Genomic DNA, 141,667 nt, shown 5'->3' on the forward strand with positions numbered 1-141,667 from the left:
GAAAAGTTTTGACTTTTTACGCTACATCTGAGACCCCACGTCACCGCTCCCGGGTGGGCTCGAACCACCAACCTATTGGTTAACAGCCGAAAGCGCTAACCATTGAGCCACGGGAGCTCAGAAATTAAATGGTTGTCACGTATAGGGGAAAAGTTATGACTTTTCACGCTACATCTGAGACCCCACGTCACCTCTCCCGGGTGGGCTCGAACCACCAACCTATTGGTTAACAGCCGAACGCGCTAACCATTGAGCCACGGAAGCTCAGAAATTAAATGGTTGTCACGTATTGTGGAAAAGTTTTGACTTTTTACGCTACATCTGAGACCCCACGTCACCTCTCCCAGGTGGGCTCGAACCACCAACCTATTGGTTAACAGCCGAACGCGACAACCATTGAGCCACGGGAGCTCAGAAATTAAATGGTTGTCACGTATAGGGGAAAAGTTATGACTTTTCACGCTACATCTGAGACCCCACGTCACCGCTCCTGGGTGGGCTCGAACCACCAACCTATTGGTTAACAGCCGAACGCGCTAACCATTGAGCCACGGAAGCTCAGAAATTAAATGGTTGTCACGTATTGTGGAAAAGTTTTGACTTTTTACGCTACATCTGAGACCCCACGTCACCTCTCCCGGGTGGGCTCGAACCACCAACCTTTCGGTTAACAGCTGAACGCGCTAACCATTGCGCCACGGAAGCCCAAAAATTAAATGCTCGTCAGGTATTGTGGAAAAATTCTGACTTTTTACGTTACATTTGAGGTCCCTTAACACCGCTCCCGGGTGGGCTCGAACCACCAACCTATTGGTTAACAGCCGAACGCGCTAACCATTGAGCCACGGAAGCTCAGAAATTAAATGGTTGTCAGGTATTGTGGAAAAGTTATGACTTTTCACGCTACATCTGAGACCCCACGTCACCTCTCCCGGGTGGGCTCGAACCACCAACCTTTTGGTTAACAGCTGAACGCGCTAACCATTGCGCCACGGAAGCCCAAAAATCAAATGTTCGTCAGGTATTGTGGAAAAACTTTTCTTTTTACGTTAATTTTGAGACTACACAACACCGCTCCAGGGTGCGCTCGAACCACCAACCTTTCGGTTAACAACCGAACGCGCTAACCATTGCGCCACGGAAGCCCAACAATTAAATATTCGTCAGGTATTGTGGAAAAACTCTGACTTTTTACGTTACATTTAAGATCCCTTAACACCGCTCCCGGGTGGGCTCGAACCACCAACCTATTGGTTAACAGCCGAACGCGCTAAACATTTAGCCACGCAAGCTTAGAAATGTAATGGTTGTCACGTATTGTGGAAAAGTTTTGACTTTTTACGCTACATCTGAGACCCCACAACACCTCTCCCGGGTGGGCTCGAACCACCAACCTTTCGGTTAACAGCTGAACGCACTAACCATTGCTTCACGGAAGCCCAAAAATTAAATGTTCCTCAGGTATTGTGGAAAAACTCTGACTTTTTACGTTTCATTTAAGATCCCTTAACACCGCTCCCGGGTAGGCTCGAACCACGAACCTATTGGTTAACAGCCGATCGCGCTAACTATTGAGCCACGGAAGCTCAGAAATTAAATGGTTGTCACGTATTGTGGAAAAGTTTTGACTTTTTACGCTACATCTGAGACCCCACGTCACCTCTCCCGGGTGGGCTCGAACCACCAACCTATTGGTTAACAGCCGAACGCGACAACCATTGAGCCACGGGAGCTCAGAAATTAAATGGTTGTCACGTATAGGGGAAAAGTTATGACTTTTCACGCTACATCTGAGACCCCACGTCACCTCTCCCGGATGGGCTCGAACCACCAACCTATTGGTTAACAGCCGAACGCGCTAAGCATTGAGCCACGGAAGCTCAGAAATTAAATGGTTGTCACGTATTGTGGAAAAGTTTTGACTTTTTACGCTACATCTGAGACCCCACGTCACCTCTCCCGGGTGGGCTCGAACCACCAACCTTTCGGTTAACAGCTGAACGCGCTAACCATTGCGCCACGGAAGCCCAAAAATTAAATGTTCGTCAGGTATTGTGGAAAACTTTTCTTTTTACGTTACATTTGAGACTACACAACACCGCTCCTGGGTGCGCTCGAACCACCAACCTTTCGGTTAACAACCGAACGCGCTAACCATTGCTTCACGGAAGCCCAAAAATTAAATGTTCGTCAGGTATTATGGAAAAACTCTGACTTTTTACGTTACATTTAGGATCCCTTAACACCGCTCCCGGGTAGGCTCGAACCACGAACCTATTGGTTAACAGCCGAACGCGCTAACTATTGAGCCACGGAAGCTCAGAAATTAAATGGTTGTCACGTATTGTAGAAAAGTTTTGACTTTTTACGCTACATCTGAGACCCCACGTCACCTCTCCCGGGTGGGCTCGAACCACCAACCTATTGGTTAACAGCCGAACGCGACAACCATTGAGCCACGGGAGCTCAGAAATTAAATGGTTGTCACGTATAGGGGAAAAGTTATGACTTTTCACGCTACATCTGAGACCCCACGTCACCTCTCCCGGGTGGGCTCGAACCACCAACCTATTGGTTAACAGCCGAACGCGCTAACCATTGAGCCACGGAAGCTCAGAAATTAAATGGTTGTCACGTATTGTGGAAAAGTTTTGACTTTTTACGCTACATCTGAGACCCCAAGTCACCTCTCCCGGGTGGGCTCGAACCACCAACCTTTCGGTTAACAGCTGAACGCGCTAACCATTGCGCCTCGGAAGCCCAAAAATTAAGTGTTCGTCAGGTATTGTGGAAAAACCCTGACTTTTTACTTTACATTTGAGGTCCCTTAACACCGCTCCCGGGTGGGCTCGAACCACCAACCTATTGGTTAACAGCCGAACGCGCTAACCATTGAGCCACGGAAGCTCAGAAATTAAATGGTTGTCAGGTATTGTGGAAAAGTTATGACTTTTCACGCTACATCTGAGACCCCACGTCACCTCTCCCGGGTGGGCTCGAACCACCAACCTTTTGGTTAACAGCTGAACGCGCTAACCATTGCGCCACGGAAGCCCAAAAATTAAATTTTCGTCAGGTATTGTGGAAAAACTTTTCTTTTTACGTTACATTTGAGACTACACAACACCGCTCCAGGGTGCGCTCGAACCACCAACCTTTCGGTTAACAACCGAACGCGCTAACCATTGCGCCACGGAAGCCCAACAATTAAATATTCGTCAGGTATTGTGGAAAAACTCTGACTTTTTACGTTACAGTTAAGATCCCTTAACACCGCTCCCGGGTGGGCTCGAACCACCAACCTATTGGTTAACAGCCGAACGCGCTAAACATTTAGCCACGCAAGCTTAGAAATTTAATCGTTGTCACGTATTGTGGAAACGTTTTGACTTTTTACGCTACATCTGAGACCCCACAACACCTCTTCCGGGTGGGCTCGAAGCACCAACCTTTCGGTTAACAGCTGAACGCGCTAACCATTGCGTCACGGAAGCCCAAAAATTAAATGTTCGTCAGGTATTGTGGAAAAACTCTGACTTTTTACGTTACATTTGAGATCCCTTAACACCGCTTCCGGGTGGGCTTGAACAACCAACCTGTTGGTTAACAGCCGAACGCGCTAACCATTGAGCCACGGAAGCTCAGAAATTAAATGGTTGTCAGGTATTGTGGAAAAGTTATGACTTTTCACGCTACATCTGAGACCCCACAACACCTCTCCCGGGTGGGCTCGAACCACCAACCTTTCGGTTAACAGCTGAACGCGCTAACCATTGCGCCACGGAAGCCCAAAAATTAAATGTTCGTCAGGTATTGTGGAAAAACTCTGACTTTTTACGTTACATTTGAGATCCCTTAACACCGCTCCCGGGTGGGCTTGAACAACCAACCTGTTGGTTAACAGCCGAACGCGCTAACCATTGAGCCACGGAAGCTCAGAAATTAAATGGTTGTCAGGTATTGTGGAAAAGTTATGACTTTTCACGCTACATCTGAGACCCCACAACACCTCTCCCGGGTGGGCTCGAACCACCAACCTATTGGTTAACAGCAGAACGCGACAACCATTGAGCCACGGGAGCTCAGAAATTAAATGGTTGTCACGTATAGGGGAAAAGTTATGACTTTTCATGCTACATCTGAGACCCCACAACACCTCTCCCGGGTGGGCTCGAACCACCAACCTTTCGGTTAACAGCTGGACGCACTAACCATTGCGCCACGGAAGCCCAAAGATTAAATGTTCGTCAGGTATTGTGGAAAAACTCTGACTTTTTACGTTACATTTGAGGTCCCTTAACACCGCTCCCGGGTGGGCTCGAACCACCAACCTATTGGTTAACAACCGAACGCGCTAACCATTGAGCCACGGAAGCTCAGAAATTAAATGGTTGTCAGGTATTGTGGAAAGGTTATGACTTTTCACGCTACATCTGAGACCCCACGTCACCTCTCCCGGGTGGGCTCGAACCACCAACCTATTGGTTAACAGCCGAACGCGCTAACCATTGAGCCACGGAAGCTCAGAAATTAAATGGTTGTCACGTATTGTGGAAAAGTTTTGACTTTTTACGCTACATCTGAGACCCCACGTCACCTCTCCCGGGTGGGTTCGAACCACCAACCTATTGGTTAACAGCCGAACGCGACAACCATTGAGCCACGGGAGCTCAGAAATTAAATGGTTGTCAGGTATTGTGGAAAAGTTATGATTTTTCACGCTACATCTGAGACCCCACAACACCTCTCCCGGGTGGGCTCGAACCACCAACCTTTCGGTTAACAGCTGAACGCGCTAACCATTGCGCCACGGAAGCCCAAAAATTAAATGTTCGTCAGGTATTGTGGAAAAACTTTTCTTTTTACGTTACATTTGAGACTATAGAACACCGCTCCCGGGTGCGCTCGAACCACCAACCATTCGGTTAACAACCGAACGCGCTAACCATTGCGCCACGGAAGTCCAAAAATTAAATGTTCGTCAGGTATTGTGGAAAAACTCTGACTTTTTACGTTACATTTGAGATCCCTTAACACCGCTCCCGGGTGGGCTCGAACCACCAACCTATTGGTTAAGAGCCGAACGCGCTAACCATTGAGCCACGGAAGCTCAGAAATTAAATGGTTGTCAGGTCTTGTGGAAACGTTATGACTTTACACGCTACATCTGAGACCCCACAACACCTCTCCCGGGTGGGCTCGAACCACCAACCTTTCGGTTAACAGCTGAGCGCGCTAACCATTGCGCCACGGAAGCCCAAAAATTAAATGTTCGTCAGGTATTGTGGAAAAACTCTGACTTTTTACGTTACATTTGAGATCCCATAACACCGCTCCCGGGTGGGCTCGAACCACCAACCTATTGGTTAAGAGCCGAACGCGCTAACCATTGAGCCACGGAAGCTCAGAAATTAAATGGTTGTCAGGTCTTGTGGAAACGTTATGACTTTACACGCTACATCTGAGACCCCACAACACCTCTCCCGGGTGGGCTCGAACCACCAACCTTTCGGTTAACAGCTGAGCGCGCTAACCATTGCGCCACGGAAGCCCAAAAATTAAATGTTCGTCAGGTATTGTGGAAAAACTCTGACTTTCTACGTTACATTTGAGATCCCATAATACCGCTCCCGGGTGGGCTCGAACAACCAACCTATTAGTTAACAGCCGAACGCGCTAACCATTGAGCCCCGGAAGCTCAGAAATTAAATGGTTGTCAGGTATTGTTGAAAAGTTATGACTTTTCACGCTACATCTGAGACCCCACAACACCTCTCCCGGGTGGGCTCGAACCACCAACCTTTCGGTTAACAGCTGAACGCGCTAACCATTGCGCCACGGAAGCCCAAAAATTAAATGTTCGTCAGGTATTGTGGAAAAACTCTGACTTTTTACGTTACATTTGAGATCCCATAACACCGCTCCCGGGTGGGCTCGAACCACCAACTTATTGGTTAACAGCCGAACGCGCTAACCATTGAGCCACGGAAGCTCAGAAAATAAATGTTTGTCACGTATTGTGGAAAAGTTTTGACTTTTTACGCTACATCTGAGACCCCACAACACCTCTCTCTGGTGGGCTCGAACCACCAACCTTTCGGTTAACAGCCGAACAAGCTAACCATTGCGCCAAGGAAGCCCAAAAAATAAATGGTCGTCAGGTATTGTGGAAAAACTTTTCTTTTTACGTAACCTTTGAGACTACACAACACCGCTCCCGGGTGGGCTCGAACCACCAACCTTTCGGTTAACAGCCGAACGTGCTAACCATTGCGCCACGGAAGCCCAAAAATAAAATGGTCGTCAGGTATTGAGGAAAAACTCTGACTTTTTACGTTACATTTGAGATCCCATAACACCGCTCCCGGGTGGGCTCGAACAACCAACCTATTGGTTAACAGCCGAACGCGCTAACCATTGAGCCACGGAAGCTCAGAAATTAAATGGTTGTCAGGTATTGTGGAAACGTTATGACTTTACACGCTACATCTGAGACCCCACAACACCTCTCCCGGGTGGGCTCGAACCACCAACCTTTCGGTTAACAGCTGAGCGCGCTAACCATTGCGCCACGGAAGCCCAAAAATTAAATGTTCGTCAGGTATTGTGGAAAAACTCTGACTTTTTACGTTACATTTGAGATCCCATAACACCGCTCCCGGGTGGGCTCGAACCACCAACTTATTGGTTAACAGCCGAACGCGCTAACCATTGAGCCACGGAAGCTCAGAAATTAAATGGTTGTCAGGTATTGTGGAAACGTTATGACTTTACACGCTACATCTGAGACCCCACAACACCTCTCCCGGGTGGGCTCGAACCACCAACCTTTCGGTTAACAGCTGAGCGCGCTAACCATTGCGCCACGGAAGCCCAAAAATTAAATGTTCGTCGGGTATTGTGGAAAAACTCTGACTTTCTACGTTACATTTGAGATCCCATAACACCGCTCCCGGGTGGGCTCGAACCACCTACTTATTTGTTAACAGCCGAACGCGCTAACCATTGAGCCACGGAAGCTCAGAAAATAAATGTTTGTCACGTATTGTGGAAAAGTTTTGACTTTTTACGCTACATCTGAGACCCCACAACACCTCTTTCTGGTGGGCTCGAACCACCAACCTTTCGGTTAACAGCCGAACAAGCTAACCATTGCGCCAAGGAAGCCCAAAAAATAAATGGTCGTCAGGTATTGTGGAAAAACTTTTCTTTTTACGTAACCTTTGAGACTACACAACACCGCTCCCGGGTGGGCTCGAACCACCAACCTTTCGGTTAACAGCCGAACGCGCTAACCATTGCGCCACGGAAGCCCAAAAATAAAATGGTCGTCAGGTATTGAGGAAAAACTCTGACTTTTTACGTTACATTTGAGATCCCATAACACCGCTCCCGGGTGGGCTCGAACAACCAACCTATTAGTTAACAGCCGAACGCGCTAACCATTGAGCCACGGTAGCTCAGAAATTAAATGGTTGTCAGGTATTGTGGAAACGTTATGACTTTACACGCTACATCTGAGACCCCACAACACCTCTCCCGGGTGGGCTCGAACCACCAACCTTTCGGTTAACAGCTGAGCGCGCTAACCATTGCGCCACGGAAGCCCAAAAATTAAATGTTCGTCAGGTATTGTGGAAAAACTCTGACTTTCTACGTTACATTTGAGATCCCATAATACCGCTCCCGGGTGGGCTCGAACAACCAACCTATTAGTTAACAGCCGAACGCGCTAACCATTGAGCCCCGGAAGCTCAGAAATTAAATGGTTGTCAGGTATTGTTGAAAAGTTATGACTTTTCACGCTACATCTGAGACCCCACAACACCTCTCCCGGGTGGGCTCGAACCACCAACCTTTCGGTTAACAGCTGAACGCGCTAACCATTGCGCCACGGAAGCCCAAAAATTAAATGTTCGTCAGGTATTGTGGAAAAACTCTGACTTTTTACGTTACATTTGAGATCCCATAACACCGCTCCCGGGTGGGCTCGAACCACCAACTTATTGGTTAACAGCCGAACGCGCTAACCATTGAGCCACGGAAGCTCAGAAAATAAATGTTTGTCACGTATTGTGGAAAAGTTTTGACTTTTTACGCTACATCTGAGACCCCACAACACCTCTCTCTGGTGGGCTCGAACCACCAACCTTTCGGTTAACAGCCGAACAAGCTAACCATTGCGCCAAGGAAGCCCAAAAAATAAATGGTCGTCAGGTATTGTGGAAAAACTTTTCTTTTTACGTAACCTTTGAGACTACACAACACCGCTCCCGGGTGGGCTCGAACCACCAACCTTTCGGTTAACAGCCGAACGCGCTAACCATTGCGCCACGGAAGCCCAAAAATAAAATGGTCGTCAGGTATTGAGGAAAAACTCTGACTTTTTACGTTACATTTGAGATCCCATAACACCGCTCCCGGGTGGGCTCGAACAACCAACCTATTGGTTAACAGCCGAACGCGCTAACCATTGAGCCACGGAAGCTCAGAAATTAAATGGTTGTCAGGTATTGTGGAAACGTTATGACTTTACACGCTACATCTGAGACCCCACAACACCTCTCCCGGGTGGGCTCGAACCACCAACCTTTCGGTTAACAGCTGAGCGCGCTAACCATTGCGCCACGGAAGCCCAAAAATTAAATGTTCGTCAGGTATTGTGGAAAAACTCTGACTTTCTACGTTACATTTGAGATCCCATAATACCGCTCCCGGGTGGGCTCGAACAACCACCCTATTGGTTAACAGCCGAACGCGCTAACCATTGAGCCACGGAAGCTCAGAAATTAAATGGTTGTCAGGTATTGTTGAAAAGTTATGACTTTTCACGCTACATCTGAGACCCCACAACACCTCTCCCGGGTGGGCTCGAACCACCAACCTTTCGGTTAACAGCTGAACGCGCTAACCATTGCGCCACGGAAGCCCAAAAATTAAATGTTCGTCAGGTATTGTGGAGAAACTCTGACTTTTTACGTTACATTTGAGATCCCATTACACCGCTCCCGGGTGGGCTCGAACCACCAACTTATTGGTTAACAGCCGAACGCGCTAACCATTGAGCCAGGGAAGCTCAGAAAATAAATGTTTGTCACGTATTGTGGAAAAGTTTTGACTTTTTACGCTACATCTGAGACCCCACAACACCTCTCTCTGGTGGGCTCGAACCACCAACCTTTCGGTTAACAGCCGAACAAGCTAACCATTGCGCCAAGGAAGCCCAAAAAATAAATGGTCGTCAGGTATTGTGGAAAAACTTTTCTTTTTACTTAACCGTTGAGACTACACAACACCGCTCCCGGGTGGGCTCGAACCACCAACCTTTCGGTTAACAGCCGAACGCGCTAACCATTGCGCCACGGAAGCCCAAAAATAAAATGGTCGTCAGGTATTGTGGAAAAACTCTGACTTTTTACGTTACATTTGAGATCCCATAACACCGCTCCCGGGTGGGCTCGAACAACCAACCTATTGGTTAACAGCCGAACGCGCTAACCATTGAGCCACGGAAGCTCAGAAATTAAATGGTTGTCAGGTATTGTGGAAACGTTATGACTTTACACGCTACATCTGAGACCCCACAACACCTCTCCCGGGTGGGCTCGAACCACCAACCTTTCGGTTAACAGCTGAGCGCGCTAACCATTGCGCCACGGAAGCCCAAAAATTAAATGTTCGTCAGGTATTGTGGAAAAACTCTGACTTTTTACGTTACATTTGAGATCCCTTAACACCGCTCCCGGGTGGGCTCGAACCACCAACCTATTGGTTAAGAGCCGAACGCGCTAACCATTGAGCCACGGAAGCTCAGAAATTAAATGGTTGTCAGGTATTGTGGAAACGTTATGACTTTACACGCTACATCTGAGACCCCACAACACCTCTCCCGGGTGGGATCGAACCACCAACCTTTCGGTTAACAGCTGAGCGCGCTAACCATTGCGCCACGGAAGCCCAAAAATTAAATGTTCGTCAGGTATTGTGGAAAAACTTTTCTTTTTACGTTACATTTGAGACTACAGAACACCGCTCCCGGGTGCGCTCGATCCACCAACCTTTCGGTTAACAGCCGAACGCGCTAACCATTGCGCCACGGAAGCCCAAAAATAAAATGGTCGTCAGGTATTGTGGAAAAACTCTGACTTTTTACGTTACATTTGAGATCCCATAACACCGCTCCCGGGTGGGCTCGAACAACCAACCTATTGGTTAACAGCCGAACGCGCTAACCATTGAGCCACGGAAGCTCAGAAATTAAATGGTTTTCAGGTATTGTGGAAAAGTTATGACTTGTGGGGTCTCAGATGTAGTGTAAAAAGTCATAAGTTTTCCACAATACCTGACAACCATTGAATTTCTGAGCTTCCGTGGCTAAATGGTTAGCGCGTTCCGCTGTTAACCGAAAGGTTGGTGGTTCGAGCCCACCCGGGAGCGGTGTTGAGAGGTCTCAGATGTGACGTAAAAGGTCAAAGTTTTTCCACAATACCTGACGTCCATTTAATTTTTGGGCTTCCGAGGCGCAATGGTTATCGCGTTCATCTGCTTACCGAAAGGTTGGTGGTTCCAGCCCACCCGGGATCGTTGGTGTTAAGTTTTATAAGTAACTTAAAAAGTCAAAGTTTTTCCACAATACCTGAAGACCATTTAATTTTTGGGCTTCCGAGGCGCAATGGTCATCGCGTTCATCTGTTAACCGAAAGGTTGGTGGTTCGAACCCACCCCGGAGCGGTGCTGTGAGGTTTCAGATGTTACGTAAAAAGTCAAAGTTTTTCCACAATACCTGACGACCATATATTATCAGAGCTTCCGTGGCTCAATGGTTAGCGCGTTCGGCTTTTAACCGATAGTTTGGTGGTTCGAGCCCATCCAAGAGCGTTGTTGTGAGGTCTCAGATGTAACGTAGTAAGTCAGTGTTTTTCCACAATACCTGACAACCATTGAATTTCTGAGCTTCCGTGGCTAAATGGTTAGCGCGTTCCGCTGTTAACCGAAAGGTTGGTGGTTCGTGCCCACCCGGGAGCGGTGTTGTGAGGTCTCAGATGTGACGAAAAAGGTCAAAGTTTTTCCACAATACCTGAAGACCATTTAATTTTTGGGCTTCCGTTGCGCAATGGTTATCGCGTTCATCTGTTAACCGAAAGGTTGGAGGTTCGATCCCACCCAGGAGAGGTGTTGTGGGGTCTCAGATGTAGCGTAAAAGTCATAAGTTTTCCACAATACCTGACGACCATTTAATTTCAGAGCTTCCGTGGCTCAATGGTTAGCACGTTCGGCTTTTAACCGATAGTTTGGTGGTTCGACCCTATCCAAGAGCGTTGTTGTGAGGTCTCAGATGTAACGTAGTAAGTCAGTGTTTTTCCACAATACCTGACGAAGGTTTAGTTTTTGGGCTTCCGTGGCGCAATGGTTGGCGCGTTCAGCTGTTAACCGAAAGGTTGGTGGTTCGAGCCCACCCATGAGAGGTGTTGTGGGGTCTCAGATGTCGCGTAAAAAGTCATAAGTTTTCCACAATACCTGACGTCCATTTAATTTTTGGGCTTCCGGGGCGCAATGGTTATCGCGTTCATCTGTTTACTGAAAGGTTGGTGGTTCCAGCCCACCCGGGAACGTTGGTGTTAAGTTTTATAAGTAACGTAAAAAGTCAAAGTTTTTCCACAATACCTGAAGACCATTTAATTTTTGGGCTTCCGTTGCGCAATGGTTATCGCGTTCATCTGTTAACCGAAAGGTTGGTGGTTCGAACCCACCCCGGAGCGGTGCTGTGAGGTTTCGGATGTTACGTAAAAAGTCAAAGTTTTTCCACAATACCTGAAGACCATTTAATTTTTGGGCTTCCGTTGCGCAATGGTTATCGCGTTCATCTGTTAACCGAAAGGTTGGTGGTTCGAGCCCACCCAGGAGCGGTGCTGTGAGGTTTCAGATGTTACGTAAAAAGTCAAAGTTTTTCCACAATACCTGACGACCATTTAATTTCAGAGCTTCCGTGGCTCAATGGTTAGCGCGTTCGGCTTTTAACCGATAGTTTGGTGGTTCGAGCCCATCCAAGAGCGTTGTTGTGAGGTCTCAGATGTAACGTAATAAGTCAGTGTTTTTCCACAATACCTGACGAAGGTTTAATTTTTGGGCTTCCGTGGCGCAATGGTTGGCGCGTTCAGCTGTTAACCGAAAGGTTGGTGGTTCGAGCCCACCCATGAGAGGTGTTGTGGGGTCTCAGATGTCGCGTAAAAAGTCATAAGTTTTCCACAATACCTGACGTTCATTTAATTTTTGGGCTTCCGGGGCGCAATGGTTATCGCGTTCATCTGTTTACTGAAAGGTTGGTGGTTCCAGCCCACCCGGGAACGTTGGTGTTAAGTTTTATAAGTAACGTAAAAAGTCAAAGTTTTTCCACAATACCTGAAGACCATTTAACTTTTGGGCTTCCGTTGCGCAATGGTTATCGCGTTCATCTGTTAACCGAAAGTTTGGAGGTTCGAGCCCACCCAGGAGAGGTGTTGTGGGGTCTCAGATGTAGCGTAAAAAGTCATAAGTTTTCCACAATACCTGACAACCATTGAATTTCTGAGCTTCCGTGGCTAAATGGTTAGCGCGTTCCGCTGTTAACCGAAAGGTTGGTGGTTCGTGCCCACCCGGGAGCGGTGTTGTGAGGTCTCAGATGTGATGTAAAAGGTCAAAGTTTTTCCACAATACCTGACGTCCATTTAATTTTTGGGCTTCCGAGGCGCTATGGTTATCGCGTTCATCTGCTTACCGAAAGGTTGGTGGTTCCAGCCCGCCCGGGAACGTTGGTGTTAAGTTTTATAAGTAACTTAAAAAGTCAAAGTTTTTCCACAATACCTGAAGACCATTTAATTTTTGGGCTTCCGTTGCGCAATGGTTATCGCGTTCATCTATTAACCGAAAGGTTGGTGGTTCGAGCCCACCCAGGAGCGGTGCTGTGAGGTTTCAGATGTTACGTAAAAAGTCAAAGTTTTTCCACAATACCTGACGACCATTTAATTTCAGAGCTTCCGTGGCTCAATGGTTAGCGCGTTCGGCTTTTAACCGATAGTTTGGTGGTTCGAGCCCATCCAAGAGCGTTGTTGTGAGGTCTCAGATGAAACGTAATAAGTCAGTGTTTTTCCACAATACCTGACGAAGGTTTAATTTCTGAGCTTCCGTGGCTAAATGGTTAGCGCGTTCCGCTGTTAACCGAAAGGTTGGTGGTTCGTGCCCACCCGGGAGCGGTGTTGTGAGGTCTCAGATGTGACGTAAAAGGTCAAAGTTTTTCCACAATACCTGACGTCCATTTAATTTTTGGGCTTCCGAGGCGCAATGGTTATCGCGTTCATCTGCTTACCGAAAGGTTGGTGGTTCCAGCCCGCCCGGGAACGTTGGTGTTAAGTTTTATAAGTAACTTAAAAAGTCAAAGTTTTTCCACAATACCTGAAGACCATTTAATTTTTGGGCTTCCGTTGCGCAATGGTTATCGCGTTCATCTGTTAACCGAAAGGTTGGTGGTTCGAGCCCACCCAGGAGAGGTGCTGTGAGGTTTCAGATGTTACGTAAAAAGTCAAAGTTTTTCCACAATACCTGACGACCATTTAATTTCAGAGCTTCCGTGGCTCAATGGTTAGCGCGTTCGGCTTTTAACCGATAGTTTGGTGGTTCGAGCCCATCCAAGAGCGTTGTTGTGAGGTCTCAGATGTAACGTAATAAGTCAGTGTTTTTCCACAATACCTGACGAAGGTTTAATTTCTGAGCTTCCGTGGCTAAATGGTTAGCGCGTTCCGCTGTTAACCGAAAGGTTGGTGGTTCGTGCCCACCCGGGAGCGGTGTTGTGAGGTCTCAGATGTGACGTAAAAGGTCAAAGTTTTTCCACAATACCTGACGTCCATTTAATTTTTGGGCTTCCGAGGCGCAATGGTTATCGCGTTCATCTGCTTACCGAAAGGTTGGTGGTTCCAGCCCGCCCGGGAACGTTGGTGTTAAGTTTTATAAGTAACTTAAAAAGTCAAAGTTTTTCCACAATACCTGAAGACCATTTAATTTTTGGGCTTCCGTTGCGCAATGGTTATCGCGTTCATCTGTTAACCGAAAGGTTGGTGGTTCGAGCCCACCCAGGAGAGGTGTTGTGGGGTCTCAGATGTAGCGTAAAAGTCATAAGTTTTCCACAATACCTGACGACCATTTAATTTTTGGGCTTCCGGGGCGCAATGGTTATCGCGTTCATCTGTTTACTGAAAGGTTGGTGGTTCCAGCCCACCCGGGAACGTTGGTGTTAAGTTTTATAAGTAACGTAAAAAGTCAAAGTTTTTCCACAATACCTGAAGACCATTTAATTTTTGGGCTTCCGTTGCGCAATGGTTGTCGCGTTCATCTGTTAACCGAAAGGTTGGTGGTTCGAACCCACCCCGGAGCGGTGCTGTGAGGTTTCAGATGTTACGTAAAAAGTCAAAGTTTTTCCACAATACCTGAAGACCATTTAATTTTTGGGCTTCCGTTGCGCAATGGTTATCGCGTTCATCTGTTAACCGAAAGGTTGGTGGTTCGAGCCCACCCAGGAGCGGTGCTGTGAGGTTTCAGATGTTACGTAAAAAGTCAAAGTTTTTCCACAATACCTGACGACCATTGAATTTCTGAGCTTCCGTGGCTAAATGGTTAGCGCGTTCCGCTGTTAACCGAAAGGTTGGTGGTTCGTGCCCACCCGGGAGCGGTGTTGTGAGGTCTCAGATGTGATGTAAAAGGTCAAAGTTTTTCCACAATACCTGACGTCCATTTAATTTTTGGGCTTCCGAGGCGCAATGGTTATCGCGTTCATCTGCTTACCGAAAGGTTGGTGGTTCCAGCCCGCCCGGGAACGTTGGTGTTAAGTTTTATAAGTAACTTAAAAAGTCAAAGTTTTTCCACAATACCTGAAGACCATTTAATTTTTGGGCTTCTGTTGCGCAATGGTTATCGCGTTCATCTGTTAACCGAAAGGTTGGTGGTTCGAGCCCACCCAGGAGAGGTGCTGTGAGGTTTCAGATGTTACGTAAAAAGTCAAAGTTTTTCCACAATACCTGACGACCATTTAATTTCAGAGCTTCCGTGGCTCAATGGTTAGCGCGTTCGGCTTTTAACCGGTAGTTTGGTGGTTCGAGCCCATCCAAGAGCGTTGTTGTGAGGTCTCAGATGTAACGTAATAAGTCAGTGTGTTTCCACAATACCTGACGAAGGTTTAATTTCTGAGCTTCCGTGGCTAAATGGTTAGCGCGTTCCGCTGTTAACCGAAAGGTTGGTGGTTCGTGCCCACCCGGGAGCGGTGTTGTGAGGTCTCAGATGTGACGTAAAAGGTCAAAGTTTTTCCACAATACCTGACGTCCATTTAATTTTTGGGCTTCCGAGGCGCAATGGTTATCGCGTTCATCTGCTTACCGAAAGGTTGGTGGTTCCAGCCCGCCCGGGAACGTTGGTGTTAAGTTTTATAAGTAACTTAAAAAGTCAAAGTTTTTCCACAATACCTGAAGACCATTTAATTTTTGGGCTTCCGTTGCGCAATGGTTATCGCGTTCATCTGTTAACCGAAAGGTTGGTGGTTCGAGCCCACCCAGGAGAGGTGCTGTGAGGTTTCAGATGTTACGTGAAAAGTCAAAGTTTTTCCACAATACCTGACGACCATTTAATTTCAGAGCTTCCGTGGCTCAATGGTTAGCGCGTTCGGCTTTTAACCGGTAGTTTGGTGGTTCGAGCCCATCCAAGAGCGTTGTTGTGAGGTCTCAGATGTAACGTAATAAGTCAGTGTGTTTCCACAATACCTGACGAAGGTTTAATTTCTGAGCTTCCGTGGCTAAATGGTTAGCGCGTTCCGCTGTTAACCGAAAGGTTGGTGGTTCGTGCCCACCCGGGAGCGGTGTTGTGAGGTCTCAGATGTGACGTAAAAGGTCAAAGTTTTTCCACAATACCTGACGTCCATTTAATTTTTGGGCTTCCGAGGCGCAATGGTTATCGCGTTCATCTGCTTACCGAAAGGTTGGTGGTTCCAGCCCGCCCGGGAACGTTGGTGTTAAGTTTTATAAGTAACTTAAAAAGTCAAAGTTTTTCCACAATACCTGAAGACCATTTAATTTTTGGGCTTCCGTTGCGCAATGGTTATCGCGTTCATCTGTTAACCGAAAGGTTGGTGGTTCGAGCCCACCCAGGAGAGGTGTTGTGGGGTCTCAGATGTAGCGTAAAAGTCATAAGTTTTCCACAATACCTGACGACCATTTAATTTCAGAGCTTCCGTGGCTCAATGGTTAGCACGTTCGGCTTTTAACCGATAGTTTGGTGGTTCGACCCTATCCAAGAGCGTTGTTGTGAGGTCTCAGATGTAACGTAGTAAGTCAGTGTTTTTCCACAATACCTGACGAAGGTTTAATTTTTGGGCTTCCGTGGCGCAATGGTTGGCGCGTTCAGCTGTTAACCGAAAGGTTGGTGGTTCGAGCCCACCCATGAGAGGTGTTGTGGGGTCTCAGATGTCGCGTAAAAAGTCATAAGTTTTCCACAATACCTGACGTCCATTTAATTTTTGGGCTTCCGGGGCGCAATGGTTATCGCGTTCATCTGTTTACTGAAAGGTTGGTGGTTCCAGCCCACCCGGGAACGTTGGTGTTAAGTTTTATAAGTAACGTAAAAAGTCAAAGTTTTTCCACAATACCTGAAGACCATTTAATTTTTGGGCTTCCGTTGCGCAATGGTTGTCGCGTTCATCTGTTAACCGAAAGGTTGGTGGTTCGAACCCACCCCGGAGCGGTGCTGTGAGGTTTCAGATGTTACGTAAAAAGTCAAAGTTTCTCCACAATACCTGAAGACCATTTAATTTTTGGGCTTCCGTTGCGCAATGGTTATCGCGTTCATCTGTTAACCGAAAGGTTGGTGGTTCGAGCCCACCCAGGAGCGGTGCTGTGAGGTTTCAGATGTTACGTAAAAAGTCAAAGTTTTTCCACAATACCTGACGACCATTTAATTTCAGAGCTTCCGTGGCTCAATGGTTAGCGCGTTCGGCTTTTAATCGATAGTTTGGTGGTTCGAGCCCATCCGAGAGCGTTGTTGTGAGATCTCAGATGTAACGTAATAAGTCAGTGTTTTTCCACAGTACCTGACGAACGTTTAATTTTTGGGCTTCCGTGGCGCAATGGTTGGCGCGTTCAGCTGTTAAATGAAAGGTTGGTGGTTCGAGCCCACCGAGGAGAGGTGTTGTGGGGTCTCAGATGTAGCGTAAAAAGTCAAAGTTTTTCCACAATACCTGAAGACCATTTAATTTTTGGGCTTCCGTTGCGCAATGGTTATCGCGTTCATCTGTTAACCGAAAGGTTGGTGGTTCGAGCCCACCCAGGAGCGGTGCTGTGAGGTTTCAGATGTTACGTAAAAAGTCAAAGTTTTTCCACAATACCTGACGACCATTTAATTTCAGAGCTTCCGTGGCTCAATGGTTAGCGCGTTCGGCTTTTAACCGATAGTTTGGTGGTTCGAGCCCATCCGAGAGCGTTGTTGTGAGATCTCAGATGTAACGTAATAAGTCAGTGTTTTTCCACAGTACCTGACGAACGTTTAATTTTTGGGCTTCCGTGGCGCAATGGTTGGCGCGTTCAGCTGTTAAATGAAAGGTTGGTGGTTCGAGCCCACCCAGGAGAGGTGTTGTGGGGTCTCAGATGTAGCGTAAAAAGTCAAAGTTTTTCCACAATACCTGAAGACCATTTAATTTTTGGGCTTCCGTTGCGCAATGGTTATCGCGTTCATCTGTTAACCGAAAGGTTGGTGGTTCGAGCCCACCCAGGAGCGGTGCTGTGAGGTTTCAGATGTTACGTAAAAAGTCAAAGTTTTTCCACAATACCTGACGACCATTTAATTTCAGAGCTTCCGTGGCTCAATGGTTAGCGCGTTCGGCTTTTAACCGATAGTTTGGTGGTTCGAGCCCATCCAAGAGCGTTGTTGTGAGGTCTCAGATGTAACGTAATAAGTCAGTGTTTTTCCACAATACCTGACGAAGGTTTAATTTTTGGGCTTCCGTGGCGCAATGGTTGGCGCGTTCAGCTGTTAACCGAAAGGTTGGTGGTTCGAGCCCACCCATGAGAGGTGTTGTGGGGTCTCAGATGTCGCGTAAAAAGTCATAAGTTTTCCACAATACCTGACGTTCATTTAATTTTTGGGCTTCCGGGGCGCAATGGTTATCGCGTTCATCTGTTTACTGAAAGGTTGGTGGTTCCAGCCCACCCGGGAACGTTGGTGTTAAGTTTTATAAGTAACGTAAAAAGTCAAAGTTTTTCCACAATACCTGAAGACCATTTAATTTTTGGGCTTCCGTTGCGCAATGGTTGTCGCGTTCATCTGTTAACCGAAAGGTTGGTGGTTCGAACCCACCCCAGAGCGGTGCTGTGAGGTTTCAGATGTTACGTAAAAAGTCAAAGTTTCTCCACAATACCTGAAGACCATTTAATTTTTGGGCTTCCGTTGCGCAATGGTTATCGCGTTCATCTGTTAACCGAAAGGTTGGTGGTTCGAGCCCACCCAGGAGCGGTGCTGTGAGGTTTCAGATGTTACGTAAAAAGTCAAAGTTTTTCCACAATACCTGACGACCATTTAATTTCAGAGCTTCCGTGGCTCAATGGTTAGCGAGTTCGGCTTTTAATCGATAGTTTGGTGGTTCGAGCCCATCCGAGAGCGTTGTTGTGAGATCTCAGATGTAACGTAATAAGTCAGTGTTTTTCCACAGTACCTGACGAACGTTTAATTTTTGGGCTTCCGTGGCGCAATGGTTGGCGCGTTCAGCTGTTAAATGAAAGGTTGGTGGTTCGAGCCCACCGAGGAGAGGTGTTGTGGGGTCTCAGATGTAGCGTAAAAAGTCAAAGTTTTTCCACAATACCTGAAGACCATTTAATTTTTGGGCTTCCGTTGCGCAATGGTTATCGCGTTCATCTGTTAACCGAAAGGTTGGTGGTTCGAGCCCACCCAGGAGCGGTGCTGTGAGGTTTCAGATGTTACGTAAAAAGTCAAAGTTTTTCCACAATACCTGACGACCATTTAATTTCAGAGCTTCCGTGGCTCAATGGTTAGCGCGTTCGGCTTTTAACCGATAGTTTGGTGGTTCGAGCCCATCCGAGAGCGTTGTTGTGAGATCTCAGATGTAACGTAATAAGTCAGTGTTTTTCCACAGTACCTGACGAACGTTTAATTTTTGGGCTTCCGTGGCGCAATGGTTGGCGCGTTCAGCTGTTAAATGAAAGGTTCGTGGTTCGAGCCCACCCAGGAGAGGTGTTGTGGGGTCTCAGATGTAGCGTAAAAAGTCAAAGTTTTTCCACAATACCTGAAGACCATTTAATTTTTGGGCTTCCGTTGCGCAATGGTTATCGCGTTCATCTGTTAACCGAAAGGTTGGTGGTTCGAGCCCACCCAGGAGCGGTGCTGTGAGGTTTCAGATGTTACGTAAAAAGTCAAAGTTTTTCCACAATACCTGACGACCATTTAATTTCAGAGCTTCCGTGGCTCAATGGTTAGCGCGTTCGGCTTTTAACCGATAGTTTGGTGGTTCGAGCCCATCCAAGAGCGTTGTTGTGAGGTCTCAGATGTAACGTAATAAGTCAGTGTTTTTCCACAATACCTGACGAAGGTTTAATTTTTGGGCTTCCGTGGCGCAATGGTTGGCGCGTTCAGCTGTTAACCGAAAGGTTGGTGGTTCGAGCCCACCCATGAGAGGTGTTGTGGGGTCTCAGATGTCGCGTAAAAAGTCATAAGTTTTCCACAATACCTGACGTTCATTTAATTTTTGGGCTTCCGGGGCGCAATGGTTATCGCGTTCATCTGTTTACTGAAAGGTTGGTGGTTCCAGCCCACCCGGGAACGTTGGTGTTAAGTTTTATAAGTAACGTAAAAAGTCAAAGTTTTTCCACAATACCTGAAGACCATTTAACTTTTGGGCTTCCGTTGCGCAATGGTTATCGCGTTCATCTGTTAACCGAAAGTTTGGAGGTTCGAGCCCACCCAGGAGAGGTGTTGTGGGGTCTCAGATGTAGCGTAAAAAGTCATAAGTTTTCCACAATACCTGACAACCATTGAATTTCTGAGCTTCCGTGGCTAAATGGTTAGCGCGTTCCGCTGTTAACCGAAAGGTTGGTGGTTCGTGCCCACCCGGGAGCGGTGTTGTGAGGTCTCAGATGTGATGTAAAAGGTCAAAGTTTTTCCACAATACCTGACGTCCATTTAATTTTTGGGCTTCCGAGGCGCAATGGTTATCGCGTTCATCTGCTTACCGAAAGGTTGGTGGTTCCAGCCCGCCCGGGAACGTTGGTGTTAAGTTTTATAAGTAACTTAAAAAGTCAAAGTTTTTCCACAATACCTGAAGACCATTTAATTTTTGGGCTTCCGTTGCGCAATGGTTATCGCGTTCATCTGTTAACCGAAAGGTTGGTGGTTCGAGCCCACCCAGGAGCGGTGCTGTGAGGTTTCAGATGTTACGTAAAAAGTCAAAGTTTTTCCACAATACCTGACGACCATTTAATTTCAGAGCTTCCGTGGCTCAATGGTTAGCGCGTTCGGCTTTTAACCGATAGTTTGGTGGTTCGAGCCCATCCAAGAGCGTTGTTGTGAGGTCTCAGATGTAACGTAATAAGTCAGTGTTTTTCCACAATACCTGACGAAGGTTTAATTTCTGAGCTTCCGTGGCTAAATGGTTAGCGCGTTCCGCTGTTAACCGAAAGGTTGGTGGTTCGTGCCCACCCGGGAGCGGTGTTGTGAGGTCTCAGATGTGACGTAAAAGGTCAAAGTTTTTCCACAATACCTGACGTCCATTTAATTTTTGGGCTTCCGAGGCGCAATGGTTATCGCGTTCATCTGCTTACCGAAAGGTTGGTGGTTCCAGCCCGCCCGGGAACGTTGGTGTTAAGTTTTATAAGTAACTTAAAAAGTCAAAGTTTTTCCACAATACCTGAAGACCATTTAATTTTTGGGCTTCCGTTGCGCAATGGTTATCGCGTTCATCTGTTAACCGAAAGGTTGGTGGTTCGAGCCCACCCAGGAGCGGTGCTGTGAGGTTTCAGATGTTACGTAAAAAGTCAAAGTTTTTCCACAATACCTGACGACCATTTAATTTCAGAGCTTCCGTGGCTCAATGGTTAGCGCGTTCGGCTTTTAACCGATAGTTTGGTGGTTCGAGCCCATCCAAGAGCGTTGTTGTGAGGTCTCAGATGTAACGTAATAAGTCAGTGTTTTTCCACAATACCTGACGAAGGTTTAATTTCTGAGCTTCCGTGGCTAAATGGTTAGCGCGTTCCGCTGTTAACCGAAAGGTTGGTGGTTCGTGCCCACCCGGGAGCGGTGTTGTGAGGTCTCAGATGTGACGTAAAAGGTCAAAGTTTTTCCACAATACCTGACGTCCATTTAATTTTTGGGCTTCCGAGGCGCAATGGTTATCGCGTTCATCTGCTTACCGAAAGGTTGGTGGTTCCAGCCCGCCCGGGAACGTTGGTGTTAAGTTTTATAAGTAACTTAAAAAGTCAAAGTTTTTCCACAATACCTGAAGACCATTTAATTTTTGGGCTTCCGTTGCGCAATGGTTATCGCGTTCATCTGTTAACCGAAAGGTTGGTGGTTCGAGCCCACCCAGGAGAGGTGTTGTGGGGTCTCAGATGTAGCGTAAAAGTCATAAGTTTTCCACAATACCTGACGACCATTTAATTTCAGAGCTTCCGTGGCTCAATGGTTAGCACGTTCGGCTTTTAACCGATAGTTTGGTGGTTCGACCCTATCCAAGAGCGTTGTTGTGAGGTCTCAGATGTAACGTAGTAAGTCAGTGTTTTTCCACAATACCTGACGAAGGTTTAATTTTTGGGCTTCCGTGGCGCAATGGTTGGCGCGTTCAGCTGTTAACCGAAAGGTTGGTGGTTCGAGCCCACCCATGAGAGGTGTTGTGGGGTCTCAGATGTCGCGTAAAAAGTCATAAGTTTTCCACAATACCTGACGTCCATTTAATTTTTGGGCTTCCGGGGCGCAATGGTTATCGCGTTCATCTGTTTACTGAAAGGTTGGTGGTTCCAGCCCACCCGGGAGCGGTGTTGTGAGGTCTTAGATGTAACGTAAAAAGTCCGTGTTTTTAAACAATACCTGACGAACGGTTAATTTTTGGGCTTCCGTGGCGCAATGGTTGGCGCGTTCAGCTGTTAACCGAAAGGTTGGTGGTTCGTGACCATCCAAGAGCGGTGTTGTGAGGTCTCAGATGTGACGTAAAAAGTCAAAGTTTTTCCACAATACCTGACGACCTTTCAATTTCCGGGCTTCTGTGGCGCATTTTCAGCTCGTTCGTCTGTTATGGGAAAGATTGGAGGCTCAAGCCCACCCGGGAACGTTGGTGTTAAATTTTATAAGTAACGTAAAAAGTCATAGTTTTTCCACAATACCTGAAGACCATTTAATTTTTGAGCTTTCGTGGCACTAAGGATAGCGCGTTCGGCTGTTAACCGAAATTGTTGGTTCGAGCTCATCCGGGAGCGGTATTGTGAGGTCTCAGATGTAACGTAAAAAGTCAGAGTGTTTCTACAATACCTGACGAACATTTAATTTTTGGGCTTCCGTTGCGCAATGGTTAGCGCGTTCGGCTGTTAACTGAAAGGTTGGTGGTTCGAGCCCATCAAGGAGCGGTGTTGTGAGGTCTCAGATGTGACGTAAAAAGCCAAAGTTTTTCCACAATACCTGACGACCATTCAATATCCGGGCTTCTGTGGCGCATTTTCAGCTCGTTCGTCTGTTATCGGAAAGGTTGGTGGCTCAAGCCCACCCGGGAATGTTGGTGTTAAATTTTATAAGTAACGTAAAAAGTCATAGTTTTTCCACAATACCTGAAGACCATTTAATTTTTGAGCTTCCGTGGCGCTAAGGATAGCGCGTTCGGCTGTTAACCGAAAGGTGTTGGTTCGAGCTCATCCGGGAGCGGTATTGTGAGGTCTCAGATGTAACGTAAAAAGTCAGAGTGTTTCTACAATACCTGACGAACATTTAATTTTTGGGCTTCCGTTGCGCAATGGTTAGCGCGTTCGGCTGTTAACTGAAAGCTTGGTGGTTCGAGCCCATCAAGGAGCGGTGTTGTGAGGTCTCAGATGTGACGTAAAAAGTCATAGTTTTTCCACAATACCTGAAGACCATTTAATTTTTGAGCTTCCGTGGCGCTAAGGATAGCGCGTTCGGCTGTTAACCGAAAGGTTGTTGGTTCGAGCTCATCCGGGAGCGGTATTGTGAGGTCTCAGATGTAACGTAAAAAGTCAGAGTGTTTCCACAATACCTGACGTCCATTTAATTTTTGGGCTTCCGTTGCGCAATGGTTATCGCGTTCATCTGTTAACCGAAAGGTTGGTGGTTCGAGCCCATCCAAGAGCGGTGTTGTGAGGTCTCAGATGTGACGTAAAAAGTCAAAGTTTTTCCACAATACCTGACGACCTTTCAATTTCCGGGCTTCTGTGGCGCATTTTCAGCTCGTTCGTCTGTTATCGGAAAGGTTGGAGGCTCAAGCCCACCCGGGAACGTTGGTGTTAAGTTTTATAAGTAACGTAAAAAGTCATAGTTTTTCCACAATACCTGAAGACCATTTAATTTTTGGGCTTCCGTGGCGCAATGGTTAGCGCGTTCGGCTGTAAACCGAAAGGTTGTTGGTTCGAGCCCATCCGGGAGCGGTATTGTGAGGTCTCAGATGTAACGTAAAAAGTCATTGTTTTTCCAACACACCTGACGAACATCTAATTTTTGGGCTTCCGTGGCGCAATGGTTAGCGCGTTCAGCTGTTAACCGAAAGGTTGGTTGTTCAAGCTCCCCCAAGAGAGGTGTTGTGGGGTCTCAGATGTAGGGTAAAACGTCATAATTTTTCCACAATACCTGACAACCATTGAATTTCTGAGCTTCCGTGGCACAATGGTTAGCGCGTTCGGCTGTTAACTGAAAGGTTGGTGGTTCGAGCCCATCAAGGAGCGGTGTTGTGAGGTCTCAGATGTAACGTAAAAAGCCAAAGTTTTTCCACAATACCTGACGACCATTCAATTTCCGGGCTTCTGTGGCGCATTTTCAGCTCGTTCGTCTGTTATCGGAAAGGTTGGTGGCTCAAGCCCACCCGGGAACGATGGTGTTAAGTTTTATAAGTAACGTAAAAAGGCATAGTTTTCCACAATACCTGAAGACCATTTAATTTTTGGGCTTCCGTGGCGCAATGGTTAGCGCGTTCGGCTGTAAACCGAAAGGTTGTTGGTTCGAGCCCATCCGGGAGCGGTATTGTGAGGTCTCAGATGTAACGTAAAAAGTCATTGTTTTTCCACAATACCTGACGAACATCTAATTTTTGGGCTTCCGTGGCGCAATGGTTAGCGCGTTCAGCTGTTAACCGAAAGGTTGGTGGTTCAAGCTCACCCAAGAGAGGTGTTGTGGGGTCTCAGATGTAGCGTAAAAAGTCATAAATTTTCCACAATACCTGACGTCCATTTAATTTTTGGGCTTCCGTTGCGCAATGGTTATCGCGTTCATCTGTTAACCGAAAGGTTGGTGGTTCGAGTCCATCCAAGAGCGGCGTTGTGAGGTCTCAGATGTGACGTAAAAAGTCAAAGTTTTTCCACAATACCTGACGACCTTTCAATTTCCGGGCTTCTGTGGCGCATTTTCAGCTCGTTCGTCTGTTATCGGAAAGGTTGGAGGCTCAAGCCCACCCGGGAACGTTGGTGTTAAGTTTTATAAGTAACGTAAAAAGTCATAGTTTTTCCACAATACCTGAAGACCATTTAATTTTTGGGCTTCCGTGGCGCAATGGTTAGCGCGTTCGGCTGTAAACCGAAAGGTTGTTGGTTCGAGCCCATCCGGGAGCGGTATTGTGAGGTCTCAGATGTAACGTAAAAAGTCATTGTTTTTCCAACACACCTGACGAACATCTAATTTTTGGGCTTCCGTGGCGCAATGGTTAGCGCGTTCAGCTGTTAACCGAAAGGTTGGTTGTTCAAGCTCCCCCAAGAGAGGTGTTGTGGGGTCTCAGATGTAGGGTAAAACGTCATAATTTTTCCACAATACCTGACAACCATTGAATTTCTGAGCTTCCGTGGCACAATGGTTAGCGCGTTCGGCTGTTAACTGAAAGGTTGGTGGTTCGAGCCCATCAAGGAGCGGTGTTGTGAGGTCTCAGATGTAACGTAGAAAGCCAAAGTTTTTCCACAATACCTGACGACCATTCAATTTCCGGGCTTCTGTGGCGCATTTTCAGCTCGTTCGTCTGTTATCGGAAAGGTTGGTGGCTCAAGCCCACCCGGGAACGATGGTGTTAAGTTTTATAAGTAACGTAAAAAGGCATAGTTTTCCACAATACCTGAAGACCATTTAATTTTTGGGCTTCCGTGGCGCAATGGTTAGCGCGTTCGGCTGTAAACCGAAAGGTTGTTGGTTCGAGCCCATCCGGGAGCGGTATTGTGAGGTCTCAGATGTAACGTAAAAAGTCATTGTTTTTCCACAATACCTGACGAACATCTAATTTTTGGGCTTCCGTGGCGCAATGGTTAGCGCGTTCAGCTGTTAACCGAAAGGTTGGTGGTTCAAGCTCACCCAAGAGAGGTGTTGTGGGGTCTCAGATGTAGCGTAAAAAGTCATAAATTTTCCACAATACCTGACGTCCATTTAATTTTTGGGCTTCCGTTGCGCAATGGTTATCGCGTTCATCTGTTAACCGAAAGGTTGGTGGTTCGAGCCCATCCAAGAGCGGCGTTGTGAGGTCTCAGATGTGACGTAAAAAGTCAAAGTTTTTCCACAATACCTGACGACCTTTCAATTTCCGGGCTTCTGTGGCGCATTTTCAGCTCGTTCGTCTGTTATCGGAAAGGTTGGAGGCTCAAGCCCACCCGGGAACGTTGGTGTTAAGTTTTATAAGTAACGTAAAAAGTCATAGTTTTTCCACAATACCTGAAGACCATTTAATTTTTGGGCTTCCGTGGCGCAATGGTTAGCGCGTTCGGCTGTAAACCGAAAGGTTGTTGGTTCGAGCCCATCCGGGAGCGGTATTGTGAGGTCTCAGATGTAACGTAAAAAGTCATTGTTTTTCCAACACACCTGACGAACATCTAATTTTTGGGCTTCCGTGGCGCAATGGTTAGCGCGTTCAGCTGTTAACCGAAAGGTTGGTTGTTCAAGCTCCCCCAAGAGAGGTGTTGTGGGGTCTCAGATGTAGGGTAAAACGTCATAATTTTTCCACAATACCTGACAACCATTGAATTTCTGAGCTTCCGTGGCACAATGGTTAGCGCGTTCGGCTGTTAACTGAAAGGTTGGTGGTTCGAGCCCATCAAGGAGCGGTGTTGTGAGGTCTCAGATGTAACGTAGAAAGCCAAAGTTTTTCCACAATACCTGACGACCATTCAATTTCCGGGCTTCTGTGGCGCATTTTCAGCTCGTTCGTCTGTTATCGGAAAGGTTGGTGGCTCAAGCCCACCCGGGAACGATGGTGTTAAGTTTTATAAGTAACGTAAAAAGGCATAGTTTTCCACAATACCTGAAGACCATTTAATTTTTGGGCTTCCGTGGCGCAATGGTTAGCGCGTTCGGCTGTAAACCGAAAGGTTGTTGGTTCGAGCCCATCCGGGAGCGGTATTGTGAGGTCTCAGATGTAACGTAAAAAGTCATTGTTTTTCCACAATACCTGACGAACATCTAATTTTTGGGCTTCCGTGGCGCAATGGTTAGCGCGTTCAGCTGTTAACCGAAAGGTTGGTGGTTCAAGCTCACCCAAGAGAGGTGTTGTGGGGTCTCAGATGTAGCGTAAAAAGTCATAAATTTTCCACAATACCTGACGTCCATTTAATTTTTGGGCTTCCGTTGCGCAATGGTTATCGCGTTCATCTGTTAACCGAAAGGTTGGTGGTTCGAGCCCATCCAAGAGCGGTGTTGTGAGGTCTCAGATGTGACGTAAAAAGTCAAAGTTTTTCCACAATACCTGACGACCTTTCAATTTCCGGGCTTCTGTGGCGCATTTTCAGCTCGTTCGTCTGTTATCGGAAAGGTTGGAGGCTCAAGCCCACCCGGGAACGTTGGTGTTAAGTTTTATAAGTAACGTAAAAAGTCATAGTTTTTCCACAATACCTGAAGACCATTTAATTTTTGGGCTTCCGTGGCGCAATGGTTAGCGCGTTCGGCTGTAAACCGAAAGGTTGTTGGTTCGAGCCCATCCGGGAGCGGTATTGTGAGGTCTCAGATGTAACGTAAAAAGTCATTATTTTTCCACAACACCTGACGAACATCTAATTTTTGGGCTTCCGTGGCGCAATGGTTAGCGCGTTCAGCTGTTAACCGAAAGGTTGGTTGTTCAAGCTCACCCAAGGGAGGTGTTGTGGGGTCTCAGATGTAGGGTAAAAAGTCATAAGTTTTCCACAATACCTGACAACCATTGAATTTCTGAGCTTCCGTGGCTCAATGGTTAGCGCGTTCGGCTGTTAACCGAAAGGTTGGTGGTTCGAGCCTACCCGGGAGCGGTGTTGTGAGGTCTCAGATGTAACGTAAAAAGTCCGTGTTTTTCCACAATCCCTGACAACCATTTAATTTTTGGGCTTCCGTGGCGCAATGGTTAGCGCGTTCGGCTGTAAACCGAAAGGTTGTTGGTTCGAGCCCATCCGGGAGCGGTATTGTGAGGTCTCAGATGTGACGTAAAAGTTTGATAAGTAAGGTAAAAAGTCATAGTTTTTCCACAATACCTGAAGACCACTTAATTTTTGGGCTTCCGTGGCTCAATGGTTAGCGCGTTCGGCTGTTAACCGAAAGGTTGGTGGTTTCAGCCCACCCGGGAGAGGTGTTTTGGGGTCTCAGATGTAGCGTAAAAAGTCATAAGTTTTCCACAATTCCTGACGAACGTTTAATTTTTGGGCTTCCGTGGCGCAAGGGTTGGCGCGTTCAGCTGTTAACCGAAAGGTTGGTGGTTCTAGCCCACCCGGGAACGTTGGTGTTAAGTTTTATAAGTAACGTAAAAAGTCAAAGTTTTTCCACAATACCTGAAGACCATTTAATTTTTGGGCTTCCGTGGCGCAATGGTTAGCGCGTTCGGCTGTAAACCGAAAGGTTGTTGGTTCGAGCCCATCCGGGAGCGGTATTGTGAGGTCTCAGATGTAACGTAAAAAGTCATTGTTTTTCCACAACACCTGACGAACATCTAATTTTAGGGCTTCCGTGGCGCAATGGTTAGCGCGTTCAGCTGTTAACCGAAAGGTTGGTTGTTCAAGCTCACCCAAGAGAGGTGTTGTGGGGTCTCAGATGTAGGGTAAAAAGTCATAAGTTTTCCACAATACCTGACAACCATTGAATTTCTGAGCTTCCGTGGCTCAATGGTTAGCGCGTTCGGCTGTTAACCGAAAGGTTGGTGGTTCGAGCCCACCCGGGAGCGATGTTGTGAGGTCTCAGATGTAACGTAAAAGTTTGATAAGTAAGGTAAAAAGTCATAGTTTTTCCACAATACCTGAAGACCATTTAATTTTTGGGCTTCCGTGGCTCAATGGTTAGCGCGTTCGGCTGTTAACCGAAAGGTTGGTGGTTTCAGCCCACCCGGGAGAGGTGTTGTGGGGTCTCAGATGTAGCGTAAAAAGTCATAAGTTTTCAACAATACCTGACAACCATTTATTTTCTGAGCTTCCGTGGCTCAATGGTTAGCGCGTTCGGCTGTTAACCAATAGGTTGGTGGTTCGATCCCACCCGGGAGCGGTGTTATGGGATCTCAAATGTAACGTAAAAAGTCAGAGTTTTCCACAATACCTGACGACCATTTAATTTTTGGGCTTCCGTGGCGCAATGGTTAGCGCGCTCAGCTGTTAACCGAAAGGTTGGTGGTTCGAGCCCACCCGGGAGCGGTGTTGTGTAGTCTCAAATGTTACGTAAAAAGAAAAGTTTTTCCACAATACCTGACGACCATTTATTTTTTGGGCTTCCTTGGCGCAATGGTTAGCGCGTTCGGCTGTTAACCGAAAGGTTGGTGGTTCGAGCATACCCGGGAGAGGTGCTGTGGGGTCTCAGATGTAGCGTAAAAAGTCAAAACTTTTCCACAATACGTGACAAACATTTAATTTTTGAGCTTCCGTGGGTCAATGGTTAGCGCGTTCGGCTGTTAACCAATAGGTTGGTGGTTCGAGCCCACCCGGGAGCGGTGTTATGGGATTTCAAATGTAACGTAAAAAGTCTGAGTTTTTCCACAATACCTGCCGAGCATTTAATTTTTGGGCTTCGGTGGCGCAATGGTTAGCGCGTTCAGCTGTTAACTGAAAGGTTGGTGGTTCGAGCCCACCCGGGAGAGGTGTTGTGGGGTCTACGATGTGGCGTGAAAAGTCACAAATTTTCCACAATACCTGACAACCATTAAATTTCTGAGCTTCCGTGGCTCAATGGTTAGCGCGTTCGGCTGTTAACCAATAGGTTGGTTGTTCGAGCCCACCCGGGAGCGGTGTTATGGGATCTCAAATGTAACGTAGAAAGTCAGAGTTTTTCCACAATACCTGACAACCATTTAATTTCTGAGCTTCCGTGGCTCAATGGTTAGCGCGTTCGGCTGTTAACCGAAAGGTTGGTGGTTCGAACCCATCCGGGAGCGGTGTTGTGTAGTCTCAAATGTAACGTAAAAAGAAAAGTTTTTCCACAATACCTGATGACCATTTATTTTTTGGACTTCCTTGGCGCAATGGTTAGCGCGTTCGGCTGTTAACCGAAAGGTTGGTGGTTCGAGCCCACCCGGGAGAGAAGTTGTGGGGTCTCAGAGGTAGCGTAAAAAGTCAAAACTTTTCCACAATACGTGACAAACATTTAATTTCTGAGCTTCCGTGGCTCAATGGTTAGCGCGTTCGGCTGTTAACCAATAGGTTGGTGGTTCGAGCCCACCCGGGAGCGATGTTATGGGATCTCAAATGTAACGTAAAAAGTCAGAGTTTTTCCACAATACCTGACGAACGTTTAATTTTTGGTCTTCCGTGGCGCAATGGTTAGCGCGTTCAGCTGTTAACCGAAAGGTTGGTGGTTCGAGCCCACCCGGGAGAGGTGTTGTGGGGTCTCAGATGTAGCGTGAAAAGTCATAACTTTTCCACAATACCTGACAACCATTTAATTTCTGAGTTCCGTGGCTCAATGGTTAGCGCGTTCGGCTGTTAACCAATAGGTTGGTTGTTCGAGCCCACCCGGGAGCGGTGTTATGGGATCTCAAATGTAACGTAGAAAGTCAGAGTTTTTCCACAATACCTGACGAACATTTAATTTTTGGGCTTCCGTGGCGCAATGGTTAGCGCGTTCAGCTGTTAACCGAAAGGTTGGTGGTTCGAGCCCACCCGGGAGAGGTGTTGTGGGGTCTCAGGTGTAGCGTAAAAAGTCAAAACTTTTCCACAATACGTGACAAACATTTAATTTCTGAGCTTCCGTGGCTCAATGGTTAGCGCGTTCGGCTGTTAACCAATAGGTTGGTGGTTCGAGCCCACCCGGGAGCGGTGTTAAGGGATTTCAAATGTAACGTAAAAAGCCAAAGTTTTTCCACAATACCTGACGACCATTTAATTTTTGGCTTCCGTGGCGCAATGGTTATCGCGTTCGGCTGTTAACCAATAGGTTGGTTGTTCGAGCCCACCCGGGAGCGGTGTTGCGAGATCTCAAATGTAACGTAAAAAGCCAAAGTTTTTCCACAATACCTGACGACCATTTAATTTTTGGGCTTCCGTGGCGCAATGGTAAGCGCGTTCGGCTGTTAACCAATAGGTTGGTGGTTCAAGCCCACCCGGGAGCGGTGTTTTGAGGTGTCAGATGTAACCCAAAATATAAAAGTTTTTCGACAATACCTGACGACCATTTAATTTTTGGGCCTGCGTGGTGCAATGGTTAGCGCGTTCTGCTGTTATCCGAAAGGTTGGTGGCTCAAGCCCACCCGGGAACGTTGGTGTTAAGTTTTATAAGTAACGTGAAAAGTCATAATTTCTCCACTATACCTGAAGACCATTTAATTTTTGAGCTTCCGTTGCGCTGTGGATAGGTCTTTATCAAAGTATAGGCCTAGATATTTGTATTTATCTACTATTTTAATTTTTTCCTTATTAAATTCGATACCATTTAGTACCCTACTGACATCTGTACCCCTATTATGGAATATTATGCATTCCGTCTTTTTTGTATTAAGGAGAAGCCCATTATCTGTGATCCACTTAAATATCTTATCTAGGTAGTGGTTTGATTGATCTATTGCATTTATTGGGTTTGCCGATTTATATAAAAGGAGCGCGTCATCTGCGTACATGAACATGTAACCAGACGGTGCCTGTTTTATGAGAGTGGTGATATTATAGAGCCCTGCGGAACTCCAGACATTAATTGACTTGGCGCAGATAAATCCCTTCCCACTCTAGTGTAGCATTGTCAATTTTCTAGGTAGCTTTTTAGCCACGCACTTGCAGTTCCTCTGATCCCTTGTTTGTATAGTTTGTCGTAGCCCTAAGTTTTTAGTATGATTGGATGGGGGACAAGTTGGACTATAACATACTCAAAGGACATCCCCGTATCTCTAGTAAAACCAGGGGTAAATAACGAAAGGAGTTAGAGACGCTAGCTTCCGTAGTGTAGAATACAGTGGGACTTTCAAACGTAGACACAGAAAAGAGAAAACGCCTCGGTCGCGCCGTCTATAATTCAAAATAAGTATGATATTTTCCAACCAATAGCGTGGCAGCAAAGTTTCGAAAGTCATGCTGGGATATCGATTTCCTCCTGTCTGCTAGTTTTCGTCTGCTACTTTCGTCTGCTAGTGTTCGTCTGCTTACGACTAAGTGACAATTAGGCTTAGAGTAAAGTTTATTCATTAAGGTGCACTTGAATTAGAAACATGCAATCTTAAAGTTGGTAAATTCCTTTTTCGATAATGAAATGGAATTAAAGTCGTTTTTGCATCCTTCAATACAGTTTTAGTTGTTTTAATTTCTTTAGTCACAGATACAGTCGATGATCCTGATCCCACAGTTCCCACTGGCACTGACTCGGAAAAATCACTAAGCCTTAGCTCACTGGGCCGACTCTGTAACCGCGCACTTACGGCAAAACAAGTTTGAACACATTTTGAGGATTTCCCCGGCTTCAAATTGCAAATTGTTGACTAACCTTTCTTCTTTAAATCGCTGTTTACTCGCGATTGAATATAATAACTATATTGGGTTGATTTATGAGACGACTTCACAACATCGACACCCGCCATTTTACTTTACCCAGAATACCTTGCGGTGCGAGATTTTAAGGCAAAACTTTTAAGGTTCTGGTCTTATTTACAATACAGTTCCAAAGATGGCACTACGTTAGTTACAAATTCTATGACGTTTCAAGGTCCCACTGTATTCTACACTACGGAAGCTAGCGTCTCTAACTCCTTTCGTTATTTACCCCTGGTAAAACTAGAGTTACGAGCCTCCAAATTTATTGTTAAAAATGAAAAGTAACCTAATAACAATAAGTGAGACACTAACAAAAGTTGACGAAGACATTGACGTAGCCTCAAGTTTAAAGAACCCTTGTATGGGGAGCGAAAAGGGCTTTAACATATTCAAAGGATATCCCCGTATCTCTAATAGAACAAGAGTTATGGGCCTTCAAAGGGCAGTGTTAAAAATCATAGCTAAAATAATAACAATAAGTGAGACGATAAACTAAGTTGACCGTTTTCCTTAATTACTTGGCTCCAGTTTCTCGTCGCCCTAAGTTTTTAGTATCATTGGATGGGGAACAAATTGGACTATAACATACTCAAAGGACATCCCCGTATCTCTAGTAAAACCTGAGTTATGGCATGTTTTTGAACATTTCGCTAAATTACTCGGCCCATGCTTGTCGTAGCCCTAAGTTTATAGTATGGTTGGAGGGGCGGACAAATTGGACTATAACACACTCAAAGGGTATCCCTGTATCTCTTGTAGAACCAGAGGGTAAACGAGTGCGACAGGGTTTGTTAGCTAAACGAGTGCGACAGGGTGGGTTAGCTAAACGAGTGCGACAGGGTGGGTTAGCTAAACGATTGCGGCAGGGTGGGTTAGCTAAACGAGTGCGACAGGGTGGGTTAGCTAAACGAGTGCGAAAGGGTGGGTTAGCTAAACGAGTGCGACAGGGTGGGTTAGCTAAACGAGTGCGACAGGGTGGATTAGCTAAACGAGTGCGACAGGTTGGGTTAGCTAAACGAGTGCGACAGGGTGTGTTAGCTAAACGAGTGCGACAGGGTGGGTTAGCTAAACGAGTGCGACAGGGTGGGTTAGCTAAACGAGTGCGAGAGGGTGGGTTAGCTAAACGAGTGCGACAGGGTGGGTTAGCTAAACGAGTGCGACAGGGTGGGTTAGCTAAACGAGTGCGACAGGGTGGATTGGCTAAACGAGTGCTTCCGTGGCGCAATGGTTATCGCGTTCATCTGTTAGCCGAAAGGTTGGTGGTTCAAGCCCACTAGGGAGCGGTGTTGTGAGGTGTCAGGTGTAACCCAAAATATAAAAGTTTTTCCACAATACCTGACGACCATTTAATTTTTGGGCCTGCGTGGTGCAATGGTTAGCGCGTTCGGATGTTATCCGAAAGGTTGGTGGCTCAAGCCCACCCGGGAACGTTGGTGTTAAGTTTTATAAGTAACGTAAAAAGTCATAGTTTCTCCACTATACCTGAAGACCATTTAATTTTTGAGCTTCCGTTGCGCTATGGTTAGCGCGTTCAGCTGTTAACCGAAAGGTTGGTGGTTCCATTCCACCCGGGAGAGGTGTTGTGGGGTCTCAAATGTAACGTAAAAAGTCAGAGTTTTTCCACAATACCTGACGACCATTTAATTTTTGGGCTTCCGTGGCGCAAAGGTTAGCGCGTTCGGCTGTTAACCGAAAGGTTGGTTGTTCGAGCACACCCGGGAGCGGTGTTACGGGATCTCAAATGTAACGTAAAAAGTCAGAGTTTTTCCACAATACCTGACGACCATTTAATTTTTGGGCTTCTGTGGCGCAAAGGTTAGCGCGTTCGGCTGTTAACCGAAAGGTTGGTGGTTCGAGCCCACCCGGGAGCGGTGTTGTGTAGTCTCAAAGGTTACGTAAAAAGAAAAGTTTTTCCACAATACCTGCCGAGCATTTAATTTTTGGGCTTCGGTGGCGCAATGGTTAGCGCGTTCAGCTGTCAACCGAAAGGTTGGTGGTTCGAGCCCACCCGGGTGAGGTGTTGTGGGGTCTCAGATGTAGCGTGAAAAGTCATAACTTTTCCACAATACCTGACAACCATTAAATTTCTGAGCTTCCGTGGCTCAATGGTTAGCGCGTTCGGCTGTTAACCAATAGGTTGGTTGTTCGAGCCCACCCGGGAGCGGTGTTATGGGATCTCAAATGTAACGTAGAAAGTCAGAGTTTTTCCACAATACCTGACGAACATTTATTTTTTGGGCTTCCTTGGCGCAATGGTTAGCGCGTTCGGCTGTTAACCGAAAGGTTGGTGGTTCGAGCCCACCCGGGAGAGGTGTTGTGGGGTCTCAGATGTAGCGTGAAAAGTCAGTGTTTTTCCACAATACCTGACGAACATTTATTTTCTGAGCTTCCGTGGCTCAATGGTTAGCGCGTTCGGCTGTTAACCAATAGGTTGGTGGTTCGAGCCCACCCGGGAGCGGTGTTATGGGATCTCAAATGTAACGTAAAAAGTCAGAGTTTTTCCGCAATACCTGACGACCATTTAATTTTTGGGCTTCCTTCGCAATGGTTAGCGCGTTCGGCTGTTAACCGAAAGGTTGGTGGTTCGAGCCCACCCGGGAGCGGTGTTGTGTAGTCTCAAATGTTACGTAAAAAGAAAAGTTTTTCCCCAATACCTGACGACCATTTATTTTTTGGGCTTCCTTGGCGCAATGGTTAGCGCGTTCGGCTGTTAACCGAAAGGTTGGGGGTTCGAGCCCACCCGGGAGAGGTGTTGTGGGGTCTCAGATGAAGCGTGAAAAGTCATAACTTCAAAGTTTCAAAGTTTATTTGGCATAGTTTAGTACAAAAGCTCATGAGGAGGGACCAAGTCTTCAAGCGACTTATTGCCCTCCTTAAATTTCTTAAGATTAACGTCAATTGGACAACAAAATTAGATAAAGAGCATTAAAAGAGAATAACCATAAAAAAATATAAATTAAAATTTAAATAAAGTTTTGCAAATACATGAATATAGTTTAATATCTTTTGTAAAGCATGACTTTTTTACTTCGTTTAATATAAAATATAAAAGAGTTATTGTTTTTCTTTAAATAAAACAATCAAAATCAGGAATAAATAAATATATAAATAAAAAAATAAATAAACAAATAGATCAAAGATGATTACACACTGCCATTAAATATATGAACTTTAAGTTTTTTTTTAACTAAAGCAAAGGATTTGGTATCACATATAAGTAAATAAATTTGGTTGTATAGTTTTACTCCTACATAAAAGATTGAGTTTAGCTTTTTTGAAGTTTTGCATTGGGGGCATTCTAAAATATTGTTTGTTCTTGTTAATATGTTAGAGGATGTTGTATTAAATAGTTTATGTACACCATTAATATTTTTATGAATAAATATTAGATTATTATACTTTATAATTTGAAATATGTCTAACGTTTTACTTTTTGCATATAATATTTTGTATGTGATAACCAGTTCACGTTATAAATACTTCTGAGAACTCTTTTTTGCAGGATATTGATTCTGTTTAAGTTGTGTTGAGAGGTATTACCCCACGCGACCAAGCCGTATATCAATAAGGAATAGAACATACTATAGTATAGTTCGAATAGAATACATCTTGGGAATAACATACTACCTTGTTTGATAAGATAGGATGTGTTAGATAATTTTTTGCAAAGATAATTTATATGCTCACAATACCTGACAACCATTTAATTTCTGAGCTTCCGTGGCTCAATGGTTAGCGCGTTCGGCTGTTAACCAATAGGTTGGTGGTTCAAGCCCACCCGGGAGCGGTGTTGTGAGGTGTCAGATGTAATCCCAAAATATAAAAGTTTTTCGACAATACCTGACGACCATTTAATTTTTGGGCCTGCGTGGTGCTGTGGTTAGCGCGTTCTGCTGTTATCCGAAAGGTTGGTGGCTCAAGCCCACCCGGGAACGTTGGTGTTAAGTTTTATAAGTAACGTGAAAAGTCATAATTTCTCCACTATACCTGAAGACCATTTAATTTTTGAGCTTCCGTTGCGCTGTGGATAGGTCTTTATCAAAGTATAGGCCTAGATATTTGTATTTATCTACTATTTTAATTTTTTCCTTATTAAGTTCGATACCATTTAGTACCCTACTGACATCTGTACCCCTATTAATCAAAAATGTCTTGATTAGAATCAAGTCCTAAAAAGTATCGATAAGACTGAGGTTATCACTTGTCTGAAGAATCAGATATTAATTTTTCTTTTTAATTGAAACTTAAAGGCATGCTTAAGAAAAAACAACGTTCCATTACCGTTTTCCGTTGAAATAACTTATTTTACAGGTAATCAATTTCAAAAATTTACTTATCTCGGGTTTTCGGGCACAATTCCATTCCCCCAAAACATTTTATCATTACATTAATTACTTTTGAGAGAGTACGTGTATGACATTGAGTTTTAAAAGGTTCCCTCATTTGTGCCCGGTATGCTTCGCAGTGGATACGTTTTAAAACAATGGCGGAAAATTAAGTAGGGACAGTTAGATTTTTACTCGTGGTTATGCAAAATGATGTAATGTCTAGTGTACTTCAGTCAACAGTCATACTGTTCATTCTCATAGCTCAGGACATGATTAATGCTGATCACTATTTCTCTCTCTAGTTTCAAACAATGGTTAGAGACCATTCAGTGCCGCAGGTCGCACATGAATATATTTCAACTACAGTTTACATCAATTCTCCGTGGTCGTACTATTAGAGGGTTAAGCACTAATTTGTTCAGAACATGTCTCGAAAGTGTGCTTATTTTAAGTTTTTAAAGTAGTGTTGCCAATGTGTGGGTAATTTCCCACATCGTGGGAGATTTAGGTTTGGTTTTAGGCTCTGTGGGGAAAAAGTAATATTTTTCCGAAATCAATCAAATGTCGGAATTTTCCTGTTCAAGGGTTAATAGTGCAAAATTTTCAAAAATGCACTAATTTTAACTGCACAGTTAAAATTAGTGCATTTTCGAGATTATCAATTTCGAACTTTTTTTGTAGCATTAACTAACGTCTGTTTGATATTAAGCTTAAAAACCTTAAACACAAAATAGTCAGGGCAATGCCGACTCAGTTTATAAGGGCTACCCTAAAAGTCCACAAAAGTGATCCAAGATTGTTAATAAATACGCCTAAAAAGTGCCCTCTTCAAAATATGTAGCCGGGGAAAAGAGAGCGTGATCGAGTGGGCTATGCTAGTGGGTATTTTGGTAGTAAGTAACGGGGGTTGGGACTCCAGGCATAGCCCGCTCCATCACGCACTCGACAACGCAAAGCAACTCGCGCCAGCGTGGGAAATGAGGCGGTAACACAGGGCAAATGACGAGTTTAAAAATTGCCTGGTACAGTTCAAAAATTAAATCGGAGGGGGGTCAGTGGTCCACGAGACTACTAAAAAATTCAAGGGTAACCAGAGTCCACACATTAAAATTCTAATATTTTAATTATCCACTTCCTTAGCTTAGCAGACGACGTGCTCTGGCCAATTGTCACGGACCAGTTTATTTATTCCAAGTCAGGAGGGTCTCTGGCCTAATGTCCAGTTTAAAAAAATCCTTATTTCCCACCCTGACTCGCGCTATAGCGCAAGCAGCTTGCGACGTGTTGCGCGTGATTGAGTAGGCTATGGTCCGGTCAAAAGAAATCTTCAGTTCAGCGTTGCAAATAACGCGGTGGCACAGGGAAAATGACCAGTTTAAAAATTAAATCGAAGGGTGAGCACAGGACCACTAAGGAAATTCTAGGGTAACCAGGGTCCAGACATTATCTCAACTATTTTAATTACCCACTTCTTTAGTTTAGCAGACGCCGCGCCCTGGTCAATGGTCATGGACCAGTTCATTTATTCCTGGGCAGGGGGTCGCTGGCCCAATGTCTAGTTTTAAAAAAATCCCTATTTCCCACCCTGATTCAGTTGGGAGTCCTGGAGCTCCTGGTTTTTTGATGAAACGGTCGTGTTTCACAAACTTGTTGAGCACCCTTGAGAACGCCTCCCGTTGCCTCGATTCGGGAGCCTCGGTCGACTTAATCTACCTTGATTTGCGCAAAGCTTTTGACACGGTCCCGCATTCGTTGTTGCTTCGGAAACTAGAATGGCTTGGCGTGCCCTTCACGCTTGTGACCTGGATTGCGGCCTTTCTCCGCCATCGGCTTCAGCGCGTGGCTCTTCGGGGTGTTTACTCCTCGTGGTGTGAAGTGGCCAGTGGTGTGCCTCAGGGTTCGGTACTGGGGCCCACGCTCTTTATTGTTTACATCAACGACCTCCCGCGTGCTATCCGACACTCGTTTGTGAGCCTGTTTGCGGACGATTCCAAGGTTGGACGCGGCATTCGCACGACTGCTGACTCTCTCGCACTGCAGCGGGACGTGGATGCTCTCGAGGTGTGGGCCAGCTCGAACGGCATGAGTTTCAACCCCACCAAATCCGTGGTCCTGCATTGCGGAAAAAATAACCCTCGCTTTCAGTAACGTTTGGCGGGTAGGCCAATTGCGGCTCAGTCTGTTGTGAGGGACCTCGGGGTTATGTTGGCTGGTGGTATGCTGGGGGATACCCATAGTAGGGTAGCGGCGGCCCGTGGCTCCCGTGCTCTTTACATTTTAAAACGCTCCTTTTCGCATTTTAGCGTCAGGTCATTCGGCGTCCTATATAAAACTTACATCCGCCCTCATCTTGACTACTGTTCAAGCATATGGTCTCCCCACCTCGTCAGGGACATTGAAAATGTTGAACGGGTCCAGCGCAGGGCCACAAAACTTGTTTCTGGCCTACGAACTTTGCCCTATCCGGAGCGCCTCAGACGGCTGGGCCTTATGTCCCTAGCTGATAGGCGGCTGCGTCAGGATTTGGTGGAAACCTTCAAATTGGTCCATGGCCACTACGACGTGGATGCCAATGCGTTCTTTACCGTTCGCTGGACTGGGAGGAGAGCGCCCACTCTTTCCAAGTTCCGCTGTACGTCCCTACCTCGGCGTGTCTTTTTCACGCAACGGGTAATTAACTCGTGGAATGGTCTCCCTAGTGAGGTGAAGCGGAACTCGTCCGTACAAGCGTTCAAGGCCCGGTTGGACAAATTCGTCCACTGAGTCGCATCATTGTATTTTTTTGTGTTTTGGTTTTTTATTTATTTTTCACTCTGTTCTGTTGTTCGACACTTGTTTTGTTTTTTAATTTATTTGTTTTTTTTTATTATTATTATTATTTCTTTTGTTCACCTCATTGTTCCGTTCTTATGTATTTATTATTTTTATTACTTTTTTTTTCAATTTGTTTGTAACTGAGTCGGGCCACAATAAGCCTCTGGCTTTCTTTTTACCCGTCAATAAACATTATTATTATTATTATAGTCCAGAGATGCATATGACAAGGATTCATTTCTCATAAGCGAGAATGGCCAACTCTGTTGTGTAAAGAGACAGCCTGGCAGCCTGGTATTTTTTTACTTCTAAGTCAGCTGGGTTTTCACCTTTAAAAGTTAATACAGCCCTTTGAATTTAAATAATTAGAAATGAGAAATGTTATTAAATGAATGAATCTATACGGTTGCAGTTGTGTCGAAATGAGAGCAATTAAATATGTGTCTTTGATATTTAGCTCTGATAATTTCAGAAACTTAATAAAAAGTAGTGTTATGTATTTAACCAGTATTTATTTTATTGAAATTTATTAATAATTATTTAATTAAAAAAATTGTAATACTATTTTATGTTTTAAATTTTACAAATAAAATTCAAAACAGTAAACATAGGGCAAAGGTTATATTGTATTATAAATAGCCAGTGGGATTGATTTTAGCTATATCGCTATTAGAGCTCGACATTTTCTCTCCATTATCCAAAAATTAGTAATTAATTTGAATGAAAATAGGTGGATATCTTTTATTAATTGGGAAATAATGCACACACTTTACATTTAAATTTTAGAAGTTAATTTATTATTTACTTTGTGTATATAATATTCAGCATTAATTTCACTAAGGAAATAAACTAATTACCTACGAGGAATTAACTAGTATATATGTTTAAAATTATAATTTAATCGTTTCAAAACTAATATGGTTTTGAACTGGTCTTTGTAATTTAGTTATTAAAATTTGTGATTATTGATTGGTCAATATTGAAAATTAACCAATGGTGGAACTAATTTTTTTTAAACTCAATGAAACTGAAATATCAATGAATAATCTACAGAAAGAGGTATCAACCTATTATTTTTTCAAAAGAAGGTAAATAAGGATTAGATGGCTTGCTGCTTCAAACAAGATTTTTAACCATGAATAGAATATTTGGTTAATTTTAGTCAAATTTAGATATCCGGTAATCGAGTTGATATGACTTGAAGCACTTTTTGCTCATGTCTATTTTAAACTTTAATCACAGATTTCGCTTACCATTTCACAAGCATAATAAACACTACTGAAGGGCGCAAATCTATCTGTGATCGGTAATGGTGACCAATATAGCAATTTGCCCAATTAATCAGTTAGAACTTCATTTGCACATTTCTATTCGTTAATTTGAAATGTTGCGAGAAATTTGAATGGAATATAAGTAGATATCTCTTTCAGAAGATAATTTTTGATGTTGATATTCAAGATTCATTGAGTTAAAAAAATTGGTATTGGTATTTCAAGTAAGCTTAGAAATGAACATCGGTGAATTTACGATATGGGCTTATGATGTTAGTCTGTTTATAAGATTAAGTCGTTACTTTAAGTGTCACTAGACAGTATCTACCTCCAAAATCGAGAGTTAGTAACTTTATAACCATCTCCTAGTCAGAGGATATCCGAGGGTCAATTTCTTATATCATTGACTGACGAAGGCTCACTATAGCAGCTTAGTCAACTTTTGGCAAGGCCTAATACCGTTTTTGCATGACTGTCGCCGTCAAATTCCTTTTAAAGCATAGATCATTAGATCATATAGTATCCACCCTTGATTTTCATTACGCAACACACGTTGGATTCGTAAACCTCGACGTGCACCACGATTAGAAGCATTAAAATGCAAAAACAACACACTGACCGCATACATTTTTGGTAAATAACAGACTCAAACAGAGTCACTACAGCTGTTTTCAGGGCTGAACGAGCGACCGAGAGGGCTTTAAAGAAAAAGCCTCCGGCGGCCGGTCTCTTAAAGGGGGTAGTTTCGAGGGAACGAAATTCAAATGCAAGGCGCGTCCCTTCAACAAAAAACATTGAATTCGTTAATACGGACGTTTTAGGCAATTATAATAATGAAATTTTATACAATTAAGTAATATTTAAGAAAACTAAGCACTACTTTCAAAGTCTAAACTTTAAAAACACGACGATACGAGAAGGCGAAGTAACAACAAGAGGTAAACATTTTTATAAATGGCAAAAATTAAAGGTAAGCCAAGGCTTAGCGCAATTTCACCGCCTTAAAGAAAGTGCCAAGTTTAGAAATAGATTGTGGGACAATAAAAAGGTGGAAAATTATGAAATTAGGCTTATATTAAAGCTTGAAACCTACTTTATATTATATTTAAAATCCATCCATGAGCAAATCCTCAAAAAATATGAAAATGGCAACGAAAAAGGACCCACTCTCAAATTTTTTTCCCCTTAAAAAAATGGCGGCCACAAACGGGGTAATTTGTCACGGCGGCAATATTAAAGCAGTCTTATCTCACTATCGATAGGCCATTTCAACCAAAAGGCATTAAGAAAAAACAATCGGATTATTATGACGCAACTATACGTAAAAAAAGGCCAATATTGGTCGCGCTGATAATTACCAATAAAACAGCGTATCCATGCTAAAATATCGCAGATTGGGGTAGTTTTTAAAATTTAAAATTAAACATACTTAAAATTAATTTTTCTCAAAAACCTTAAAAATGGTCCTAGAAAAAGGTTTAAATTTTGATATAAAACCGTTCCCAAACGTAACAAACGAATATTTCATTTCAAAAGGGTGGCGACAAAATGGCTAAATTTGAAAAAAACTCCATGTTATTTCTATGGGAAAATTTAACTTTTTCACCAAAAGGGCTGATTAATTTTATGGAAATGAAAACCACCCTTAGCAACTTTATTTTTTATACAATAAACTAATGGGTGGATCTTCTTGAAATTTTAACCACATATTGAGGGCCCGAATTGTAGTTCTGTGGATTTTTTTCAAAGCAGTTAATACGATACAAAAAAAGTTATAACCAATCAAAAAACCATCCTTATACATTAAAGTCGGTATGAGGTCTTATCTAAGAGAGCTATCGCTCTCCTAGAATTATGGAATATTATGCATTCCGTCTTTTTTGTATTAAGGAGAAGCCCATTATCTGTGATCCACTTCAATATCTTATCTAGGTAGTGGTTTGATTGATCTATTGCATTTATTGGGTTTGCCGATTTATATAAAAGGAGCGCGTCATCTGCGTACATGAACATGTAACCAGACGGTGCCTGTTTTATGAGGTCATTTATAAATAGATTAAATAAGAGTGGTGATATTATAGAGCCCTGCGGAACTCCAGACATTAATTGACTTGGCGCAGATAAATCCCTTCCCACTCTAGTGTAGCATTGTCAATTTTCTAGGTAGCTTTTTAGCCACGCACTTGCAGTTCCTCTGATCCCTTGTTTGTATAGTTTGTCGTAGCCCTAAGTTTTTAGTATGGTTGGATGGGGGACAAGTTGGACTATAACATACTCAAAGGACATCCCCGTATCTCTAGTAAAACTAGAGTTACGAGCCTCCAAATTTATTGTTAAAAATGAAAAGTAACCTAATAACAATAAGTGAGACACTAACAAAAGTTGACGAAGACATTGACGTAGCCTCAAGTTTAAAGAGCCATTGTATGGGGAGCGAAAAGGGCTATAACATATTCAAAGGAGATCCCCGTATCTCTAATAGAACAAGAGTAATGGGCCTTCAAAGGGCAGTGTTAAAAATCATAGCTAAAATAATAACAATAAGTGAGACGATAAACTAAGTTGACCGTTTTCCTTAATAACTTGGCTCCAGTTTTTCGTCGCCCTAAGTTTTTAGTATCATTGGATGGGGAACAAATTGGACTATAACATACTCAAAGGACATCCCCGTATCTCTAGTAGAACCTGAGTTATGGCATGTTTTTGAACATTTCGCTAAATTACTCGGCCCATGCTTGTCGTAGCCCTAAGTTTATAGTATGGTTGGATGGGCGGACAAATTGGACTATAACACACTCAAAGGGTATCCCTGTATCTCTTGTAGAACCAGAGGGTAAACGAGTGCGACAGGGTGGGTTAGCTAAACGATTGCGGCAGGGTGGGTTAGCTAAACGAGTGCGACAGGGTGGGTTAGCTAAACGAGTGCGAAAGGGTGGGTTAGCTAAACGAGTGCGACAGGGTGGGTTAGCTAAACGAGTGCGACAGGGTGGGTTAGCTAAACGAGTGCGAAAGGGTGGGTTAGCTAAACGAGTGCGACAGGGTGGGTTAGCTAAACGAGTGCGACAGGGTGGGTTAGCTAAACGAGTGCGACAGGTTGGGTTAGCTAAACGAGTGCGACAGGGTGTGTTAGCTAAACGAGTGTGACAGGGTGGGTTAGCTAAACGAGTGCGACAGGGTGGGTTAGCTAAGGGAGTGCGAGAGGGTGGGTTAGCTAAACGAGTGCGACAGGGTGGGTTAGCTAAACGAGTGCGACAGGGTGGGTTAGCTAAACGAGTGCGACAGGGTGGGTTAGCTAAACGAGTGCGACAGGGTGGGTTAGCTAAACGAGTGCGACAGGGTGGGTTGGCTAAACGAGTGCTTCCGTGGCGCAATGGTTATCGCGTTCATCTGTTAACCGAAAGGTTGGTGGTTCCATTCCACCCGGGAGAGGTGTTGTGGGATCTCAAATGTAACGTAAAAAGTCAGAGTTTTTCCACAATACCTGACGACCATTTAATTTTTGGGCTTCTGTGGCGCAAAGGTTAGCGCGTTCGGCTGTTAACCGAAAGGTTGGTGGTTCGAGCCCACCCGGGAGCGGTGTTGTGTAGTCTCAAAGGTTACGTAAAAAGAAAAGTTTTTCCACAATACCTGCCGAGCCTTTAATTTTTGGGCTTCGGTGGCGCAATGGTTAGCGCGTTCAGCTGTTAACCGAAAGGTTGGTGGTTCGAGCCCACCCGGGTGAGGTGTTGTGGGGTCTCAGATGTAGCGTGAAAAGTCATAACTTTTCCACAATACCTGACAACCATTAAATTTCTGAGCTTCCGTGGCTCAATGGTTAGCGCGTTCGGCTGTTAACCAATAGGTTGGTTGTTCGAGCCCACCCGGGAGCGGTGTTATGGGATCTCAAATGTAACGTAGAAAGTCAGAGTTTTTCCACAATACCTGACGAACATTTATTTTTTGGGCTTCCTTGGCGCAATGGTTAGCGCGTTCGGCTGTTAACCGAAAGGTTGGTGGTTCGAGCCCTGTTAAAACAAAAAAAAACTAGTTCTCTTTTTTTAAATTAAACTTGTATACGACCCTGTTTAAAATACTGTATAACTAAAAAATATTCATGTCGATCCTTTTGGAAACATTTTTTATCGTTATCTGGCCAATCATAAATTTGATCTTTGAACTCTTAATTGTTTACCTCTTGAAACGATTATCTTAAAATTTTAGTCAATATTTTATTCAGCCTAATAAGTTAGGGATTCGTCTGCGCGTCCGCTTTATGGATAAATATCTAAATTGTAACTCAGACTTTTAACAATATTTTATTCAGCCTAATAAGTTAGGGATCCGTCTGCGCGTCCGCTTTATGGATAAATATCTAAATTGTACTCTGAATTCGATACCTTTAAATATTATTAAAGACATTGTTTTTGTTTTCCTAACTAAAGTCGTTTCTTGGTTATGTTATCCTCGTTTTAAATCCGCGCGTGTCGAACGAACATTCTTCAAAGTTCCATCTAAAAACTTTCGGACTTTTTCAGTCGGGTTCGAAAGCGATTTAAGCTCTCCCATTACGAGTGACTAAACTTTTCGCGCAACATTTTGGTGCCGAAACCCGGGAGGACACGCCGATTTAACTTTAATACTATGGAGGGTCTACAACAACTACAAGATCCGGACTTTGTCGCCAGAGAACTTGCAAAAACAATAAGAAAACGTAAGCCATTGCGAGCTTCAGTTACCAAGACTATTTCTGCGCTTCAGAAAGAAATAGATGATGGAAACCCTTGTCTCGATCACCTTCAAAATGGCATCCTACTTCTCAACGATAAGGAGGAGAAACTGAACTTACTAAACGCTATCGTGGAGCGTCTTATCGATAACCCTGAAGAAGAGGAAAGGGAGTTCGAGACCTGTATTAAGTACAATGACGAAATCATCGAGGTTCGTGGAGCTGCCCAGCGTCTACACGATCGTCTTAAACAACAAGGAACTTCCTTAGTTCAAAATCTACGAGAAAATCCACCTGGATCCATGTCATCGACGATGATCAACCCAGGACTCCCATCGATGGATGGACTCTCGCTTCATCCTAACCCACAAGATGAAAACCGTTCGCAAGCTGGAAGTGCGGGAGGTGTGTCGGCCTCGCGAGAACTTTATGTGAGACTTCCAAAGTGGGAAATGCAACGTTTCAATGGGGAAATATCTAACTGGCTCAACTTCTGGACACAATTTTGTAACGGCGTCCATGACAGGACTGATCTCAGGAAGTCGGATAAGTTTAATTATTTGAAGTCTTATTTAGAGGGAGAAGCCGCTATGGCTATAAAGGGATTAGCAGCTACTGATTCAAATTATGATTATGCTATCACCCTTATAAAAGAACGTTTTGGGGACACTGAACAAATTGCTAGTATGCACATGAATATTTTGACTAATTTAAATCCTGTTACAAGGTCGAGTGACATTGAGGCCTTAAAGCAATTGTACTCTACTTGCGAAGTGCAAATAAGAAGTTTGCAGTCTTTAGGTGTATTCTCTGACTCATACAGTATTCTTTTATGTCATGTTTTAACCAAAATGCTTCCGTTAGAATTAAATATTGAATTTAATAGAAAATATGATAGCATATCTTACAAAGTTGAGGATTTGTTAACTTTCCTTCGAAAAGAAATTGCATGTCGCGAAAAAGCATATAGTTTTAAACCTCCCCCTAATCTAAAATCTAGAGAAAACGAATAAGCCTATCGGTTTAAAAATCTTTCTTGAACATTAAATGTTTAAGGGGGGGAGCTTATGTTAAAACAAAAAAAAATCTAGTTCTCTTTTTTTAAATTAAACTTGTATACGACCCTGTTTAAAATACTGTATAACTAAAAAATATTCATGTCGATCCTTTTGGAAACATTTTTTATCGTTATCTGGCCAATCATAAATTTGATCTTTGAACTCTTAATTGTTTACCTCTTGAAACGATTATCTTAAAATTTTAGTCAATATTTTATTCAGCCTAATAAGTTAGGGATTCGTCTGCGCGTCCGCTTTATGGATAAATATCTAAATTGTAACTCAGACTTTTAACAATATTTTATTCAGCCTAATAAGTTAGGGATTCGTCTGCGCGTCCGCTTTATGGATAAATATCTAAATTGTAACTCAGACTTTTAACAATATTTTATTCAGCCTAATAAGTTAGGGATCCGTCTGCGCGTCCGCTTTATGGATAAATATCTAAATTGTACTCTGAATTCGATACCTTTAAATATTATTAAAGACATTGTTTTTGTTTTCCTAACTAAAGTCGTTTCTTGGTTATGTTATCCTCGTTTTAAATCCGCGCGTGTCGAACGAACATTCTTCAAAGTTCCATCTAAAAACTTTCGGACTTTTTCAGTCGGGTTCGAAAGCGATTTAAGCTCTCCCATTACGAGTGACTAAACTTTTCGCGCAACAAGCCCACCCGGTAGAGGTGTTGTGGGGTCTCAGATGTAGCGTAAAAAGTCAAAACTTTTCCACAATATGTGACAAACATTTAATTTCTGAGCTTCCGTGGCTCAATGGTTAGCGCGTTCGGCTGTTAACCAATAGGTTGGTGGTTCGAGCCAACCCGGGAGCGGTGTTATGGGATCTCAAATGTAACGTAAAAAGTCAGAGTTTTTCCACAATACCTGACGGACGTTTAATTTTTGGTCTTCCGTGGCGCAATGGTTAGCGCGTTCAGCTGTTAACCGAAAGGTTGGTGGTTCGAGCCCACCCGGGAGAGGTGTTGTGGTTACCTATTGGTTAAGAGCCGAAAGCGCTACCATTGAGCCACGGAAGCTCAGAAATTATATGTTTGTCACGTATTGTTTAAAAGTTTTGACTTTTTACGCTACATCTGAGACCCCACAACACCTCTCCCGGGTGGGCTCGAATCCCCAACTTTTCGGTTAACAGCCGCACGCGCTAACCATTGCGCCACGGAAGCCCAAAAATTAAATGGTCGTCAGGTATTGTGGAAAACTCTGACTTTTTACGTTTCATTTGAGATCCCATAACACCGCTCCCGGGTGGGATCGAACCACCAACCTATTGGTAACAGCCGAACGTGCTTACCATTGCGCCACCGAAGCCCAAAAATTAAAAGGTCGTCAGGTATTGTGGAAAAACCTTGGCTTTTTACGCTACATCTGAGACCCCACAACACCTCTCCCGGGTGGGCTCGAACCCCCAACCTTTCGGTTAACAGCCGAACGCGCTAACCATTGCGCAACGGAAGCCCAAATATTAAATGGTCGTCAGGTATTGTGGAAAACTCTGACTTTTTACGTTACATTAAACCGAAAGGTTGTTGGTTCGAGCCCATCCGGGAGCGGTATTGTGAGGTCTCAGATGTAACGTAAAAAGTCATTGTTTTTCCAACACACCTGACGAACATCTAATTTTTGGGCTTCCGTGGCGCAATGGTTAGCGCGTTCAGCTGTTAACCGAAAGGTTGGTTGTTCAAGCTCCCCCAAGAGAGGTGTTGTGGGGTCTCAGATGTAGGGTAAAACGTCATAATTTTTCCACAATACCTGACAACCATTGAATTTCTGAGCTTCCGTGGCACAATGGTTAGCGCGTTCGGCTGTTAACTGAAAGGTTGGTGGTTCGAGCCCATCAAGGAGCGGTGTTGTGAGGTCTCAGATGTAACGTAGAAAGCCAAAGTTTTTCCACAATACCTGACGACCATTCAATTTCCGGGCTTCTGTGGCGCATTTTCAGCTCGTTCGTCTGTTATCGGAAAGGTTGGTGGCTCAAGCCCACCCGGGAACGATGGTGTTAAGTTTTATAAGTAACGTAAAAAGGCATAGTTTTCCACAATACCTGAAGACCATTTAATTTTTGGGCTTCCGTGGCGCAATGGTTAGCGCGTTCGGCTGTAAACCGAAAGGTTGTTGGTTCGAGCCCATCCGGGAGCGGTATTGTGAGGTCTCAGATGTAACGTAAAAAGTCATTGTTTTTCCACAATACCTGACGAACATCTAATTTTTGGGCTTCCGTGGCGCAATGGTTAGCGCGTTCAGCTGTTAACCGAAAGGTTGGTGGTTCAAGCTCACCCAAGAGAGGTGTTGTGGGGTCTCAGATGTAGCGTAAAATGTCATAAATTTTCCACAATACCTGACGTCCATTTAATTTTTGGGCTTCCGTTGCGCAATGGTTATCGCGTTCATCTGTTAACCGAAAGGTTGGTGGTTCGAGCCCATCCAAGAGCGGTGTTGTGAGGTCTCAGATGTGACGTAAAAAGTCAAAGTTTTTCCACAATACCTGACGACCTTTCAATTTCCGGGCTTCTGTGGCGCATTTTCAGCTCGTTCGTCTGTTATCGGAAAGGTTGGAGGCTCAAGCCCACCCGGGAACGTTGGTGTTAAGTTTTATAAGTAACGTAAAAAGTCATAGTTTTTCCACAATACCTGAAGACCATTTAATTTTTGGGCTTCCGTGGCGCAATGGTTAGCGCGTTCGGCTGTAAACCGAAAGGTTGTTGGTTCGAGCCCATCCGGGAGCGGTATTGTGAGGTCTCAGATGTAACGTAAAAAGTCATTATTTTTCCACAACACCTGACGAACATCTAATTTTTGGGCTTCCGTGGCGCAATGGTTAGCGCGTTCAGCTGTTAACCGAAAGGTTGGTTGTTCAAGCTCACCCAAGGGAGGTGTTGTGGGGTCTCAGATGTAGGGTAAAAAGTCATAAGTTTTCCACAATACCTGACAACCATTGAATTTCTGAGCTTCCGTGGCTCAATGGTTAGCGCGTTCGGCTGTTAACCGAAAGGTTGGTGGTTCGAGCCTACCCGGGAGCGGTGTTGTGAGGTCTCAGATGTAACGTAAAAAGTCCGTGTTTTTCCACAATACCTGACAACCATTTAATTTTTGGGCTTCCGTGGCGCAATGGTTAGCGCGTTCGGCTGTAAACCGAAAGGTTGTTGGTTCGAGCCCATCCGGGAGCGGTATTGTGAGGTCTCAGATGTGACGTAAAAGTTTGATAAGTAAGGTAAAAAGTCATAGTTTTTCCACAATACCTGAAGACCACTTAATTTTTGGGCTTCCGTGGCTCAATGGTTAGCGCGTTCGGCTGTTAACCGAAAGGTTGGTGGTTTCAGCCCACCCGGGAGAGGTGTTTTGGGGTCTCAGATGTAGCGTAAAAAGTCATAAGTTTTCCACAATTCCTGACGAACGTTTAATTTTTGGGCTTCCGTGGCGCAAGGGTTGGCGCGTTCAGCTGTTAACCGAAAGGTTGGTGGTTCTAGCCCACCCGGGAACGTTGGTGTTAAGTTTTATAAGTAACGTAAAAAGTCAAAGTTTTTCCACAATACCTGAAGACCATTTAATTTTTGGGCTTCCGTGGCGCAATGGTTAGCGCGTTCGGCTGTAAACCGAAAGGTTGTTGGTTCGAGCCCATCCGGGAGCGGTATTGTGAGGTCTCAGATGTAACGTAAAAAGTCATTGTTTTTCCACAACACCTGACGAACATCTAATTTTAGGGCTTCCGTGGCGCAATGGTTAGCGCGTTCAGCTGTTAACCGAAAGGTTGGTTGTTCAAGCTCACCCAAGAGAGGTGTTGTGGGGTCTCAGATGTAGGGTAAAAAGTCATAAGTTTTCCACAATACCTGACAACCATTGAATTTCTGAGCTTCCGTGGCTCAATGGTTAGCGCGTTCGGCTGTTAACCGAAAGGTTGGTGGTTCGAGCCCACCCGGGAGCGATGTTGTGAGGTCTCAGATGTAACGTAAAAGTTTGATAAGTAAGGTAAAAAGTCATAGTTTTTCCACAATACCTGAAGACCATTTAATTTTTGGGCTTCCGTGGCTCAATGGTTAGCGCGTTCGGCTGTTAACCGAAAGGTTGGTGGTTTCAGCCCACCCGGGAGAGGTGTTGTGGGGTCTCAGATGTAGCGTAAAAAGTCAAAACTTTTCCACAATACGTGACAAACATTTAATTTCTGAGCTTCCGTGGGTCAATGGTTAGCGCGTTCGGCTGTTAACCAATAGGTTGGTGGTTCGAGCCCACCCGGGAGCGGTGTTATGGGATTTCAAATGTAACGTAAAAAGTCTGAGTTTTTCCACAATACCTGCCGAGCATTTAATTTTTGGGCTTCGGTGGCGCAATGGTTAGCGCGCTCAGCTGTTAACCGAAAGGTTGGTGGTTCGAGCCCACCCGGGAGCGGTGTTGTGTAGTCTCAAATGTTACGTAAAAAGAAAAGTTTTTCCACAATACCTGACGACCATTTATTTTTTGGGCTTCCTTGGCGCAATGGTTAGCGCGTTCGGCTGTTAACCGAAAGGTTGGTGGTTCGAGCATACCCGGGAGAGGTGCTGTGGGGTCTCAGATGTAGCGTAAAAAGTCAAAACTTTTCCACAATACGTGACAAACATTTAATTTCTGAGCTTCCGTGGGTCAATGGTTAGCGCGTTCGGCTGTTAACCAATAGGTTGGTGGTTCGAGCCCACCCGGGAGCGGTGTTATGGGATTTCAAATGTAACGTAAAAAGTCTGAGTTTTTCCACAATACCTGCCGAGCATTTAATTTTTGGGCTTCGGTGGCGCAATGGTTAGCGCGTTCAGCTGTTAACTGAAAGGTTGGTGGTTCGAGCCCACCCGGGAGAGGTGTTGTGGGGTCTACGATGTGGCGTGAAAAGTCATAAATTTTCCACAATACCTGACAACCATTTAATTTCTGAGCTTCCGTGGCTCAATGGTTAGCGCGTTCGGCTGTTAACCGAAAGGTTGGTGGTTCGAACCCATCCGGGAGCGGTGTTGTGTAGTCTCAAATGTAACGTAAAAAGAAAAGTTTTTCCACAATACCTGATGACCATTTATTTTTTGGACTTCCTTGGCGCAATGGTTAGCGCGTTCGGCTGTTAACCGAAAGGTTGGTGGTTCGAGCCCACCCGGGAGAGAAGTTGTGGGGTCTCAGAGGTAGCGTAAAAAGTCAAAACTTTTCCACAATACGTGACAAACATTTAATTTCTGAGCTTCCGTGGCTCAATGGTTAGCGCGTTCGGCTGTTAACCAATAGGTTGGTGGTTCGAGCCCACCCGGGAGCGATGTTATGGGATCTCAAATGTAACGTAAAAAGTCAGAGTTTTTCCACAATACCTGACGAACGTTTAATTTTTGGTCTTCCGTGGCGCAATGGTTAGCGCGTTCAGCTGTTAACCGAAAGGTTGGTGGTTCGAGCCCACCCGGGAGAGGTGTTGTGGGGTCTCAGATGTAGCGTGAAAAGTCATAACTTTTCCACAATACCTGACAACCATTTAATTTCTGAGTTCCGTGGCTCAATGGTTAGCGCGTTCGGCTGTTAACCAATAGGTTGGTTGTTCGAGCCCACCCGGGAGCGGTGTTATGGGATCTCAAATGTAACGTAGAAAGTCAGAGTTTTTCCACAATACCTGACGAACATTTAATTTTTGGGCTTCCGTGGCGCAATGGTTAGCGCGTTCAGCTGTTAACCGAAAGGTTGGTGGTTCGAGCCCACCCGGGAGAGGTGTTGTGGGGTCTCAGATGTAGCGTAAAAAGTCAAAACTTTTCCACAATACGTGACAAACATTTAATTTCTGAGCTTCCGTGGCTCAATGGTTAGCGCGTTCGGCTGTTAACCAATAGGTTGGTGGTTCGAGCCCACCCGGGAGCGGTGTTAAGGGATTTCAAATGTAACGTAAAAAGCCAAAGTTTTTCCACAATACCTGACGACCATTTAATTTTTGGCTTCCGTGGCGCAATGGTTATCGCGTTCGGCTGTTAACCAATAGGTTGGTTGTTCGAGCCCACCCGGGAGCGGTGTTGCGAGATCTCAAATGTAACGTAAAAAGCCAAAGTTTTTCGACAATACCTGACGACCATTTAATTTTTGGGCCTGCGTGGTGCAATGGTTAGCGCGTTCTGCTGTTATCCGAAAGGTTGGTGGCTCAAGCCCACCCGGGAACGTTGGTGTTAAGTTTTATAAGTAACGTGAAAAGTCATAATTTCTCCACTATACCTGAAGACCATTTAATTTTTGAGCTTCCGTTGCGCTGTGGATAGGTCTTTATCAAAGTATAGGCCTAGATATTTGTATTTATCTACTATTTTAATTTTTTCCTTATTAAATTCGATACCATTTAGTACCCTACTGACATCTGTACCCCTATTATGGAATATTATGCATTCCGTCTTTTTTGTATTAAGGAGAAGCCCATTATCTGTGATCCACTTAAATATCTTATCTAGGTAGTGGTTTGATTGATCTATTGCATTTATTGGGTTTGCCGATTTATATAAAAGGAGCGCGTCATCTGCGTACATGAACATGTAACCAGACGGTGCCTGTTTTATGAGAGTGGTGATATTATAGAGCCCTGCGGAACTCCAGACATTAATTGACTTGTAGCATTGTCAATTTTCTAGGTAGCTTTTTAGCCACGCACTTGCAGTTCCTCTGATCCCTTGTTTGTATAGTTTGTCGTAGCCCTAAGTTTTTAGTATGATTGGATGGGGGACAAGTTGGACTATAACATACTCAAAGGACATCCCCGTATCTCTAGTAAAACTAGAGTTACGAGCCTCCAAATTTATTGTTAAAAATGAAAAGTAACCTAATAACAATAAGTGAGCCACTAACAAAAGTTGACGAAGACATTGACGTAGCCTCAAGTTTAAAGAACCCTTGTATGGGGAGCGAAAAGGGCTATAACATATTCAAAGGATATCCCCGTATCTCTAATAGAACAAGAGTTATGGGCCTTCAAAGGGCAGTGTTAAAAATCATAGCTAAAATAATAACAATAAGTGAGACGATAAACTAAGTTGACCGTTTTCCTTAATTACTTGGCTCCAGTTTCTCGTCGCCCTAAGTTTTTAGTATCATTGGATGGGGAACAAATTGGACTATAACATACTCAAAGGACATCCCCGTATCTCTAGTAAAACCTGAGTTATGGCATGTTTTTGAACATTTCGCTAAATTACTCGGCCCATGCTTGTCGTAGCCCTAAGTTTATAGTATGGTTGGAGGGGCGGACAAATTGGACTATAACACACTCAAAGGGTATCCCTGTATCTCTTGTAGAACCAGAGGGTAAACGAGTGCGACAGGGTGGGTTAGCTAAACGATTGCGGCAGGGTGGGTTAGCTAAACGAGTGCGACAGGGTGGGTTAGCTAAACGAGTGCGAAAGGGTGGGTTAGCTAAACGAGTGCGACAGGGTGGGTTAGCTAAACGAGTGCGACAGGGTGGATTAGCTAAACGAGTGCGACAGGTTGGGTTAGCTAAACGAGTGCGACAGGGTGTGTTAGCTAAACGAGTGCGACAGGGTGGGTTAGCTAAACGAGTGCGACAGGGTGGGTTAGCTAAACGAGTGCGAGAGGGTGGGTTAGCTAAACGAGTGCGACAGGGTGGGTTAGCTAAACGAGTGCGACAGGGTGGGTTAGCTAAACGAGTGCGACAGGGTGGATTGGCTAAACGAGTGCTTCCGTGGCGCAATGGTTATCGCGTTCATCTGTTAACCGAAAGGTTGGTGGTTCAAGCCCACTAGGGAGCGGTGTTGTGAGGTGTCAGGTGTAACCCAAAATATAAAAGTTTTTCCACAATACCTGACGACCATTTAATTTTTGGGCCTGCGTGGTGCAATGGTTAGCGCGTTCGGATGTTATCCGAAAGGTTGGTGGCTCAAGCCCACCCGGGAACGTTGGTGTTAAGTTTTATAAGTAACGTAAAAAGTCATAGTTTCTCCACTATACCTGAAGACCATTTAATTTTTGAGCTTCCGTTGCGCTATGGTTAGCGCGTTCAGCTGTTAACCGAAAGGTTGGTGGTTCCATTCCACCCGGGAGAGGTGTTGTGGGGTCTCAAATGTAACGTAAAAAGTCAGAGTTTTTCCACAATACCTGACGACCATTTAATTTTTGGGCTTCCGTGGCGCAAAGGTTAGCGCGTTCGGCTGTTAACCGAAAGGTTGGTTGTTCGAGCACACCCGGGAGCGGTGTTACGGGATCTCAAATGTAACGTAAAAAGTCAGAGTTTTTCCACAATACCTGACGACCATTTAATTTTTGGGCTTCTGTGGCGCAAAGGTTAGCGCGTTCGGCTGTTAACCGAAAGGTTGGTGGTTCGAGCCCACCCGGGAGCGGTGTTGTGTAGTCTCAAAGGTTACGTAAAAAGAAAAGTTTTTCCACAATACCTGCCGAGCATTTAATTTTTGGGCTTCGGTGGCGCAATGGTTAGCGCGTTCAGCTGTCAACCGAAAGGTTGGTGGTTCGAGCCCACCCGGGTGAGGTGTTGTGGGGTCTCAGATGTAGCGTGAAAAGTCATAACTTTTCCACAATACCTGACAACCATTAAATTTCTGAGCTTCCGTGGCTCAATGGTTAGCGCGTTCGGCTGTTAACCAATAGGTTGGTTGTTCGAGCCCACCCGGGAGCGGTGTTATGGGATCTCAAATGTAACGTAGAAAGTCAGAGTTTTTCCACAATACCTGACGAACATTTATTTTTTGGGCTTCCTTGGCGCAATGGTTAGCGCGTTCGGCTGTTAACCGAAAGGTTGGTGGTTCGAGCCCACCCGGGAGAGGTGTTGTGGGGTCTCAGATGTAGCGTGAAAAGTCAGTGTTTTTCCACAATACCTGACGAACATTTATTTTCTGAGCTTCCGTGGCTCAATGGTTAGCGCGTTCGGCTGTTAACCAATAGGTTGGTGGTTCGAGCCCACCCGGGAGCGGTGTTATGGGATCTCAAATGTAACGTAAAAAGTCAGAGTTTTTCCGCAATACCTGACGACCATTTAATTTTTGGGCTTCCTTCGCAATGGTTAGCGCGTTCGGCTGTTAACCGAAAGGTTGGTGGTTCGAGCCCACCCGGGAGCGGTGTTGTGTAGTCTCAAATGTTACGTAAAAAGAAAAGTTTTTCCCCAATACCTGACGACCATTTATTTTTTGGGCTTCCTTGGCGCAATGGTTAGCGCGTTCGGCTGTTAACCGAAAGGTTGGGGGTTCGAGCCCACCCGGGAGAGGTGTTGTGGGGTCTCAGATGAAGCGTGAAAAGTCATAACTTCAAAGTTTCAAAGTTTATTTGGCATAGTTTAGTACAAAAGCTCATGAGGAGGGACCAAGTCTTCAAGCGACTTATTGCCCTCCTTAAATTTCTTAAGATTAACGTCAATTGGACAACAAAATTAGATAAAGAGCATTAAAAGAGAATAACCATAAAAAAATATAAATTAAAATTTAAATAAAGTTTTGCAAATACATGAATATAGTTTAATATCTTTTGTAAAGCATGACTTTTTTACTTCGTTTAATATAAAATATAAAAGAGTTATTGTTTTTCTTTAAATAAAACAATCAAAATCAGGAATAAATAAATATATAAATAAAAAAATAAATAAACAAATAGATCAAAGATGATTACACACTGCCATTAAGTATATGAACTTTAAGTTTTTTTTTAACTAAAGCAAAGGATTTGGTATCACATATAAGTAAATAAATTTGGTTGTATAGTTTTACTCCTACATAAAAGATTGAGTTTAGCTTTTTTGAAGTTTTGCATTGGGGGCATTCTAAAATATTGTTTGTTCTTGTTAATAGGTTAGAGGATGTTGTATTAAATAGTTTATGTACACCATTAATATTTTTATGAATAAATATTAGATTATTATACTTTATAATTTGAAATATGTCTAACGTTTTACTTTTTGCATATAATATTTTGTATGTGATAACCAGTTCACGTTATAAATACTTCTGAGAACTCTTTTTTGCAGGATATTGATTCTGTTTAAGTTGTGTTGAGAGGTATTACCCCACGCGACCAAGCCGTATATCAATAAGGAATAGAACATACTATAGTATAGTTCGAATAGAATACATCTTGGGAATAACATACTACCTTGTTTGATAAGATAGGATGTGTTAGATAATTTTTTGCAAAGATAATTTATATGCTCACAATACCTGACAACCATTTAATTTCTGAGCTTCCGTGGCTCAATGGTTAGCGCGTTCGGCTGTTAACCAATAGGTTGGTGGTTCAAGCCCACCCGGGAGCGGTGTTGTGAGGTGTCAGATGTAATCCCAAAATATAAAAGTTTTTCGACAATACCTGACGACCATTTAATTTTTGGGCCTGCGTGGTGCTGTGGTTAGCGCGTTCTGCTGTTATCCGAAAGGTTGGTGGCTCAAGCCCACCCGGGAACGTTGGTGTTAAGTTTTATAAGTAACGTGAAAAGTCATAATTTCTCCACTATACCTGAAGACCATTTAATTTTTGAGCTTCCGTTGCGCTGTGGATAGGTCTTTATCAAAGTATAGGCCTAGATATTTGTATTTATCTACTATTTTAATTTTTTCCTTATTAAGTTCGATACCATTTAGTACCCTACTGACATCTGTACCCCTATTAATCAAAAATGTCTTGATTAGAATCAAGTCCTAAAAAGTATCGATAAGACTGAGGTTATCACTTGTCTGAAGAATCAGATATTAATTTTTCTTTTTAATTGAAACTTAAAGGCATGCTTAAGAAAAAACAACGTTCCATTACCGTTTTCCGTTGAAATAACTTATTTTACAGGTAATCAATTTCAAAAATTTACTTATCTCGGGTTTTCGGGCACAATTCCATTCCCCCAAAACATTTTATCATTACATTAATTACTTTTGAGAGAGTACGTGTATGACATTGAGTTTTAAAAGGTTCCCTCATTTGTGCCCGGTATGCTTCGCAGTGGATACGTTTTAAAACAATGGCGGAAAATTAAGTAGGGACAGTTAGATTTTTACTCGTGGTTATGCAAAATGATGTAATGTCTAGTGTACTTCAGTCAACAGTCATACTGTTCATTCTCATAGCTCAGGACATGATTAATGCTGATCACTATTTCTCTCTCTAGTTTCAAACAATGGTTAGAGACCATTCAGTGCCGCAGGTCGCACATGAATATATTTCAACTACAGTTTACATCAATTCTCCGTGGTCGTACTATTAGAGGGTTAAGCACTAATTTGTTCAGAACATGTCTCGAAAGTGTGCTTATTTTAAGTTTTTAAAGTAGTGTTGCCAATGTGTGGGTAATTTCCCACATCGTGGGAGATTTAGGTTTGGTTTTAGGCTCTGTGGGGAAAAAGTAATATTTTTCCGAAATCAATCAAATGTCGGAATTTTCCTGTTCAAGGGTTAATAGTGCAAAATTTTCAAAAATGCACTAATTTTAACTGCACAGTTAAAATTAGTGCATTTTCGAGATTATCAATTTCGAACTTTTTTTGTAGCATTAACTAACGTCTGTTTGATATTAAGCTTAAAAACCTTAAACACAAAATAGTCAGGGCAATGCCGACTCAGTTTATAAGGGCTACCCTAAAAGTCCACAAAAGTGATCCAAGATTGTTAATAAATACGCCTAAAAAGTGCCCTCTTCAAAATATGTAGCCGGGGAAAAGAGAGCGTGATCGAGTGGGCTATGCTAGTGGGTATTTTGGTAGTAAGTAACGGGGGTTGGGACTCCAGGCATAGCCCGCTCCATCACGCACTCGACAACGCAAAGCAACTCGCGCCAGCGTGGGAAATGAGGCGGTAACACAGGGCAAATGACGAGTTTAAAAATTGCCTGGTACAGTTCAAAAATTAAATCGGAGGGGGGTCAGTGGTCCACGAGACTACTAAAAAATTCAAGGGTAACCAGAGTCCACACATTAAAATTCTAATATTTTAATTATCCACTTCCTTAGCTTAGCAGACGACGTGCTCTGGCCAATTGTCACGGACCAGTTTATTTATTCCAAGTCAGGAGGGTCTCTGGCCTAATGTCCAGTTTAAAAAAATCCTTATTTCCCACCCTGACTCGCGCTATAGCGCAAGCAGCTTGCGACGTGTTGCGCGTGATTGAGTAGGCTATGGTCCGGTCAAAAGAAATCTTCAGTTCAGCGTTGCAAATAACGCGGTGGCACAGGGAAAATGACCAGTTTAAAAATTAAATCGAAGGGTGAGCACAGGACCACTAAGGAAATTCTAGGGTAACCAGGGTCCAGACATTATCTCAACTATTTTAATTACCCACTTCTTTAGTTTAGCAGACGCCGCGCCCTGGTCAATGGTCATGGACCAGTTCATTTATTCCTGGGCAGGGGGTCGCTGGCCCAATGTCTAGTTTTAAAAAAATCCCTATTTCCCACCCTGATTCAGTTGGGAGTCCTGCAAGGTCTGTATATGCGCAAAAAATTGCACTATTAGGTTGGCTCGTACAGACCCTAAAAATCTCGGTTTTTCGGAGCTAGGCGCGAGAGGTAAAAATATCTCAAAACATACGAAACAAGGCGACGCGTACCGCTTGAGGGTTGAGAGGGCGAAGTGTCACGTGTGATGAAAGTGGGGAGAGAGAAATCTTTCGCTAAACGGTTAACGGTTCCTGGCCGATACTTTTGGGCGCGTACCGGCAAATATCCTCCGCGAGATCTAGAGTCCGAGGCTCCGACAACATACTTCGAGTCACGGCCCTAGTCGGTAAAAGTTGTTCCGGGTAAATATATACGAGAATCCCAAGTAAATAATATAATAGTTATTTAAGACTACCATTAATATTATTTTTGGCTTTGAAGCTAACGGCCAGTGATTTTGTTTTGACTATAATTTGTCACATATTAAAATATCCGGTAAGCCTCGACTTCGGCTTGGGCACCGGTCGATTCAGCTTGTCATGTTTCACGAGATAGAATAATTATAATATTAATAAAAATCAATTATAATTATTATAATCAATAGTTTGCACTAATTAATATACTAGAATGGTTATTGTTATTTTGTACCATGTGCAGGCACCTGAAATAAAACTTTATTCCAACTTCTAGGATTCTAGTTACGGATTTTATGAAATTTACTGTGCCTATATTTATAATTATTTTTACTCATATAAACACATTAACCGATAAACTAAAATTCATAATTAAAAAATACTCGCACAAAAATTATTTGTACAACATTTACACTATAACGCTGTTTCTGAAAAGACTGGATGGCTGACAGACATACGTAAGATATTTTATGAGCCCCCTCCGTGCTAGCTTTGTAAACCAACGCGCTGGTTGTCTGGAAAATCGAAAACTCGACGCGCGAAAAGCGCGTATGGGCCCCCCTTGGGAGTCCTGGAGCTCCTGGTTTTTTGATGAAACGGTCGTGTTTCACAAACTTGTTGAGCACCCTTGAGAACGCCTCCCGTTGCCTCGATTCGGGAGCCTCGGTCGACTTAATCTACCTTGATTTGCGCAAAGCTTTTGACACGGTCCCGCATTCGTTGTTGCTTCGGAAACTAGAATGGCTTGGCGTGCCCTTCACGCTTGTGACCTGGATTGCGGCCTTTCTCCGCCATCGGCTTCAGCGCGTGGCTCTTCGGGGTGTTTACTCCTCGTGGTGTGAAGTGGCCAGTGGTGTGCCTCAGGGTTCGGTACTGGGGCCCACGCTCTTTATTGTTTACATCAACGACCTCCCGCGTGCTATCCGACACTCGTTTGTGAGCCTGTTTGCGGACGATTCCAAGGTTGGACGCGGCATTCGCACGACTGCTGACTCTCTCGCACTGCAGCGGGACGTGGATGCTCTCGAGGTGTGGGCCAGCTCGAACGGCATGAGTTTCAACCCCACCAAATCCGTGGTCCTGCATTGCGGAAAAAATAACCCTCGCTTTCAGTAACGTTTGGCGGGTAGGCCAATTGCGGCTCAGTCTGTTGTGAGGGACCTCGGGGTTATGTTGGCTGGTGGTATGCTGGGGGATACCCATAGTAGGGTAGCGGCGGCCCGTGGCTCCCGTGCTCTTTACATTTTAAAACGCTCCTTTTCGCATTTTAGCGTCAGGTCATTCGGCGTCCTATATAAAACTTACATCCGCCCTCATCTTGACTACTGTTCAAGCATATGGTCTCCCCACCTCGTCAGGGACATTGAAAATGTTGAACGGGTCCAGCGCAGGGCCACAAAACTTGTTTCTGGCCTACGAACTTTGCCCTATCCGGAGCGCCTCAGACGGCTGGGCCTTATGTCCCTAGCTGATAGGCGGCTGCGTCAGGATTTGGTGGAAACCTTCAAATTGGTCCATGGCCACTACGACGTGGATGCCAATGCGTTCTTTACCGTTCGCTGGACTGGGAGGAGAGCGCCCACTCTTTCCAAGTTCCGCTGTACGTCCCTACCTCGGCGTGTCTTTTTCACGCAACGGGTAATTAACTCGTGGAATGGTCTCCCTAGTGAGGTGAAGCGGAACTCGTCCGTACAAGCGTTCAAGGCCCGGTTGGACAAATTCGTCCACTGAGTCGCATCATTGTATTTTTTTGTGTTTTGGTTTTTTATTTATTTTTCACTCTGTTCTGTTGTTCGACACTTGTTTTGTTTTTTAATTTATTTGTTTTTTTTATTATTATTATTATTTCTTTTGTTCACCTCATTGTTCCGTTCTTATGTATTTATTATTTTTATTACTTTTTTTTTCAATTTGTTTGTAACTGAGTCGGGCCACAATAAGCCTCTGGCTTTCTTTTTACCCGTCAATAAACATTATTATTATTATTATAGTCCAGAGATGCATATGACAAGGATTCATTTCTCATAAGCGAGAATGGCCAACTCTGTTGTGTAAAGAGACAGCCTGGCAGCCTGGTATTTTTTTACTTCTAAGTCAGCTGGGTTTTCACCTTTAAAAGTTAATACAGCCCTTTGAATTTAAATAATTAGAAATGAGAAATGTTATTAAATGAATGAATCTATACGGTTGCAGTTGTGTCGAAATGAGAGCAATTAAATATGTGTCTTTGATATTTAGCTCTGATAATTTCAGAAACTTAATAAAAAGTAGTGTTATGTATTTAACCAGTATTTATTTTATTGAAATTTATTAATAATTATTTAATTAAAAAAATTGTAATACTATTTTATGTTTTAAATTTTACAAATAAAATTCAAAACAGTAAACATAGGGCAAAGGTTATATTGTATTATAAATAGCCAGTGGGATTGATTTTAGCTATATCGCTATTAGAGCTCGACATTTTCTCTCCATTATCCAAAAATTAGTAATTAATTTGAATGAAAATAGGTGGATATCTTTTATTAATTGGGAAATAATGCACACACTTTACATTTAAATTTTAGAAGTTAATTTATTATTTACTTTGTGTATATAATATTCAGCATTAATTTCACTAAGGAAATAAACTAATTACCTACGAGGAATTAACTAGTATATATGTTTAAAATTATAATTTAATCGTTTCAAAACTAATATGGTTTTGAACTGGTCTTTGTAATTTAGTTATTAAAATTTGTGATTATCGATTGGTCAATATTGAAAATTAACCAATGGTGGAACTAATTTTTTTTAAACTCAATGAAACTGAAATATCAATGAATAATCTACAGAAAGAGGTATCAACCTATTATTTTTTCAAAAGAAGGTAAATAAGGATTAGATGGCTTGCTGCTTCAAACAAGATTTTTAACCATGAATAGAATATTTGGTTAATTTTAGTCAAATTTAGATATCCGGTAATCGAGTTGATATGACTTGAAGCACTTTTTGCTCATGTCTATTTTAAACTTTAATCACAGATTTCGCTTACCATTTCACAAGCATAATAAACACTACTGAAGGGCGCAAATCTATCTGTGATCGGTAATGGTGACCAATATAGCAATTTGCCCAATTAATCAGTTAGAACTTCATTTGCACATTTCTATTCGTTAATTTGAAATGTTGCGAGAAATTTGAATGGAATATAAGTAGATATCTCTTTCAGAAGATAATTTTTGATGTTGATATTCAAGATTCATTGAGTTAAAAAAATTGGTATTGGTATTTCAAGTAAGCTTAGATATGAACATCGGTGAATTTACGATATGGGCTTATGATGTTAGTCTGTTTATAAGATTAAGTCGTTACTTTAAGTGTCACTAGACAGTATCTACCTCCAAAATCGAGAGTTAGTAACTTTATAACCATCTCCTAGTCAGAGGATATCCGAGGGTCAATTTCTTATATCATTGACTGACGAAGGCTCACTATAGCAGCTTAGTCAACTTTTGGCAAGGCCTAATACCGTTTTTGCATGACTGTCGCCGTCAAATTCCTTTTAAAGCATAGATCATTAGATCATATAGTATCCACCCTTGATTTTCATTACGCAACACACGTTGGATTCGTAAACCTCGACGTGCACCACGATTAGAAGCATTAAAATGCAAAAACAACACACTGACCGCATACATTTTTGGTAAATAACAGACTCAAACAGAGTCACTACAGCTGTTTTCAGGGCTGAACGAGCGACCGAGAGGGCTTTAAAGAAAAAGCCTCCGGCGGCCGGTCTCTTAAAGGGGGTAGTTTCGAGGGAACGAAATTCAAATGCAAGGCGCGTCCCTTCAACAAAAAACATTGAATTCGTTAATACGGACGTTTTAGGCAATTATAATAATGAAATTTTATACAATTAAGTAATATTTAAGAAAACTAAGCACTACTTTCAAAGTCTAAACTTTAAAAACACGACGATACGAGAAGGCGAAGTAACAACAAGAGGTAAACATTTTTATAAATGGCAAAAATTAAAGGTAAGCCAAGGCTTAGCGCAATTTCACCGCCTTAAAGAAAGTGCCAAGTTTAGAAATAGATTGTGGGACAATAAAAAGGTGGAAAATTATGAAATTAGGCTTATATTAAAGCTTGAAACCTACTTTATATTATATTTAAAATCCATCCATGAGCAAATCCTCAAAAAATATGAAAATGGCAACGAAAAAGGACCCACTCTCAAATTTTTTTCCCCTTAAAAAAATGGCGGCCACAAACGGGGTAATTTGTCACGGCGGCAATATTAAAGCAGTCTTATCTCACTATCGATAGGCCATTTCAACCAAAAGGCATTAAGAAAAAACAATCGGATTATTATGACGCAACTATACGTAAAAAAAGGCCAATATTGGTCGCGCTGATAATTACCAATAAAACAGCGTATCCATGCTAAAATATCGCAGATTGGGGTAGTTTTTAAAATTTAAAATTAAACATACTTAAAATTAATTTTTCTCAAAAACCTTAAAAATGGTCCTAGAAAAAGGTTTAAATTTTGATATAAAACCGTTCCCAAACGTAACAAACGAATATTTCATTTCAAAAGGGTGGCGACAAAATGGCTAAATTTGAAAAAAACTCCATGTTATTTCTATGGGAAAATTTAACTTTTTCACCAAAAGGGCTGATTAATTTTATGGAAATGAAAACCACCCTTAGCAACTTTATTTTTTATACAATAAACTAATGGGTGGATCTTCTTGAAATTTTAACCACATATTCAGGGCCCGAATTGTAGTTCTGTGGATTTTTTTCAAAGCAGTTAATACGATACAAAAAAAGTTATAACCAATCAAAAAACCATCCTTATACATTAAAGTCGGTATGAGGTCTTATCTAAGAGAGCTATCGCTCTCCTAGAATTATGGAATATTATGCATTCCGTCTTTTTTGTATTAAGGAGAAGCCCATTATCTGTGATCCACTTCAATATCTTATCTAGGTAGTGGTTTGATTGATCTATTGCATTTATTGGGTTTGCCGATTTATATAAAAGGAGCGCGTCATCTGCGTACATGAACATGTAACCAGACGGTGCCTGTTTTATGAGGTCATTTATAAATAGATTAAATAAGAGTGGTGATATTATAGAGCCCTGCGGAACTCCAGACATTAATTGACTTGGCGCAGATAAATCCCTTCCCACTCTAGTGTAGCATTGTCAATTTTCTAGGTAGCTTTTTAGCCACGCACTTGCAGTTCCTCTGATCCCTTGTTTGTATAGTTTGTCGTAGCCCTAAGTTTTTAGTATGGTTGGATGGGGGACAAGTTGGACTATAACATACTCAAAGGACATCCCCGTATCTCTAGTAAAACTAGAGTTACGAGCCTCCAAATTTATTGTTAAAAATGAAAAGTAACCTAATAACAATAAGTGAGACACTAACAAAAGTTGACGAAGACATTGACGTAGCCTCAAGTTTAAAGAGCCATTGTATGGGGAGCGAAAAGGGCTATAACATATTCAAAGGAGATCCCCGTATCTCTAATAGAACAAGAGTAATGGGCCTTCAAAGGGCAGTGTTAAAAATCATAGCTAAAATAATAACAATAAGTGAGACGATAAACTAAGTTGACCGTTTTCCTTAATAACTTGGCTCCAGTTTTTCGTCGCCCTAAGTTTTTAGTATCATTGGATGGGGAACAAATTGGACTATAACATACTCAAAGGACATCCCCGTATCTCTAGTAGAACCTGAGTTATGGCATGTTTTTGAACATTTCGCTAAATTACTCGGCCCATGCTTGTCGTAGCCCTAAGTTTATAGTATGGTTGGATGGGCGGACAAATTGGACTATAACACACTCAAAGGGTATCCCTGTATCTCTTGTAGAACCAGAGGGTAAACGAGTGCGACAGGGTGGGTTAGCTAAACGAGTGCGACAGGGTGGGTTAGCTAAACGATTGCGGCAGGGTGGGTTAGCTAAACGAGTGCGACAGGGTGGGTTAGCTAAACGAGTGCGAAAGGGTGGGTTAGCTAAACGAGTGCGACAGGGTGGGTTAGCTAAACGAGTGCGACAGGGTGGGTTAGCTAAACGAGTGCGAAAGGGTGGGTTAGCTAAACGAGTGCGACAGGGTGGGTTAGCTAAACGAGTGCGACAGGGTGGGTTAGCTAAACGAGTGCGACAGGTTGGGTTAGCTAAACGAGTGCGACAGGGTGTGTTAGCTAAACGAGTGTGACAGGGTGGGTTAGCTAAACGAGTGCGACAGGGTGGGTTAGCTAAGGGAGTGTGAGAGGGTGGGTTAGCTAAACGAGTGCGACAGGGTGGGTTAGCTAAACGAGTGCGACAGGGTGGGTTAGCTAAACGAGTGCGACAGGGTGGGTTAGCTAAACGAGTGCGACAGGGTGGGTTAGCTAAACGAGTGCGACAGGGTGGGTTGGCTAAACGAGTGCTTCCGTGGCGCAATGGTTATCGCGTTCATCTGTTAACCGAAAGGTTGGTGGTTCCATTCCACCCGGGAGAGGTGTTGTGGGATCTCAAATGTAACGTAAAAAGTCAGAGTTTTTCCACAATACCTGACGACCATTTAATTTTTGGGCTTCTGTGGCGCAAAGGTTAGCGCGTTCGGCTGTTAACCGAAAGGTTGGTGGTTCGAGCCCACCCGGGAGCGGTGTTGTGTAGTCTCAAAGGTTACGTAAAAAGAAAAGTTTTTCCACAATACCTGCCGAGCCTTTAATTTTTGGGCTTCGGTGGCGCAATGGTTAGCGCGTTCAGCTGTTAACCGAAAGGTTGGTGGTTCGAGCCCACCCGGGTGAGGTGTTGTGGGGTCTCAGATGTAGCGTGAAAAGTCATAACTTTTCCACAATACCTGACAACCATTAAATTTCTGAGCTTCCGTGGCTCAATGGTTAGCGCGTTCGGCTGTTAACCAATAGGTTGGTTGTTCGAGCCCACCCGGGAGCGGTGTTATGGGATCTCAAATGTAACGTAGAAAGTCAGAGTTTTTCCACAATACCTGACGAACATTTATTTTTTGGGCTTCCTTGGCGCAATGGTTAGCGCGTTCGGCTGTTAACCGAAAGGTTGGTGGTTCGAGCCCACCCGGTAGAGGTGTTGTGGGGTCTCAGATGTAGCGTAAAAAGTCAAAACTTTTCCACAATATGTGACAAACATTTAATTTCTGAGCTTCCGTGGCTCAATGGTTAGCGCGTTCGGCTGTTAACCAATAGGTTGGTGGTTCGAGCCAACCCGGGAGCGGTGTTATGGGATCTCAAATGTAACGTAAAAAGTCAGAGTTTTTCCACAATACCTGACGGACGTTTAATTTTTGGTCTTCCGTGGCGCAATGGTTAGCGCGTTCAGCTGTTAACCGAAAGGTTGGTGGTTCGAGCCCACCCGGGAGAGGTGTTGTGGGGTCTCAGATGTAGCGTGAAAAGTCAGTGTTTTTCCACAATACCTGACGAACATTTATTTTCTGAGCTTCCGTGGCTCAATGGTTAGCGCGTTCGGCTGTTAACCAATAGGTTGGTGGTTCGAGCCCACCCGGGAGCGGTGTTATGGGATCTCAAATGTAACGTAAAAAGTCAGAGTTTTTCCGCAATACCTGACGACCATTTAATTTTTGGGCTTCCGTCGCAATGGTTAGCGCGTTCGGCTGTTAACCGAAAGGTTGGTGGTTCGAGCCCACCCGGGAGAGGTGTTGTGGGGGTCTCAGATGTAGCGTGAAAAGTCATAATTTTTCCACAATACCTGACAACCATTTAATTTCTGAGCTTCCGTGGCTCAATGGTTAGCGCGTTCGGCTGTTTACCAATATGTTGGTGGTCCGAGCCCACCCGGGAGCGGTGTTATGGGATCTCAAATGTAACGTAAAAAGAAAAGTTTTTCCACAATACCTGACGACCATTTATTTTTTGGGCTTCCTCGGCGCAATGGTTAGCGCGTTCGGCTGTTAATTCTTTTTTCATGAATCTTTAACACGAATTATTATAAGACACCATTGTTAAATCTATTTTTTATTTGATTAAATTAAATTGTTATATTAAATTAAGCAGATAGGCACGGGGCTTACAAGTCACAATGTGACTTAGCCCCGTAGCAAACTGTATATGTAATGAAAAGTAAAAAATAAACATTTTTTGAATTTGAATTTTGAATTTTTGAATTTGAAGTTTTGACTTTTTACGCTACATCTGAGACCCCACAACTTCTCTCCCGGGTGGGCTCGAACCACCAACCTTTCGGTTAACAGCCGAACGCACTAACCATTGCGCCAAGGAAGTCCAAAAAATAAATGGTCGTCAGGCATTGTGGAAAAACTTTTCTTTTTACGTTACATTTGAGACTACACAACACCGCTCCTGGGTTTGTTCGAACCACAAACCTTTCGGTTAACAGCCGAACGCGCTAACCATTGAGCCACGGAAACACAGAAAATAGATGTTTGTCAGGTATTGTGGAAAAGTTATGACTTTTCACGCTACATCTGAGACCCCACTACACCTCTCCCGGGTGGGCTCGAACCACCAACCTGTTGGTTAACAGCCGAACGCGCTTACCATTGCGCCACGGAAGCCCAAAAATTAAATGGTCGTCAGGTATTGTGGAAAAACTTTTCTTTTTACATTACATTTGAGACTACACAACACCGCTCCCGGGTGGGCTCGAACCACCAACCTTTCGGTTATCAGCCGAACGCGCTAACCATTGCGCCACGGAAGCCCAAAAATTAAATGTTCGTCAGGTACTGTGGAAAAACTCTGACTTTTTACGTTACATTTGAGATCCCATAACACCGCTCCCGGGTTTGCTCGAACCACCAACATATTGGTAAACAGCCGAACGCGCTAACCATTGAGCAACGGAAGCTCAGAAATTAAATAATTGTCACGTATTGTGGAAAAGTTTTGACTTTTTACACTACATCTGAGACCCCACATCACCTCTCCCGGGTGGGCTCGAACCACCAACCTTTCGGTTAATAGCCGAACGCGCTAACCATTGCGCCAAGGAAGCCCAAAAAATAAATGGTCGTCAGGTATTGTGGAAAAACTTTGCTTTTTACGTTACATTTGAGATCCCATAACACCGCTCCCGGGTGGGCTCGAACCACCAACCTTTCGGTTAACAGCTGAACGCGCTAACCATTGCGCCACGGAAGCCCAAAAATTAAATGTTCGTCAGGTATTGTGGAAAAACACTGACTTTTTACGTTACATTTGAGATCCCTTAACAACGCTCCCGGGTGGGCTCGAACCACCAACCTATTGGTTAACAGCCGAACGTGCTAACCAATGAGCCACGGAAGCTCAAAAATGAAATGGTTGTCAGGTATTGTGGAAAAGTTATGACTTTTCACGCTACATCTGAGACCCCACAACACCTATCCCGGGTGGGCTCGAACCACCAACGTTTCGGTTAACAGCTGAACGCGCTACCCATTGCGCCACGGAAGCCCAAAAATTAAATGTTCGTCAGGTATTGTGGAAAAACTCTGACTTTCTACGTTACATTTGATATCCCATAACACCGCTCCCGGGTGGGCTCGAACAACCTACCTATTGGTTAACAGCCGAACGCGCTAACCATTGAGCCACGGAAGCTCAGAAATTTAATGGTTGTCAGGTATTGTGGAAAAGTTATGACTTTTCACGCTACATCTGAGACCCCACAACACCTCTCCCGGGTGGGCTCGAACCACCAACCTTTCGGTTAACAGCTGAACGCGCTAAACATTGCGCCACCGAAGCCCAAAAATTAAATGCTCGGCAGGTATTGTGGAAAAACTCAGACTTTTTACGTTACATTTGAGATCCCATAACACCGCTCCCGGGTGGGCTCGAACCACTAACCTATTGCTTAACAGCCGAACGCGCTAACCATTGAGCCTAGGTAGCTCAGAAATTAAATGTTTGTCAAGTATTGTGGAAAAGTTTTGACTTTTTACGCTACATCTGAGACCCCACTACACCTCTCCCGGGTGGGCTCGAACCACCAACCTTTCGGTTAACAGCCGAACGCGCTAACCATTGCGCCAAGGAAGCCCAAAAAATAAATGGTCGTCAGGTATTGTGGAAAAACTTTGCTTTTTACGTTACATTTGAGATCCCATAACACCGCTCCCGGGTGGGCTCGATACACCAACATATTGGTAAACAGCCGAACTCGCTAACCATTGAGCCACGGAAGCTCAGAAATGAAATGGTTGTCAGGTATTGTGGAAAAATTATGACTTTTCACGCTACATCTGAGACCCCACAACACCTCTCCCGGGTGGGCTCGAACCACCAACCTTCCGGTTAACAGCCGAACGCACTAACCATTGCGCTAAGGAAGTCCAAAAAATAAATGGTCGTCAGGCATTGTGGAAAAACTTTTCTTTTTACGTTACATTTGAGACTACACAACACCGCTCCCGGGTGGGCTCGAACCACCAACCTTTCGGTTATCAGCCGAACGCGCTAACCATTGAGCCACGGAAGCTCAGAAATTAAATGGTTGTCAGGTAATGTGGAAAAATTATGACTTTTTACGTTACATTTGAGATACCATAACACCGCTCCCGGGTGGGCTCGAACCACCAACCTATTGGTTAACAGCCGAACGCGCTAACCAATGAGCCACGGAAGCTCAAAAATGAAATGGTTGTCAGGTATTGTGGAAAAGTTATGACTTTTCACGCTACATCTGAGACCCCACTACACCTCTCCCGGGTGGGCTCGAACCACCAACCTATTGGTTAACAGCCGAACGCGCTTACCATTGCGCCACGGAAGCCAAAAATTAAATGGTCGTCAGGTATTGTGGAAAAACTTTTCTTTTTACGTTACATTTGAGACTACACAACACCGCTCCCGGGTGGGCTCGAACCACCAACCTTTCGGTTATCAGCCGAACGCGCTAACCATTGAGCCACGGAAGCTCAGAAATTAAATGGTTGTCAGGTAATGTGGAAAAATTATGACTTTTTACGTTACATTTGAGATACCATAACACCGCTCCCGGGTGGGCTCGAACCACCAATTTATTGGTTAACAGCCGAACGCGCTAACCATTGAGCCACGGAAGCTCAGAAATTAAATGGTTGTCAGGTATTGTGGAAAAGTTATGACTTTTCACGCTACATCTGAGACCCCACAACACCTATCCCGGGTGGGCTCGAACCACCAACGTTTCGGTTAACAGCTGAACGCGCTAACCATTGCGCCACGGAAGCCCAAAAATTAAATGTTCGTCAGGTATTGTGGAAAAACTCTGACTTTCTACGTTACATTTGATATCCCATAACACCGCTCCCGGGTGGGCTCGAACAACCTACCTATTGGTTAACAGCCGAACGCGCTAACCATTGAGCCACGGAAGCTCAGAAATTTAATGGTTGTCAGGTATTGTGGAAAAGTTATGACTTTTCACGCTACATCTGAGACCCCACAACACCTCTCCCGGGTGGGCTCGAACCACCAACCTTTCGGTTAACAGCTGAACGCGCTAAACATTGCGCCACCGAAGCCCAAAAATTAAATGCTCGGCAGGTATTGTGGAAAAACTCAGACTTTTTACGTTACATTTGAGATCCCATAACACCGCTCCCGGGTGGGCTCGAACCACTAACCTATTGCTTAACAGCCGAACGCGCTAACCATTGAGCCTAGGTAGCTCAGAAATTAAATGTTTGTCAAGTATTGTGGAAAAGTTTTGACTTTTTACGCTACATCTGAGACCCCACAGCACCTCTCCCGGGTATGCTCGAACCACCAACCTTTCGGTTAACAGCCGAACGCGCTAACCATTGCACCAAGGAAGCCCAAAAAATAAATGGTCGTCAGGTATTGTGGAAAAACTTTTCTTTTACGTAACATTTGAGACTACACAACACCGCTCCCGGGTGGGCTCGAACCACCAACCTTTCGGTTAACAGCTGAACGTGCTAACCATTGCGCCAAGGAAGCCCAAAAATTAAATGGTCGTCAGGTATTAAGGAAAACTCTGACTTTTTCGTTACATTTGAGATCCCATAACACCGCTCCCGGGTGGGCTCGAACCACCAACCTATTGGTTAAGAGCCGAACGCGCTAACCATTGAGCCACGGAAGCTCAGAAATTAAATATTTGTCACGTATTGTTTAAAAGTTTTGACTTTTTACGCTACATCTGAGACCCCACAACACCTGTCCCGGGTGGGTTAGAACCACCAACCTTTGGGTTAACAGCTGAACGCGCTAACCATTGCGCCACGGAAGCCCAAAAATTAAATGTTCGTCAGGTATTGTGGAAAAACTCTGTCTTTTTACGTTACATTTGAGATCCCATAACACCGCTCCCGGGTGGGTCGAACCACCAACCTATTGGTTAACAGCCGAACGCGCTAACCATTGAGCCACGGAATCTCAAAAATTAAATGGTTGTCAGGTATTGTGGAAAAGTTATGACTTTTCACGCTACATCTGAGACCCCACAACACCTCTCCCGGGTGGGCTCGAACCACCAACCTTTCGGTTAACAGCTGAACGCGCTAACCATTGCGCCACGGAAGCCCAAAAATTATATGTTCGTCAGGTATTGTGGAAAAACTCTGACTTTTTACGTTACATTTGAGATCCCATAACACCGCTCCCGGGTGGGCTCGAACCACCAACTTATTGGTTAACAAGCCGAACGCGCTAACCATTGAGCCACGGAAGCTCAGAAAATAAATGTTTGTCATGTATTGTGGAAAAGTTTTGACTTTTTACGCTACATCTGAGACCCCACAACACCTCTCTCGGGTGGGCTCGAACCACCAACCTTTCGGTTAACAGCCGAACAAGCTAACCATTGCGCCAAGGAAGCCCAAAAAATAAATGGTCGTCAGGTATTGTGGAAAAACTTTTCTTTTTACGTAACCTTTGAGACTACACAACACCGCTCCCGGGTGGGCTCGAACCACCAACCTTTCGGTTAACAGCCGAACGTGCTAACCATTGCGCCACGGAAGCCCAAAAATAAAAATGGTCGTCAGGTATTGTGGAAAAGTTATGACTTTTCACGCTACATCTGTGACCCCATAACACCTCTCCCGGGTGGGCTCGAACCACCAACCTTTCGGTTAACAGCTGAACGCGCTAACCATTGCGCCACGGAAGCCCAAAAATTAAATGTTCGTCAGGTATTGTGGAAAAACTCTGACTTTCTACGTTACATTTGAGATCCCATAACACCGCTCCCGGGTGGGCTCGAACAACCAACCTATTGGTTAGCAGCCGAACGCGCTAACCATTGAGCCACGGAAGCTGAGAAAATAAATGGTTGTCAGGTATTGTGGAAAAGTTATGACTTTTCACGCTACATCTGAGACCCCACTACACCTCTCCCGGGTGGGCTCTAACCACCAACCTATTGGTTAACAGCCGAACGCGCTTACCATTGCGCCACGGAAGCCCAAAAATTAGATGGTCGTCAGGTATTGTGGAAAAACTTCGGCTTTTTACGTTACATTTGAGATCCCACAACACCGCTCCCGGGTGGGCTCGAACCACCAAACTATTGGTTAACAGCCGAACGCGATAACCATTGAGCCACCGGAGATCAGAAATTAAATGGTTGTCATGTATTGTGGAAAAGTTATGACTTTTCACGCTACATCTGAGACCCCACAACACCTCTCCCGGGTGGGCTCGAAACACCAACCTTTCGGTTAACAGCTGAACGCGCTAACCATTGTGCCACGGAAGCCCAAAAATTAAATGTTCGTCAGGTATTGTGGAAAAACTCTGACTTTTTACGTTACATTTGAGATCCCATATCACCGCTCCCGGGTGGGCTCGAACCACCAACTTATTGGTTAACAAGCCGAACGCGCTAACCATTGAGCCACGGAAGCTCAGAAAATAAATGTTTGTCACGTATTGTGGAAAAGTTATGACTTTTCACGCTACATCTGAGACCCCACTACACCGCTCCCGGGTGGGCTCGAACAACCAACCTATTGGTTAACAGCCGAACGCGCTAACCATTGAGCCACGGAAGCTCAGAAAATAAATGGTTGTCAGGTATTGTGGAAAAGTTATGACTTTTCACGCTACATCTGAGACCCCACTACACCTCTCCCGGGTGGGCTCTAACCACCAACCTATTGGTTAACAGCCGAACGCGCTTACCATTGCGCCAAAGAAGCCCAAAAATTAGAGGGTCGTCAGGTATTGTGGAAAAACTTTGGCTTTTTACGTTACATTTGAGATCCCACAACACCGCTCCCGGGTGGGCTCGAACCACCAAACTATTGGTTAACAGCCGAACGCGATAACCATTTTGCCACCGGAGATCAGAAATTAAATGGTTGTCATGTATTGTGGAAAAGTTATGACTTTTCACGCTACATCTGAGACCCAACAACACCTCTCCCGGGTGGGCTCGAAACACCAACCTTACGGTTAACAGCTGAACGCGCTAACCATTGTGCCACGGAAGCCCAAAAATTAAATGTTCGTCAGGTATTGTGGAAAAACTCTGACTTTTTACGTTACATTCGAGATCCCATAACACCTCTCCCGGGTGGGCTCGAACCACCAACCTTTCGGTTAACAGCTGAACGCGCTAACCATTGCGCCACGGAAGCCCAAAAATTAAATGTTCGTCAGGTATTGTGGAAAAACTCTGACTTTTTACGTTACATTTGAGATCCCATAACACCGCTCCCGGGTGGGCTCGAACCACCAACCTATTGGTTAACAGCCGAACGCGCTAACAATTGAGCCACGGAAGCTCAGAAATTAAATGGATGTCAGGTATTGTGAAAAAGTTATGACTTTTCACGCTACATCTGAGACCCCACGTCACCTCTCCCGGGTGGGCTCGAACCACCAACCTATTGGTTAACAGCCGAACGCGACAACCATTGAGCCAAGGGAGATCAGAAATTAAATGTTCGTCAGGTATTGTGGAAAACCTCTGACTTTTTACGTTACATTTGAGGTCCCTTAACACCGCTCCCGGGTGGGCTCGAACCACCAACCTTTCGGTTAACAGCCGAACGTGCTAACCATTGCGCCACGGAAGCCCAAAAATAAAAATGGTCGTCAGGTATTGTGGAAAAGTTATGACTTTTCACGCTACATCTGAGACCCCATAACACCTCTCCCGGGTGGGCTCGAACCACCAACCTTTCGGTTAACAGCTGAACGCGCTAACCATTGCGCCACGGAAGCCCAAAAATTAAATGTTCGTCAGGTATTGTGGAAAAACTCTGACTTTCTACGTTACATTTGAGATCCCATAACACCGCTCCCGGGTGGGCTCGAACAACCAACCTATTGGTTAGCAGCCGAACGCGCTAACCATTGAGCCACGGAAGCTGAGAAAATAAATGGTTGTCAGGTATTGTGGAAAAGTTATGACTTTTCACGCTACATCTGAGACCCCACTACACCTCTCCCGGGTGGGCTCTAACCACCAACCTATTGGTTAACAGCCGAACGCGCTTACCATTGCGCCACGGAAGCCCAAAAATTAGATGGTCGTCAGGTATTGTGGAAAAACTTTGGCTTTTTACGTTACATTTGAGATCCCACAACACCGCTCCCGGGTGGGCTCGAACCACCAAACTATTGGTTAACAGCCGAACGCGATAACCATTGAGCCACCGGAGATCAGAAATTAAATGGTTGTCATGTATTGTGGAAAAGTTATGACTTTTCACGCTACATCTGAGACCCCACAACACCTCTCCCGGGTGGGCTCGAAACACCAACCTTTCGGTTAACAGCTGAACGCGCTAACCATTGTGCCACGGAAGCCCAAAAATTAAATGTTCGTCAGGTATTGTGGAAAAACTCTGACTTTTTACGTTACATTTGAGATCCCATAACACCGCTCCCGGGTGGGCTCGAACCACCAACTTATTGGTTAACAAGCCGAACGCGCTAACCATTGAGCCACGGAAGCTCAGAAAATAAATGTTTGTCACGTATTGTGGAAAAGTTATGACTTTTCACGCTACATCTGAGACCCCACTACACCGCTCCCGGGTGGGCTCGAACAACCAACCTATTGGTTAACAGCCGAACGCGCTAACCATTGAGCCACGGAAGCTCAGAAAATAAATGGTTGTCAGGTATTGTGGAAAAGTTATGACTTTTCACGCTACATCTGAGACCCCACTACACCTCTCCCGGGTGGGCTCTAACCACCAACCTATTGGTTAACAGCCGAACGCGCTTACCATTGCGCCAAAGAAGCCCAAAAATTAGAGGGTCGTCAGGTATTGTGGAAAAACTTTGGCTTTTTACGTTACATTTGAGATCCCACAACACCGCTCCCGGGTGGGCTCGAACCACCAAACTATTGGTTAACAGCCGAACGCGATAACCATTTTGCCACCGGAGATCAGAAATTAAATGGTTGTCATGTATTGTGGAAAAGTTATGACTTTTCACGCTACATCTGAGACCCAACAACACCTCTCCCGGGTGGGCTCGAAACACCAACCTTACGGTTAACAGCTGAACGCGCTAACCATTGTGCCACGGAAGCCCAAAAATTAAATGTTCGTCAGGTATTGTGGAAAAACTCTGACTTTTTACGTTACATTCGAGATCCCATAACACCTCTCCCGGGTGGGCTCGAACCACCAACCTTTCGGTTAACAGCTGAACGCGCTAACCATTGCGCCACGGAAGCCCAAAAATTAAATGTTCGTCAGGTATTGTGGAAAAACTCTGACTTTTTACGTTACATTTGAGATCCCATAACACCGCTCCCGGGTGGGCTCGAACCACCAACCTATTGGTTAACAGCCGAACGCGCTAACAATTGAGCCACGGAAGCTCAGAAATTAAATGGATGTCAGGTATTGTGAAAAAGTTATGACTTTTCACGCTACATCTGAGACCCCACGTCACCTCTCCCGGGTGGGCTCGAACCACCAACCTATTGGTTAACAGCCGAACGCGACAACCATTGAGCCAAGGGAGCTCAGAAATTAAATGTTCGTCAGGTATTGTTTAAAACCTCTGACTTTTTACGTTACATTTGAGGTCCCTTAACACCGCTCCCGGGTGGGCTCGAACCACCAACCTTTCGGTTAACAGCCGAACGTGCTAACCATTGCGCCACGGAAGCCCAAAAATAAAAATGGTCGTCAGGTATTGTGGAAAAGTTATGACTTTTCACGCTACATCTGAGACCCCATAACACCTCTCCCGGGTGGGCTCGAACCACCAACCTTTCGGTTAACAGCCGAACGTGCTAACCATTGCGCCACGGAAGCCCAAAAATAAAAATGGTCGTCAGGTATTGTGGAAAAGTTATGACTTTTCACGCTACATCTGAGACCCCATAACACCTCTCCCGGGTGGGCTCGAACCACCAACCTTTCGGTTAACAGCTGAACGCGCTAACCATTGCGCCACGGAAGCCCAAAAATTAAATGTTCGTCAGGTATTGTGGAAAAACTCTGACTTTCTACGTTACATTTGAGATCCCATAACACCGCTCCCGGGTGGGCTCGAACAACCAACCTATTGGTTAGCAGCCGAACGCGCTAACCATTGAGCCACGGAAGCTGAGAAAATAAATGGTTGTCAGGTATTGTGGAAAAGTTATGACTTTTCACGCTACATCTGAGACCCCACTACACCTCTCCCGGGTGGGCTCTAACCACCAACCTATTGGTTAACAGCCGAACGCGCTTACCATTGCGCCACGGAAGCCCAAAAATTAGATGGTCGTCAGGTATTGTGGAAAAACTTTGGCTTTTTACGTTACATTTGAGATCCCACAACACCGCTCCCGGGTGGGCTCGAACCACCAAACTATTGGTTAACAGCCGAACGCGATAACCATTGAGCCACCGGAGATCAGAAATTAAATGGTTGTCATGTATTGTGGAAAAGTTATGACTTTTCACGCTACATCTGAGACCCCACAACACCTCTCCCGGGTGGGCTCGAAACACCAACCTTTCGGTTAACAGCTGAACGCGCTAACCATTGTGCCACGGAAGCCCAAAAATTAAATGTTCGTCAGGTATTGTGGAAAAACTCTGACTTTTTACGTTACATTTGAGATCCCATAACACCGCTCCCGGGTGGGCTCGAACCACCAACTTATTGGTTAACAAGCCGAACGCGCTAACCATTGAGCCACGGAAGCTCAGAAAATAAATGTTTGTCACGTATTGTGGAAAAGTTATGACTTTTCACGCTACATCTGAGACCCCACTACACCGCTCCCGGGTGGGCTCGAACAACCAACCTATTGGTTAACAGCCGAACGCGCTATCCATTGAGCCACGGAAGCTCAGAAAATAAATGGTTGTCAGGTATTGTGGAAAAGTTATGACTTTTCACGCTACATCTGAGACCCCACTACACCTCTCCCGGGTGGGCTCTAACCACCAACCTATTGGTTAACAGCCGAACGCGCTTACCATTGCGCCAAAGAAGCCCAAAAATTAGAGGGTCGTCAGGTATTGTGGAAAAACTTTGGCTTTTTACGTTACATTTGAGATCCCACAACACCGCTCCCGGGTGGGCTCGAACCACCAAACTATTGGTTAACAGCCGAACGCGATAACCATTTTGCCACCGGAGATCAGAAATTAAATGGTTGTCATGTATTGTGGAAAAGTTATGACTTTTCACGCTACATCTGAGACCCAACAACACCTCTCCCGGGTGGGCTCGAAACACCAACCTTACGGTTAACAGCTGAACGCGCTAACCATTGTGCCACGGAAGCCCAAAAATTAAATGTTCGTCAGGTATTGTGGAAAAACTCTGACTTTTTACGTTACATTCGAGATCCCATAACACCTCTCCCGGGTGGGCTCGAACCACCAACCTTTCGGTTAACAGCTGAACGCGCTAACCATTGCGCCACGGAAGCCCGAAAATTAAATGTTCGTCAGGTATTGTGGAAAAACTCTGACTTTTTACGTTACATTTGAGATCCCATAACACCGCTCCCGGGTGGGCTCGAACCACCAACCTATTGGTTAACAGCCGAACGCGCTAACAATTGAGCCACGGAAGCTCAGAAATTAAATGGATGTCAGGTATTGTGAAAAAGTTATGACTTTTCACGCTACATCTGAGACCCCACGTCACCTCTCCCGGGTGGGCTCGAACCACCAACCTATTGGTTAACAGCCGAACGCGACAACCATTGAGCCAAGGGAGATCAGAAATTAAATGTTCGTCAGAAATTGTGGAAAACCTCTGACTTTTTACGTTACATTTGAGGTCCCTTAACACTGCTCCCGGGTGGGCTCGAACCACCAACCTTTCGGTTAACAGCCGAACGTGCTAACCATTGCGCCACGGAAGCCCAAAAATAAAAATGGTCGTCAGGTATTGTGGAAAAGTTATGACTTTTCACGCTACATCTGAGACCCCATAACACCTCTCCCGGGTGGGCTCGAACCACCAACCTTTCGGTTAACAGCTGAACGCGCTAACCATTGCGCCACGGAAGCCCAAAAATTAAATGTTCGTCAGGTATTGTGGAAAAACTCTGACTTTCTACGTTACATTTGAGATCCCATAACACCGCTCCCGGGTGGGCTCGAACAACCAACCTATTGGTTAGCAGCCGAACGCGCTAACCATTGAGCCACGGAAGCTGAGAAAATAAATGGTTGTCAGGTATTGTGGAAAAGTTATGACTTTTCACGCTACATCTGAGACCCCACTACACCTCTCCCGGGTGGGCTCTAACCACCAACCTATTGGTTAACAGCCGAACGCGCTTACCATTGCGCCACGGAAGCCCAAAAATTAGATGGTCGTCAGGTATTGTGGAAAAACTTTGGCTTTTTACGTTACATTTGAGATCCCACAACACCGCTCCCGGGTGGGCTCGAACCACCAAACTATTGGTTAACAGCCGAACGCGATAACCATTGAGCCACCGGAGATCAGAAATTAAATGGTTGTCATGTATTGTGGAAAAGTTATGACTTTTCACGCTACATCTGAGACCCCACAACACCTCTCCCGGGTGGGCTCGAAACACCAACCTTTCGGTTAACAGCTGAACGCGCTAACCATTGTGCCACGGAAGCCCAAAAATTAAATGTTCGTCAGGTATTGTGGAAAAACTCTGACTTTTTACGTTACATTTGAGATCCCATAACACCGCTCCCGGGTGGGCTCGAACCACCAACTTATTGGTTAACAAGCCGAACGCGCTAACCATTGAGCCACGGAAGCTCAGAAAATAAATGTTTGTCACGTATTGTGGAAAAGTTATGACTTTTCACGCTACATCTGAGACCCCACTACACCGCTCCCGGGTGGGCTCGAACAACCAACCTATTGGTTAACAGCCGAACGCGCTAACCATTGAGCCACGGAAGCTCAGAAAATAAATGGTTGTCAGGTATTGTGGAAAAGTTATGACTTTTCACGCTACATCTGAGACCCCACTACACCTCTCCCGGGTGGGCTCTAACCACCAACCTATTGGTTAACAGCCGAACGCGCTTACCATTGCGCCAAAGAAGCCCAAAAATTAGAGGGTCGTCAGGTATTGTGGAAAAACTTTGGCTTTTTACGTTACATTTGAGATCCCACAACACCGCTCCCGGGTGGGCTCGAACCACCAAACTATTGGTTAACAGCCGAACGCGATAACCATTTTGCCACGGAAGCCCAAAAATTAAATGTTCGTCAGGTATTGTGGAAAAACTCTGACTTTTTACGTTACATTTGAGATCCCATAACACCGCTCCCGGGTGGGCTCGAACCACCAACTTATTGGTTAACAAGCCGAACGCGCTAACCATTGAGCCACGGAAGCTCAGAAAATAAATGTTTGTCACGTATTGTGGAAAAGTTATGACTTTTCACGCTACATCTGAGACCCCACTACACCGCTCCCGGGTGGGCTCGAACAACCAACCTATTGGTTAACAGCCGAACGCGCTATCCATTGAGCCACGGAAGCTCAGAAAATAAATGGTTGTCAGGTATTGTGGAAAAGTTATGACTTTTCACGCTACATCTGAGACCCCACTACACCTCTCCCGGGTGGGCTCTAACCACCAACCTATTGGTTAACAGCCGAACGCGCTTACCATTGCGCCAAAGAAGCCCAAAAATTAGAGGGTCGTCAGGTATTGTGGAAAAACTTTGGCTTTTTACGTTACATTTGAGATCCCACAACACCGCTCCCGGGTGGGCTCGAACCACCAAACTATTGGTTAACAGCCGAACGCGATAACCATTTTGCCACCGGAGATCAGAAATTAAATGGTTGTCATGTATTGTGGAAAAGTTATGACTTTTCACGCTACATCTGAGACCCAACAACACCTCTCCCGGGTGGGCTCGAAACACCAACCTTACGGTTAACAGCTGAACGCGCTAACCATTGTGCCACGGAAGCCCAAAAATTAAATGTTCGTCAGGTATTGTGGAAAAACTCTGACTTTTTACGTTACATTCGAGATCCCATAACACCTCTCCCGGGTGGGCTCGAACCACCAACCTTTCGGTTAACAGCTGAACGCGCTAACCATTGCGCCACGGAAGCCCAAAAATTAAATGTTCGTCAGGTATTGTGGAAAAACTCTGACTTTTTACGTTACATTTGAGATCCCATAACACCGCTCCCGGGTGGGCTCGAACCACCAACCTATTGGTTAACAGCCGAACGCGCTAACAATTGAGCCACGGAAGCTCAGAAATTAAATGGATGTCAGGTATTGTGAAAAAGTTATGACTTTTCACGCTACATCTGAGACCCCACGTCACCTCTCCCGGGTGGGCTCGAACCACCAACCTATTGGTTAACAGCCGAACGCGACAACCATTGAGCCAAGGGAGCTCAGAAATTAAATGTTCGTCAGGTATTGTGGAAAACCTCTGACTTTTTACGTTACATTTGAGGTCCCTTAACACCGCTCCCGGGTGGGCTCGAACCACCAACCTATTGGATAACAGCCGAACAAGCTAACCATTGCGCCAAGGAAGCCCAAAAAATAAATGGTCGTCAGGTATTGTGGAAAAACTTTTCTTTTTACGTAACCTTTGAGACTACACAACACCGCTCCCGGGTGTGCTCGAACCACCAACCTTTCGGTTAACAGCCGAACGCGATAACCATTGCGCCACGGAAGCCCAAAAATAAAAATGGTCGTCAGGTATTGTGGAAAAGTTATGACTTTTCACGCTACATCTGAGACCCCACAACACCTCTCCCGGGTGGGTTAGAACCACCAACCTTTGGGTTAACAGCTGAACGTGCTAACCATTGCGCCACGGAAGCCCAAAAATTAAATGTTCGTCAGGTATTGTGGAAAAACTCTGTCTTTTTACGTTACATTTGAGATCCCATAACACCGCTCCCGGGTGGGTCGAACCACCAACCTATTGGTTAACAGCCGAACGCGCTAACCATTGAGCCACGGAATCTCAAAAATTAAATGGTTGTCAGGTATTGTGGAAAAGTTATGACTTTTCACGCTACATCTGAGACCCCACAACACCTCTCCCGGGTGGGCTCGAACCACCAACCTTTCGGTTAACAGCTGAACGCGCTAACCATTGCGCCACGGAAGCCCAAAAATTAAATGTTCGTCAGGTATTGTGGAAAAACTCTGACTTTCTACGTTACATTTGAGATCCCATAACACCGCTCCCGGGTGGGCTCGAACAACCAACCTTTCGGTTAACAGCCGAACGTGCTAACCATTGCGCCACGGAAGCCCAAAAATAAAAATGGTCGTCAGGTATTGTGGAAAAGTTATGACTTTTCACGCTACATCTGAGACCCCACAACACCTCTCCCGGGTGGGCTCGAACCACCAACCTTTCGGTTAACAGCTGAACGCGCTAACCATTGCGCCACGGAAGCCCAAAAATTAAATGTTCGTCAGGTATTGTGGAAAAACTCTGACTTTCTACGTTACATTTGAGATCCCATAACACCGCTCCCGGGTGGGCTCGAACCACCAACCTATTGGTTAAGAGCCGAACGCGCTAACCATTGAGCCACGGAAGCTCAGAAATTAAATATTTGTCACGTATTGTTTAAAAGTTTTGACTTTTTACGCTACATCTGAGACCCCACAACACCTCTCCCGGGTGGGTTAGAACCACCAACCTTTGGGTTAACAGCTGAACGCGCTAACCATTGCGCCACGGAAGCCCAAAAATTAAATGTTCGTCAGGTATTGTGGAAAAACTCTGTCTTTTTACGTTACATTTGAGATCCCATAACACCGCTCCCGGGTGGGTCGAACCACCAACCTATTGGTTAACAGCCGAACGCGCTAACCATTGAGCCACGGAATCTCAAAAATTAAATGGTTGTCAGGTATTGTGGAAAAGTTATGACTTTTAACGCTACATCTGAGACCCCACAACACCTCTCCCGGGTGGGCTCGAACCATCAACCTTTCGGTTAACAGCTGAACGCGCTAACCATTGCGCCAGGGAAGCCCAAAAATTAAATGTTCGTCAGGTATTGTGGAAAAACTCTGACTTTCTACGTTACATTTGAGATCCCATAACACCGCTCCCGGGTGGGCTCGAACCACCAACCTATTGGTTAAGAGCCGAACGCGCTAACCATTGAGCCACGGAAGCTCAGAAATTAAATATTTGTCACGTATTGTTTAAAGGTTTTGACTTTTTACGCTACATCTGAGACCCCACAACACCTCTCCCGGGTGGGTTAGAACCACCAACCTTTGGGTTAACAGCTGAACGCGCTAACCATTGCGCCACGGAAGCCCAAAAATTAAATGTTCGTCAGGTATTGTGGAAAAACTCTGTCTTTTTACGTTACATTTGAGATCCCATAACACCGCTCCCGGGTGGGTCGAACCACCAACCTATTGGTTAACAGCCGAACGCGCTAACCATTGAGCCACGGAATCTCAAAAATTAAATGGTTGTCAGGTATTGTGGAAAAGTTATGACTTTTCACGCTACATCTGAGACCCCACAACACCTCTCCCGGGTGGGCTCGAACCACCAACCTTTCGGTTAACAGCTGAACGCGCTAACCATTGCGCCACGGAAGCCCAAAAATTAAATGCTCGTCAGGTATTGTGGAAAAACTCTGACTTTCTACGTTACATTTGAGATCCCATAACACCGCTCCCGGGTGGGCTCGAACCACCAACCTATTGGTTAAGAGCCGAACGCGCTAACCATTGAGCCACGGAAGCTCAGAAATTAAATATTTGTCACGTATTGTTTAAAAGTTTTGACTTTTTACGCTACATCTGAGACCCCACAACACCTCTCCCGGGTGGGTTAGAACCACCAACCTTTGGGTTAACAGCTGAACGTGCTAACCATTGCGCCACGGAAGCCCAAAAATTAAATGTTCGTCAGGTATTGTGGAAAAACTCTGTCTTTTTACGTTACATTTGAGATCCCATAACACCGCTCCCGGGTGGGTCGAACCACCAACCTATTGGTTAACAGCCGAACGCGCTAACCATTGAGCCACGGAATCTCAAAAATTAAATGGTTGTCAGGTATTGTGGAAAAGTTATGACTTTTCACGCTACATCTGAGACCCCACAACACCTCTCCCGGGTGGGCTCGAACCACCAACCTTTCGGTTAACAGCTGAACGCGCTAACCATTGCGCCACGGAAGCCCAAAAATTAAATGTTCGTCAGGTATTGTGGAAAAACTCTGACTTTCTACGTTACATTTGAGATCCCATAACACCGCTCCCGGGTGGGCTCGAACAACCAACCTTTCGGTTGACAGCCGAACGTGCTAACCATTGCGCCACGGAAGCCCAAAAATAAATATGGTCGTCAGGTATTGTGGAAAAGTTATGACTTTTCACGCTACATCTGAGACCCCACAACACCTCTCCCGGGTGGGCTCGAACCACCAACCTTTCGGTTAACAGCTGAACGCGCTAACCATTGCGCCACGGAAGCCCAAAAATTAAATGTTCGTCAGGTATTGTGGAAAAACTCTGACTTTCTACGTTACATTTGAGATCCCATAACACCGCTCCCGGGTGGGCTCGAACCACCAACCTATTGGTTAAGAGCCGAACGCGCTAACCATTGAGCCACGGAAGCTCAGAAATTAAATATTTGTCACGTATTGTTTAAAAGTTTTGACTTTTTACGCTACATCTGAGACCCCACAACACCTCTCCCGGGTGGGTTAGAACCACCAACCTTTGGGTTAACAGCTGAACGCGCTAACCATTGCGCCACGGAAGCCCAAAAATTAAATGTTCGTCAGGTATTGTGGAAAAACTCTGTCTTTTTACGTTACATTTGAGATCCCATAACACCGCTCCCGGGTGGGTCGAACCACCAACCTATTGGTTAACAGCCGAACGCGCTAACCATTGAGCCACGGAATCTCAAAAATTAAATGGTTGTCAGGTATTGTGGAAAAGTTATGACTTTTCACGCTACATCTGAGACCCCACAACACCTCTCCCGGGTGGGCTCGAACCATCAACCTTTCGGTTAACAGCTGAACGCGCTAACCATTGCGCCACGGAAGCCCAAAAATTAAATGTTCGTCAGGTATTGTGGAAAAACTCTGACTTTCTACGTTACATTTGAGATCCCATAACACCGCTCCCGGGTGGGCTCGAACCACCAACCTATTGGTTAAGAGCCGAACGCGCTAACCATTGAGCCACGGAAGCTCAGAAATTAAATATTTGTCACGTATTGTTTAAAGGTTTTGACTTTTTACGCTACATCTGAGACCCCACAACACCTCTCCCGGGTGGGTTAGAACCACCAACCTTTGGGTTAACAGCTGAACGCGCTAACCATTGCGCCACGGAAGCCCAAAAATTAAATGTTCGTCAGGTATTGTGGAAAAACTCTGTCTTTTTACGTAACATTTGAGATCCCATAACACCGCTCCCGGGTGGGTCGAACCACCAACCTATTGGTTAACAGCCGAACGCGCTAACCATTGAGCCACGGAATCTCAAAAATTAAATGGTTGTCAGGTATTGTGGAAAAGTTATGACTTTTCACGCTACATCTGAGACCCCACAACACCTCTCCCGGGTGGACTCGAACCACCAACCTTTCGGTTAACAGCTGAACGCGCTAACCATTGCGCCACGGAAGCCCAAAAATTAAATGTTCGTCAGGTATTGTGGAAAAACTCTGACTTTCTACGTTACATTTGAGATCCCATAACACCGCTCCCGGGTGGGCTCGAACAACCAACCTATTGGTTAACAGCCGAACGCGCTAACCATTGAGCCACGGAAGCTGAGAAAATAAATGGTTGTCAGGTATTGTGGAAAAGTTATGACTTTTCACGCTACATCTGAGACCCCACTACACCTCTCCCGGGTGGGCTCTAACCACCAACCTATTGGTTAACAGCCGAACGCGCTTACCATTGCGCCACGGAAGCCCAAAAATTAGATGGTCGTCAGGTATTGTGGAAAAACTTTGGGTTTTTACGTTACATTTGAGATCCCACAACACCGCTCCCGGGTGGGCTCGAACCACCAAACTATTGGTTAACAGCCGAACACGCTAACCATTGAGCCACGGAAGCTCAGAAAATAAATGTTTGTCACGTATTGTGGAAAAGTTTTGACTTTTTACGCTACATCTGAGACCCCACAACACCTCTCTCGGGTGGGCTCGAACCACCAACCTTTGGGTTAACAGCTGAACGCGCTAACCATTGCGCCACGGAAGCCCAAAAATTAAATGTTCGTCAGGTATTGTGGAAAAACTCTGTCTTTTTACGTTACATTTGAGATCCCATAACACGCTCCCGGGTGGGTCGAACCACCAACCTATTGGTTAACAGCCGAACGCGCTAACCATTGAGCCACGGAATCTCAAAAATTAAATGGTTGTCAGGTATTGTGGAAAAGTTATGACTTTTCACGCTACATCTGAGACCCCACAACACCTCTCCCGGGTGGGCTCGAACCACCAACCTTTCGGTTAACAGCTGAACGCGCTAACCATTGCGCCACGGAAGCCCAAAAATTAAATGTTCGTCAGGTATTGTGGAAAAACTCTGACTTTCTACGTTACATTTGAGATCCCATAACACCGCTCCCGGGTGGGCTCGAACAACCAACCTATTGGTTAACAGCCGAACGCGCTAACCATTGAGCCACGAAAGCTGAGAAAATAAATGGTTGTCAGGTATTGTGGAAAAGTTATAACTTTTCACGCTACATCTGAGACCCCACTACACCTCTCCCGGGTGGGCTCTAACCACCAACCTATTGGTTAACAGCCGAACGCGCTTACCATTGCGCCACGGAAGCCCAAAAATTAGATGGTCGTCAGGTATTGTGGAAAAACTTTGGCTTTTTACGTTACATTTGAGATCCCACAACACCGCTCCCGGGTGGGCTCGAACCACCAAACTATTGGTTAACAGCCGAACGCGCTAACCATTGAGCCACGGAAGCTCAGAAAATAAATGTTTGTCACGTATTGTGGAAAAGTTTTGACTTTTTACGCTACATCTGAGACCCCACAACACCTCTCTCGGGTGGGCTCGAACCACCAACCTTTCGGTTAACAGCCGAACAAGCTAACCATTGCGCCAAGGAAGCCCAAAAAATAAATGGTCGTCAGGTATTGTGGAAAAACTTTTCTTTTTACGTAACCTTTGAGACTACACAACACCGCTCCCGGGTGTGCTCGAACCACCAACCTTTCGGTTAACAGCCGAACGTGCTAACCATTGCGCCACGGAAGCCCAAAAATAAAAATGGTCGTCAGGTATTGTGGAAAAGTTATGACTTTTCACGCTACATCTGAGACCCCACAACACCGCTCCCGGGTGTGCTCGAACCACCAACCTTTCGGTTAACAGCTGAACGCGCTAACCATTGCGCCACGGAAGCCCAAAAATTAAATGTTCGTCAGGTATTGTGGAAAAACTCTGACTTTCTACGTTACATTTGAGATCCCATAACACCGCTCCCGGGTGGGCTCGAACAACCAACCTATTGGTTAACAGCCGAACGCGCTAACCATTGAGCCACGGAAGCTCAGAAATTAAATGGTTGTCAGGTATTGTGGAAAAGTTATGACTTTAAACGCTACATCTGAGACCCCACAACACCTCTCCCGGGTGGGCTCGAACCACCAACCTTTCGGTTAACAGCTGAACGCGCTAACCATTGTGCCACGGAAGCCCAAAAATTAAATGTTCGTCAGGTATTGTGGAAAAACTCTGACTTTTTACGTTACATTTGAGATCCCATAACACCGCTCCCGGGTGGGCTCGAACCACCAACTTATTGGTTAACAAGCCGAACACGCTAACCATTGAGCCACGGAAGCTCAGAAAATAAATGTTTGTCATGTATTGTGGAAAAGTTTTGACTTTTTACGCTACATCTGAGACCCCACAACACCTCTCTCGGGTGGGCTCGAACCACCAACCTTTCGGTTAACAGCCGAACAAGCTAACCATTGCGCCAAGGAAGCCCAAAAAATAAATGGTCGTCAGGTATTGTGGAAAAACTTTTCTTTTTACGTAACCTTTGAGACTACACAACACCGCTCCCGGGTGGGCTCGAACCACCAACCTTTCGGTTAACAGCCGAACGTGCTAACCATTGCGCCACGGAAGCCCAAAAATAAAAATGGTCGTCAGGTATTGTGGAAAAGTTATGACTTTTCACGCTACATCTGAGACCCCACAACACCTCTCCCGGGTGGGCTCGAACCACCAACCTTTCGGTTAACAGCTGAACGCGCTAACCATTGCGCCACGGAAGCCCAAAAATTAAATGTTCGTCAGGTATTGTGGAAAAACTCTGACTTTCTACGTTACATTTGAGATCCCATAACACCGCTCCCGGGTGGGCTCGAACAACCAACCTATTGGTTAAGAGCCGAACGCGCTAACCATTGAGCCACGGAAGCTGAGAAAATAAATGGTTGTCAGGTATTGTGGAAAAGTTATGACTTTTCACGCTACATCTGAGACCCCACTACACCTCTCCCGGGTGGGCTCTAACCACCAACCTATTGGTTAACAGCCGAACGCGCTTACCATTGCGCCACGGAAGCCCAAAAATTAGATGGTCGTCAGGTATTGTGGAAAAACTTTTCTTTTTACGTAACCTTTGAGACTACACAACACCGCTCCCGGGTGTGCTGGAACCACCAACCTTTCGGTTAACAGCCGAACGTGCTAACCATTGCGCCACGGAAGCCCAAAAATAAAAATGGTCGTCAGGTATTGTGGAAAAGTTATGACTTTTCACGCTACATCTGAGACCCCACAACACCTCTCCCGGGTGGGCTCGAACCACCAACCTATTGGATAACAGCCGAACAAGCTAACCATTGCGCCAAGGAAGCCCAAAAAATAAATGGTCGTCAGGTATTGTGGAAAAACTTTTCTTTTTACGTAACCTTTGAGACTACACAACACCGCTCCCGGGTGTGCTCGAACCACCAACCTTTCGGTTAACAGCCGAACGTGCTAACCATTGCGCCACGGAAGCCCAAAAATAAAAATGGTCGTCAGGTATTGTGGAAAAGTTATGACTTTTCACGCTACATCTGAGACCCCACAACACCTCTCCCGGGTGGGCTCGAACCACCAACCTTTCGGTTAACAGCCGAACGCGCTTACCATTGCGCCACGGAAGCCCAAAAATTAGATGGTCGTCAGGTATTGTGGAAAAACTTTGGCTTTTTACGTTACATTTGAGATCCCACAACACCGCTCCCGGGTGGGCTCGAACCACCAAACTATTTGTTAACAGCCGAACGCGCTAACCATTGAGCCACGGAAGCTCAGAAAATAAATGTTTGTCACGTATTGTGGAAAAGTTTTGACTTTTTACGCTACATCAGAGACCCCACAACACCTCTCTCGGGTGGGCTCGAACCACCAACCTTTCGGTTAACAGACGAACAAGCTAACCATTGCGCCAAGGAAGCCCAAAAAATAAATGGTCGTCAGGTATTGTGGAAAAACTTTTCTTTTTACGTAACTTTTGAGACTACACAACACCGCTCCCGGGTGTGCTCGAACCACCAACCTTTCGGTTAACAGCCGAACGTGCTAACCATTGCGCCACGGAAGCCCAAAAATAAAAATGGTCGTCAGGTATTGTGGAAAAGTTATGACTTTTCACGCTACATCTGAGACCCCACAACACCTCTCCCGGGTGGGCTCGAACCACCAACCTTTCGGTTAACAGCTGAACGCGCTAACCATTGCGCCACGGAAGCCCAAAAATTAAATGTTCGTCAGGTATTGTGGAAAAACTCTGACTTTCTACGTTACATTTGAGATCCCATAACACCGCTCCCGGGTGGGCTCGAACAACCAACCTATTGGTTAACAGCCGAACGCGCTAACCATTGAGCCACGGAAGCTCAGAAAATAAATGGTTGTCAGGTATTGTGGAAAAGTTATGACTTTTCACGCTACATCTGAGACCCCACTACACCTCTCCCGGGTGGGCTCTAACCACCAACCTATTGGTTAACAGCCGAACGCGCTTACCATTGCGCCACGGAAGCCCAAAAATTAGAGGGTCGTCAGGTATTGTGGAAAAACTTTGGCTTTTTACGTTACATTTGAGATCCCACAACACCGCTCCCGGGTGGGCTCGAACCACCAAACTATTGGTTAACAGCCGAACGCGATAACCATTGAGCCACCGGAGATAAGAAATTAAATGGTTGTCATGTATTGTGGAAAAGTTATGACTTTTCACGCTACATCTGAGACCCCACAACACCTCTCCCGGGTGGGCTCGAAACACCAACCTTTCGGTTAACAGCTGAACGCGCTAACCATTGTGCCACGGAAGCCCAAAAATTAAATGTTCGTCAGGTATTGTGGAAAAACTCTGACTTTTTACGTTACATTCGAGATCCCATAACACCTCTCCCGGGTGGGCTCGAACCACCAACCTTTCGGTTAACAGCTGAACGCGCTAACCATTGCGCCACGGAAGCCCAAAAATTAAATTTTCGTCAGGTATTGTGGAAAAACTCTGACTTTTTACGTTACATTTGAGGTCCCTTAACACCGCTCCCGGGTGTGCTCGAACCACCAACCTATTGGTTAACAGCCGAACGCGCTAACCATTGAGCCACGGAAGCTCAGAAATTAAATGGTTGTCAGGTATTGTGGAAAAGTTATGACTTTTCACGCTACATCTGAGACCCCACGTCACCTCTCCCGGGTGGGCTCGAACCACCAACCTATTGGATAACAGCCGAACAAGCTAACCATTGCGCCAAGGAAGCCCAAAAAATAAATGGTCGTCAGGTATTGTGGAAAAACTTTTCTTTTTACGTAACCTTTGAGACTACACAACACCGCTCCCGGGTGTGCTCGAACCACCAACCTTTCGGTTAACAGCCGAACGTGCTAACCATTGCGCCACGGAAGCCCAAAAATAAAAATGGTCGTCAGGTATTGTGGAAAAGTTATGACTTTTCACGCTACATCTGAGACCCCACAACACCTCTCCCGGGTGGGCTCGAACCACCAACCTTTCGGTTAACAGCTGAACGCGCTAACCATTGCGCCACGGAAGCCCAAAAATTAAATGTTCGTCAGGTATTGTGGAAAAACTCTGACTTTCTACGTTACATTTGAGATCCCATAACACCTCTCCCGGGTGGGCTCGAACCACCAAACTTTCGGTTAACAGCTGAACGCGCTAACCATTGTGCCACGCAAGCTCAGAAATTAAATGGTTGTCAGGTATTGTGGAAAAGTTATGATTTTCACGCTACATCTGAGACCCCACGTCACCTCTCCCGGGTGGGCTCGAACCACCAACCTATTGGATAACAGCCGAACGCGCTAACCATTGAGCCACGGAAGCTCAGTAATTAAATGGTTGTCACGTATTGTGGAAAAGTTTTGACTTTTTACGCTACATCTGAGACCCCACGTCACCTCTCCCGGGTGGGCTCGAACCACCAACCTTTCGGTTAACAGCTGAACGCGCTAACCATTGCGCCACGGAAGCCCAAAAATTAAATGTTCGTCAGGTATTGTGGAAAAACTTTTCCTTTTACGTTACATTTGAGACTACACAACACCGCTCCAGGGTGCGCTCGAACCACCAACCTTTTGGTTAACAACCGAACGCGCTAACCATTGCGCCACGGAAGCCCAACAATTAAATATTCGTCAGGTATTGTGGAAAAACTCTGACTTTTTACGCTACATCTGAGACCCCACAACACCTCTCCCGGGTGGGCTAGAACCACCAACCTTTGGGTTAACAGCTGAACGCGCTAACCATTGCGCCACGGAAGCCCAAAAATTAAATGTTCGTCAGGTATTGTGGAAAAACTCTGTCTTTTTACGTTACATTTGAGATCCCATAACACCGCTCCCGGGTGGGTCGAACCACCAACCTATTGGTTAACAGCCGAACGCGCTAACCATTGAGCCACGGAATCTCAAAAATTAAATGGTTGTCAGGTATTGTGGAAAAGTTATGACTTTTCACGCTACATCTGAGACCCCACAACACCTCTCCCGGGTGGGCTCGAACCACCAACCTTTCGGTTAACAGCTGAACGCGCTAACCATTGCGCCACGGAAGCCCAAAAATTAAATGTTCGTCAGGTATTGTGGAAAAACTCTGACTTTCTACGTTACATTTGAGATCCCATAACACCGCTCCCGGGTGGGCTCGAACAACCAACCTATTGGTTAACAGCCGAACGCGCTAACCATTGAGCCACGGAAGCTCAGAAATTAAATGGTTGTCAGGTATTGTGGAAAAGTTATGACTTTTCACGCTACATCTGAGACCCCACTACACCTCTCCCGGGTGGGCTCTAACCACCAACCTATTGGTTAACAGCCGAACGCGCTTACCATTGTGCCACGGAAGCCCAAAAATTAGATGGTCGTCAGGTATTGTGGAAAAACTTTGGCTTTTTACGTTACATTTGAGATCCCACAACACCGCTCCCGGGTGGGCTCGAACCACCAAACTATTGGTTAACAGCCGAACGCGATAACCATTGAGCCACCGGAGATCAGAAACTAAATGGTTGTCATGTATTGTGGAAAAGTTATGACTTTTCACGCTACATCTGAGACCCCACAACACCTCTCCCGGGTGGGCTCGAAACACCACCCTTTCGGTTAACAGCTGAACGCGCTAACCATTGTGCCACGGAAGCCCAAAAATTAAATGTTCGTCAGGTATTGTGGAAAAACTCTGACTTTTTACGTTACATTCGAGATCCCATAACACCGCTCCCGGGTGGGCTCGAACCACCAACCTTTCGGTTAACAGCTGAACGCGCTAACCATTGCGCCACGGAAGCCCAAAAATTAAATGTTCGTCAGGTATTGTGGAAAAACTCTGACTTTTTACGTTACATTTGAGATCCCATAACACCGCTCCCGGGTGGGCTCGAACCACCAACCTATTGGTTAACAGCCGAACGCGCTAACAATTGAGCCACGGAAGCTCAGAAATTAAATGGATGTCAGGTATTGTGAAAAAGTTATGACTTTTCACGCTACATCTGAGACCCCACGTCACCTCTCCCGGGTGGGCTCGAACCACCAACCTATTGGTTAACAGCCGAACGCGACAACCATTGAGCCAAGGGAGCTCAGAAATTAAATGGTTGTCACGTATTGGGGAAAAGTTATGACTTTTCACGCTACATCTGAGACCCCACAACACCTCTCCCGGGTGGGCTCGAACCACCAACCTTTCGGTTAACAGCTGAACGCGCTAACCATTGCGCCACGGAAGCCCAAAAATTAAATGTTCGTCAGGTATTGTGGAAAAACTCTGACTTTCTACGTTACATTTGAGATCCCATAACACCGCTCCCGGGTGGGCTCGAACAACCAACCTATTGGTTAACAGCCGAACGCGCTAACCATTGAGCCACGGAAGCTCAGAAAATAAATGGTTGTCAGGTATTGTGGAAAAGTTATAACTTTTCACGCTACATCTGAGACCCCACTACACCTCTCCCGGGTGGGATCTAACCACCAACCTATTGGTTAACAGCCGAACGCGCTTACCATTGCGCCACGGAAGCCCAAAAATTAGATGGTCGTCAGGTATTGTGGAAAAACTTTGGCTTTTTACGTTACATTTGAGATCCCACAACACCGCTCTCGGGTGGGCTCGAACCACCAAACTATTGGTTAACAGCCGAACGCGATAACCATTGAGCCACCGGAGATCAGAAATTAAATGGTTGTCATGTATTGTGGAAAAGTTATGACTTTTCACGCTACATCTGAGACCCCACAACACCTCTCCCGGGTGGGCTCGAAACACCAACCTTTCGGTTAACAGCTGAACGCGCTAACCATTGTGCCACGGAAGCCCAAAAATTAAATGTTCGTCAGGTATTGTGGAAAAACTCTGACTTTTTACGTTACATTCGAGATCCCATAACACCTCTCCCGGGTGGGCTCGAACCACCAAACTTTCGGTTAACAGCTGAACGCGCTAACCATTGTGCCACGGAAGCCCAAAAATTAAATGTTCGTCAGGTATTGTGGAAAAACTCTGACTTTTTACGTTACATTTGAGATCCCATAACACCGCTCCCGGGTGGGCTCGAACCACCAACCTATTGGTTAACAGCCGAACGCGCTAACAATTGAGCCACGGAAGCTCAGAAATTAAATGGATGTCAGGTATTGTGAAAAAGTTATGACTTTTCACGCTACATCTGAGACCCCACGTCACCTCTCCCGGGTGGGCTCGAACCACCAACCTATTGGTTAACAGCCGAACGCGACAACCATTGAGCCAAGGGAGCTCAGAAATTAAATGGTTGTCACGTATTGGGGAAAAGTTATGACTTTTCACGCTACATCTGAGACCCCACAACACCTCTCCCGGGTGGGCTCGAACCACCAACCTTTCGGTTAACAGCTGAACGCGCTAACCATTGCGCCACGGAAGCCCAAAAATTAAATGTTCGTCAGGTATTGTGGAAAAACTCTGACTTTCTACGTTACATTTGAGATCCCATAACACCGCTCCCGGGTGGGCTCGAACAACCAACCTATTGGTTAACAGCCGAACGCGCTAACCATTGAGCCACGGAAGCTCAGAAAATAAATGGTTGTCAGGTATTGTGGAAAAGTTATAACTTTTCACGCTACATCTGAGACCCCACTACACCTCTCCCGGGTGGGATCTAACCACCAACCTATTGGTTAACAGCCGAACGCGCTTACCATTGCGCCACGGAAGCCCAAAAATTAGATGGTCGTCAGGTATTGTGGAAAAACTTTGGCTTTTTACGTTACATTTGAGATCCCACAACACCGCTCTCGGGTGGGCTCGAACCACCAAACTATTGGTTAACAGCCGAACGCGATAACCATTGAGCCACCGGAGATCAGAAATTAAATGGTTGTCATGTATTGTGGAAAAGTTATGACTTTTCACGCTACATCTGAGACCCCACAACACCTCTCCCGGGTGGGCTCGAAACACCAACCTTTCGGTTAACAGCTGAACGCGCTAACCATTGTGCCACGGAAGCCCAAAAATTAAATGTTCGTCAGGTATTGTGGAAAAACTCTGACTTTTTACGTTACATTCGAGATCCCATAACACCTCTCCCGGGTGGGCTCGAACCACCAAACTTTCGGTTAACAGCTGAACGCGCTAACCATTGTGCCACGGAAGCCCAAAAATTAAATGTTCGTCAGGTATTGTGGAAAAACTCTGACTTTTTACGTTACATTTGAGATCCCATAACACCGCTCCCGGGTGGGCTCGAACCACCAACCTATTGGTTAACAGCCGAACGCGCTAACAATTGAGCCACGGAAGCTCAGAAATTAAATGGATGTCAGGTATTGTGAAAAAGTTATGACTTTTCACGCTACATCTGAGACCCCACGTCACCTCTCCCGGGTGGGCTCGAACCACCAACCTATTGGTTAACAGCCGAACGCGACAACCATTGAGCCAAGGGAGCTCAGAAATTAAATGGTTGTCACGTATTGGGGAAAAGTTATGACTTTTCACGCTACATCTGAGACCCCACAACACCTCTCCCGGGTGGGCTCGAACCACCAACCTTTCGGTTAACAGCTGAACGCGCTAACCATTGCGCCACGGAAGCCCAAAAATTAAATGTTCGTCAGGTATTGTGGAAAAACTCTGACTTTTTACGTTACATTTGAGGTCCCTTAACACCGCTCCCGGGTTGGCTCGAACCACCAACCTATTGGTTAACAGCCGAACGCGCTAACCATTGAGCCACGGAAGCTCAGAAATTAAATGGTTGTCAGGTATTGTGGAAAAGTTATGATTTTCACGCTACATCTGAGACCCCACGTCACCTCTCCCGGGTGGGCTCGAACCACCAACCTATTGGATAACAGCCGAACGCGCTAACCATTGAGCCACGGAAGCTCAGTAATTAAATGGTTGTCACGTATTGTGGAAAAGTTTTGACTTTTTACGCTACATCTGAGACCCCACGTCACCTTTCCCGGGTGGGCTCGAACCACCAACCTTTCGGTTAACAGCTGAACGCGCTAACCATTGCGCCACGGAAGCCCAAAAATTAAATGTTCGTCAGGTATTGTGGAAAAACTTTTCCTTTTACGTTACATTTGAGACTACACAACACCGCTCCAGGGTGCGCTCGAACCACCAACCTTTTGGTTAACAACCGAACGCGCTAACCATTGCGCCACGGAAGCCCAACAATTAAATATTCGTCAGGTATTGTGGAAAAACTCTGACTTTTTACGCTACATCTGAGACCCCACAACACCTCTCCCGGGTGGGCTAGAACCACCAACCTTTGGGTTAACAGCTGAACGCGCTAACCATTGCGCCACGGAAGCCCAAAAATTAAATGTTCGTCAGGTATTGTGGAAAAACTCTGTCTTTTTACGTTACATTTGAGATCCCATAACACCGCTCCCGGGTGGGTCGAACCACCAACCTATTGGTTAACAGCCGAACGCGCTAACCATTGAGCCACGGAATCTCAAAAATTAAATGGTTGTCAGGTATTGTGGAAAAGTTATGACTTTTCACGCTACATCTGAGACCCCACAACACCTCTCCCGGGTGGGCTCGAACCACCAACCTTTCGGTTAACAGCTGAACGCGCTAACCATTGCGCCACGGAAGCCCAAAAATTAAATGTTCGTCAGGTATTGTGGAAAAACTCTGACTTTCTACGTTACATTTGAGATCCCATAACACCGCTCCCGGGTGGGCTCGAACAACCAACCTATTGGTTAACAGCCGAACGCGCTAACCATTGAGCCACGGAAGCTCAGAAATTAAATGGTTGTCAGGTATTGTGGAAAAGTTATGACTTTTCACGCTACATCTGAGACCCCACTACACCTCTCCCGGGTGGGCTCTAACCACCAACGTATTGGTTAACAGCCGAACGCGCTTACCATTGTGCCACGGAAGCCCAAAAATTAGATGGTCGTCAGGTATTGTGGAAAAACTTTGGCTTTTTTCGTTACATTTGAGATCCCACAACACCGCTCCCGGGTGGGCTCGAACCACCAAACTATTGGTTAACAGCCGAACGCGATAACCATTGAGCCACCGGAGATCAGAAATTAAATGGTTGTCATGTATTGTGGAAAAGTTATGACTTTTCACGCTACATCTGAGACCCCACAACACCTCTCCCGGGTGGGCTCGAAACACCACCCTTTCGGTTAACAGCTGAACGCGCTAACCATTGTGCCACGGAAGCCCAAAAATTAAATGTTCGTCAGGTATTGTGGAAAAACTCTGACTTTTTACGTTACATTCGAGATCCCATAACACCGCTCCCGGGTGGGCTCGAACCACCAACCTTTCGGTTAACAGCTGAACGCGCTAACCATTGCGCCACGGAAGCCCAAAAATTAAATGTTCGTCAGGTATTGTGGAAAAACTCTGACTTTTTACGTTACATTTGAGATCCCATAACACCGCTCCCGGGTGGGCTCGAACCACCAACCTATTGGTTAACAGCCGAACGCGCTAACAATTGAGCCACGGAAGCTCAGAAATTAAATGGATGTCAGGTATTGTGAAAAAGTTATGACTTTTCACGCTACATCTGAGACCCCACGTCACCTCTCCCGGGTGGGCTCGAACCACCAACCTATTGGTTAACAGCCGAACGCGACAACCATTGAGCCAAGGGAGCTCAGAAATTAAATGGTTGTCACGTATTGGGGAAAAGTTATGACTTTTCACGCTACATCTGAGACCCCACAACACCTCTCCCGGGTGGGCTCGAACCACCAACCTTTCGGTTAACAGCTGAACGCGCTAACCATTGCGCCACGGAAGCCCAAAAATTAAATGTTCGTCAGGTATTGTGGAAAAACTCTGACTTTCTACGTTACATTTGAGATCCCATAACACCGCTCCCGGGTGGGCTCGAACAACCAACCTATTGGTTAACAGCCGAACGCGCTAACCATTGAGCCACGGAAGCTCAGAAAATAAATGGTTGTCAGGTATTGTGGAAAAGTTATAACTTTTCACGCTACATCTGAGACCCCACTACACCTCTCCCGGGTGGGATCTAACCACCAACCTATTGGTTAACAGCCGAACGCGCTTACCATTGCGCCACGGAAGCCCAAAAATTAGATGGTCGTCAGGTATTGTGGAAAAACTTTGGCTTTTTACGTTACATTTGAGATCCCACAACACCGCTCTCGGGTGGGCTCGAACCACCAAACTATTGGTTAACAGCCGAACGCGATAACCATTGAGCCACCGGAGATCAGAAATTAAATGGTTGTCATGTATTGTGGAAAAGTTATGACTTTTCACGCTACATCTGAGACCCCACAACACCTCTCCCGGGTGGGCTCGAAACACCAACCTTTTGGTTAACAGCTGAACGCGCTAACCATTGTGCCACGGAAGCCCAAAAATTAAATGTTCGTCAGGTATTGTGGAAAAACTCTGACTTTTTACGTTACATTCGAGATCCCATAACACCTCTCCCGGGTGGGCTCGAACCACCAACCTTTCGGTTAACAGCTGAACGCTCTAACCATTGCGCCACGGAAGCCCAAAAATTAAATGTTCGTCAGGTATTGTGGAAAAACTCTGACTTTTTACGTTACATTTGAGATCCCATAACACCGCTCCCGGGTGGGCTCGAACCACCAACCTATTGGTTAACAGCCGAACGCGCTAACAATTGAGCCACGGAAGCTCAGAAATTAAATGGATGTCAGGTATTGTGAAAAAGTTATGACTTTTCACGCTACATCTGAGACCCCACGTCACCTCTCCCGGGTGGGCTCGAACCACCATTCTATTGGTTAACAGCCGAACGCGACAACCATTGAGCCAAGGGAGCTCAGAAATTAAATGGTTGTCACGTATTGGGGAAAAGTTATGACTTTTCACGCTACATCTGAGACCCCACAACACCTCTCCCGGGTGGGCTCGAACCACCAACCTTTCGGTTAACAGCTGAACGCGCTAACCATTGCGCCACGGAAGCCCAAAAATTAAATGAACGTCAGGTATTGTGGAAAAACTCTGACTTTCTACGTTACATTTGAGATCCCATAACACCGCTCCCGGGTGGGCTCGAACAACCAACCTATTGGTTAACAGCCGAACGCGCTAACCATTGAGCCACGGAAGCTCAGAAAATAAATGGTTGTCAGGTATTGTGGAAAAGTTATGACTTTTCACGCTACATCTGAGACCCCACTACACCTCTCCCGGGTGGGCTCTAACCACCAACCTATTGGTTAACAGCCGAACGCGCTTACCATTGCGCCACGGAAGCCCAAAAATTAGATGGTCGTCAGGTATTGTGGAAAAACTTTGGCTTTTTACGTTACATTTGAGATCCCACAACACCGCTCCCGGGTGGGCTCGAACCACCAAACTATTGGTTAACAGCCGAACGCGATAACCATTGAGCCACCGGAGATCAGAAATTAAATGGTTGTCATGTATTGTGGAAAAGTTATGACTTTTCACGCTACATCTGAGACCCCACAACACCTCTCCCGGGTGGGCTCGAAACACCAACCTTTCGGTTAACAGCTGAACGCGCTAACCATTGTGCCACGGAAGCCCAAAAATTAAATGTTCGTCAGGTATTGTGGAAAAACTCTGACTTTTTACGTTACATTCGAGATCCCATAACACCTCTCCCGGGTGGGCTCGAACCACCAACCTTTCGGTTAACAGCTGAACGCGCTAACCATTGCGCCACGGAAGCCCAAAAATTAAATGTTCGTCAGGTATTGTGGAAAAACTCTGACTTTTTACGTTACATTTGAGATCCCATAACACCGCTCCCGGGTGGGTCGAACCACCAACCTATTGGTTAACAAGTTGGGAAAACCATAATATTACCTCTCCGTGTCGAGAAGATTATATAACCTTAAGTATCCAATGAAAACGTCGACCTTTTTGCCCTCATCCTTTCCCGCGCTTTGCGCTTCCACATTTCATCCTTAGTCTCAACATTATCTTCCTCCATTTTACATACAAAAATCAAATACTCACAAAAAGAAGTGGCAAAAACCTGCTGGCTCTTTACAACCACTTAATATCCAATTTCCAACAACAATAATATACCGCTAGTTTAATTGACAACCTACTAGCATCGAAATTCTCATTAAGAATGGCTCCCGCGGATAAAAAAAGGCCAATTTTCAACTAGGTGGCGTTATCTCATTAGATTTGAAAAATATCATTTGTCTTTTTTACCAACGCCTAACCGTTTGGATTTTTTAAAAGCAATCTTAGCAGCAAAAAATATTTTTTGATACAAAATAAATGTTTTATATTCTTATTAAAAATAAAACAAGAGGATAAAAAAGGTCTGTCCTCTCGTAATTTTTTAAGCTTTTATCATGATTACTCTATACAACAGTAACAAGGAGTATAAACCCATTAGTGGAAGCAGTATTTTTTTTTCCGAAACAATCTCGCTTATGTTTATCCTCTCTAAACTTCGCTAAAAACGTATTACTCCTACGTAAAATATTAATAGACAGGCAAGGATTCATACCATTAAAGGAGCGCAATATTATCCATATTTTCATTTCATATACAGAGAAATGAAATTATTATGTTTCTGAGAGGAGCTTCCCATTTTTGTTGTTGTTTTGAAAAATATATCGCAATGATAGATATAGGAGGCAATGAATGAAATATATCACAATGCACGGGCCTTGATAGATATAGGAGGCAATGAAGGAAATATATCGCATGCACGGGCCTTGGTAGATATAGGAGGCAATGATAATCTCTCTCTTTGCACGAGAGGTTTATCTTTAATATTTAAATAAATATAATTATTTTTAATTATTTTAATCTTCAATAATTAACATTAATAATAGTTAAATCGTTTAAAATAAAGTTATACTTATTATCTTCTCAAACTTTGCTAATATTGACGTTTAAAGTGAAGGGTACCCCTCTTCCCGCTTTCTTCAAATTTTGGGGTATATATACGATTCGTTTCCATTATAATAGTAAGGAAAAACCGCAAATGCGAAAACCTTTGGTAGCGATCCTACCTTAGGGAGGCTAGACGTTTCTCGTAACCCTAGCTGATCGCCGCGTATATCCTAAAACCAAACGATGATAATGGAGTAGAAGCCAATGATACAGATTGGTGTCTATGTGGAATAGACGGAAGACCAGTGGATGGTGGTGTTAGAAGGCAGTGTAAGTGCAGACGGGTGTCAATGTGGAATTGACAAAGAACAGAAGATGGTGGTGATTAGAAGCCAGTATGTACAGACTGGTGTCCACGTGGAATGGACGAAGACCAGAAGATGGTGGTGATTAGCAGCCAGTAAGAACAGACTAGTGTCCGTGTGGTATGGACAAAGACCAGAAGATTGGTGGTGTGAGAACTCAAGTAGAGGAGCCATTTCCGTGACTGTGAAAGCAGTTCGGAAATGGCGAACACGTTTGCTCCGATACGCAAACTGCGAACGCGGTCACGTGGGTGTAACAACGGACAGACAGACACACAGACACACACACACACACAGACACGGCCGTTACAGAACCTCTCCTGGACTACGTCACACGGAGAGGTAACAGCCGAACGCGCTAACCATTGAGCCACGGAATCTCAAAAATTAAATGGTTGTCAGGTATTGTGGAAAAGTTATGACTTTTCACGCTACATCTGAGACCCCACAACACCTCTCCCGGGTGGGCTCGAACCACCAACCTTTCGGTTAACAGCTGAACGCGCTAACCATTGCGCCACGGAAGCCCAAAAATTAAATGTTCGTCAGGTATTGTGGAAAAACTCTGACTTTCTACGTTACATTTGAGATCCCATAACACCGCTCCCGGGTGGGCTCGAACAACCAACCTATTGGTTAACAGCCGAACGCGCTAACCATTGAGCCACGGAAGCTCAGAAATTAAATGGTTGTCAGGTATTGTGGAAAAGTTATGACTTTTCACGCTACATCTGAGACCCCACTACACCTCTCCCGGGTGGGCTCTAACCACCAACCTATTGGTTAACAGCCGAACGCGCTTACCATTGTGCCACGGAAGCCCAAAAATTAGATGGTCGTCAGGTATTGTGGAAAAACTTTGGCTTTTTACGTTACATTTGAGATCCCACAACACCGCTCCCGGGTGGGCTCGAACCACCAACCTATTGGTTAACAGCCGAACGCGCTAACAATTGAGCCACGGAAGCTCAGAAATTAAATGGATGTCAGGTATTGTGAAAACGTTATGACTTTTCACGCTACATCTGAGACCCCACAACACCTCTCCCGGGTGGGCTCGAACCACCAACCTTTCGGTTAACAGCTGAACGCGCTAACCATTGCGCCACGGAAGCCCAAAAATTAAATGTACGTCAGGTATTGTGGAAAAACTCTGACTTTCTACGTTACATTTGAGATCCCATAACACCGCTCCCGGGTGGGCTCGAACAACCAACCTATTGGTTAACAGCCGAACGCGCTAACCATTGAGCCACGGAAGCTCAGAAAATAAATGGTTGTCAGGTATTGTGGAAAAGTTATGACTTTTCACGCTACATCTGAGACCCCACTACACCTCTCCCGGGTGGGCTCTAACCACCAACCTATTGGTTAACAGCCGAACGCGCTTACCATTGCGCCACGGAAGCCCAAAAATTAGATGGTCGTCAGGTATTGTGGAAAAACTTTGGCTTTTTACGTTACATTTGAGATCCCACAACACCGCTCCCGGGTGGGCTCGAACCACCAAACTATTGGTTAACAGCCGAACGCGATAACCATTGAGCCACCGGAGATCAGAAATTAAATGGTTGTCATGTATTGTGGAAAAGTTATGACTTTTCACGCTACATCTGAGACCCCACAACACCTCTCCCGGGTGGGCTCGAAACACCAACCTTTCGGTTAACAGCTGAACGCGCTAACCATTGTGCCACGGAAGCCCAAAAATTAAATGTTCGTCAGGTATTGTGGAAAAACTCTGACTTTTTACGTTACATTCGAGATCCCATAACACCTCTCCCGGGTGGGTTCGAACCACCAACCTTTCGGTTAACAGCTGAACGCGCTAACCATTGCGCCACGGAAGCCCAAAAATTAAATGTTCGTCAGGTATTGTGGAAAAACTCTGACTTTTTACGTTACATTTGAGATCCCATAACACCGCTCCCGGGTGGGTCGAACCACCAACCTATTGGTTAACAGCCGAACGCGCTAACCATTGAGCCACGGAATCTCAAAAATTAAATGGTTGTCAGGTATTGTGGAAAAGTTATGACTTTTCACGCTACATCTGAGACCCCACAACACCTCTCCCGGGTGGGCTCGAACCACCAACCTTTCGGTTAACAGCTGAACGCGCTAACCATTGCGCCACGGAAGCCCAAAAATTAAATGTTCGTCAGGTATTGTGGAAAAACTCTGACTTTCTACGTTACATTTGAGATCCCATAACACCGCTCCCGGGTGGGCTCGAACAACCAACCTATTGGTTAACAGCCGAACGCGCTAACCATTGAGCCACGGAAGCTCAGAAATTAAATGGTTGTCAGGTATTGTGGAAAAGTTATGACTTTTCACGCTACATCTGAGACCCCACTACACCTCTCCCGGGTGGGCTCTAACCACCAACCTATTGGTTAACAGCCGAACGCGCTTACCATTGTGCCACGGAAGCCCAAAAATTAGATGGTCGTCAGGTATTGTGGAAAAACTTTGGCTTTTTACGTTACATTTGAGATCCCACAACACCGCTCCCGGGTGGGCTCGAACCACCAAACTATTGGTTAACAGCCGAACGCGATAACCATTGAGCCACCGGAGATCAGAAATTAAATGGTTGTCATGTATTGTGGAAAAGTTATGACTTTTCACGCTACATCTGAGACCCCACAACACCTCTCCCGGGTGGGCTCGAAACACCACCCTTTCGGTTAACAGCTGAACGCGCTAACCATTGTGCCACGGAAGCCCAAAAATTAAATGTTCGTCAGGTATTGTGGAAAAACTCTGACTTTTTACGTTACATTCGAGATCCCATAACACCGCTCCCGGGTGGGCTCGAACCACCAACCTTTCGGTTAACAGCTGAACGCGCTAACCATTGCGCCACGGAAGCCCTAAAATTAAATGTTCGTCAGGTATTGTGGAAAAACTCTGACTTTTTACGTTACATTTGAGATCACATAACACCGCTCCCGGGTGGGCTCGAACCACCAACCTATTGGTTAACAGCCGAACGCGCTAACAATTGAGCCACGGAAGCTCAGAAATTAAATGGATGTCAGGTATTGTGAAAAAGTTATGACTTTTCACGCTACATCTGAGACCCCACGTCACCTCTCCCGGGTGGGCTCGAACCACCAACCTATTGGTTAACAGCCGAACGCGACAACCATTGAGCCAAGGGAGCTCAGAAATTAAATGGTTGTCACGTATTGGGGAAAAGTTATGACTTTTCACGCTACATCTGAGACCCCACAACACCTCTCCCGGGTGGGCTCGAACCACCAACCTTTCGGTTAACAGCTGAACGCGCTAACCATTGCGCCACGGAAGCCCAAAAATTAAATGTTCGTCAGGTATTGTGGAAAAACTCTGACTTTCTACGTTACATTTGAGATCCCATAACACCGCTCCCGGGTGGGCTCGAACAACCAACCTATTGGTTAACAGCCGAACGCGCTAACCATTGAGCCACGGAAGCTCAGAAAATAAATGGTTGTCAGGTATTGTGGAAAAGTTATGACTTTTCACGCTACATCTGAGACCCCACTACACCTCTCACGGGTGGGCTCTAACCACCAACCTATTGGTTAACAGCCAAACGCGCTTACCATTGCGCCACGGAAGCCCAAAAATTAGATGGTCGTCAGGTATTGTGGAAAAACTTTGGCTTTTTACGTTACATTTGAGATCCCACAACACCGCTCCCGGGTGGGCTCGAACCACCAAACTATTGGTTAACAGCCGAACGCGATAACCATTGAGCCACCGGAGATCAGAAATTAAATGGTTGTCATGTATTGTGGAAAAGTTATGACTTTTCACGCTACATCTGAGACCCCACAACACCTCTCCCGGGTGGGCTCGAAACACCACCCTTTCGGTTAACAGCTGAACGCGCTAACCATTGTGCCACGGAAGCCCAAAAATTAAATGTTCGTCAGGTATTGTGGAAAAACTCTGACTTTTTACGTTACATTCGAGATCCCATAACACCGCTCCCGGGTGGGCTCGAACCACCAACCTTTCGGTTAACAGCTGAACGCGCTAACAATTGCGCCACGGAAGCCCAAAAATTAAATGTTCGTCAGGTATTGTGGAAAAACTCTGACTTTTTACGTTACATTTGAGATCCCATAACACCGCTCCCGGGTGGGCTCGAACCACCAACCTATTGGTTAACAGCCGAACGCGCTAACAATTGAGCCACGGAAGCTCAGAAATTAAATGGATGTCAGGTATTGTGAAAAAGTTATGACTTTTCACGCTACATCTGAGACCCCACGTCACCTCTCCCGGGTGGGCTCGAACCACCAACCTATTGGTTAACAGCCGAACGCGACAACCATTGAGCCAAGGGAGCTCAGAAATTAAATGGTTGTCACGTATTGGGGAAAAGTTATGACTTTTCACGCTACATCTGAGACCCCACAACACCTCTCCCGGGTGGGCTCGAACCACCAACCTTTCGGTTAACAGCTGAACGCGCTAACCATTGCGCCACGGAAGCCCAAAAATTAAATGTTCGTCAGGTATTGTGGAAAAACTCTGACTTTCTACGTTACATTTGAGATCCCATAACACCGCTCCCGGGTGGGCTCGAACAACCAACCTATTGGTTAACAGCCGAACGCGCTAACCATTGAGCCACGGAAGCTCAGAAAATAAATGGTTGTCAGGTATTGTGGAAAAGTTATGACTTTTCACGCTACATCTGAGACCCCACTACACCTCTCACGGGTGGGCTCTAACCACCAACCTATTGGTTAACAGCCAAACGCGCTTACCATTGCGCCACGGAAGCCCAAAAATTAGATGGTCGTCAGGTATTGTGGAAAAACTTTGGCTTTTTACGTTACATTTGAGATCCCACAACACCGCTCCCGGGTGGGCTCGAACCACCAAACTATTGGTTAACAGCCGAACGCGATAACCATTGAGCCACCGGAGATCAGAAATTAAATGGTTGTCATGTATTGTGGAAAAGTTATGACTTTTCACGCTACATCTGAGACCCCACAACACCTCTCCCGGGTGGGCTCGAAACACCACCCTTTCGGTTAACAGCTGAACGCGCTAACCATTGTGCCACGGAAGCCCAAAAATTAAATGTTCGTCAGGTATTGTGGAAAAACTCTGACTTTTTACGTTACATTCGAGATCCCATAACACCGCTCCCGGGTGGGCTCGAACCACCAACCTTTCGGTTAACAGCTGAACGCGCTAACAATTGCGCCACGGAAGCCCAAAAATTAAATGTTCGTCAGGTATTGTGGAAAAACTCTGACTTTTTACGTTACATTTGAGATCCCATAACACCGCTCCCGGGTGGGCTCGAACCACCAACCTATTGGTTAACAGCCGAACGCGCTAACAATTGAGCCACGGAAGCTCAGAAATTAAATGGATGTCAGGTATTGTGAAAAAGTTATGACTTTTCACGCTACATCTGAGACCCCACGTCACCTCTCCCGGGTGGGCTCGAACCACCAACCTATTGGTTAACAGCCGAACGCGACAACCATTGAGCCAAGGGAGCTCAGAAATTAAATGGTTGTCACGTATTGGGGAAAAGTTATGACTTTTCACGCTACATCTGAGACCCCACAACACCTCTCCCGGGTGGGCTCGAACCACCAACCTTTCGGTTAACAGCTGAACGCGCTAACCATTGCGCCACGGAAGCCCAAAAATTAAATGTTCGTCAGGTATTGTGGAAAAACTCTGACTTTCTACGTTACATTTGAGATCCCATAACACCGCTCCCGGGTGGGCTCGAACAACCAACCTATTGGTTAACAGCCGAACGCGCTAACCATTGAGCCACGGAAGCTCAGAAAATAAATGGTTGTCAGGTATTGTGGAAAAGTTATGACTTTTCACGCTACATCTGAGACCCCACTACACCTCTCACGGGTGGGCTCTAACCACCAACCTATTGGTTAACAGCCGAACGCGCTTACCATTGCGCCACGGAAGCCCAAAAATTAGATGGTCGTCAGGTATTGTGGAAAAACTTTGGCTTTTTACGTTACATTTGAGATCCCACAACACCGCTCCCGGGTGGGCTCGAACCACCAAACTATTGGTTAACAGCCGAACGCGATAACCATTGAGCCACCGGAGATCAGAAATTAAATGGTTGTCATGTATTGTGGAAAAGTTATGACTTTTCACGCTACATCTGAGACCCCACAACACCTCTCCCGGGTGGGCTCGAAACACCAACCTTTCGGTTAACAGCTGAACGCGCTAACCATTGTGCCACGGAAGCCCAAAAATTAAATGTTCGTCAGGTATTGTGGAAAAACTCTGACTTTTTACGTTACATTCGAGATCCCATAACACCTCTCCCGGGTGGGCTCGAACCACCAACCTTTCGGTAAACAGCTGAACGCGCTAACCATTGCGCCACGGAAGCCCAAAAATTAAATGTTCGTCAGGTATTGTGGAAAAACTCTGACTTTTTACGTTACATTTGAGATCCCATAACACCGCTCCCGGGTGGGCTCGAACCACCAACCTATTGGTTAACAGCCGAACGCGCTAACAATTGAGCCACGGAAGCTCAGAAATTAAATGGATGTCAGGTATTGTGAAAAAGTTATGACTTTTCACGCTACATCTGAGACCCCACGTCACCTCTCCCGGGTGGGCTCGAACCACCAACCTATTGGTTAACAGCCGAACGCGACAACCATTGAGCCAAGGGAGCTCAGAAATTAAATGGTTGTCACGTATTGGGGAAAAGTTATGACTTTTCACGCTACATCTGAGACCCCACAACACCTCTCCCGGGTGGGCTCGAACCACCAACCTTTCGGTTAACAGCTGAACGCGCTAACCATTGCGCCACGGAAGCCCAAAAATTAAATGTTCGTCAGGTATTGTGGAAAAACTCTGACTTTTTACGTTACATTTGAGATCCCATAACACCGCTCCCGGGTGGGCTCGAACCACCAACCTATTGGTTAACAGCCGAACGCGCTAACAATTGAGCCACGGAAGCTCAGAAATTAAATGGATGTCAGGTATTGTGAAAAAGTTATGACTTTTCACGCTACATCTGAGACCCCACGTCACCTCTCCCCGGTGGGCTCGAACCACCAACCTATTGGTTAACAGCCGAACGCGACAACCATTGAGCCAAGGGAGCTCAGAAATTAAATGGTTGTCACGTATTGGGGAAAAGTTATGACATTTCACGCTACATCTGAGACCCCACAACACCTCTCCCGGGTGGGCTCGAACCACCAACCTTTCGGTTAACAGCTGAACGCGCTAACCATTGCGCCACGGAAGCCCAAAAATTAAATGTACGTCAGGTATTGTGGAAAAACTTTGGCTTTTTACGTTACATTTGAGATCCCACAACACCGCTCCCGGGTGGGCTCGAACCACCAAACTATTGGTTAACAGCCGAACGCGATAACCATTGAGCCACCGGAGATCAGAAATTTAATGGTTGTCATGTATTGTGGAAAAGTTATGACTTTTCACGCTACATCTGAGACCCCACAACACCTCTCCCGGGTGGGCTCGAAACACCAACCTTTCGGTTAACAGCTGAACGCGCTAACCATTGTGCCACGGAAGCCCAAAAATTAAATGTTCGTCAGGTATTGTGGAAAAACTCTGACTTTTTACGTTACATTCGAGATCCCATAACACCGCTCCCGGGTGGGCTCGAACCACCAACCTTTCGGTTAACAGCTGAACGCGCTAACCATTGCGCCACGGAAGCCCAAAAATTAAATGTTCGTCAGGTATTGTGGAAAAACTCTGACTTTTTACGTTACATTTGAGATCCCATAACACCGCTCCCGGGTGGGCTCGAACCACCAACCTATTGGTTAACAGCCGAACGCGCTAACAATTGAGCCACGGAAGCTCAGAAATTAAATGGATGTCAGGTATTGTGAAAAAGTTATGACTTTTCACGCTACATCTGAGACCCCACGTCACCTCTCCCGGGTGGGCTCGAACCACCAACCTATTGGTTAACAGCCGAACGCGACAACCATTGAGCCAAGGGAGCTCAGAAATTAAATGGTTGTCACGTATTGGGGAAAAGTTATGACTTTTCACGCTACATCTGAGACCCCACAACACCTCTCCCGGGTGGGCTCGAACCACCAACCTTTCGGTTAACAGCTGAACGCGCTAACCATTGCGCCACGGAAGCCCAAAAATTAAATGTTCGTCAGGTATTGTGGAAAAACTCTGACTTTCTACGTTACATTTGAGATCCCATAACACCGCTCCCGGGTGGGCTCGAACAACCAACCTATTGGTTAACAGCCGAACGCGCTAACCATTGAGCCACGGAAGCTCAGAAAATAAATGGTTGTCAGGTATTGTGGAAAAGTTATGACTTTTCACGCTACATCTGAGACCCCACTACACCTCTCACGGGTGGGCTCTAACCACCAACCTATTGGTTAACAGCCAAACGCGCTTACCATTGCGCCACGGAAGCCCAAAAATTAGATGGTCGTCAGGTATTGTGGAAAAACTTTGGCTTTTTACGTTACATTTGAGATCCCACAACACCGCTCCCGGGTGGGCTCGAACCACCAAACTATTGGTTAACAGCCGAACGCGATAACCATTGAGCCACCGGAGATCAGAAATTAAATGGTTGTCATGTATTGTGGAAAAGTTATGACTTTTCACGCTACATCTGAGACCCCACAACACCTCTCCCGGGTGGGCTCGAAACACCACCCTTTCGGTTAACAGCTGAACGCGCTAACCATTGTGCCACGGAAGCCCAAAAATTAAATGTTCGTCAGGTATTGTGGAAAAACTCTGACTTTTTACGTTACATTCGAGATCCCATAACACCGCTCCCGGGTGGGCTCGAACCACCAACCTTTCGGTTAACAGCTGAACGCGCTAACAATTGCGCCACGGAAGCCCAAAAATTAAATGTTCGTCAGGTATTGTGGAAAAACTCTGACTTTTTACGTTACATTTGAGATCCCATAACACCGCTCCCGGGTGGGCTCGAACCACCAACCTATTGGTTAACAGCCGAACGCGCTAACAATTGAGCCACGGAAGCTCAGAAATTAAATGGATGTCAGGTATTGTGAAAAAGTTATGACTTTTCACGCTACATCTGAGACCCCACGTCACCTCTCCCGGGTGGGCTCGAACCACCAACCTATTGGTTAACAGCCGAACGCGACAACCATTGAGCCAAGGGAGCTCAGAAATTAAATGGTTGTCACGTATTGGGGAAAAGTTATGACTTTTCACGCTACATCTGAGACCCCACAACACCTCTCCCGGGTGGGCTCGAACCACCAACCTTTCGGTTAACAGCTGAACGCGCTAACCATTGCGCCACGGAAGCCCAAAAATTAAATGTTCGTCAGGTATTGTGGAAAAACTCTGACTTTCTACGTTACATTTGAGATCCCATAACACCGCTCCCGGGTGGGCTCGAACAACCAACCTATTGGTTAACAGCCGAACGCGCTAACCATTGAGCCACGGAAGCTCAGAAAATAAATGGTTGTCAGGTATTGTGGAAAAGTTATGACTTTTCACGCTACATCTGAGACCCCACTACACCTCTCACGGGTGGGCTCTAACCACCAACCTATTGGTTAACAGCCGAACGCGCTTACCATTGCGCCACGGAAGCCCAAAAATTAGATGGTCGTCAGGTATTGTGGAAAAACTTTGGCTTTTTACGTTACATTTGAGATCCCACAACACCGCTCCCGGGTGGGCTCGAACCACCAAACTATTGGTTAACAGCCGAACGCGATAACCATTGAGCCACCGGAGATCAGAAATTAAATGGTTGTCATGTATTGTGGAAAAGTTATGACTTTTCACGCTACATCTGAGACCCCACAACACCTCTCCCGGGTGGGCTCGAAACACCAACCTTTCGGTTAACAGCTGAACGCGCTAACCATTGTGCCACGGAAGCCCAAAAATTAAATGTTCGTCAGGTATTGTGGAAAAACTCTGACTTTTTACGTTACATTCGAGATCCCATAACACCTCTCCCGGGTGGGCTCGAACCACCAACCTTTCGGTAAACAGCTGAACGCGCTAACCATTGCGCCACGGAAGCCCAAAAATTAAATGTTCGTCAGGTATTGTGGAAAAACTCTGACTTTTTACGTTACATTTGAGATCCCATAACACCGCTCCCGGGTGGGCTCGAACCACCAACCTATTGGTTAACAGCCGAACGCGCTAACAATTGAGCCACGGAAGCTCAGAAATTAAATGGATGTCAGGTATTGTGAAAAAGTTATGACTTTTCACGCTACATCTGAGACCCCACGTCACCTCTCCCGGGTGGGCTCGAACCACCAACCTATTGGTTAACAGCCGAACGCGACAACCATTGAGCCAAGGGAGCTCAGAAATTAAATGGTTGTCACGTATTGGGGAAAAGTTATGACTTTTCACGCTACATCTGAGACCCCACAACACCTCTCCCGGGTGGGCTCGAACCACCAACCTTTCGGTTAACAGCTGAACGCGCTAACCATTGCGCCACGGAAGCCCAAAAATTAAATGTTCGTCAGGTATTGTGGAAAAACTCTGACTTTTTACGTTACATTTGAGATCCCATAACACCGCTCCCGGGTGGGCTCGAACCACCAACCTATTGGTTAACAGCCGAACGCGCTAACAATTGAGCCACGGAAGCTCAGAAATTAAATGGATGTCAGGTATTGTGAAAAAGTTATGACTTTTCACGCTACATCTGAGACCCCACGTCACCTCTCCCCGGTGGGCTCGAACCACCAACCTATTGGTTAACAGCCGAACGCGACAACCATTGAGCCAAGGGAGCTCAGAAATTAAATGGTTGTCACGTATTGGGGAAAAGTTATGACATTTCACGCTACATCTGAGACCCCACAACACCTCTCCCGGGTGGGCTCGAACCACCAACCTTTCGGTTAACAGCTGAACGCGCTAACCATTGCGCCACGGAAGCCCAAAAATTAAATGTACGTCAGGTATTGTGGAAAAACTTTGGCTTTTTACGTTACATTTGAGATCCCACAACACCGCTCCCGGGTGGGCTCGAACCACCAAACTATTGGTTAACAGCCGAACGCGATAACCATTGAGCCACCGGAGATCAGAAATTTAATGGTTGTCATGTATTGTGGAAAAGTTATGACTTTTCACGCTACATCTGAGACCCCACAACACCTCTCCCGGGTGGGCTCGAAACACCAACCTTTCGGTTAACAGCTGAACGCGCTAACCATTGTGCCACGGAAGCCCAAAAATTAAATGTTCGTCAGGTATTGTGGAAAAACTCTGACTTTTTACGTTACATTTGAGATCCCATAACACCTCTCCCGGGTGGGCTCGAACCACCAACCTTTCGGTTAACAGCTGAACGCGCTAACCATTGCGCCACGGAAGCCCAAAAATTAAATGTTCGTCAGGTATTGTGGAAAAGTTATGACTTTTCACGCTACATCTGAGACCCCACGTCACCTCTCCCGGGTGGGCTCGAACCACCAACCTATTGGTTAACAGCCGAACGCGACAACCATTGAGCCAAGGGAGCTCAGAAATTAAATGGTTGTCACGTATTGGGGAAAAGTTATGACTTTTCACGCTACATCTGAGACCCCACATCACCTCTCCCGGGTGGGCTCGAACCACCAACCTTTCGGTTAACAGCTGAACGCGCTAACCATTGCGCCACGGAAGCCCAAAAATCAAATGTTCGACAGGTATTGTGGAAAAACTCTGACTTTTTACGTTACATTTGAGGTCCCTTAACACCGCTCCCGGGTTTGCTCGAACCACCAACCTATTGGTTAACAGCCGAACGCGCTAACCATTGAGCCACGGAAGCTCAGAAATTACATGGTTGTCAGGTATTGTGGAAAAGTTATGACTTTTCACGCTACATCTGAGACCCCACGTCACCTCTCCCGGGTGGGCTCGAACCACCAACCTATTGGTTAACAGCCGAACGCGCTAACCATTGAGCCACGGAAGCTCAGAAATTAAATGGTTGTCACGTATTGTGGAAAAGTTTTGACTTTTTACGCTACATCTGAGACCCCACGTCACCTCTCCCGGGTGGGCTCGAACCACCAACCTTTCGGTTAACAGCTGAACGCGCTAACCATTGCGCCACGGAAGCCCAAAAATTAAATGTTCGTCAGGTATTGTGGAAAAACTCTGACTTTTTACGTTACATTTAAGATCCCTTAACACCGCTCCCGGGTGGGCTCGAACCACCAACCTATTGGTTAACAGCCGAACGCGCTAAACGTTTAGCCACGCAAGCTTAGAAATTTAATGGTTGTCACGTATTGTGGAAAAGTTTTGACTTTTTACGCTACATCTGAGACCCCACAACACCTCTCCCGGGTGGGCTCGAACCACCAACCTATTGGTTAACAGCCGAACGCGCTAACCATTGAGCCACGGAAGCTCAGAAATTAAATGGTTGTCAGGTATTGTGGAAAAGTTATGACTTTAAACGCTACATCTGAGACCCAACAACACCTCTCCCGGGTGGGCTCGAACCACCAACCTTTCGGTTAACAGCTGAACGCGCTAACCATTGCGCCACGGAAGCCCAAAAATTATATGTTCGTCAGGTATTGTGGAAAAACTCTGACTTTTTACGTTACATTTGAGATCCCATAACACCGCTCCCGGGTGGGCTCGAACCACCAACTTATTGGTTTACAGCCGAACGCGCTAACCATTGAGCCACGGAAGCTCAGAAAATAAATGTTTGTCACGTATTGTGGAAAAGTTTTGACTTTTTACGCTACATCTGAGACCCCACAACACCTCTCTCGGGTGGGCTCGAACCACCAACCTTTCGGTTAACAGCCGAACAAGCTAATCATTGCGCCAAGGAAGCCCAAAAAATAAATGGTCGTCAGGTATTGTGGAAAAACTTTTCTTTTTACGTAACCTTTGAGACTACACAACACCGCTCCCGGGTGGGCTCGAACCACCAACCTTTCGGTTAACAGCCGAACGTGCTAACCATTGCGCCACGGAAGCCCAAAAATAAAAATGGTCGTCAGGTATTGTGGAAAAGTTATGACTTTTCACGCTACATCTGAGACCCCACAACACCTCTCCCGGGTGGGCTCGAACCACCAACCTTTCGGTTAACAGCTGAACGCGCTAACCATTGCGCCACGGAAGCCCAAAATTTAAATGTTCGTCAGGTATTGTGGAAAAACTCTGACTTTTTACGTTACATTTGAGATCCCATAACACCGCTCCCGGGTGGGCTCGAACCACCAACCTATTGGTTAACAGCCGAACGCGCTAACAATTGAGCCACGGAAGCTCAGAAATTAAATGGATGTCAGGTATTGTGAAAAAGTTATGACTTTTCACGCTACATCTGAGACCCCACGTCACCTCTCCCGGGTGGGCTCGAACCACCAACCTATTGGTTAACAGCCGAACGCGCTAACCATTGAGCCACGGAAGCTCAGAAATTAAATGGTTGTCAGGTATTGTGGAAAAGTTATGACTTTAAACGCTACATCTGAGACCCAACAACACCTCTCCCGGGTGGGCTCGAACCACCAACCTTTCGGTTAACAGCTGAACGCGCTAACCATTGCGCCACGGAAGCCCAAAAATTATATGTTCGTCAGGTATTGTGGAAAAACTCTGACTTTTTACGTTACATTTGAGATCCCATAACACCGCTCCCGGGTGGGCTCGAACCACCAACTTATTGGTTTACAGCCGAACGCGCTAACCATTGAGCCACGGAAGCTCAGAAAATAAATGTTTGTCACGTATTGTGGAAAAGTTTTGACTTTTTACGCTACATCTGAGACCCCACAACACCTCTCTCGGGTGGGCTCGAACCACCAACCTTTCGGTTAACAGCCGAACAAGCTAACCATTGCGCCAAGGAAGCCCAAAAAATAAATGGTCGTCAGGTATTGTGGAAAAACTTTTCTTTTTACGTAACCTTTGAGACTACACAACACCGCTCCCGGGTGGGCTCGAACCACCAACCTTTCGGTTAACAGCCGAACGTGCTAACCATTGCGCCACGGAAGCCCAAAAATAAAAATGGTCGTCAGGTATTGTGGAAAAGTTATGACTTTTCACGCTACATCTGAGACCCCACAACACCTCTCCCGGGTGGGCTCGAACCACCAACCTTTCGGTTAACAGCTGAACGCGCTAACCATTGCGCCACGGAAGCCCAAAAATTAAATGTTCGTCAGGTATTGTGGAAAAACTCTGACTTTTTACGTTACATTTGAGATCCCATAACACCGCTCCCGGGTGGGCTCGAACCACCAACCTATTGGTTAACAGCCGAACGCGCTAACAATTGAGCCACGGAAGCTCAGAAATTAAATGGATGTCAGGTATTGTGAAAAAGTTATGACTTTTCACGCTACATCTGAGACCCCAAGTCACCTCTCCCCGGTGGGCTCGAACCACCAACCTATTGGTTAACAGCCGAACGCGACAACCATTGAGCCAAGGGAGCTCAGAAATTAAATGGTTGTCACGTATTGGGGAAAAGTTATGACTTTTCACGCTACATCTGAGACCCCACAACACCTCTCCCGGGTGGGCTCGAACCACCAACCTTTCGGTTAACAGCTGAACGCGCTAACCATTGCGCCACGGAAGCCCAAAAATTAAATGTACGTCAGGTATTGTGGAAAAACTCTGACTTTCTACGTTACATTTGAGATCCCATAACACCGCTCCCGGGTGGGCTCGAACAACCAACCTATTGGTTAACAGCCGAACGCGCTAACCATTGAGCCACGGAAGCTCAGAAAATAAATGGTTGTCAGGTATTGTGGAAAAGTTATGACTTTTCACGCTACATCTGAGACCCCACTACACCTCTCCCGGGTGGGCTCTAACCACCAACCTATTGGTTAACAGCCGAACGCGCTTACCATTGCGCCACGGAAGCCCAAAAATTAGATGGTCGTCAGGTATTGTGGAAAAACTTTGGCTTTTTACGTTACATTTGAGATCCCACAACACCGCTCCCGGGTGGGCTCGAACCACCAAACTATTGGTTAACAGCCGAACGCGATAACCATTGAGCCACCGGAGATCAGAAATTAAATGGTTGTCATGTATTGTGGAAAAGTTATGACTTTTCACGCTACATCTGAGACCCCACAACACCTCTCCCGGGTGGGCTCGAAACACCAACCTTTCGGTTAACAGCTGAACGCGCTAACCATTGTGCCACGGAAGCCCAAAAATTAAATGTTCGTCAGGTATTGTGGAAAAACTCTGACTTTTTACGTTACATTCGAGATCCCATAACACCTCTCCCGGGTGGGCTCGAACCACCAACCTTTCGGTTAACAGCTGAACGCGCTAACCATTGCGCCACGGAAGCCCAAAAATTAAATGTTCGTCAGGTATTGTGGAAAAGTTATGACTTTTCACGCTACATCTGAGACCCCACGTCACCTCTCCCGGGTGGGCTCGAACCACCAACCTATTGGTTAACAGCCGAACGCGACAACCATTGAGCCAAGGGAGCTCAGAAATTAAATGGTTGTCACGTATTGGGGAAAAGTTATGACTTTTCACGCTACATCTGAGACCCCACATCACCTCTCCCGGGTGGGCTCGAACCACCAACCTTTCGGTTAACAGCTGAACGCGCTAACCATTGCGCCACGGAAGCCCAAAAATCAAATGTTCGTCAGGTATTGTGGAAAAACTCTGACTTTTTACGTTACATTTGAGGTCCCTTAACACCGCTCCCGGGTGGGCTCGAACCACCAACCTATTGGTTAACAGCCGAACGCGCTAACCATTGAGCCACGGAAGCTCAGAAATTACATGGTTGTCAGGTATTGTGGAAAAGTTATGACTTTTCACGCTACATCTGAGACCCCACGTCACCTCTCCCGGGTGGGCTCGAACCACCAACCTATTGGTTAACAGCCGAACGCGCTAACCATTGAGCCACGGAAGCTCAGAAATTAAATGGTTGTCACGTATTGTGAAAAGTTTTGACTTTTTACGCTACATCTGAGACCCCACGTCACCTCTCCCGGGTGGGCTCGAACCACCAACCTTTCGGTTAACAGCTGAACGCGCTAACCATTGCGCCACGGAAGCCCAAAAATTAAATGTTCGTCAGGTATTGTGGAAAAACTCTGACTTTTTACGTTACATTTAAGATCCCTTAACACCGCTCCCGGGTGGGCTCGAACCACCAACCTATTGGTTAACAGCCGAACGCGCTAAACATTTAGCCACGCAAGCTTAGAAATTTAATGGTTGTCACGTATTGTGGAAAAGTTTTGACTTTTTACGCTACATCTGAGACCCCACAACACCTCTCCCGGGTGGGCTCGAACCACCAACCTATTGGTTAACAGCCGAACGCGCTAACCATTGAGCCACGGAAGCTCAGAAATTAAATGGTTGTCAGGTATTGTGGAAAAGTTATGACTTTAAACGCTACATCTGAGACCCAACAACACCTCTCCCGGGTGGGCTCGAACCACCAACCTTTCGGTTAACAGCTGAACGCGCTAACCATTGCGCCACGGAAGCCCAAAAATTATATGTTCGTCAGGTATTGTGGAAAAACTCTGACTTTTTACGTTACATTTGAGATCCCATAACACCGCTCCCGGGTGGGCTCGAACCACCAACTTATTGGTTTACAGCCGAACGCGCTAACCATTGAGCCACGGAACCTCAGAAAATAAATGTTTGTCACGTATTGTGGAAAAGTTTTGACTTTTTACGCTACATCTGAGACCCCACAACACCTCTCTCGGGTGGGCTCGAACCACCAACCTTTCGGTTAACAGCTGAACGCGCTAACCATTGTGCCACGGAAGCCCAAAAATTAAATGTTCGTCAGGTATTGTGGAAAAACTCTGACTTTTTACGTTACATTCGAGATCCCATAACACCTCTCCCGGGTGGGCTCGAACCACCAACCTTTCGGTTAACAGCTGAACGCGCTAACCATTGCGCCACGGAAGCCCAAAAATTAAATGTTCGTCAGGTATTGTGGAAAAGTTATGACTTTTCACGCTACATCTGAGACCCCACGTCACCTCTCCCGGGTGGGCTCGAACCACCAACCTATTGGTTAACAGCCGAACGCGACAACCATTGAGCCAAGGGAGCTCAGAAATTAAATGGTTGTCACGTATTGGGGAAAAGTTATGACTTTTCACGCTACATCTGAGACCCCACATCACCTCTCCCGGGTGGGCTCGAACCACCAACCTTTCGGTTAACAGCTGAACGCGCTAACCATTGCGCCACGGAAGCCCAAAAATCAAATGTTCGTCAGGTATTGTGGAAAAACTCTGACTTTTTACGTTACATTTGAGGTCCCTTAACACCGCTCCCGGGTGGGCTCGAACCACCAACCTATTGGTTAACAGCCGAACGCGCTAACCATTGAGCCACGGAAGCTCAGAAATTACATGGTTGTCAGGTATTGTGGAAAAGTTATGACTTTTCACGCTACATCTGAGACCCCACGTCACCTCTCCCGGGTGGGCTCGAACCACCAACCTATTGGTTAACAGCCGAACGCGCTAACCATTGAGCCACGGAAGCTCAGAAATTAAATGGTTGTCACGTATTGTGAAAAGTTTTGACTTTTTACGCTACATCTGAGACCCCACGTCACCTCTCCCGGGTGGGCTCGAACCACCAACCTTTCGGTTAACAGCTGAACGCGCTAACCATTGCGCCACGGAAGCCCAAAAATTAAATGTTCGTCAGGTATTGTGGAAAAACTCTGACTTTTTACGTTACATTTAAGATCCCTTAACACCGCTCCCGGGTGGGCTCGAACCACCAACCTATTGGTTAACAGCCGAACGCGCTAAACATTTAGCCACGCAAGCTTAGAAATTTAATGGTTGTCACGTATTGTGGAAAAGTTTTGACTTTTTACGCTACATCTGAGACCCCACAACACCTCTCCCGGGTGGGCTCGAACCACCAACCTATTGGTTAACAGCCGAACGCGCTAACCATTGAGCCACGGAAGCTCAGAAATTAAATGGTTGTCAGGTATTGTGGAAAAGTTATGACTTTAAACGCTACATCTGAGACCCAACAACACCTCTCCCGGGTGGGCTCGAACCACCAACCTTTCGGTTAACAGCTGAACGCGCTAACCATTGCGCCACGGAAGCCCAAAAATTATATGTTCGTCAGGTATTGTGGAAAAACTCTGACTTTTTACGTTACATTTGAGATCCCATAACACCGCTCCCGGGTGGGCTCGAACCACCAACTTATTGGTTTACAGCCGAACGCGCTAACCATTGAGCCACGGAAGCTCAGAAAATAAATGTTTGTCACGTATTGTGGAAAAGTTTTGACTTTTTACGCTACATCTGAGACCCCACAACACCTCTCTCGGGTGGGCTCGAACCACCAACCTTTCGGTTAACAGCCGAACAAGCTAACCATTGCGCCAAGGAAGCCCAAAAATAAATGGTCGTCAGGTATTGTGGAAAAACTTTTCTTTTTACGTAACCTTTGAGACTACACAACACCGCTCCCGGGTGGGCTCGAACCACCAACCTATTGGTTAACAGCCGAACGCGCTAACCATTGAGCCACGGAAGCTCAGAAATTAAATGGTTGTCACGTATTGTGGAAAAGTTATGACTTTTCACGCTACATCTGAGACCCCACAACACCTCTCCCGGGTGGGCTCGAACCACCAACCTTTCGGTTAACAGCTGAACGCGCTAACCATTGCGCCACGGAAGCTCAAAATTTAAATGTTCGTCAGGTATTGTGGAAAAACTCTGACTTTCTACGTTACATTTGAGATCCCATAACACCGCTCCCGGGTGGGCTCGAACAACCAACCTATTGGTTAACAGCCGAACGCGCTAACCATTGAGCCACGGAAGCTCAGAAAATAAATGGTTGTCAGGTATTGTGGAAAAGTTATGACTTTTCACGCTACATCTGAGACCCCACTACACCTCTCCCGGGTGGGCTCTAACCACCAACCTATTGGTTAACAGCCGAACGCGCTTACCATTGCGCCACGGAAGCCCAAAAATTAGATGGTCGTCAGGTATTGTGGAAAAACTTTGGCTTTTTACCATACATTTGAGATCCCACAACACCGCTCCCGGGTGGGCTCGAACCACCAAACTATTGGTTAACAGCCGAACGCGATAACCATTGAGCCACCAGAGATCAGAAATTAAATGGTTGTCATGTATTGTGGAAAAGTTATGACTTTTCACGCTACATCTGAGACCCCACAACACCTCTCCCGGGTGGGCTCGAAACACCAACCTTTCGGTTAACAGCTGAACGCGCTAACCATTGTGCCACGGAAGCCCAAAAATTAAATGTTCGTCAGGTATTGTGGAAAAACTCTGACTTTTTACGTTACATTCGAGATCCCATAACACCTCTCCCGGGTGGGCTCGAACCACCAACCTTTCGGTTAACAACCGAACGCGCTAACCATTGCGCCACGGAAGCCCAACAATTAAATATTCGTCAGGTATTGTGGAAAAACTCTGACTTTTTACGTTACATTTAAGATCCCTTAACACCGCTCCCGGGTGGGCTCGAACCACCAACCTATTGGTTAACAGCCGAACGCGCTAAACATTTAGCCACGCAAGCTTAGAAATTTAATGGTTGTCACGTATTGTGGAAAAGTTTTGACTTTTTACGCTACATCTGAGACCCCACAACACCTCTCCCGGGTGGGCTCGAACCACCAACCTTTCGGTTAACAGCTGAACGCGCTAACCATTGCGTCACGGAAGCCCAAAAATTAAATGTTCGTCAGGTATTGTGGAAAAACTGTGACTTTTTACGTTACATTTGAGATCCCTTAACACCGCTCCCGGGTGGGCTTGAACAACCAACCTGTTGGTTAACAGCCGAACGCGCTAACCATTGAGCCACGGAAGCTCAGAAATTAAATGGTTGTCAGGTATTGTGGAAAAGTTATGACTTTTCACGCTACATCTGAGACCCCACAACACCTCTCCCGGGTGGGCTCGAACCACCAACCTTTCGGTTAACAGCTGAACGCGCTAACCATTGCGCCACGGAAGCCCAAAAATTAAATGTTCGTCAGGTATTGTGGAAAACTTTTCTTTTTACGTTACATTTGAGACTACACAACACCGCTCCCGGGTGCGCTCGAACCACCAACCTTTCGGTTAACAACCGAACGCGCTAACCATTGCTTCACGGAAGCCCAAAAATTAAATGTTCGTCAGGTATTGTGGAAAAACTCTGACTTTTTACGTTACATTTAAGATCCCTTAACACCGCTCCCGGGTAGGCTCGAACCACGAACCTATTGGTTAACAGCCGATCGCGCTAACTATTGAGCCACGGAAGCTCAGAAATTAAATGGTTGTCACGTATTGTGGAAAAGTTTTGACTTTTTACGCTACATCTGAGACCCCACGTCACCTCTCCCGGGTGGGCTCGAACCACCAACCTATTGGTTAACAGCCGAACGCGACAACCATTGAGCCACGGGAGCTCAGAAATTAAATGGTTGTCACGTATAGGGGAAAAGTTATGACTTTTCACGCTACATCTGAGACCCCACGTCACCTCTCCCGGGTGGGCTCGAACCACCAACCTATTGGTTAACAGCCGAACGCGCTAACCATTGAGCCACGGAAGCTCAGAAATTAAATGGTTGTCACGTATTGTGGAAAAGTTTTGACTTTTTACGCTACATCTGAGACCCCACGTCACCTCTCCCGGGTGGGCTCGAACCACCAACCTTTCGGTTAACAGCTGAACGCGCTAACCATTGCGCCACGGAAGCCCAAAAATTAAATGTTCGTCAGGTATTGTGGAAAAACTCTGACTTTTTACGTTACATTTGAGGTCCCTTAACACCGCTCCCGGGTGGGCTCGAACCACCAACCTATTGGTTAACAGCCGAACGCGCTAACCATTGAGCCACGGAAGCTCAGAAATTAAATGGTTGTCAGGTATTGTGGAAAAGTTATGACTTTTCACGCTACATCTGAGACCCACGTCACCTCTCCCGGGTGGGCTCGAACCACCAACCTTTTGGTTAACAGCTGAACGCGCTAACCATTGCGCCACGGAAGCCCAAAAATTAAATGTTCGTCAGGTATTGTGGAAAAACTTTTCTTTTTACGTTACATTTGAGACTACACAACACCGCTCCAGGGTGCGCTCGAACCACCAAACTTTCGGTTAACAACCGAACGCGCTAACCATTGCGCCACGGAAGCCCAACAATTAAATATTCGTCAGGTATTGTGGAAAAACTCTGACTTTTTACGTTACATTTGAGATCCCTTAACACCGCTCCCGGGTGGGCTTGAACAACCAACCTGTTGGTTAACAGCCGAACGCGCTAACCATTGAGCCACGGAAGCTCAGAAATTAAATGGTTGTCAGGTATTGTGGAAAAGTTATGACTTTTCACGCTACATCTGAGACCCCACAACACCTCTCCCGGGTGGGCTCGAACCACCAACCTTTCGGTTAACAGCTGAACGCGCTAACCATTGCGCCACGGAAGCCCAAAAATTAAATGTTCGTCAGGTATTGTGGAAAACTTTTCTTTTTACGTTACATTTGAGACTACACAACACCGCTCCCGGGTGCGCTCGAACCACCAACCTTTCGGTTAACAACCGAACGCGCTAACCATTGCTTCACGGAAGCCCAAAAATTAAATGTTCGTCAGGTATTGTGGAAAAACTCTGACTTTTTACGTTACATTTAAGATCCCTTAACACCGCTCCCGGGTAGGCTCGAACCACGAACCTATTGGTTAACAGCCGATCGCGCTAACTATTGAGCCACGGAAGCTCAGAAATTAAATGGTTGTCACGTATTGTGGAAAAGTTTTGACTTTTTACGCTACATCTGAGACCCCACGTCACCTCTCCCGGGTGGGCTCGAACCACCAACCTATTGGTTAACAGCCGAACGCGACAACCATTGAGCCACGGGAGCTCAGAAATTAAATGGTTGTCACGTATAGGGGAAAAGTTATGACTTTTCACGCTACATCTGAGACCCCACGTCACCTCTCCCGGGTGGGCTCGAACCACCAACCTATTGGTTAACAGCCGAACGCGCTAACCATTGAGCCACGGAAGCTCAGAAATTAAATGGTTGTCACGTATTGTGGAAAAGTTTTGACTTTTTACGCTACATCTGAGACCCCACGTCACCTCTCCCGGGTGGGCTCGAACCACCAACCTTTCGGTTAACAGCTGAACGCGCTAACCATTGCACCACGGAAGCCCAAAAATTAAATGTTCGTCAGGTATTGTGGAAAAACTCTGACTTTTTACGTTACATTTGAGGTCCCTTAACACCGCTCCCGGGTGGGCTCGAACCACCAACCTATTGGTTAACAGCCGAACGCGCTAACCATTGAGCCACGGAAGCTCAGAAATTAAATGGTTGTCAGGTATTGTGGAAAAGTTATGACTTTTCACGCTACATCTGAGACCCCACGTCACCTCTCCCGGGTGGGCTCGAACCACCAACCTTTTGGTTAACAGCTGAACGCGCTAACCATTGCGCCACGGAAGCCCAAAAATTAAATGTTCGTCAGGTATTGTGGAAAAACTTTTCTTTTTACGTTACATTTGAGACTACACAACACCGCTCCCGGGTGGGCTCGAACCACCAACCTATTGGTTAACAGCCGAACGCGCTAAACATTTAGCCACGCAAGCTTAGAAATGTAATGGTTGTTACGTATTGTGGAAAAGTTTTGACTTTTTACGCTACATCTGAGACCCCACAACACCTCTCCCGGGTGGGCTCGAACCACCAACCTTTCGGTTAACAACCGAACGCGCTAACCATTGCGCCACGGAAGCCCAACAATTAAATATTCGTCAGGTATTGTGGAAAAACTCTGACTTTTTACGTTACATTTAAGATCCCTTAACACCGCTCCCGGGTAGGCTCGAACCACGAACCTATTGGTTAACAGCTGAACGCGCTAACCATTTAGCCACGCAAGCTTAGAAATTTAATGGTTGTCACGTATTGTGGAAAAGTTTTGACTTTTTACGCTACATCTGAGACCCCACAACACCTCTCCTGGGTGCGCTCGAACCACCAACCTTTCGGTTAACAACCGAACGCGCTAACCATTGCTTCACGGAAGCCCAAAAATTAAATGTTCGTCAGGTATTATGGAAAAACTCTGACTTTTTACGTTACATTTAAGATCCCTTAACACCGCTCCCGGGTAGGCTCGAACCACGAACCTATTGGTTAACAGCCGAACGCGCTAACTATTGAGCCACGGAAGCTCAGAAATTAAATGGTTGTCACGTATTGTAGAAAAGTTTTGACTTTTTACGCTACATCTGAGACCCCACGTCACCTCTCCCGGGTGGGCTCGAACCACCAACCTATTGGTTAACAGCCGAACGCGACAACCATTGAGCCACAGGAGCTCAGAAATTAAATGGTTGTCACGTATAGGGGAAAAGTTATGACTTTTCACGCTACATCTGAGACCCCACGTCACCTCTCCCGGGTGGGCTCGAACCACCAACCTATTGGTTAACATACGAACGCGCTAACCATTGAGCCACGGAAGCTCAGAAATTAAATGGTTGTCACGTATTGTGGAAAAGTTTTGACTTTTTACGCTACATCTGAGACCCCAAGTCACCTCTCCCGGGTGGGCTCGAACCACCAACCTTTCGGTTAACAGCTGAACGCGCTAACCATTGCGCCTCGGAAGCCCAAAAATTAAATGTTCGTCAGGTATTGTGGAAAAACCCTGACTTTTTACGTTACATTTGAGGTCCCTTAACACCGCTCCCGGGTGGGCTCGAACCACCAACCTATTGGTTAACAGCCGAACGCGCTAACCATTGAGCCACGGAAGCTCAGAAATTAAATGGTTGTCAGGTATTGTGGAAAAGTTATGACTTTTCACGCTACATCTGAGACCCCACGTCACCTCTCCCGGGTGGGCTCGAACCACCAACCTTTTGGTTAACAGCTGAACGCGCTAACCATTGCGCCACGGAAGCCCAAAAATTAAATGTTCGTCAGGTATTGTGGAAAAACTCTGACTTTTTACGTTTCATTTAAGATCCCTTAACACCGCTCCCGGGTAGGCTCGAACCACGAACCTATTGGTTAACAGCTGAACGCGCTAACCATTGCGCCACGGAAGCCCAAAAATTAAATGTTCGTCAGGTATTGTGGAAAACTTTTCTTTTTACGTTACATTTGAGACTACACAACACCGCTCCTGGGTGCGCTCGAACCACCAACCTTTCGGTTAACAACCGAACGCGCTAACCATTGCTTCAAGGAAGCCCAAAAATTAAATGTTCGTCAGGTATTATGGAAAAACTCTGACTTTTTACGTTACATTTAAGATCCCTTAACACCGCTCCCGGGTAGGCTCGAACCACGAACCTATTGGTTAACAGCCGAACGCGCTAACTATTGAGCCACGGAAGCTCAGAAATTAAATGGTTGTCACGTATTGTAGAAAAGTTTTGACTTTTTACGCTACATCTGAGACCCCACGTCACCTCTCCCGGGTGGGCTCGAACCACCAACCTATTGGTTAACAGCCGAACGCGACAACCATTGAGCCACGGGAGCTCAGAAATTAAATGGTTGTCACGTATAGGGGAAAAGTTATGACTTTTCACGCTACATCTGAGACCCCACGTCACCTCTCCCGGGTGGGCTCGAACCACCAACCTATTGGTTAACATACGAACGCGCTAACCATTGAGCCACGGAAGCTCAGAAATTAAATGGTTGTCACGTATTGTGGAAAAGTTTTGACTTTTTACGCTACATCTGAGACCCCAAGTCACCTCTCCCGGGTGGGCTCGAACCACCAACCTTTCGGTTAACAGCTGAACGCGCTAACCATTGCGCCTCGGAAGCCCAAAAATTAAATGTTCGTCAGGTATTGTGGAAAAACCCTGACTTTTTACGTTACATTTGAGGTCCCTTAACACCGCTCCCGGGTGGGCTCGAACCACCAACCTATTGGTTAACAGCCGAACGCGCTAACCATTGAGCCACGGAAGCTCAGAAATTAAATGGTTGTCAGGTATTGTGGAAAAGTTATGACTTTTCACGCTACATCTGAGACCCCACGTCACCTCTCCCGGGTGGGCTCGAACCACCAACCTTTTGGTTAACAGCTGAACGCGCTAACCATTGCGCCACGGAAGCCCAAAAATTAAATGTTCGTCAGGTATTGTGGAAAAACTCTGACTTTTTACGTTACATTTGAGGTCCCTTAACACCGCTCCCGGGTGGGCTCGAACCACCAACCTATTGGTTAACAGCCGAAAGCGCTAACCATTGAGCCACGGAAGCTCAGAAATTAAATGTTTGTCACGTATTGTGGAAAAGTTTTGACTTTTTACGCTACATCTGAGACCCCACGTCACCTCTCCCGGGTGGGCTCGAACCACCAACCTTTCGGTTAACAGCTGAACGCGCTAACCATTGCGCCACGGAAGCCCAAAAATTAAATGTTCGTCAGGTATTGTGGAAAAACTTTTCTTTTTACGTTACATTTGAGACTACACAACACCGCTCCAGGGTGCGCTCGAACCACCAACCTTTCGGTTAACAACCGAACGCGCTAACCATTGCGCCACGGAAGCCCAACAATTAAATATTCGTCAGGTATTGTGGAAAAACTCTGACTTTTTACGTTACATTTAAGATCCCTTAACACCGCTCCCGGGTGGGCTCGAACCACCAACCTATTGGTTAACAGCCGAACGCGCTAAACATTTAGCCACGGAAGCTCAGAAATTAAATGGTTGTCACGTATTGTAGAAAAGTTTTGACTTTTTACGCTACATCTGAGACCCCACGTCACCTCTCCCGGGTGGGCTCGAACCACCAACCTATTGGTTAACAGCCGAACGCGACAACCATTGAGCCACGGGAGCTCAGAAATTAAATGGTTGTCACGTATAGGGGAAAAGTTATGACTTTTCACGCTACATCTGAGACCCCACGTCACCTCTCCCGGGTGGGCTCGAACCACCAACCTATTGGTTAACATACGAACGCGCTAACCATTGAGCCACGGAAGCTCAGAAATTAAATGGTTGTCACGTATTGTGGAAAAGTTTTGACTTTTTACGCTACATCTGAGACCCCAAGTCACCTCTCCCGGGTGGGCTCGAACCACCAACCTTTCGGTTAACAGCTGAACGCGCTAACCATTGCGCCTCGGAAGCCCAAAAATTAAATGTTCGTCAGGTATTGTGGAAAAACCCTGACTTTTTACGTTACATTTGAGGTTCCTTAACACCGCTCCCGGGTGGGCTCGAACCACCAACCTATTGGTTAACAGCCGAACGCGCTAACCATTGAGCCACGGAAGCTCAGAAATTAAATGGTTGTCAGGTATTGTGGAAAAGTTATGACTTTTCACGCTACATCTGAGACCCCACGTCACCTCTCCCGGGTGGGCTCGAACCACCAACCTATTGGTTAACAGCCGAAAGCGCTAACCATTGAGCCACGGAAGCTCAGAAATTAAATGTTTGTCACGTATTGTGGAAAAGTTTTGACTTTTTACGCTACATCTGAGACCCCACGTCACCTCTCCCGGGTGGGCTCGAACCACCAACCTTTCGGTTAACAGCTGAACGCGCTAACCATTGCGCCACGGAAGCCCAAAAATTAAATGTTCGTCAGGTATTGTGGAAAAACTTTTCTTTTTACGTTACATTTGAGACTACACAACACCGCTCCAGGGTGCGCTCGAACCACCAACCTTTCGGTTAACAACCGAACGCGCTAACCATTGCGCCACGGAAGCCCAACAATTAAATATTCGTCAGGTATTGTGGAAAAACTCTGACTTTTTACGTTACATTTAAGATCCCTTAACACCGCTCCCGGGTGGGCTCGAACCACCAACCTATTGGTTAACAGCCGAACGCGCTAAACATTTAGCCACGGAAGCTCAGAAATTAAATGGTTGTCACGTATTGTAGAAAAGTTTTGACTTTTTACGCTACATCTGAGACCCCACGTCACCTCTCCCGGGTGGGCTCGAACCACCAACCTATTGGTTAACAGCCGAACGCGACAACCATTGAGCCACGGGAGCTCAGAAATTAAATGGTTGTCACGTATAGGGGAAAAGTTATGACTTTTCACGCTACATCTGAGACCCCACGTCACCTCTCCCGGGTGGGCTCGAACCACCAACCTATTGGTTAACATACGAACGCGCTAACCATTGAGCCACGGAAGCTCAGAAATTAAATGGTTGTCACGTATTGTGGAAAGGTTTTGACTTTTTACGCTACATCTGAGACCCCAAGTCACCTCTCCCGGGTGGGCTCGAACCACCAACCTTTCGGTTAACAGCTGAACGCGCTAGCCATTGCGCCTCGGAAGCCCAAAAATTAAATGTTCGTCAGGTATTGTGGAAAAACCCTGACTTTTTACGTTACATTTGAGGTCCCTTAACACCGCTCCCGGGTGGGCTCGAACCACCAACCTATTGGTTAACAGCCGAACGCGCTAACCATTGAGCCACGGAAGCTCAGAAATTAAATGGTTGTCAGGTATTGTGGAAAAGTTATGACTTTTCACGCTACATCTGAGACCCCACGTCACCTCTCCCGGGTGGGCTCGAACCACCAACCTTTTGGTTAACAGCTGAACGCGCTAACCATTGCGCCACGGAAGCCCAAAAATTAAATGTTCGTCAGGTATTGTGGAAAAACTCTGACTTTTTACGTTACATTTGAGGTCCCTTAACACCGCTCCCGGGTGGGCTCGAACCACCAACCTATTGGTTAACAGCCGAAAGCGCTAACCATTGAGCCACGGAAGCTCAGAAATTAAATGTTTGTCACGTATTGTGGAAAAGTTTTGACTTTTTACGCTACATCTGAGACCCCACGTCACCTCTCCCGGGTGGGCTCGAACCACCAACCTTTCGGTTAACAGCTGAACGCGCTAACCATTGCGCCACGGAAGCCCAAAAATTAAATGTTCGTCAGGTATTGTGGAAAAACTTTTCTTTTTACGTTACATTTGAGACTACACAACACCGCTCCAGGGTGCGCTCGAACCACCAACCTTTCGGTTAACAACCGAACGCGCTAACCATTGCGCCACGGAAGCCCAACAATTAAATATTCGTCAGGTATTGTGGAAAAACTCTGACTTTTTACGTTACATTTAAGATCCCTTAACACCGCTCCCGGGTGGGCTCGAACCACCAACCTATTGGTTAACAGCCGAACGCGCTAAACATTTAGCCACGCAAGCTTAGAAATTTAATGGTTGTCACGTATTGTGGAAAAGTTTTGACTTTTTACGCTACATCTGAGACCCCACGTCACCTCTCCCGGGTGGGCTCGAACCACCAACCTATTGGTTAACAGCCGAACGCGCTAACCATTGAGCCACGGGAGCTCAGAAATTAAATGGTTGTCACGTATAGGGGAAAAGTTATGACTTTTCACGCTACATCTGAGACCCCACGTCACCTCTCCCGGGTGGGCTCGAACCACCAACCTATTGGTTAACAGCCGAACGCGACAACCATTGAGCCACGGGAGCTCAGAAATTAAATGGTTGTCACGTATAGGGGAAAAGTTATGACTTTTCACGCTACATCTGAGACCCCACGTCACCTCTCCCGGGTGGGCTCGAACCACCAACCTATTGGTTAACATACGAACGCGCTAACCATTGAGCCACGGAAGCTCAGAAATTAAATGGTTGTCACGTATTGTGGAAAAGTTTTGACTTTTTACGCTACATCTGAGACCCCAAGTCACCTCTCCCGGGTGGGCTCGAACCACCAACCTTTCGGTTAACAGCTGAACGCGCTAACCATTGCGCCTCGGAAGCCCAAAAATTAAATGTTCGTCAGGTATTGTGGAAAAACCCTGACTTTTTACGTTACATTTGAGGTCCCTTAACACCGCTCCCGGGTGGGCTCGAACCACCAACCTATTGGTTAACAGCCGAACGCGCTAACCATTGAGCCACGGAAGCTCAGAAATTAAATGGTTGTCAGGTATTGTGGAAAAGTTATGACTTTTCACGCTACATCTGAGACCCCACGTCACCTCTCCCGGGTGGGCTCGAACCACCAACCTTTTGGTTAACAGCTGAACGCGCTAACCATTGCGCCACGGAAGCCCAAAAATTAAATGTTCGTCAGGTATTGTGGAAAAACTCTGACTTTTTACGTTACATTTGAGGTCCCTTAACACCGCTCCCGGGTGGGCTCGAACCACCAACCTATTGGTTAACAGCCGAAAGCGCTAACCATTGAGCCACGGAAGCTCAGAAATTAAATGTTTGTCACGTATTGTGGAAAAGTTTTGACTTTTTACGCTACATCTGAGACCCCACGTCACCTCTCCCGGGTGGGCTCGAACCACCAACCTTTCGGTTAACAGCTGAACGCGCTAACCATTGCGCCACGGAAGCCCAAAAATTAAATGTTCGTCAGGTATTGTGGAAAAACTTTTCTTTTTACGTTACATTTGAGACTACACAACACCGCTCCAGGGTGCGCTCGAACCACCAACCTTTCGGTTAACAACCGAACGCGCTAACCATTGCGCCACGGAAGCCCAACAATTAAATATTCGTCAGGTATTGTGGAAAAACTCTGACTTTTTACGTTACATTTAAGATCCCTTAACACCGCTCCCGGGTGGGCTCGAACCACCAACCTATTGGTTAACAGCCGAACGCGCTAAACATTTAGCCACGCAAGCTTAGAAATTTAATGGTTGTCACGTATTGTGGAAAAGTTTTGACTTTTTACGCTACATCTGAGACCCCACAACACCTCTCCCGGGTGGGCTCGAACCACCAACCTTTCGGTTAACAGCTGAACGCGCTAACCATTGCGTCACGGAAGCCCTAAAATTAAATGTTCGTCAGGTATTGTGGAAAAACTCTGACTTTTTACGTTACATTTGAGATCCCTTAACACCGCTCCCGGGTGGGCTTGAACAACCAACCTGTTGGTTAACAGCCGAACGCGCTAACCATTGAGCCACGGAAGCTCAGAAATTAAATGGTTGTCAGGTATTGTGGAAAAGTTATGACTTTTCACGCTTCATCTGAGACCCCACAACACCTCTCCCGGGTGGGCTCGAACCACCAACCTTTCGGTTAACAGCTGAACGCGCTAACCATTGCGCCACGGAAGCCCAAAAATTAAATGTTCGTCAGGTATTGTGGAAAACTTTTCTTTTTACGTTACATTTGAGACTACACAACACCGCTCCCGGGTGCGCTCGAACCACCAACCTTTCGGTTAACAACCGAACGCGCTAACCATTACTTCACGGAAGCCCAAAAATTAAATGTTCGTCAGGTATTGTGGAAAAACTCTGACTTTTTACGTTACATTTAAGATCCCTTAACACCGCTCCCGGGTAGGCTCGATCCACGAACCTATTGGTTAACAGCCGATCGCGCTAACTATTGAGCCACGGAAGCTCAGAAATTAAATGGTTGTCACGTATTGTGGAAAAGTTTTGACTTTTTACGCTACATCTGAGACCCCACGTCACCTCTCCCGGGTGGGTTCGAACCACCAACCTATTGGTTAACAGCCGAACGCGACAACCATTGAGCCACGGGAGCTCAGAAATTAAATGGTTGTCACGTATAGGGGAAAAGTTATGACTTTTCACGCTACATCTGAGACCCCACGTCACCTCTCCCGGATGGGCTCGAACCACCAACCTATTGGTTAACAGCCGAACGCGCTAACCATTGAGCCACGGAAGCTCAGAAATTAAATGGTTGTCACGTATTGTGGAAAAGTTTTGACTTTTTACGCTACATCTGAGACCCCACGTCACCTCTCCCGGGTGGGCTCGAACCACCAACCTTTCGGTTAACAGCTTAACGCGCTAACCATTGCGCTACGGAAGCCCAAAAATTAAATGTTCGTCAGGTATTCTGGAAAAACTCTGACTTTTTACGTTACATTTGAGGTCCCTTAACACCGCTCCCGGATGGGCTCGAACCACCAACCTATTGGTTAACAGCCGAACGCGCTAACCATTGAGCCACGGAAGCTCAGAAATTAAATGGTTGTCAGGTATTGTGGAAAAGTTATGACTTTTCACGCTACATCTGAGACCCCACGTCACCTCTCCCGGGTGGGCTCGAACCACCAACCTTTTGGTTAACAGCTGAACGCGCTAACCATTGCGCCACGGAAGCCCAAAAATTAAATGTTCGTCAGGTATTGTGGAAAAACTTTTCTTTTTACGTTACATTTGAGACTACACAACACCGCTCCAGGGTGCGCTCGAACCACCAACCTTTCGGTTAACAACCGAACGCGCTAACCATTGCGCCACGGAAGCCCAACAATTAAATATTCGTCAGGTATTGTGGAAAAACTCTGACTTTTTACGTTACATTTAAGATCCCTTAACACCGCTCCCGGGTGGGCTCGAACCACCAACCTATTGGTTAACAGCCGAACGCGCTAAACATTTAGCCACGCAAGCTTAGAAATGTAATGGTTGTCACGTATTGTGGAATAGTTTTGACTTTTTACGCTACATCTGAGACCCCACAACACCTCTCCCGGGTGGGCTCGAACCACCAACCTTTCGGTTAACAGCTGAACGCACTAACCATTGCTTCACAGAAGCCCAAAAATTAAATGTTCCTCAGGTATTGTGGAAAAACTCTGACTTTTTACGTTTCATTTAAGATCTCTTAACACCGCTCCCGGGTAGGCTCGAACCACGAACCTATTGGTTAACAGCTGAACGCGCTAACCATTGCGCCACGGAAGCCCAAAATTTTAATGTTCGTCAGGTATTGTGGAAAACTTTTCTTTTTACGTTACATTTGAGACTACACAACACCGCTCCTGGGTGCGCTCGAACCACCAACCTTTCGGTTAACAACCGAACGCGCTAACCATTGCTTCACGGAAGCCCAAAAATTAAATGTTCGTCAGGTATTATGGAAAAACTCTGACTTTTTACGTTACATTTAAGATCCCTTAACACCGCTCCCGGGTAGGCTCGAACCACGAACCTATTGGTTAACAGCCGAACGCGCAAACTATTGAGCCACGGAAGCTCAGAAATTAAATGGTTGTCACGTATTGTAGAAAAGTTTTGACTTTTTACGCTACAACTGAGACCCCACGTCACCTCTCCCGGGTGGGCTCGAACCACCAACCTATTGGTTAACAGCCGAACGCGACAACCATTGAGCCACGGGAGCTCAGAAATTAAATGGTTGTCACGTATAGGGGAAAAGTTATGACTTTTCACGCTACATCTGAGACCCCACGTCACCTCTCCCGGGTGGGCTCGAACCACCAACCTATTGGTTAACAGCCGAACGCGCTAACCATTGAGCCACGGAAGCTCAGAAATTAAATGGTTGTCACGTATTGTGGAAAAGTTTTGACTTTTTACGCTACATCTGAGACCCCAAGTCACCTCTCCCGGGTGGGCTCGAACCACCAACCTTTCGGTTAACAGCTGAACGCGCTAACCATTGCGCCTCGGAAGCCCAAAAATTAAATGTTCGTCAGGTATTGTGGAAAAACCCTGACTTTTTACGTTACATTTGAGGTCCCTTAACACCGCTCCCGGGTGGGCTCGAACCACCAACCTTTCGGTTAACAACCGAACGCGCTAACCATTGCGCCACGGAAGCCCAACAATTAAATATTCGTCAGGTATTGTGGAAAAACTCTGACTTTTTACGTTACAGTTAAGATCCCTTAACACCGCTCCCGGGTGGGCTCGAACCACCAACCTATTGGTTAACAGCCGAACGCACTAAACATTTAGCCACGCAAGCTTAGAAATTTAATCGTTGTCACGTATTGTGGAAACGTTTTGACTTTTTACGCTACATCTGAGACCCCACAACACCTCTCCCGGGTGGGCTCGAACCACCAACCTTTCGGTTAACAGCTGAACGTGCTAACCATTGCGTCACGGAAGCCCAAAAATTAAATGTTCGTCAGGTATTGTGGAATAACTCTGACTTTTTACGTTACATTTGAGATCCCTTAACACCGCTCCCGGGTGGGCTTGAACAACCAACCTGTTGGTTAACAGCCGAACGCGCTAACCATTGAGCCACGGAAGCTCAGAAATTAAATGGTTGTCAGGTATTGTGGAAAAGTTATGACTTTTCACACTACATCTGAGACCCCACAACACCTCTCCCGGGTGGGCTCGAACCACCAGCCTTTCGGTTAACAGCTGAACGCGCTAACCATTGCGCCACGGAAGCCCAAAAATTAAATGTTCGTCAGGTATTGTGGAAAACTTTTCTTTTTACGTTACATTTGAGACTACACAACACCGCTCCCGGGTGCGCTCGAACCACCAACCTTTCGGTTAACAACCGAACGCGCTAACCATTGCTTCACGGAAGCCCAAAAATTAAATGTTCGTCAGGTATTGTGGAAAAACTCTGACTTTCTACGTTACATTTAAGATCCCTTAACACCGCTCCCGGGTGGGCTCGAACCACCAACCTATTGGTTAACAGCCGAACGCGACAACCATTGAGCCACGGGAGCTCAGAAATTAAATGGTTGTCACGTATAGGGGAAAAGTTATGACTTTTCACGCTACATCTGAGACCCCACGTCACCTCTCCCGGGTGGGCTCGAACCACCAACCTATTGGTTAACAGCCGAACGCGCTAACCATTGAGCCACGGAAGCTCAGAAATTAAATGGTTGTCACGTATTGTGGAAAAGTTTTGACTTTTTACGCTACATCTGAGACCCCAAGTCACCTCTCCCGGGTGGGCTCGAACCACCAACCTTTCGGTTAACAGCTGAACGCGCTAACCATTGCGCCTCGGAAGCCCAAAAATTAAATGTTCGTCAGGTATTGTGGAAAAACCCTGACTTTTTACGTTACATTTGAGGTCCCTTAACACCGCTCCCGGGTGGGCTCGAACCACCAACCTTTCGGTTAACAACCGAACGCGCTAACCATTGCGCCACGGAAGCCCAACAATTAAATATTCGTCAGGTATTGTGGAAAAACTCTGACTTTTTACGTTACAGTTAAGATCCCTTAACACCGCTCCCGGGTGGGCTCGAACCACCAACCTATTGGTTAACAGCCGAACGCACTAAACATTTAGCCACGCAAGCTTAGAAATTTAATCGTTGTCACGTATTGTGGAAACGTTTTGACTTTTTACGCTACATCTGAGACCCCACAACACCTCTCCCGGGTGGGCTCGAACCACCAACCTTTCGGTTAACAGCTGAACGTGCTAACCATTGCGTCACGGAAGCCCAAAAATTAAATGTTCGTCAGGTATTGTGGAATAACTCTGACTTTTTACGTTACATTTGAGATCCCTTAACACCGCTCCCGGGTGGGCTTGAACAACCAACCTGTTGGTTAACAGCCGAACGCGCTAACCATTGAGCCACGGAAGCTCAGAAATTAAATGGTTGTCAGGTATTGTGGAAAAGTTATGACTTTTCACACTACATCTGAGACCCCACAACACCTCTCCCGGGTGGGCTCGAACCACCAGCCTTTCGGTTAACAGCTGAACGCGCTAACCATTGCGCCACGGAAGCCCAAAAATTAAATGTTCGTCAGGTATTGTGGAAAACTTTTCTTTTTACGTTACATTTGAGACTACACAACACCGCTCCCGGGTGCGCTCGAACCACCAACCTTTCGGTTAACAACCGAACGCGCTAACCATTGCTTCACGGAAGCCCAAAAATTAAATGTTCGTCAGGTATTGTGGAAAAACTCTGACTTTCTACGTTACATTTAAGATCCCTTAACACCGCTCCCGGGTGGGCTCGAACCACGAACCTATTGGTTAACAGCCGAACGCGCTAACCATTGAGCCACGGAAGCTCAGAAATTAAATGGTTGTCACGTATTGTGGAAAAGTTTTGACTTTTTACGCTACATCTGAGACCCCACGTCACCTCTCCCGGGTGGGCTCGAACCACCAACCTATTGGTTAACAGCCGAACGCGACAACCATTGAGCCACGGGAGCTCAGAAATTAAATGGTTGTCACGTATAGGGGAAAAGTTATGACTTTCCACGCTACATCTGAGACCCCACGTCACCGCTCCTGGGTGGGCTCGAACCACCAACCTATTGGTTAACAGCCGAACGCGCTAACCATTGAGCCACGGAAGCTCAGAAATTAAATGTTCGTCAGGTATTGTGGAAAAACTCTGACTTTTTACGTTACATTTGAGGTCCCTTAACACCGCTCCCGGGTGGGCTCGAACCACCAACCTATTGGTTAACAGCCGAACGCGCTAACCATTGAGCCACGGAAGCTCAGAAATTAAATGGTTGTCAGGTATTGTGGAAAAGTTATGACTTTTCACGCTACATCTGAGACCCCACGTCACCTCTCCCGGGTGGGCTCGAACCACCAACCTTTTGGTTAACAGCTGAACGCGCTAACCATTGCGCCACGGAAGCCCAAAAATTAAATTTTCGTCAGGTATTGTGGAAAAACTTTTCTTTTTACGTTACATTTGAGACTACACAACACCGCTCCAGGGTGCGCTCGAACCACCAACCTTTCGGTTAACAACCGAACGCGCTAACCATTGCGCCACGGAAGCCCAACAATTAAATATTCGTCAGGTATTGTGGAAAAACTCTGACTTTTTACGTTACAGTTAAGATCCCTTAACACCGCTCCCGGGTGGGCTCGAACCACCAACCTATTGGTTAACAGCCGAACGCGCTAAACATTTAGCCACGCAAGCTTAGAAATTTAATCGTTGTCACGTATTGTGGAAACGTTTTGACTTTACGCTACATCTGAGACCCCACAACACCTCTCCCGGGTGGGCTCGAACCACCAACCTTTCGGTTAACAGCTGAACGCGCTAACCATTGCGTCACGGAAGCCCAAAAATTAAATGTTCGTCAGGTATTGTGGAAAAACTCTGACTTTTTACGTTACATTTGAGATCCCTTAACACCGCTCCCGGGTGGGCTTGAACAACCAACCTGTTGGTTAACAGCCGAACGCGCTAACCATTGAGCCACGGAAGCTCAGAAATTAAATGTTTGTCACGTATTGTGGAAAAGTTTTGACTTTTTACGCTACATCTGAGACCCCACGTCACCTCTCCCGGGTGGGCTCGAACCACCAACCTTTCGGTTAACAGCTGAACGCGCTAACCATTGCGCCACGGAAGCCCAAAAATTAAATGTTCGTCAGGTATTGTGGAAAACTTTTCTTTTTACGTTACATTTGAGACTACACAACACCGCTCCCGGGTGCGCTCGAACCACCAACCTTTCGGTTAACAACCGAACGCGCTAACCATTGCTTCACGGAAGCCCAAAAATTAAATGTTCGTCAGGTATTGTGGAAAAACTCTGACTTTCTACGTTACATTTAAGATCCCTTAACACCGCTCCCGGGTGGGCTCGAACCACGAACCTATTGGTTAACAGCCGAACGCGCTAACCATTGAGCCACGGAAGCTCAGAAATTAAATGGTTGTCACGTATTGTGGAAAAGTTTTGACTTTTTACGCTACATCTGAGACCCCACGTCACCTCTCCCGGGTGGGCTCGAACCACCAACCTATTGGTTAACAGCCGAACGCGACAACCATTGAGCCACGGGAGCTCAGAAATTAAATGGTTGTCACGTATAGGGGAAAAGTTATGACTTTCCACGCTACATCTGAGACCCCACGTCACCGCTCCTGGGTGGGCTCGAACCACCAACCTATTGGTTAACAGCCGAACGCGCTAACCATTGAGCCACGGAAGCTCAGAAATTAAATGTTCGTCAGGTATTGTGGAAAAACTCTGACTTTTTACGTTACATTTGAGGTCCCTTAACACCGCTCCCGGGTGGGCTCGAACCACCAACCTATTGGTTAACAGCCGAACGCGCTAACCATTGAGCCACGGAAGCTCAGAAATTAAATGGTTGTCAGGTATTGTGGAAAAGTTATGACTTTTCACGCTACATCTGAGACCCCACGTCACCTCTCCCGGGTGGGCTCGAACCACCAACCTTTTGGTTAACAGCTGAACGCGCTAACCATTGCGCCACGGAAGCCCAAAAATTAAATTTTCGTCAGGTATTGTGGAAAAACTTTTCTTTTTACGTTACATTTGAGACTACACAACACCGCTCCAGGGTGCGCTCGAACCACCAACCTTTCGGTTAACAACCGAACGCGCTAACCATTGCGCCACGGAAGCCCAACAATTAAATATTCGTCAGGTATTGTGGAAAAACTCTGACTTTTTACGTTACAGTTAAGATCCCTTAACACCGCTCCCGGGTGGGCTCGAACCACCAACCTATTGGTTAACAGCCGAACGCGCTAAACATTTAGCCACGCAAGCTTAGAAATTTAATCGTTGTCACGTATTGTGGAAACGTTTTGACTTTACGCTACATCTGAGACCCCACAACACCTCTCCCGGGTGGGCTCGAACCACCAACCTTTCGGTTAACAGCTGAACGCGCTAACCATTGCGTCACGGAAGCCCAAAAATTAAATGTTCGTCAGGTATTGTGGAAAAACTCTGACTTTTTACGTTACATTTGAGATCCCTTAACACCGCTCCCGGGTGGGCTTGAACAACCAACCTGTTGGTTAACAGCCGAACGCGCTAACCATTGAGCCACGGAAGCTCAGAAATTAAATGGTTGTCAGGTATTGTGGAAAAGTTATGACTTTTCACGCTACATCTGAGACCCCACAACACCTCTCCCGGGTGGGCTCGAACCACCAACCTTTCGGTTAACAGCTGAACGCGCTAACCATTGCGCCACGGAAGCCCAAAAATTAAATGTTCGTCAGGTATTGTGGAAAAACTCTGACTTTTTACGTTACATTTGAGATCCCTTAACACCGCTCCCGGGTGGGCTTGAACAACCAACCTGTTGGTTAACAGCCGAACGCGCTAACCATTGAGCCACGGAAGCTCAGAATTTAAATGGTTGTCAGGTATTGTGGAAAAGTTATGACTTTTCACGCTACATCTGAGACCCCACAACACCTCTCCCGGGTGCGCTCGAACCACCAACCTTTCGGTTAACAGCTGAACGCGCTAACCATTGCGTCACGGAAGCCCAAAAATTAAATGTTCGTCAGGTATTGTGGAAAAACTCTGACTTTTTACGTTACATTTGAGATCCCTTAACACCGCTCCCGGGTGGGCTTGAACAACCAACCTGTTGGTTAACAGCCGAACGCGCTAACCATTGAGCCACGGAAGCTCAGAAATTAAATGGTTGTCAGGTATTGTGGAAAAGTTATGACTTTTCACGCTACATCTGAGACCCCACAACACCTCTCCCGGGTGGGCTCGAACCACCAACCTTTCGGTTAACAGCTGAACGCGCTAACCATTGCGCCACGGAAGCCCAAAAATTAAATGTTCGTCAGGTATTGTGGAAAAACTTTTCTTTTTACGTTACATTTGAGACTACACAACACCGCTCCAGGGTGCGCTCGAACCACCAACCTTTCGGTTAACAACCGAACGCGCTAACCATTGCGCCACGGAAGCCCAACAATTAAATATTCGTCAGGTATTGTGGAAAAACTCTGACTTTTTACGTTACATTTAAGATCCCTTAACACCGCTCCCGGGTGGGCTCGAACCACCAACCTATTGGTTAACAGCCGAACGCGCTAAACATTTAGCCACGCAAGCTTAGAAATTTAATGGTTGTCACGTATTGTGGAAAAGTTTTGACTTTTTACGCTACATCTGAGACCCCACAACACCTCTCCCGGGTGGGCTCGAACCACCAACCTTTCGGTTAACAGCTGAACGCGCTAACCATTGCGTCACGGAAGCCCAAAAATTAAATGTTCGTCAGGTATTGTGGAAAAACTGTGACTTTTTACGTTACATTTGAGATCCCTTAACACCGCTCCCGGGTGGGCTTGAACAACCAACCTGTTGGTTAACAGCCGAACGCGCTAACCATTGAGCCACGGAAGCTCAGAAATTAAATGGTTGTCAGGTATTGTGGAAAAGTTATGACTTTTCACGCTACATCTGAGACCCCACAACACCTCTCCCGGGTGGGCTCGAACCACCAACCTTTCGGTTAACAGCTGAACGCGCTAACCATTGCGCCACGGAAGCCCAAAAATTAAATGTTCGTCAGGTATTGTGGAAAACTTTTCTTTTTACGTTACATTTGAGACTACACAACACCGCTCCCGGGTGCGCTCGAACCACCAACCTTTCGGTTAACAACCGAACGCGCTAACCATTGCTTCACGGAAGCCCAAAAATTAAATGTTCGTCAGGTATTGTGGAAAAACTCTGACTTTTTACGTTACATTTAAGATCCCTTAACACCGCTCCCGGGTAGGCTCGAACCACGAACCTATTGGTTAACAGCCGATCGCGCTAACTATTGAGCCACGGAAGCTCAGAAATTAAATGGTTGTCACGTATTGTGGAAAAGTTTTGACTTTTTACGCTACATCTGAGACCCCACGTCACCTCTCCCGGGTGGGCTCGAACCACCAACCTATTGGTTAACAGCCGAACGCGACAACCATTGAGCCACGGGAGCTCAGAAATTAAATGGTTGTCACGTATAGGGGAAAAGTTATGACTTTTCACGCTACATCTGAGACCCCACGTCACCTCTCCCGGGTGGGCTCGAACCACCAACCTATTGGTTAACAGCCGAACGCGCTAACCATTGAGCCACGGAAGCTCAGAAATTAAATGGTTGTCACGTATTGTGGAAAAGTTTTGACTTTTTACGCTACATCTGAGACCCCACGTCACCTCTCCCGGGTGGGCTCGAACCACCAACCTTTCGGTTAACAGCTGAACGCGCTAACCATTGCGCCACGGAAGCTCAAAAATTAAATGTTCGTCAGGTATTGTGGAAAAACTCTGACTTTTTACGTTACATTTGAGGTCCCTTAACACCGCTCCCGGGTGGGCTCGAACCACCAACCTATTGGTTAACAGCCGAACGCGCTAACCATTGAGCCACGGAAGCTCAGAAATTAAATGGTTGTCAGGTATTGTGGAAAAGTTATGACTTTTCACGCTACATCTGAGACCCACGTCACCTCTCCCGGGTGGGCTCGAACCACCAACCTTTTGGTTAACAGCTGAACGCGCTAACCATTGCGCCACGGAAGCCCAAAAATTAAATGTTCGTCAGGTATTGTGGAAAAACTTTTCTTTTTACGTTACATTTGAGACTACACAACACCGCTCCCGGGTGCGCTCGAACCACCAACCTTTCGGTTAACAACCGAACGCGCTAACCATTGCTTCACGGAAGCCCAACAATTAAATATTCGTCAGGTATTGTGGAAAAACTCTGACTTTTTACGTTACATTTGAGATCCCTTAACACCGCTCCCGGGTAGGCTCGAACCACGAACCTATTGGTTAACAGCCGATCGCGCTAACTATTGAGCCACGGAAGCTCAGAAATTAAATGGTTGTCACGTATTGTGGAAAAGTTATGACTTTTCACGCTACATCTGAGACCCCACAACACCTCTCCCGGGTGGGCTCGAACCACCAACCTTTCGGTTAACAGCTGAACGCGCTAACCATTGCGCCACGGAAGCCCAAAAATTAAATGTTCGTCAGGTATTGTGGAAAACTTTTCTTTTTACGTTACATTTGAGACTACACAACACCGCTCCCGGGTGCGCTCGAACCACCAACCTTTCGGTTAACAACCGAACGCGCTAACCATTGCTTCACGGAAGCCCAAAAATTAAATGTTCGTCAGGTATTGTGGAAAAACTCTGACTTTTTACGTTACATTTAAGATCCCTTAACACCGCTCCCGGGTAGGCTCGAACCACGAACCTATTGGTTAACAGCCGATCGCGCTAACTATTGAGCCACGGAAGCTCAGAAATTAAATGGTTG

At 45.7% G+C, this 141,667-nt stretch overlaps 2 protein-coding genes, 4 long non-coding RNA genes and 32 other non-coding genes across 38 annotated transcripts; 17 read left to right on the top strand and 21 right to left on the bottom strand.

Moving 5' to 3' along the window:
• Positions 1–5,037: 5,037 nt before the first annotated feature.
• On the bottom strand, positions 5,038–5,110 carry TRNAK-CUU (transfer RNA lysine (anticodon CUU)). Its single transcript has one exon. It is a non-coding gene; the product is annotated as a tRNA-Lys (tRNA).
• A 221-nt stretch (positions 5,111–5,331) lies between these two features.
• TRNAK-CUU (transfer RNA lysine (anticodon CUU)) lies at positions 5,332–5,404 on the bottom strand. The gene has a single exon. It is a non-coding gene; the product is annotated as a tRNA-Lys (tRNA).
• Positions 5,405–9,737: 4,333 nt separating this feature from the next.
• Positions 9,738–9,810, bottom strand: TRNAK-CUU (transfer RNA lysine (anticodon CUU)). Its single transcript has one exon. It is a non-coding gene; the product is annotated as a tRNA-Lys (tRNA).
• A 13,774-nt stretch (positions 9,811–23,584) lies between these two features.
• Positions 23,585–23,657, top strand: TRNAY-GUA (transfer RNA tyrosine (anticodon GUA)). Its single transcript has one exon. It is a non-coding gene; the product is annotated as a tRNA-Tyr (tRNA).
• A 513-nt stretch (positions 23,658–24,170) lies between these two features.
• Positions 24,171–24,243, top strand: TRNAY-GUA (transfer RNA tyrosine (anticodon GUA)). The gene has a single exon. It is a non-coding gene; the product is annotated as a tRNA-Tyr (tRNA).
• Positions 24,244–24,757: 514 nt separating this feature from the next.
• Positions 24,758–24,830, top strand: TRNAY-GUA (transfer RNA tyrosine (anticodon GUA)). Its single transcript has one exon. It is a non-coding gene; the product is annotated as a tRNA-Tyr (tRNA).
• A 513-nt stretch (positions 24,831–25,343) lies between these two features.
• Positions 25,344–25,416, top strand: TRNAY-GUA (transfer RNA tyrosine (anticodon GUA)). Its single transcript has one exon. It is a non-coding gene; the product is annotated as a tRNA-Tyr (tRNA).
• A 514-nt stretch (positions 25,417–25,930) lies between these two features.
• On the top strand, positions 25,931–26,003 carry TRNAY-GUA (transfer RNA tyrosine (anticodon GUA)). The gene has a single exon. It is a non-coding gene; the product is annotated as a tRNA-Tyr (tRNA).
• Positions 26,004–26,516: 513 nt separating this feature from the next.
• Positions 26,517–26,589, top strand: TRNAY-GUA (transfer RNA tyrosine (anticodon GUA)). Its single transcript has one exon. It is a non-coding gene; the product is annotated as a tRNA-Tyr (tRNA).
• Positions 26,590–27,103: 514 nt separating this feature from the next.
• Positions 27,104–27,176, top strand: TRNAY-GUA (transfer RNA tyrosine (anticodon GUA)). Its single transcript has one exon. It is a non-coding gene; the product is annotated as a tRNA-Tyr (tRNA).
• A 368-nt stretch (positions 27,177–27,544) lies between these two features.
• TRNAY-GUA (transfer RNA tyrosine (anticodon GUA)) lies at positions 27,545–27,617 on the top strand. Its single transcript has one exon. It is a non-coding gene; the product is annotated as a tRNA-Tyr (tRNA).
• Positions 27,618–28,005: 388 nt separating this feature from the next.
• Positions 28,006–28,078, top strand: TRNAY-GUA (transfer RNA tyrosine (anticodon GUA)). The gene has a single exon. It is a non-coding gene; the product is annotated as a tRNA-Tyr (tRNA).
• Positions 28,079–31,776: 3,698 nt separating this feature from the next.
• On the bottom strand, positions 31,777–32,379 carry LOC149704017 (uncharacterized). The gene is made up of 2 exons (XR_016381935.1): positions 32,098–32,379; positions 31,777–32,027 (listed from the first exon to the last, which is right to left on the bottom strand). It is a non-coding gene; the product is annotated as an uncharacterized LOC149704017 (long non-coding RNA).
• Positions 32,380–34,091: 1,712 nt separating this feature from the next.
• TRNAD-GUC (transfer RNA aspartic acid (anticodon GUC)) lies at positions 34,092–34,161 on the top strand. Its single transcript has one exon. It is a non-coding gene; the product is annotated as a tRNA-Asp (tRNA).
• A 3,677-nt stretch (positions 34,162–37,838) lies between these two features.
• Positions 37,839–39,235, top strand: LOC149704019 (uncharacterized). Its single transcript, XM_089867183.1, has 3 exons — positions 37,839–37,866; positions 38,067–38,616; positions 38,776–39,235. Exons 1-3 carry the CDS (start codon positions 37,839–37,841, stop codon positions 39,233–39,235), a joined length of 1,038 nt encoding a protein of 345 aa, XP_089723309.1.
• An 819-nt stretch (positions 39,236–40,054) lies between these two features.
• On the bottom strand, positions 40,055–41,926 carry LOC149704020 (uncharacterized). Its single transcript, XR_016381936.1, has 2 exons — positions 41,651–41,926; positions 40,055–41,336 (listed from the first exon to the last, which is right to left on the bottom strand). It is a non-coding gene; the product is annotated as an uncharacterized LOC149704020 (long non-coding RNA).
• A 6,474-nt stretch (positions 41,927–48,400) lies between these two features.
• Positions 48,401–48,473, top strand: TRNAY-GUA (transfer RNA tyrosine (anticodon GUA)). Its single transcript has one exon. It is a non-coding gene; the product is annotated as a tRNA-Tyr (tRNA).
• Positions 48,474–48,987: 514 nt separating this feature from the next.
• On the top strand, positions 48,988–49,060 carry TRNAY-GUA (transfer RNA tyrosine (anticodon GUA)). Its single transcript has one exon. It is a non-coding gene; the product is annotated as a tRNA-Tyr (tRNA).
• A 368-nt stretch (positions 49,061–49,428) lies between these two features.
• Positions 49,429–49,501, top strand: TRNAY-GUA (transfer RNA tyrosine (anticodon GUA)). The gene has a single exon. It is a non-coding gene; the product is annotated as a tRNA-Tyr (tRNA).
• A 388-nt stretch (positions 49,502–49,889) lies between these two features.
• On the top strand, positions 49,890–49,962 carry TRNAY-GUA (transfer RNA tyrosine (anticodon GUA)). Its single transcript has one exon. It is a non-coding gene; the product is annotated as a tRNA-Tyr (tRNA).
• A 4,769-nt stretch (positions 49,963–54,731) lies between these two features.
• On the top strand, positions 54,732–54,801 carry TRNAD-GUC (transfer RNA aspartic acid (anticodon GUC)). The gene has a single exon. It is a non-coding gene; the product is annotated as a tRNA-Asp (tRNA).
• A 771-nt stretch (positions 54,802–55,572) lies between these two features.
• LOC149704026 (uncharacterized) lies at positions 55,573–59,145 on the bottom strand. Its single transcript, XR_016381937.1, has 2 exons — positions 59,094–59,145; positions 55,573–59,017 (listed from the first exon to the last, which is right to left on the bottom strand). It is a non-coding gene; the product is annotated as an uncharacterized LOC149704026 (long non-coding RNA).
• A 537-nt stretch (positions 59,146–59,682) lies between these two features.
• On the top strand, positions 59,683–60,822 carry LOC149704027 (uncharacterized). Its single transcript, XM_089867184.1, has 2 exons — positions 59,683–60,203; positions 60,363–60,822. The coding sequence occupies exons 1-2, from the start codon at positions 59,683–59,685 to the stop codon at positions 60,820–60,822; spliced, it is 981 nt and encodes a 326-aa protein (XP_089723310.1).
• Positions 60,823–61,640: 818 nt separating this feature from the next.
• Positions 61,641–63,512, bottom strand: LOC149704028 (uncharacterized). The gene is made up of 2 exons (XR_016381938.1): positions 63,237–63,512; positions 61,641–62,922 (listed from the first exon to the last, which is right to left on the bottom strand). It is a non-coding gene; the product is annotated as an uncharacterized LOC149704028 (long non-coding RNA).
• Positions 63,513–67,724: 4,212 nt separating this feature from the next.
• TRNAI-GAU (transfer RNA isoleucine (anticodon GAU)) lies at positions 67,725–67,797 on the bottom strand. Its single transcript has one exon. It is a non-coding gene; the product is annotated as a tRNA-Ile (tRNA).
• A 221-nt stretch (positions 67,798–68,018) lies between these two features.
• Positions 68,019–68,091, bottom strand: TRNAN-AUU (transfer RNA asparagine (anticodon AUU)). The gene has a single exon. It is a non-coding gene; the product is annotated as a tRNA-Asn (tRNA).
• Positions 68,092–69,485: 1,394 nt separating this feature from the next.
• TRNAI-GAU (transfer RNA isoleucine (anticodon GAU)) lies at positions 69,486–69,558 on the bottom strand. The gene has a single exon. It is a non-coding gene; the product is annotated as a tRNA-Ile (tRNA).
• A 366-nt stretch (positions 69,559–69,924) lies between these two features.
• On the bottom strand, positions 69,925–69,997 carry TRNAI-GAU (transfer RNA isoleucine (anticodon GAU)). Its single transcript has one exon. It is a non-coding gene; the product is annotated as a tRNA-Ile (tRNA).
• Positions 69,998–71,096: 1,099 nt separating this feature from the next.
• Positions 71,097–71,169, bottom strand: TRNAK-CUU (transfer RNA lysine (anticodon CUU)). Its single transcript has one exon. It is a non-coding gene; the product is annotated as a tRNA-Lys (tRNA).
• Positions 71,170–81,983: 10,814 nt separating this feature from the next.
• TRNAK-CUU (transfer RNA lysine (anticodon CUU)) lies at positions 81,984–82,056 on the bottom strand. The gene has a single exon. It is a non-coding gene; the product is annotated as a tRNA-Lys (tRNA).
• Positions 82,057–82,570: 514 nt separating this feature from the next.
• On the bottom strand, positions 82,571–82,643 carry TRNAK-CUU (transfer RNA lysine (anticodon CUU)). The gene has a single exon. It is a non-coding gene; the product is annotated as a tRNA-Lys (tRNA).
• Positions 82,644–83,157: 514 nt separating this feature from the next.
• TRNAK-CUU (transfer RNA lysine (anticodon CUU)) lies at positions 83,158–83,230 on the bottom strand. Its single transcript has one exon. It is a non-coding gene; the product is annotated as a tRNA-Lys (tRNA).
• A 514-nt stretch (positions 83,231–83,744) lies between these two features.
• On the bottom strand, positions 83,745–83,817 carry TRNAD-GUC (transfer RNA aspartic acid (anticodon GUC)). Its single transcript has one exon. It is a non-coding gene; the product is annotated as a tRNA-Asp (tRNA).
• A 222-nt stretch (positions 83,818–84,039) lies between these two features.
• On the bottom strand, positions 84,040–84,112 carry TRNAK-CUU (transfer RNA lysine (anticodon CUU)). Its single transcript has one exon. It is a non-coding gene; the product is annotated as a tRNA-Lys (tRNA).
• A 514-nt stretch (positions 84,113–84,626) lies between these two features.
• On the bottom strand, positions 84,627–84,699 carry TRNAK-CUU (transfer RNA lysine (anticodon CUU)). Its single transcript has one exon. It is a non-coding gene; the product is annotated as a tRNA-Lys (tRNA).
• A 28,694-nt stretch (positions 84,700–113,393) lies between these two features.
• On the bottom strand, positions 113,394–113,466 carry TRNAY-GUA (transfer RNA tyrosine (anticodon GUA)). Its single transcript has one exon. It is a non-coding gene; the product is annotated as a tRNA-Tyr (tRNA).
• Positions 113,467–114,422: 956 nt separating this feature from the next.
• On the bottom strand, positions 114,423–114,495 carry TRNAY-GUA (transfer RNA tyrosine (anticodon GUA)). Its single transcript has one exon. It is a non-coding gene; the product is annotated as a tRNA-Tyr (tRNA).
• Positions 114,496–118,977: 4,482 nt separating this feature from the next.
• Positions 118,978–119,050, bottom strand: TRNAY-GUA (transfer RNA tyrosine (anticodon GUA)). Its single transcript has one exon. It is a non-coding gene; the product is annotated as a tRNA-Tyr (tRNA).
• Between the last annotated feature and the right edge of the window lie 22,617 nt (positions 119,051–141,667).

This window comes from Phalangium opilio, unplaced genomic scaffold (genome assembly GCF_054372755.1).
Source record: "Phalangium opilio isolate 3A_F unplaced genomic scaffold, DU_Popi_V2 ptg000017l_1, whole genome shotgun sequence".
NCBI lineage: Eukaryota > Metazoa > Arthropoda > Arachnida > Opiliones > Phalangiidae > Phalangium > Phalangium opilio.

What these genes read in the sequence shown, in the direction of transcription:
- LOC149704027 (XM_089867184.1), top strand. Translation starts at nt 59,683, where the DNA reads ATGAAACGGTCGTGTTTCACAAACTTGTTGAGCACCCTTGAGAACGCC. An exon ending in AAAAATAACCCTCGCTTTCA is followed by an intron (nt 60,204 to 60,362) that starts GTAACGTTTGGC and finishes TTCGCATTTTAG; the next exon opens with CGTCAGGTCATTCGGCGTCC.
- LOC149704019 (XM_089867183.1), top strand. Translation starts at nt 37,839, where the DNA reads ATGACCAGTTTAAAAATTAAATCGAAGG. An exon ending in TTTAAAAATTAAATCGAAGG is followed by an intron (nt 37,867 to 38,066) that starts GTGAGCACAGGA and finishes ACCCTGATTCAG; the next exon opens with TTGGGAGTCCTGGAGCTCCT. An exon ending in AAAAATAACCCTCGCTTTCA is followed by an intron (nt 38,617 to 38,775) that starts GTAACGTTTGGC and finishes TTCGCATTTTAG; the next exon opens with CGTCAGGTCATTCGGCGTCC.